The sequence below is a fragment of the Schistocerca serialis genome, chromosome 9 (assembly GCF_023864345.2).
Source record: "Schistocerca serialis cubense isolate TAMUIC-IGC-003099 chromosome 9, iqSchSeri2.2, whole genome shotgun sequence".
NCBI lineage: Eukaryota > Metazoa > Arthropoda > Insecta > Orthoptera > Acrididae > Schistocerca > Schistocerca serialis.
The window spans coordinates 51,405,564-51,549,742 of NC_064646.1; the positions used below are offsets into that span (position 1 = coordinate 51,405,564).

Below are 144,179 nucleotides of genomic sequence, written 5' to 3' on the forward strand. Positions count from 1 at the left end.
GCCGGCCAGTGTGGCCGAGCGGTTCTAGGCGCTTCAGTCTGGAGCAGCGCAACCGCTACGGTCGCAGGTTCATATCCTGCCTTGGGCATGGATGTGTGTGATGTCCTTAGGTTTAAGTAGTTCTAAGTTCTAGGGGACTGATGACCTCAGATGTTAAGTCCCATAGTGCTCAGAGCCATTTGAACGATTTTGACCCTTTCTGTTTTTACCCGTCAGAAAATTAGATTTTACCCCTCAGGGGGTAACTACCTCCAGATTGGGAACCACTGCACTAGTACGCACTGGCGCCGGGTGTAAGTAGAAGACGTTGACAGACGTTCTGAGTCCCGGGTCGGTGCAGCAAGCGTCACGGTGACAGGTCACGATCACGTGCGGGCTAGAGGTGGGGGTGGGGGGGGGGGCGGTCAGGGGTTGACAGGGCTGCAGGATTTCAAAAGCTGCGCCGCGTCGCGCCCGAGGACAGAGCAGTTACACGGCAGGACGCCGCGCAGACTCATCCAGCGTCCAGCCGGGAGGGTCGCTGCAACGGCAGCTACTGCTCCAGTCGAGGTGAGGGCGTCGGGGCGGCCAGCGGCAGTCAGCGTGCGATGCGTTCCACTGTTTCCTCGCTTCTTCTAATGCCTTGCACACCGCTGTTTAACTGACAAGACGAGCCACGCGTATCCAGAGCAACCCATCAAACATGTGAGCAGCCTGGTGGGGTTCCTTACGATGAGGATGACCCGATAAGACTTGTGAATTTCTACGAAATGGTAAAAAAAAAGTTCGTTTGGGGGTAATAATTGTTGGTAAATGTCGTTTTTAAACAGCTTTGTTACAACTTTCAAACATATGCAACGCGCTGTACATCCATCATTATCAGCCACCCCACACGCATCACATATAAACGTTCTTCCAGACTTAACTGTTTACGAAGTTTGTCTAAAAAATAACTGTACTAATTTTATAACAGACAAATAGCGTGGACCTCGGGGTAAAAAGCTGCGCTGCCGAGTCATGGGGGGGTCTCCTCTCTCCATTAATGCTGCCCATTAACCTGCCAACACTGATTCCAGATGAGGATTTTTTCGCAGTTTTGGTAAACATAATATTTTTGGGGAAACAAAAAAGTTGGAAAAATAATCGTGGAAGAAAATTTCGGTACCGGGGAAATTTGGGAATTACGAGTACGTTATTTGCCTAGCGTTAATACTAGTGCCATCTCTGATATTTTATTTGAAACAACGCATGGAGCGCTACAAGGAGCGTGGAGGGCAATATTCTAGAGATAATGTTAGAGTTACGAAGTAGTAAAAATTAAGAATGTTATTTCCCTAATCCAGTTATTTTTTTAGCTAAACCTCTTCCCTACATGCACCCAAGATATTCCTGCATGCTTTCTAATTTTATACGTCCACCTTTCGGTACGTGGCCGTGCTGTTTTAGTGGGTAAAACTCTTGTGGTCTCTGGCCCTGGAAACTAGGGCTGTTAATATGTCGATACATCGACGTTTCTCCCAAGATATATAGATAATGTCGGAAACATTTTTGTCTCCGATACATAGCTATCTAAATGGCAATATCAAGAGCTGATATTTTTATTTTAAATTATATTCTTTCCGAAATTTTCGATAAATATTTGAAGTTGTTCTTTTGACATTGTTGTAGAACATAATTTTGCTTTCATGTGTGTGGAAGTCGTACTTCTTTTTGACCTTTCATCTCGTCCCGTCTTTCTCTTTGAATGAAGCAAATGTAGATGGCGCAACGAAGAAGTCCGATTGCCCGGACGGCAGGGGGGGGGGGGGGGGGAGGGGTTAATGGAATACAAATTATTCGATGTGTAGAAGTAGCACACCAGTTGCCTCAAAAACAATTTCTAACGCAACTAGTGTAATATTTCTTCACATCATCATTCTTCAAAGACCGTTGCTGATACTGATGAACAAAAATCTAAATGACAAGACTGGTCTTTGCGGTGGGCGAAGACGTTTGAGAGGAAATGTTGACGTAATCGGCGCTCAGCGCTACCGACAGAAACTGCAACATTTAACTTCACCATGCGGTTTTGACATTACAGCTGCTATGTTGCTGCGTCTGCAGAAATTAAAAAATCGGGGAAGTCAGCATGAAGTGTTCCAGACAAATCCGATATGTGACGAAACCAACCCGTCGGACACCTTTTATTGTGTCACTTAGCTGCAGTTACCATTGTTACCAAAGTGGTTGTCGCCAAGTGTGAACGTGCATCATTTCTTTTCAGTTCCTCCTCTGAGGGGGATAAGCAGTCTCCTAGGGTGTTGGTGTACAGAATATCTAATAATAAGTCAATTCTTAAATATGCAGCTCTGAAACCGGCAGTATATTTACAATGTGCAGCCGATATGTTTTCTGGCTGGTACGTCGATATCATTTCGTCGATATATCGATAATTTTTTTCGCTATATCGAGGGACGATAATCATATTTTTTTAAATATCGATATTTCGGATTCCCAGTATTTTTAAAAACATCAGCAGCCTTACTGGAGACCTCTGGTTCAGTCCCTCATAGGGGTGAATATTTTTTTTTCTCTTTACAATCAGGAAGGCTCCAGGTCTAAACGGCTTCCATCAAATTTGTAGCGGCGACCTTTCCCAGGGGTAAATAGCGGGGACCTTTTCCGAGAGTAAATGGCGGCTGGGGCGATGGAATCGCCACCGTTCCCATCCTGGTGCGGCAGTGAATAGCCCTTTCCACCCTGAGAGAAAAAAATTTAAAGCTTTATCCAAAATGTGCCAATTTCCATACATTATGACCTGTAGATCATACAAAAAAATTCTCATAGTGATAGTTTGTTCAGAAAGTCAAAATACAAATACACATAAAATACAACTAGCACTTCAAGCATTTGTTTAGATTTATTACATACATTAAATGAAACATTCTCACTCTAAAATAACCCAGGAATTGCCTCAAGCTAACGAAATGTAGGATAATATATTGGTTTATCTTTGGTACCCATGATTTTGGCTTTTTGTTGAAGTTTGAAATGATTTTTTGCACTCTGGTGGTCACAATATGAAGCAAAACAGCTGCCAAACAGAAGTCAGGAACTCGCAAACCATTGCAGTCTGGAGTGATGCAAAAAAGTGATGTAGCTCAGCTGCAGCAATTTTATTACAAACCCCGCACAATTGTGCAGGCCAGGGTGGAAAGGGATAAAGGTTACACACTACCCTCAGATAGGCCAGCAGCCCAGTCAAGGGCTGTGCTCCACGGACTTTGCTTTTACTTTTACCTTGCAATAGTTGTCGTCTCAGTCTTTTGTTATCTCTTGGAATCCAGAAAAGAACTTCTTTGTTCCACCTACCGTACATTCGTCTGACTAAATGTAGCACCAAAAATAGGGTTTAATGTTTCAGCTGAAGTAGCAAGAGGGTTTATTAGAAATATCTTGCCACCAAGCCTTAAGCAACAAGAATTAGCACCAACATCCTTCAATGAAATTAATACATATACCAAAGTTCTTAAAAATACAGTCTGATTTGGCATCTATAGAATTTCGGACAGAATTCAGAAGAGTTATTCTAACTCAGTAAATAATCTCCTTAGTCATTTCTTCAATGCATCACTGGCACAGTGGATTCCTCCAGACAGATCCAAATATGCTACTGTTAAAATATTTTTATGAGAACTGTGGCAATAATGATTTAAGTAATTATCGTCCAGTTCCCATTAGAGGCAAAGCAACAGGAGGTATTGTTAATTATGTTTTTTAAAAGAATTATTATTTGGTTTTCTGTAAATGGAGTCTCCCTCTCCCTAAATTTTGAGAAAACAGTATATTCAGTTCTGTACAACAAACAGAGTCATATGAACAATTGATCCAGCACATGAACGGGACAGAATACTCCAAATATTTGGGTGATTCATATAGACGAAACTTGAACTTGAAGAATAATTTTACTGAGCTGTTCAAACAAAGCATACATGGAAACAAACGAATCTACCTCCTGAAATTTTTGTATAGGTACATTCGATGATGTCTGACGGCATAATTTTCTGAGTAACTCGTCACTTAAAAAGAAAGTATTGACTTCACAAAAGCGAGCAGTAAGAATTATTTGTAGTATTCACCCGCAGTCATCACATAGGTACCGGTACCTCTTCAACGAGTTAGCCATTTAACTGAATCATCACATTACAGATATTCGCTAGTGAAATTTATCATAAATAATCCATCACAATTTGGGAACAACAGTGATGTTCACACCAACAACACTAGAGGCGAAAGCGACCTTTATTACACGTTGTTGAACATGTTGCAATAAGTTTTTGATCATTTGTCCAATAACATAAAATGTCTGACATGTAGCAAAGCAAATTCTAAATCTAACTTAAAATCACGAGTAAAACCCTAGATTCCTTGCAGTATCGAACTCCCATGCATAAAATGCCTTGAAACGTCTGATTACTGCAGAAATAAGTTAATATGTAAAATATCTGACGTTAAACATGTAAGCGAGAAAAAATTTAGAGAATATTTGACCTAGCTAACCTAAGGACATTACACACAACCATGCCCGAGGCAGGATTCGAACCTGCGACCGTAGCGGTCGCGCGGTTCCAGACTGTAGCGCCTAGAACCGCTCGGCCACACCGGCCGGCTTGAAATTATGTTTAAAGCTTGTTTGAAGTCGCCAAGTGCTATGATTATCAAAAACTGTATGAGTATAATGTGGGTAGTTAGTGCCCTGTTTCAAGCAAAGCTAGTTTCCCACGCACGTCAACGTTTATGACGTCATATCTCTTGAAGTGTGAGTCGTAGAATGGTATAATTTCGCAGATACGTTCAGTGGTATATGTAGACACTATCTGCAAAACGTATTACGAATAGAGTAACTAGCAAATTATTAAGACGTCATGTTTGACGCGGCAGTTTCACTGCAGGAGCAGCGAGTGCGTAGTTACGCAATAAAAATTTTCAAATCTGTCAGTAATTATACGAAATACGGAAAATATTGAAGCTATCAAATAGGCAACCCCCCAAATGGGGCTATGGACCGTGAACCGGGTTGGCAAGTTGGTAGTATAGATTTCTCCTGGACAACTACTACTTCCATGGACAAAAAATAGTAGTCTGCAACGAAAAATCTAGTTCTTAAGTGTAGCTGCACAAGTATAACTAAGAAACATCTTCATTAATGTTAACACTAATGATGTATACATGTCCTGTAAACTGACTCGTTCTACATCATTTCAATAAAATAATTGTTCCGATGACCTCTGGAACGTGTAAATAACTAATATAAGCTTCTGCTCACTCTTCTGGAGTCCCGGGTTCGACCCACCGACCCCGCAACAGTGGTGTCAGAAGTGGTGCCGGTTACCACGCTGGTACCGGATTTCCACTGCCACATGTTATGTCGAGCAAGTAGCGTTGAGGTGTGCCTGTGTAGAGGGGTAGTTGGGGTGTTTGGTTGCATTTGTGATGGGTGGTCGTGCACTTCTTGTTACATCTTGTCGTTCGGGAAGTGTTCGTCCATACGAGTATAGGGAGGAAAGCAGGACTGTTCACCTGCACACAAGCACGATGTGGAGGGGTGAGTGACATTCGATTTATGGTTTATGTGTCATTCTTTCGTTAATTAGGATGGCATTTTTAAAGATGTCTTTTATAAGGCTGGAGGGGCCTGTAAATTTATCTGGATTCATGGGAAATGGGGGACATGATAACATAGCGCCTAAGTGATGTAATTTTTGCAACCTGTCAGGCCACGGATTACTGAGCCGTGCTGGCCCCGGCTTATGCGTTGGTTTCAACCTTGACTGTTACTCTGCGTTTGGTTTCCCGCGATTATTGTGGTTATGCCGTGGTGCTTCCTCTTTCTACGTGTGACAGCAGCGGTGTGTATCGATATTCATATCATGTACTATATTTTGTCTGGTGCTTATAATTTCTGGCTAGCCGGTGTGCTGCAGTCGGTCGGCTGGTTTGGATCAGCCAGGTAATCTCCGCGTGGCACAGTGGGCCGGGCCCTCTGGCGGTCTCTACGCAGTGTCGGAGTGTGTGGGGGCTGTTCCGACTGCTACGGGGTTTGTGGCTCACCGACCCAGGACATCAAAGTTGAGTGGTGATTTAATTACCGAAGCCAGTCTGTTCGCATTGTGCCTTTGGTTTTCATGGTTGGCTGTTGGGGGTATTCCCATGAGCAACAGCGAGTGTTCGAGTTGGCGAAAGTTTGGCCACCATCATGTGGAGTTTAAATCTATTTTGGTTACTTGAAGTCCAAATGCACCTGCGGAATTTTCTGCCTTGTGGCCGTTAGCATTCCGGTTACCTGCCCTGACTGCTGACGTAAAATTCAGGAATTCAGGCTGTCTCCTTTCCTCACCGTATTGTTGCGGTCCAACACGTGTGTGTAGGTTTGACAGCTGATGCATACTTGGCTGTGGGCGGCTACGACTTTTACGTTTTGGCTTTGGAGTTCCACTGTACTGGTCGGATGGAAAGCAAGTCGTCTTGTCGGTGGGTTCGTTGACTGTCTCTTGGTTGGGTTGCCGGCGAATCGGATATAGTTGGACCGACTACCTGTCTCCCCTAAGCGAACATTAATATTTCAAGTGCTGACCGACCCCCAGAAGCTTCTCTGCGCCACTGGCTGTACTGCCTTTTCTTATTGGTGTTTGTGTATTTTAATGTCTCATAGCCGATGGTTTGAATTTGTATGCTTCTAGTTGGGTTTTAAATAATGGGCCATCAGCCGTTTTGAAAATCAAAGTTCCTTACTTGTCAAGTCTTGCATTGTTTGGGCCTTCAGCCTCATTTAAAATATTTTTTTCTGGATAAAGCTTTGGGCCTTCTGCCTTTTGAAAATTTATTGTAGTTGTGTTTTTCAATCATGGGCCTTCAGTCATCTTAAAATTAAAATTCCTTACTTGTTAAATCTTAGATTGTTTGGGCCTTCAGCCACATTTCAAAAAAATATTTAAGGATAAAGCCTTGGGCTTTCTGCCTTGTAAAAATTTATTGTAGTTGTGTTTTGAATCATGGACCTTCAGCCGTTTTAAAAGCAAAATTCCTTATTGTTAAGTCTTAGATTGTTTGGGCCTTCAGGCTCCCTTTTAAAAATTATTTAAGGATAAAGCTTTGGGCCTTCTGCCTTTTGAAAGTTTATTGTAGTTGTGTTTTTAAATCATGGGCCTTCAGCCATTTTAAAAATTAAAGAGGTTGTGCCCTTAAGCCATAAGATTGTGTGACATATTCAGTCGATAGTTAAGCTCGGAAATTTGCGCTGTAATGTTTGGGCAACTAAATAAAGTTTTTTGGCCCATTTCTACAATTCCAACTACCTGTTCTGTCCTGTGGATTTAACCAGGCATCTCATTTACCATGTACAAAGTGGGTGCCAAAGAATCGTTTTATTTGTAAGAGATTTGGTCATTTGGTGCGCAATTGTTTAGAATGAAGATGCACGATGAATCGCCACAAGAACTAAGTTTGAGAAATAGCAGAGTGAAATTAATGGCAACAGTGGAGCTATAAGCAAGAATGGTGGAAACACGGCAAGCAGTGGAGGCTGAAGCAGTGACTACAGCGGAAGCTGTAGCCGCTCTAATAGAACATATTCAGGTATTGTCAGAGGGGAGGATAAGTGACAAAGAAAAATATGGAGAATTAGCAGGGAGATTTGAGGCATTGCGAGTAGGGGTAGGGATGTCAGATGATAGTAAATTACAGGTCTTGGAGTGTCATAGACCATGTGACCCGGCAATCGTGGCCTTGATTAACCCCCCTTTCCAGGTAAAGCAACGGAGGATGTGTCAGTATTACGTAATGACATTATCACAATGGCTGAGGCCAATGGGTGGTTGGATGTTGTAATGTTGAGAGTGGCGAAGTTACACATAACAGGGGAGGCCAAGTTGTACATATAGTACCATGAAAAGTTGAACAATGTGGGGACATTTTCAGAGCTTGAGGCTGGATTAAATCAGAGGTATCAAAAACAGAATAGTACCAGGTTATTTCATGAAAAATTAAGTGTGTTAGTTATGAGGAGAAATGAGACTGGAGATTTTCTCGGACAGGATTCGAAAACTGAATGTACAAATGTTCGAATTGTCACAGAATGGGGAGACCAATAAAGTGCTGTTACAAGAGGCCGAGAACAGGGCATTAGATGTGTTTTTGTGGGGAGTACCGCCGGAGATGTCACGTCGGGTGAGAATGGAGTATCCCAGTGATCTTGCGGCAGCTCCAAGGGTTGCCACATACTCAGAGGAAGTAGATTATGCGACGCAGCAAAGGGTGGAGCATAGAGTCATGGCAATGGAAATTAAGTGTTTTGGTTGTGGCCAAGTAGGGCACGTTAGGAGGCAATGTCAGCGTCAGTTGCGGTGTTCCTCATGTGGGAAACTGGGTCACTGGGCAGTGAACTGCAGGAGTAAAAGTAGGGGGGAACCTCAGCAGCAGCAGCCGTTAAATGGGAATGGGATTGCTTCAACCATCAGAGAACAGTCCCAATGAAATCAGGTTATGCACTTGTAGGTGCACAGACATAATGCTGCTTATTAGGCTTCGTGAACGGAAGGGAACAAAGGTTTCTGGTTGACACGGGGCACACGTGTCTGTTATTAGTCTAGACCTGGTTAGCTGGAGAAGGCTTGAGCCACCACGTTATAGGTTACATGGGGTGGGAGATAATAAAGTGGAGTCATTCGGTATGACGGTACTTCAATTCGTGATCGCAGGAACTAAGTTTAGTGAGTAGGTAGAGGTATTACCATGTGTGGGTGAGGGGTATTAGGTGATTCTCGGACTGGACTTCCTTGACAAACATTGTGCAAAGATAGATCTTTGGCAACAAACAGTGGAACTCGGTGGAACAATGTTTCACGTGGGCGAAACGGTTGCAAATTGGTGAATGCCGCAAGGCGCTCTTAACATGAAGGCGATGCCAGCTAAACGGCGAACGGATTCATTAAAGGTCGATCAGCAGAATAACATACTGGCAGGTACAGGGAAGGTATTTTGGGTTTTGATAAATACGAACTTACCAAAGGATGCGTTGTACGTGGTGGAGCCACTCTCGAGTAATGAGGAGTTGGGTAATGCGCACTGTTTTGTGTGGAGGCGTTTAGCTAGCTCAAGTTACGTGGAAGGAGATTATAGGGTTCCTGTAAGTATAGATAACTTCAGCAGAGTGGATTTTAGCTTGTTGAAAGGGTTGTTATTGGCCACATTGGTTTTTTTTTGATGAGGATGACTTCGGTAGGGAGGATTTAGAGGTGAACCATAAGCAAAATGCCAATGCAGCGCAGTTAAGGGGAAAATTACAGCATTTGCAGGGAGATGACAGAGTCATGTTGGAGGAATTGTTATTGACATTTAACGATTTATTCAGAATGGAGGGTAGGTTACTGGCAACATCGATTATGAAGCCTCACATATGGGGGATAATACACCAGTGTTTAGGAGATCATATAGGATAGCACATCATATGCAATCGCTACTAGAAGAGTTTACAGAACAACAACTACAGGATGGAATCATAGAGCATAGTGATAGTCCATATTCAAGCAATGTAGTTCTCATATCTAGGAAGTCAGTGGATGGTACAAGGAAATGTAGGTTTTGTCGTGATTATAGGTTACTGAATGCGGAAACCATCTCGGATGCATATCCGATTCCGAATATCATGGACACATTGGACAATCTGGGACAATATTAGTAATTTATGATGATGGATTTACTGAGTGGATACCATCAATTGGAAGTAGCATCAGAGGATAGGGCAGAGACAGCTTTTACTGCTCCTGGGGAACACTATCAGTATATAAGTATGCTGTTCGGGTTGAAGAATGCACCGGCAACTTTTCAGCGATTATTAGATGGGATTTTAAGGGGATTGAAACCAAAATCATGTATGTTGTACCTAGATGACATTATAGTATTTTTGAAGGATATAACAGAACATGTATCACTTTTAAGAGAAGTATTTAGAAGATTGCGGTCAACATGGTTAATATTAAGCTCAGAAAAATGTAATTTTGCGCAGATGCAGGTCAAATATTTAGGGTATGTAATTAGTGAACAAGGGGCGGAACGAACACTGGTAGCAGTTACTTCTGTAAAATATCTGAGAGTATGCATGAGGAACGATTTGAAGTGGAATGATCATATAAAATTAATTGTTGGTAAGGCAGGTACCAGGTTGAGATTCATTGGGAGAGTCCTTAGAAAATGTAGTCCATCAACAAAGGAGGTGGCTTACAAAACACTCGTTTGACCTATACCTGAGTATTGCTCATCAGTGTGGGATCTGTACCAGGTCGGGTTGACTGAGGAGATAGAGAAGATCCAAAAAAGAGCGGCGCGTTTCGTCACAGGGTTATTTGGTAAGCGTGATAGCGTTACGGAGATGTTTAGCAACTCAAGTGGCAGACTCTGCAAGAGAGGCACTCTGCATCGCGGTGTAGCTTGCTGTCCAGGTTTCGAGAGGGTGTGTTTCTGAATGAGGTATCGAATATATTGCTTCCCCCTACTTATACCTCCTGAGGAGATCACGAATTTAAAATTAGAGAGATTCGAGCACGTACGTCGTTCTTCCAGTGAACCATACGCGACTGGAACACGAAAGGGAGGTAATGACAGTGGCACGTAAAGTGCCCTCTGCCAAACACTGTTGGGTGGCTTGCAGAGTATAAATGTAGATGTAGATGTAGATGTAGATCCTTGGTTACCAGAGGCCGTTCAAAATTTTCCGACACCTTGTACAACGAAGCAATTACAATTGTATATTGGGTTATGTTCATATACCGTAAATTTGTAAAAGATTTTGCTAAAATAGCCAAGCTGTTGACAAAGCTTTTAAAGAAAGGGGTTAAATTTCAATGGACGGAGGAATGTCAGGAAGCTTTCAATGAATTAAAGATGAGATTAGTTTCTGGTCTGGTGTTGGCGTTCGCGAATTTTGAAGAAGACTTCATCTTATCATGTGATGCTTCAAATGGTGCAGTAGGGTGTGTTTTAGGGCCAATGGTGAATGGAGAGGAGCATCCGGTGGTGTATGCTTCTAGACAGTTAAATAGGGCAGAGCAGAGTTATACCACAATGGAAAAGGAGATGTTGGCTGTAATATATGGAGTAATGTGTTTTCGTTGTTACCTTTATGGTATGAAGTTTAAGGTCATGACGGATCATGCAGCGCTGAGATCATTACTGGGACTCAAGGATCCTTCTAGTCAATTAACACGGTGGGCTCTAAAATTAAGTGAATTTGACTTTGAAGTAATTCGTAATCCAGGGAAGAAACACAGGAATGCAGATGCATTAAGTCGCAAGTTAGACGCATTAGAAGTAATGGGTAAGAGTGTCGCAGAACAGCGAAGGACACAAGCAGAGGATGAGGAGTGCCAGGGTTTTAGAACTCAACCGTATTTCATTGTGGAGGGAAATTTGTTGTTGTGTAGAGTTACCAGGTGTGGACCACGGGTAGTGGTACCAGAGAGTTTGAGAGAGGAAGTCTTAAAGCAGGGCCATGATCATGTGCTCCCAGGGCATGGTGGTCGTCGAGCAACGGGAAGACGAGCTGCAGAATGATTTTGGTGGCGCACTCAGAGAAGAGATGTGGAACAATACATAGCAAATTGTGTGCCATGTATGCAGCGAGCAGATGTGACACATGCAAGAATTCCATTGCAACAGTTACCAGAGGCTTCGAAACCATTTGAGTTTATCAGCCTAGATGTTTGTGGGCCATACAACAAAACACCAGCAGGGAATCATTGCGTTTTAACTATAATTGATCACTTTTCCTGGTTTCTAGCCATGGTCACAGGAAAGTATGGTATCACAAGCTTTAGTCAATAACTGGTTATTGAAGTTTGGGGTGCCTGATACCATAATTACAGATCAGGGAATGCATTTCATGTCCAAATTAATGTCACAGTTGTGTCATCTATTGAGAATTAAAAAATTACAGACCAGTCCATTTCATCCGCAGGCGAATGGGAGAACAGATCAAGTACATAGGACAATTTCGAAAATGCTAAGTTATTATGTGAATGGGAACCATGATAACTGGCACGTTTATCTTCCATACGTGGTATCGAGTTATGACACTAAAATACATTTGGGGGGCAAAATGACACCGTTTGAGGTGGTCTATGGAAGAAAGATGCCATCACCATTTGACGTTCTATGTCCAAAATCGAGAGCTAAAGGGGATGCAGTGAGGGAATTTGCACGAACAATACGGGAAGTATGGAAGAAGGTACAGAAGGCCAATACAAAAGCATTAGAGAGGCAGGAAGAACCAAATAAGTGCTTGGGACCTTTACCACGGTACAGGGTAGGTCAGTTGGTATTAATCAGGAACCCATATACAGCTAAGGAAAAGACGAAAAAATTCTTGGCGAAGTTCAACGGACCATACCAGGTCATGGAGATGACTTCACCTGTGAATGTTAAAGTGCAGGTGCCAACAAAAACATCCATTATCCATGTGAGTAGAGTACAGCCTTTTAAAGGAATGGTGGATGGATTACAACAAGTACAAGGAAGTGACCTGATTGCAGGGGTTAGGCAAAAAAAGCGGAAGAAGAAGGTCTCAGCGGAAGGATAACAGTGGACACATAATGTTCTGTATGCGTTATGGTCACAGAGGGAGTAAATTATTGTGTGTGTAATATTGTCTGGCATGTTTACTCTTTGTGTTTTTGTATCAAGGGATAATTTGTGGTTTTTTATGTGTGTGTGTTTTTTTTCTCTCTCTCTTTTTCTTGTGTTTTGGTGGGTCCGATAATAGTTGCATTTTTCTTGTTTGTTGTTTTAGTTTTGTCATTGTATGGGGGAGGCACTCTCTCTCTCTCTCTCTCTCTCTCTCTCTCTCTCTCTCTTTTCTCCCGGAGAATTCAATAGAGGCAGAGTGAACTGTCGGGAATTTTTGAGGATGTCGTACGATGTTGTAGTAAGTTGTATTGGAAAAGAGGTGGCACACATATGTTTCGTTCCTTTTCTTCTCTGGGTGAGAACATATGTGGATGTGCTGGATGATAGCCATGGGGATGCTGATTTGTGGTCACAGCAGTGGAGCTGGACATCAACAGATAATGATCCAGACCTTTCAGTCGGGGGTACTATATTCACGACAGCCATATATATTAGTAACAAGTCATAAATGGTCACTACGAACAACAATAGAGGTATGGAAGATCAGGAATGAAGTATGAAAATTACAGGAATCATTCTCGAATTGTATACTGAGGGGGAAAGGAATCACATATTAAAAGAAGTACAAGGGGAGTATCAAGAATTATGTCTGACTTATAGTAAACTTAGGGAGCAATTCTCTCATTTAGGGTGGAGTGTGCCACAGGCGGCAACTATGCGAAAGAGGGGATGGATAAATGCAGGGGGGAAGATACTGAAAACGGTGTCCGGTACAGCAGACGACAATGATTTCTGAGCACTGAATCAGTCAGTAATGCAGGTGGAGAAAGCGGTCAATGAACTTTAGAGTAGCACACAACAAGCTTGTCAAGCCTAGAAACGAGGGTCTTGAATAATAAAAAGCTCATACGAACCTTAGTGGAGGAGTTGACACGATACGCGGGAGAGACATGGGAAATTATAAATAGTGATTTAGAGATATTGCAGAAATGATTGAACATATTGGATGGTAAGTTGGCTATTGCCAGGTTGCTCAGGGCATTAGCAGACTGATTAAGTGACATACATACAGAAGTTACGATGTTACAGGAAGCAGTATATCATGCAATAAACGGGCATCTTAGTCCAGTGTTAATCTCGGCAGATGATCTTTTTGGAGGATTACAATTTGCAAAGAGGCAACTTCCACCAGATATAGAGCAGTGGAGGTAACATGGGCCACTATACCAATAATCTTTCATTTGTCATTGGTACAGGTGAGAACGGATGGGGCGCGAGCTAACATCGATGTCAATTTTCCAAAAGTCGAAGTTGACTCACATTATGAGTGGTACACTATTCACCCATACCCAGTGAAATGGAAGGAGATCGGTAAATGGGTGCAGATTAGGATGCGAGATGTACTTTTTATTTCAGTGAACAGAGTAGTTCACGGAGTGCTACCATTGTCAGAGTTGGAGCATTGTACGCAAAGACGGGTAATGGTTCGCCATAATCGACCAGTTTTTTCAGATAGTAGTAAATGCAAAGTTGGATTGCTCCTGGGGATTACAAATGGCTCAGACTGTGAGAAAGAGGTGTTATCAACACATTCGTACTTCCAGAAGGCAGGGAGGCATTGGTTATATTCGGTATTTACGCCGATATGGGTGATGGTCACTTGTTATACCAAGCAGAGAGCGGATAAAATAAGGAGGTTGCAACTGCGGGAGAGTGGAATAATCATAAACGGTATGGTTTGTGAGATTGTGGGGGAGGATCTCCATCTTCCAGGATCACATTCAGGTGAAACATCTTTAACTTTGTCACAGGGAACGTTGTTTTATCCGGAAGAGGTTCTGGAGATATTACCAGTGCAGAATCTGACATATTTGAACTCCATGTTAAACCCAGAGTTTTTGGAAATGTTGCATTTCTTTATTAATGCACAGGAAGGACCTATCATGGTTAATAAAATATTGGAACACATTTGAACGTTACAACAGCTTCGGAGCAACAGGATAATGACAGTGAGCATTTCAGCCACAGGGTGTGTCGTTTTGCTATTTTTCTCGAGTATAGCTTTGTGGAGAATGTGGAAACGTGCACCAGTGGAGGAGGTGCCAACACGTCAGTTGCCTACGACATGGGTGACTGGTGTAAATAGTGTATAGGTGTAGAGTTAATGTTTTGATGTTCTCGTTAGTTTTAGTCTGTAGAACGTAAGTTTTGTGAACAAGACATGTTTACGTAGCCACAGATCACATCTGTTTTATCTTGATTCAGGACAAATCTTGTTGAAAGGAGGGAGGTGTGCTGCGCTAGTGTCAGTGCTAGTCAAGGGAAAGGGAAATTTTTATCAAAATTCAATAAAGGCGTGGTTGGGCGATGAAATCTGGGGCCGCTGGCAGAGTGTGGTAACAGTCGACAGCCAGCGGGCTACGCAAGGTAGACATGGCACTTGCAGGCATGGAGCTGTGACAGCGGTATTGCATGCAAGATTTGTTTTGAGTGGAGCAACAACAAGGCAGGAAACTGCAGCATTACTTTAAGTTATTGCGATATATGAGGCGGGGCACTATGCCAGAGCCAAAAATGGTGATTTGTACGTGGCTGACCTGTGGGTATTTACCCCTGCCGTAGTTCCTGTCTCTCTCTGACGTCAAAGCAAGGTAGAAACCAATATAAATAGATGGGCAGTTTTAGCGTGGGACAGAGTGTGCCAGGTCAGTCGAGCGTCGGGACATACCTGTGCTGGTCTTCGCTTGTAGTGGCCAGTCTGGCAGCAATGTTGTAAGTATTCTGCATAAACTTGTATTCTGTTTTCTATGTACTTGTGCTGGCTATATACTGCCACTGGCGACACAACACAGGGGTGGGACAGAACGGCTGCCTGAAACTTGGAGATTGCACGGTCTGCCCGGAAGAGGGTGGTGACAGTGGTCTGCAGCAGGTCCAGGAGGAGCTCGGTTCCACTCGAGTCTATGGGCCACGTTCGCTTCCCACCTGGGGTAATAGGGTCTGGGTGAGACGTACACTGTTGGAGGTGCAGCAGTGCTGTGACAGCACCAGAGACGGTGGCGGATGTTGCCATCTGGCAAGCACCACTAGCAGCAAGCTGTGGTACAGCATCCAGGAGGGCACAGGTTCGAGTCCAGTCCTGTCCTGGGAGCAGCGGCAGCCTGAGGGCCACGGGTGACCAGTACATCCACCTTCATCCGATGATCAGACAGAGCAGGCCAAATGAGGTGGAGAGCGGCGAGGACTAGGGACTGTAGCAGTCTCCGGAATTGCAGGCAGCAGCGCGGTACCACGGCGAGCGGCGACCAGGAGAGTGTGGCAGACTTCCAGCAGGGCGGCATCATTGATGGCAGCAGCGGCGTCGGCATACCGGGAGTCTGCTGAGCCGGCTGGACTCATGGGACAGTGCGTGGACGGCATGCCGACAGTACGCTTCACCCATCGAGTACTGTAAATTATCAGAATAAACAAATGTTATCTGAATACCGCTGTATGACTCTGCACTGCCCCTTGACGCTCTTGAACTTGCTCGGCCTCCTGACAAAATACGATGCGGTGGGTCCCGGCTTCAGCTCGGCCATCTGGAGTCCCGGGCTTGACCCACCAACCCCACAACAGTTGGCTGAAATCAAACGCCTGTAATCAGTATTGACTAGTTTCCGATTGATACCACCTTTTGACAACAGACAAAACTATGCTTAATCGATTTAACAGGTCTATAAGTAAGATCATTCCAAACTCAATTTCACATACAACAACAGATGTAAATGCACTGAATGGTGTTATCTGCCTGTTCAAATTAGCAGCGGTCACAAGTCGGTTAATAGTTGTCGATATTATTTGATTTCTATCGATTCCGGTAGCCTTATCATCCCGCTCATCGTGAGCCCTCTTAAACTGTGCATCCTCCTAAGATTGTACATACAACAAGCATCTTGAACTATAGAAAATCATGTTAGGTCTAAGGCCCACACTATATTCCACCGTATGATGTAGCGATGTACAATACGGGGAATTTTGATATTTGATTACACCAACAGTAGGGCTACGTCTCGTAGTCAACTTTACAACAGTACATCGAGGAGCACAGAAGAGCATCTTTTCCCTCCCTTTCCTTTGTTTTGTGGTACACCTGCCAATTCAAAAACATGGAAGGGAGGAAGACTCACAGTGACATAGATATCGTCTTCACTCTGTATAAGTGTACTCATTAAAAATATACTTTTGCTTAGGGTTACCAAGTCCAAAAACAGAATAGTGGGACTTGGCATTGTATTTAAATGGACATTTTACCCTAAAACCCTGGCTATCTGTCTTAAATAGAAAGAGAATGAGGCAGGTATTTTGAGTCGTCTATTAACTATCAGTTACAATCAGGTTTTGGAAGATCTACCTTAAATGTAAATTAAACCAAAAAATAATAAATAGAAAACCTTATAATTTGGCACTTATGATAGCAACTAAGTACTTGGTCATCTGCCTAAAGTAATCTTATGTCGAAATGAACTAAAAGTTTTTCATTAAACAAAATAAACAATTAACATCTGGGACATAAAACAAAGAGATATTCAGTAACTTTCATCATTCATTAGACTTGTAAAAAATAATATTAATGTGTAGTTAAGTATTAATATTTCAAATTCAGATCCACTGTATGGAGAACATTATTTTTATTGGAACCATGGGCGCCCATTCTATAGTTTTTCAGTGGGCAAACGGTGGTGTTTGAAGTATTTGTAATGTCTTGAAAGACAAATGGCAATTTTCAAGTAGCCTTAAAAAATTTCCAGTTCAGACCCTGTAAAAACCTGGGTAATACCTACTTTCAATCATTTTCTTGAAAGGAAAATGACTGATTACACTATACTTTTTCCTTTCCCTGAGAGCAAAGGGAAGGGGGGAGGGGGGCTGGAGGGGGTGTGACCCGCTCTTACCCCTGGGTATTGGCCCCCTTGATTGGAGCTCATTTCGTGGAAATCTTGTCAGGATAATTGTGAATTAAACAAGAGTGTCATCATCTTTGTGACTGGCGGTTTGCAATTTATTGCGTTCCTTTGTCCATGGGGTGTATGTGAAAGACATCACCCTTTCGACATTGGAATTTTGGTCTGGAAGTGCAAAGTAATATTATGCCAATTTAAAAAATTTCAGATAGAATTCTTCGTTATGCTGTGATTTTAAATTTCATGAAATTTTGGCCCTTAGCAAAGAATTTACTGTCATGCAACTCTTGTGTTCTTTTAGCCAAAATACTATAGTTTCTGCTATTTGTTCCCAGGTTGGAATACCAGCTAATTTCATCCTCTGATGTTGGTTTAGTTGGGTGCTAAATTCACATACCCAGGATCTTAAGTAGTCTTTGGCACTGATGTACCAGTACATATTATTCATGTTTTCCCTAAATTCTTCTGCCAGATTTGGCATCGGGTGATCAGCACAGTCTACTTTGACTCACCGTTACTACATTCTGACTGAGGTTTCAGGAGGCTTGCTTTGAAAGTAAGGCAAGTGCCAGAAGTGGAAAAACTCTCTTATATGTTCTCGGTTGGGCCTCACTCTTTCCCACTCCCAGCCTGCCTGGTATTTGGCTGACAAGTCCCTGACTCTAGGTAGGTCATTACCAGAACAGCCCACCAAATCTAAAAGAAAAAGACTCACAAAGGAAGAAACCTGCACTCCACACTCGAGTGTCTTGTTTTGCACTTTCCCACTACTTTCTGAAGGAGAATATGGTATTCTTTGTGCCACATATTCAAACTTCTGTGAAATAAACTTGGCATTCTTATATTCATACTTTATAATAAAAAGAAGTGTCGTTAATATGTGATGTTCCAGTCTCTTAGAACAGTTTGGGCCATGAGGGTAGTCATCAGTTCTCTATGATAAACAGTAAGTTCCTGTGTCTCCTATAAAATGTAGTTCTTGTGGCATGACACATATCCAAACTCATTAGCTCTTTTATGTACAAAATTGGCAATTTCAGAGTCTTTCCCCTAGTTGGATACAAATCCACTAGCTCATTTATATAAGAAAATGGCAATTTTAGTATTTCCCCCACTTGGATAAATATCTGCAGACGCTCATGCCACTCTGAATCCACCATCAACACTTATTTATTTAGTCCTTTGGCCATAAGTAGTACAATGTAAAAGATGATATTGGACTTAGCTCTAGGCATTACTGAGAACAATTTCAAGATTATTTACAGTTCCACATGTTATAAATGACTAAAGTCACAGATCTATATGTTTATTGTAGTTCAAGGATTCATTTACTGAACAGAAGTCGTGAAATTTTAGATATTCTCTGCTAGATCTTTCAGAAGCATTAATATTTAGTACACATTTTAGACCATTTGGCAACTTATTGAATAGTTTTATTCCCACATAGCATGTGCATTTCTGATAATAGCAAGTATTGGCTGGGAGTAAATGCAATTACTGTTAAATCTAGTGTTGTAATAATGCAAGTCATGTTTTTTAATACTATTATGATTTCAAATCACATATTTTTAGTATAATTTAGTGTGGCAGGAATAAACATACAAGGAAGTAATAGTGGCGAAGCTAATGGATTAATTGTGGGTAGGGTTAATCTTATATCTTTTTATACAGGAGATCCATGTATTGATTCTTCTTGGTAGCAAAGTCATCAGTCATGTTATCTTTAAATTTCTGATCAACCACATTTTCTTTGTGGCAGTTGTGCTGAGAGAACTTAACCTACCATTTTTCATTGAACTGCAAACGCAATTTTAGTTGTTTTAAAGGCACTCCTACTTCTTTCAGATGTAGCTGTAGTGACAGGGAGTGTAGAAATCAATTTGATAAGGTTTGATATTTTGTTATAAATATTTTCAAGATCGTTCTCCATTATGAACTTAAGAAGGTCTGCAGATGGTAAATATTTATGTTTGTCAATATAAATGTTTCCTAACTCAATTTCTAGTCGCTCTTTGTTGAAGAATGGGTCAGTTGTGAGAAGTCTGTTCAGTTTGTTGAAAAGTTTGATTTATAATTTCCAAACTGCTTCTCATCAAGCAACTCTGTAAACTGAATATTTTGAAGGTCTCGAAAATGCATTTCCATGTGCACTACATCATGTTATCTAGGCTCCCATAAAAAACATTGTAATGATTTTGAAGTCACAGTCAATAACACTTATTTAATTGTGAAATTTCTTGTAAAAGCTTTCAATACATAAGGTCAAAGTTTTTTCTGATCTCATATCCTTCAACAAACTGATAGTCCTCTTGATTTCAGCATTGCACATACTAGTATCGCATGCAATTTTGTGTTCAAGAAGCGCATTGAAATGGTCAACATATAGGCTACTAACAGTTCTTTGTAAAGGCAGATCAGGAAAAAAGAACTGAGTCTTATTAAGAATATTAAGCAAGCCAGAAGCACTGCTGAATGACTCTGGATCCCAAACTTCATCATCTGTGGTGATATTTTGGAAAATGTCTTTGAACTCATGGTGTTTAAGATACCTTGTCTGAACAGCTTGTAAACTGAAATTCCAGAATGTCGCATATGTTTGATGCGATCTGAATCCTTTATTTTGTAAGAGCTGTATTCTCTTTGAGGACTTGCTAAAAATGAAAGGAATGCTGCAGGATTGTAAATGAAATCCTGATTGCTTTAATATTTTTATAAGATTGTCATAGCACTAGATTAAGTTTATGGACATAACAGTGCAAAAATATAGCCTGCAGACATTTTTGTTTGACAAAATTTTTGACACCTCCATGTTTACAAGCCATTGCTGAGGTTTCTCAAGTGTTTGGCTCGCGATTTTGTTGGCGTCTCTCCAAACATCAAGTGCATTGAGTGAAATTTCTGATAATATATGAGCAATTTTGTCACTAGGAACATTGTGAAAACCAATAAATCTTTCTATGGGGCCTTCTTGTGTACAAAACGTGAGAACAATAATCAATTGTGACTTACAAGAATTATCCAGGGTTTTATCTGCTTGCACTCCAACAAACTCGCATGACTGTAACTTTTCTTCGTTGCAGTAATTAATGACATTGGTAACCAGTTCCGTTAATTCATTGTGAATTGAACGTCCCTTGAACCCAGGAGTGCTCTGCAAATGGTAACGAATATACTGTTCCCATTTAGGCAAAAGTTCCAATAATTTATGGTGATTCCCTTTGTTGTTGGAACTTTCATCTTCAAAGTGCCCCTGCACGCAAGCTCTTGCTTGCCCAAGAAACAAACAACATCAATAAGTCTCTTAATAACGAATCTATTTTGATTCACAATCACATTATATTTTCTGGCTAAAAGTTTGGCTCCTTCAAAAATTAAATTTTCAGCTCGTTCATGACCCATCAATTGAAAACTGTCTTGATTCTGAAGGAAACATTTTGATTTCTGGTGTTTCTCAGCTTTTCTGTCAAACTTTTTTGTCACACATACTCCAAAAGAAGGAAACCTCCATTCTTTTTCAATCCCAGACCCACCAAATAAAATACAAGTGTAATAATGCAATTGATTTGTTACAGAGCAACCTGTTGGCTATGTATACTTTTTACACCGAGGAGACCAATGGAGGATACTAGAAAGTCCAAAGAAGTGCAGCTCATTTTGTATTATTGTGAAATAGGAGAGAGACCATCACAGATACGATAAGACAGTTGGGATGACAATAATTTTAAAAAAGGCATTTTTCATTGTGGCAAGATATTTTCACGAAATTTCAGTCTCCAGCTTTCTCCTCTGAATGTGAAAATATTTTATTGTCACCAACCTACAAAGGGAGAAATGATCATCATAATAAAATAAGAGAAATCAGAGGTTGTACAGAAAGATTTAAAAGTTCATTTTTCCCACACACTGTTAGGTCTGTTAGGGAGTGGAACAGCAAAGAAAGAGTCTGAAGACAGTTCGAAGAACCCTCTGCCAGGCACTTAAGTGTGAACTGTAGAACAGTGATGTAGACGTAGATGAAGAAAACTGAAATTTTGTGTGTTTTTTTTTCCTTCAACTATTTTAATATCTAAGTGTGGTGTGACTCGCTTATGTTTATAAGCTCTCTTTATTTCTTAAGTCCAGCCTTAAAATGATTTGTCACCTAATGTGAAAAATAGAGACCCAAGTATTCCATCTGTGTAAGCCATAATGTAATCAGTTAATCACATGCACTCACAAATGACACTAGTAAAATCAGGACTGAACAGTGATCAAAACAACACAGTTTTCAAGCTGGTGCAAGCCTTGATACGATGCTCCTATTAAACTGTTTTGAAGGCATTGTTACATTCTAATTCTAATTATTGTACGTTTTCTTCAAATTTTTGGGTAGGTTAAGCATTAAAAGCATCTGAAGAGCTTCACCACTGATGGTGGCATTTTCAGTGTTTTAAATATTAGTTTATATGACTGTATAGCTCTGCTCGCTGTAATAATCCCAATGGCTCTTTTTTTTAGATTCTGAAGGTCCCCAGAGCTAATGGAGAATTTCCCAAGAGCATGAATCCACATTTTAAATGTGCATTAAAATATGTATAATAAGCACACATTAGTGCTTGTGCATTTATGCAGCTGTTTAGAGCACTTAAAAGACAACTGCCTGTACTCATCCTGTCATTAATGTGTTCAATATGTTTGTCCCATTTTAGGTAATGTTCAATGCAAATGCCGAGAACTTTTGCTACCTCTTTATACACAATGGGTTGTTGGTTGATTGCGATATCTGGATAAGGCAAAGTTTTGTTTTGAAAGTTAAGCTATGTTTATTATAACTGATTTGTAACAGGGTTTATTTCATGTTGGATATCTTCAGTTTTTTGCTTCTTTTACTAATACTGATGTGTCATCGGTAAACAGAATTGTTTTGTGTAATTCAAACACAAACACACACACACACACACACACACACACACACACACACACACACACACACCACAGAGGGGCACCCAAAAGCGCATTCCAGTGGCCACAGAACAAGAGTCCAGTGTGAATGCTGTTCTCTGTTAAGTGTTTCTGTGCCCAGCACATCGATCTGCTATTTGTTTTCTTAGTTGTGCTGTTCCCTTTTTCATGATGTCTCTCATAGCTTTTACTTCATTCATAGAATTTTTATATACCTACCAGTGTGCATTCTTTTTGCCTGTTTTGTGACCTTTTTTGTGTATGTTTTGTAGCAAGTATGCATATCTGCTGTGACCCTATTTTCCTTGTAGATTTGGTGCAGTTCTCTTTTTTGTGGCAAGATGTTCTAATTCCTTTAGTAATCCAGCCATAGCCTCTTGCATTATTTCTGATGTTTACCATTTGTAGGATGAAGGCTACATCAAAATGGTCTATCATTTTTTATAGAAAAATGTTGAGTTTTGTTTTGAGGCTTTGTGTTTAACAGATGGCAGACCAACCTTCACTGTGCAATAAAGAATTAAAGTGGTTACCATAACACCTTGACATCATCCTGTACAAGACACTCCTCTGATGGTCCTGAAGTATGCCACCTTAGTGTAGGGGAATGCAATGTATTCACATATACAGCAAGTCCAGAACCATACACCGAGACTGACACACCACATACGAAGGGACTTTCCCACAGTGCGACTGCAGCCTCATAGACAGAGAGATGTTGAATTAAATGCATTTGACAGTCAAGAGAGCAATGTGTGATGCCTCCAATGACAACTGTAGCAAAACCCAAAGAAATTCTGGTCATATGTAAAGACTGTTCATGGCATAAAAATTAGTGTCAAGCCCTAGTGAATGAGAAAGGAACTGAAATTGAGGTTAGCAAAGCAAAAGCTGAAAACTTAACTCCATTTTCAAATGTCTACATCTACATCTACATTTATACTCCACAAGCCACCCAACGGTGTGTGGCGGAGGGCACTTTACGTGCCACTGTCATTACCTCCCTTTCCTGTTCCAGTCGCGTATGGTTCGCGGGAAGAACGACTGTCTGAAAGCCTCCGTGCGCACTCTAATCTCTCTAATTTTACATTCGTGATCTCCTCGGGAGGTATAAGTAGGGGGAAGCAATATATTCGATACCTCATCCAGAAACGCACCCTCTCGAAACCTGGCGAGCAAGCTACACCGCGATGCAGAGCGCCTCTCTTGCAGAGTCTGCCACTTCAGTTTGTTAAACATCTCCGTAACGCTATCACGGTTACTAAATAACCCTGTGACAAAACGCGCCGCTCTTCTTTGGATCTTCTCTATCTCCTCCGTCAACCCGATCTGGTACGGATCCCACACTCATGAGCAATACTCAAGTATAAGTCGAACAAGTGTTTTGTAAGCCACCTCCTTTGTTGATGGACTACATTTTCTAAGGACTCTCCCAATGAATCTCAACCTGGTACCCGCCTTACCAACAATTAATTTTATATGATCATTCCACTTCAAATCGTTCCGCACGCATACTCCCAGATATTTTACAGAAGTAACTGCTACCAGTGTTTGTTCCGCTATCATATAATCATACAATAAAGGATCCTTCTTTCTATGTATTCGCAATACATTACATTTGTCTATGTTAAGGGTCAGTTGCCACTCCCTGCACCAAGTGCCTATCCGCTGCAGATCTTCCTGCATTTCGCTACAATTTTCTATTGCTGCAACTTCTCTGTATACTACAGCATCATCCGCGAAAAGCCGCATGGAACTTCTGACTCTATCTACTAGGTCATTTATATATATTATGAAAAGCAATGGTCCCATAACACTCCCCTGTGGCACGCCAGAGGTTACTTTAACGTCTGTAGACGTCTCTCCATTGCGAACAACATGCTGTGTTCTGTTTGCTAAAAACTATTCAATCCAGCCACACAGCTGGTCTGATATTCCGTAGGCTTTTACTTTGTTTATCAGGCGATAGTGCGGAACTGTATCGAATGCCTTCCGGAAGTCAAGAAAAATAGCATCTACCTGGGAGCCTGTATCTAATATTTTCTGGGTCTCATGAACAAATAAAGCGAGTTGGGTCTCACACGATCGCTGTTTCCGGAATCCATGTTGATTCCTACATAGTAGATTCTGGGTTTCCAAAAATGACGTGATACTCGAGCAAAAAACATGTTCTAAAATTCTACAACAGATTGACGTCAGAGATATAGGTCTATAGTTTTGCCCATCTGCTCGACGACCCTTCTTGAAGACTGGGACTACCTGTGCTCTTTTCCAATCATTTGGAACCTTCCGTTCCTCTAGAGACTTGCGGTACACGGCTGTTAGAAGGGGGGCAAGTTCTTTCACGTACTCTGTGTAGAATTGAATTGGTATCCCGTCAGGTCCAGTGGACTTTCCTCTGTTGAGTGATTCCAGTTGCTTTTCTATTCCTTGGACACTTATTTTGATGTCAGCCATTTTTTCATTTGTGCAAGGATTTAGAGAAGGAACTGCAGTGCGGTCTTCCTCTGTGAAACAGCTCTGGAAAAAGGTGTTTAGTATTTCAGCTTTAGGCGTGTCATCCTCTGTTTCAATGCCATCATCATCCCGGAGTGTCTGGATATGCTGTTTCGAGCCACTTACTGATTTAACGTAAGACCAGAACTTCCGAGGATTTTCTGTCAAGTCGGTACATAGAATTTTACTTTCGAATTCACTGAACGCTTCACGCATAGCCCTCCTTACGCTAACTTTGACATCGTTTAGCTTCTGTTTGTCTGAGAGGTTTTGGCTGCGTTTAAACTTGGAGTGAAGCTCTCTTTGCTTTTGCAGTAGTTTCCTAACTTTGTTGTTGTACCACGGTGGGTTTTTCCCGTCCCTCACAGTTTTACTCGTCACGTACCTGTCTAAAACGCATTTTACGATTGCCTTGAACTTTTTCCATAAACACTCAACATTGTCAGTGTCGGAACAGAAATTTTCGTTTTGATCTGTTAGGTAGTCTGAAATCTGCCTTCTATTACTCCTGCTAAACAGATAAACCTTCCTCCCTTTTTTTATATTCCTATTAACTTCCATATTCAGGGATGCTGCAACGACCTTATCATCACTGATTCCCTGTTCTGCACATACAGAGTCGAAAAGTTCCTTTAGAAAGGAAAACCCAGCAGAATTGCTTGAGTTTAATCCTCATACCACTGAGAAAATGAGTGAAATATGTATTAGTAACAGTGATGTCAAGAAATCAGCGAAATTGTTAAAACTGAACAAAGCTCCGTGGCACATTGAAATCCCTGTCAGATTCTAAACTGAATTTGCAGCTGAGTTAGCTCCTCTTCTAACTGTAGTCTATTGTAGATGCCTCAAACAAAAAACTGTACCCAGTTCTCAAAAAAAGCACAGATCTCACTCATCTACAAGAAGGATAGTGGAAACGATCCGCAAAACTACCATCCAATATACGTAACATCGATTTGTTGTAGAATCTTAGAACATATTCTTAGCTTAAACATAACAAAGTAACTGAACAGAATGACCTCCTCCGTTACAACCTGCATCGATTCTGAAAACATCAGTCATGTAAAACCCAACTTGCACTTTTCCCACATGGCATACTGAAAGTTTTGAATCAAGGCAGTCAGGTAAATGCAGTATTTCTTGATTTCTGAAAAGCATTTGACTCAGTACTACACCACACCTATGCCTATTGCCAAAGTATGATCGTATGGTGTATTAAGTGAAATTTGTGAATGGACTGAGGACTTTTTGGTAGGAAGGATGCAACATGTTATCTTGGATGGAAAGTCATTATCAGATGTAGAAGTAACTTCAGATGTGCCCCATGGAAGTGTGTTGGGACCCTTACTGTTCACATTGTGGACAATATTAATAGTAACCCCAGACTTTTTGCAGAGGATGCAGTTGTCTATAGTGAGGGTAGCTGCATAAGTATTCAATCAGATCTTGATAACATTTCAAAGTGGTGCAAAGAATGGCAAATGTTGAAAAATGTAAAATTGTGCACTTCACAAAATAGAAAACTGTAGTATCCTATGACTATAATATCAATAAGTTACTGCTGGAATCAGCCTAATTGTGCAAATACCTGGGTGTAACACTTTGTGGGGAAATGAAAGGGAATGATCACATAGGCTTAGCCATGGGTAAAGCAGATGGTAGACTTTGGTTTATTGATAGAATACTGGGGAAGTGCAATCAGTCTACTAAGGAGATTGCTCACAATTCACTCGTTCGACCAGTTCCAGAATATTACTCAAGTGTGTGGGACCTGTACCACATAGGACTAACAGGGCATATTGAATGTTTACAGAGAATGGCCACATGAATGGTCAGAGATTTGTGTGACCCATGAGAGAGTGTCATAGAGGTACTAAAGAAACTGCTCTGGCGGACTCTTGAAGAATTCTTGAAGAACTATCCTGAGGAAGTCTATTAACAAAGCTCACAGAACTGGCTTTAAGTGATGATTCTAGGAAGATATCACTACCTCCTGTGTAATGTTAACATAGAACTTGTGAGGATAAGATTAGAATAATTACAGCACACACAGAGACATTCTTCCCGCATTCCACATGTGAATGAAATAGGAAGACACCCTAATAACAAGTACAATGGGATGTACCCTATGCCATGCAGTTCACAGTGGTTTGCAGAGTATAGATGTAGATGGGTATTAAGCTCCTCAGGCAGTGTTTTTGGGACATTTTATGATTTTCACAAGAAATGAAATCTCAATATCTGGGAAGCCTTCAGTGGCCCATGTCAGGGTGAGCCAACTGCAAAACAGTGTGTGTGTGTGTATGTGTGTGTGTGTGTGTGTGTGTGTGTGTGAGAGAGAGAGAGAGAGAGAGAGAGAGAGAGAGAGAGAGAGAGAGAGAGGGGGGGGGGGGCTGGGCTGGGTTGTGATGATTGTTAGCAGTCTTCTTTGAAACAAAAAGTTTGACAAAAGAAGTGGCAGACAAGAAGGATCACCTCAGGCACTCAGTGTAAATGCTTCAGGTCTTCATTCTAAGGCTGAAGAAGCTGTTCCAGCAGGCACTGAGGCAATGCACTGCTACCAGCTATAGCTTGTGGTGCATGTTGGGACAAATGACTTATGATATCTGGGCTCTGAGGTAGTACTTGGGGAATTCCACCAAATGTCAACAAATGTTAACAGGATCAGTCTTAATCACAGGATTTCAGTGAATCCTACAATCTGTAGCATTGCACTCAGAATTGATTGTGGCCCCTTCATCCTGAGTCGAGGAGGAAACCTGAACCATTGACTTTGAAGATTCAGTAACAAGGTAGGCAGTAACTTCTTAAATTTGTGCCATAGAGCTGAGACAGTGGCACCTCATAAATATCTCAGGGTGCACTGCTGACTGAAGTATTCCATCCTGTCCCTTGTCTCAGACATTCTGTAGTCTCTGATGAAGTCCTGATTGCAACTGTGGCTAGAGTCCATGAACTTTTCATGCCATTTGGTGCATGAGACAAATCACAAGACCTATTGCTCTGTAGACCTCCCTGCAACATTTGATGGTGGGCCTGGATAATTTTTATGCCCTTCTACACATATGTTATCAAGCTAAAGCAAGGGTCACCAGCCTTGATTTGATCCTCAAGACAGGATTAAACCAGTCACTTCCTCTGTCCCTCTCCTCAATCCTCTCTAGTTATCTGACTGCTTTTCAAAATGATGATGCAAAAGCTTCCAAGTCTGACCATTGGACTAGGCAACAAACACCGCGATCAGTCACTACACCACCACCAACTGGTCACTCCCATCTCTTCTGTGAACAACACAGGATCACAATCTAAAGCAAAGAGAATCACTTGCATGAGAACTCCACCCTTCGAATCCTTGCTGGAGTAGAATGCTATTTATTATCATCTAATATTCGTCATCAAGTCCTCTTTATTCATTACACAACACCTCCTGCTAGCCAGCTGCCCCATGCTCTGTTATGTGACCCCTTCCTAAACAGTCCATGTAAGCTCAGTAAACATCATTAGCCTCCTTGAAAACAGGCAACAGACTAAATTGTTTCCCACACATGCACACGAGAATGCACTTCCAAATACGCTCTTTTATTTAGCGTATGGCTAATACAGACATATCATGAAATTACATATATATATGTACATATTGGCACACAAGAAACTTAAGTTTGTTTTTACAACTGAATATCCAGTCCTTCAATCCAGCGCACTGCATCTGGAGTTGCTAGCAGGAAGTCCTCTTTGGCGCCGTGATAGGCTCGAATCCTGCATTCACTGACGATGTGGTGAACAGTCTGGTATGGAGCCCCGCAGTCACAAGCTGGATCAGGCAGCTTGTTCCACTTAAAGAGAGCATCCCTGCATCGCCCATGGCTGGTACGGATTCTGTTGAGAGTAGACCACGTCTTGCGTGGTAAGTCGAATCCACTTGGAAGTTTAGCACCTGAGAAGATGTTATGCAGGTGCACATCTGTCACTGCTTCCCACCGACCTTTCCATTCTTCAAGAGGTTTGAAATTCTTAGCAACCATGTCAGCAGCATCGCACAGAGTTGGATGATGTGATTTCAGTCTCTTGCGATTTAAAAGTGGCAGGTCGCTATGCACGGGTAGGTTAGAATTCCTGGAGATCTTGTGGAATTCTCTCATAAGGACAGTACATCTGCGTAGATCAGGAGGCATTATACCAGTTAACAGTGGAAGCCAATAAACTGGAGTAGATCTGATTGTGCCAGATATTATGCGCATTGTCGTATTCAGCTGGGTATCAACAAGCCTTGTATGATGACTATTCATCCAAACAGGTGCACAATACTCAGCACTTGAGTATACCAAGCCCAGAGCTGAAGTTCGCAGGGTGGTTGCTGAAGATCCCCAGGTAGTTCCGCATAGCTTATGGAGGATGTTGTTTCGAGTCCTCAGCTTTTGAGCTAAGTTAAGAAGGTGTTGTTTGAAGCATAGTGTATGATCCAGGGTGACACCAAGATATTTTGGGTTCCAGTTGTGATGAAGAATTCTGCCTCTGAAACTTACCTCCAGTTTTACGTTCGCCAACTGGTTATTTAGATGGAAGCAACACACTTCTGTTTTACTCACACTGGGTTGGAGTCTCCAGATTTTGAAGTAATTGTCTAATGCAGACAGGTCATTGGCTAAAATCTCTTCTGTTGTCTTCATTTCCTGGTGTTTGACGGCTAGAGCCAGATCATCAGCATAGCAGTATTTTCTGGACGAAGTGTAAGGTAGATCAGATAGATATAGGTTGAACAGTAAGGGTGAGAGAACTGATCCTTGAGGCAATCCGTTGTTCAGCTTCCTCTCCTTACTTATGTTGCTTCCAGTGATTACCTGGAACTTCCGATCACTTAGCATGCTGTTAATCAGTCGAGCCATTGTTCTGCAGGGTATGATGCGGAGAAATTTGTAGATAAGGCCTTCCCTCCACACAGTGTCGAAGGCGGCAGGTAGATCAACAAATGCCACAGATGTTTTCTGCTTCATTTGGTATCCTGACTCTATGAAGGATGTGAGAGACAATACTTGGTCGCAGCAGCTACGCCCTGGTCTGAAGCCTGCCTGATAAACTGGAACGTTCTCTAAGATAGCGCTACTTATTCTGTTATATATTAGCCTTTCAAAAAGCTTGTAGCAGCAGCTGAGTAGGGAAATGGGGCGATAGTTTTCTACCCTGTTGCTGGGTTTGCCAGGTTTCAGAACAGATATTATCTTCACCTTTTTAAACTCAGATGGAAGTTGACCAGTCAGCAGGATGTCAGTGAAGAATTCTGCCAGCCATTTCTTAGCTTTTCCTCCCATATGGATCAGGAATTCTGGGTGGATACCATCGAATCCAGGTGCCTTAAGAGGTTTGAGGTCCTTCAGTCCAGAGTCAATGTCTGAAACTGTGAAGGGATGGGTATACTCAGATGAGGGAGATGCCTTCTTTTTAAGGTCACGAAGCTGTCGTCTGATATGTCTTGTATGTTTCTTGTCAGGAGGTACTCTTGAGGTGGTAATGATGTGGGAAGCAATTTGGTCTGGTGTTACTTCGGAATTTTTTCTGCATGCTGGTGCACTTCCTCCCAGTTTTCTCAGAAGACTCCATGCTTTCCTGCTCGAGTGGGTAAAGTCCATAGTTTTGACTGTTTCTGCCCATTTCTGCCTCCGAGACATGTCCAAGCTGGACAATAGTTCCGTAGCTATCTCTGGGTCACCACTTTGCTGAAAGTATTGGTACAGTGTTTCACTTTCCTCATTCCATCCTGGAACATATTCTTTTCGGTATCCTCTTGGCATACACTTTTTAGCTGTTGCTGTTACTGCACCAATGAAGCGTTGATAGTTATTATGTGATGGAGGTATCCATCGAATGGTCTTATCCAGTTCCGTTGAAAACTTCATCCAGTCGGCTTTCTGGAAATTCCATCGAGCATGCGGAGTTGATCGTATGACAGGAACAGTGCAGCCAATTTGTATTATTACAGGTCTGTGTTGGCTGTGAGGAAAGGCATCTATCACTTTCCTTGTGGTGTTGATGGGAAAGCCAGTTTCGTTGCAGCTAACAAAGCATAAGTCAGGATTTGAATCCTTGTCCCAAGCAGCTGACCTGAAAGTGCCTTGATCTTTGGCATCAAACACTAGATGAAGATTATTCTCTTCGATCCATTCTGTAAGCATGCTCCCATTTTCATCATTTTGAGAGTACTTCCAAAGTTCATGGTGACTATTGAAGTCTCCTATGTAAATTGCAGGATGTTCTGCTGTGTGTAGGACAAAATCGGGCCATGTTGTTTTGGGTGGTTTGTAAACATTTGTAATAGTAATGCCGTGCAATTGTATGACAACTGTATGTATATCTGCCTCCACACTTACAGAAATCAGCGAAGCTTCGTTTATGTTGTTACGGACATACGTAGCAATTCCATACACCTCGTGGTAAGTTACACCAAGTGCAGAATATCCAGGAATTCGACCTCGGCTTCGGAATATTTCTTCGCTGGAAACACGAGTTTCTTGAATGGCGACGACATCGATATTGTTGTCCAGCAAAAATTTTGACAGGTAGTCACACTTTGCCCTGCTAATGCTTTCGATATTCAGTTGAAGGAGTCTGATAGTTGGTCCAATGTTTCTTGTTAATGAGCTCTGAAAAGAACTGTTTCTGCTATTTAGTTGATATGTCATTGCCAGGAGATCCTATGGATAGTCTGGCTGCCTGTAATCACTGTTGCTCAATTAGCACCACCCAGGAGGCACGTGTAGGGTATTTTATGGTTAAACCTACGGACGTGAGCAACGCTACCTCCCAACGCTCTGAACTTTCTACACAGAGAGAACAACTTTACTGGTCCCTGACTACAGACTTCCAAAATATGCATCCGCAAAACTACACCCCACAGGGCTCTAAACTTATCCTACACCCCACCAGGTCTCCCGACTGATTCCTCAATTTCGGGAGCTGCTCACAGCTCAATGACATTCTTTTCACATGCAGATTTTTCAGCCACTCAGCCTAAAGAGCAGAAAATAGGTACTGTGATTGGCCATTTAATTTTCGTAGTACTAATGTAAAGTGTTGCTGCCTGTCAACACTTTCAGGAGTTTTTTCCCAGCAGGTACTAGGATGTGCTAATCATTCTGTGGAAAACATTGGCTTCAGAAACTAAAAGGTTGGGTCAGGCCACAACCCATTACCTGGATTAAATAAAGACTGGACACTTTGCTCCTAGTGTGAGAATAGTCCCTGTCACGCATAGGCTGTGAAACCAACACTGATGGTCCTAGCCCACAAACGATACATTACAACATCATGGACCGAGGTTTCAGACTGTGTGTAGCGTACACTCAAGGTTTTTCCCTCTGCAGTCAGCCAAGCAGCACACAGCCTGAAGTATTAGTATAAGAGTCAAAGAAGTATACCTCACATATGGAACTATTAAAATCATAGCACTCAACTGCTGCATTCACAGCAAAGTGCCAGAAAAAGCAGTGTATCTGGCATAATACTAGGCACAAAAAGCTGGCTAACATATCTGAAAGATACTCAGTACACATTTTTCTTGCATTCTAGAGGCTAATACGTCAGCTGCAAGTTTGGAGAGAGACCAGAATTCATCTAATGCTCTTCAATTTACAGACTACTTCAGGAACATCTTGTTGAACACCCCAGCTACAGTCTGCCATCATGTAGTTGTCCCACCTCTCTTGTATGTACAAGCAATTAATGTAACTGCAAACAGCTGGAATCAAAAAGTTTGCAAGAAAACCAGAGCATGCAGGGCAAAAACAATTTCAGATTTGAAATCAGCTGATCAAAAACATTAAGGGTCAGTAAAAAAGGCTCACGCAACTGAGAGTTTGAAAAAAAATTGTTGACCAGTGTAATTCAACAATTGCTTGGAATAAGTACAGTTTCATAAGTGACGAACATCCTGTAAACAATACTAAATGTCTTCTCCAAAAAATACTTAGGTAAGAAAGTTAGTAAACCCACTTATATCAGTAATATGTTAGACTTAATGATATGTTTTGACATGACCAGTTCGAGGACACCCACACTGAAACTTGTAGCATACTAGTGACCATGGGGCAGGTGTAGTAAAGTGATCATCAAAGTACAAAGGACAACTAAAGTGTCATGAAACTTAACACATTCAGTAATCTATATAAAAAGGTACTACTAACACGTCTGGAACATGAGGCATTCAGGTCTAGGATGGAGAATGTAATAATAGAAGATCAAGCACTGTGAATATATGCACCTAGTAGAACAATTCATGATGAGACACACACACTGTGGTATACAGTCTCTGTAAAGAAACTTCTAAACAAACAGCAACCAGTGCACAATAATGTAAAACAAAGCTTAGGAGTGTAAGTAGAGGGAATCTAAATGAAACAAGTTTGGATGTTGAAAGAAGTACGCATGAAGCCTTCACTGCTTACCGTTACAGAACCTTATGAACTGACCTCTTAAACAACCTAAAGAAATTTGGGTTATATGTAAATACCACCAGTATCACTTGAAGTCACTGTCAAGACACTCATGGATGCTACAGGAAGTGAAATTGACAGAAGCAAAGTATAAATTTCCTTCACCAAGAAGGATCAGGAGTACTGCTTCAGTTTAATTCTCACCATGCAGCAGAATTGAGTGATACGGATATTAGTGTCAGTTGCACTGAGATACAGCTATGACCACTAGTATTAAATAAGTCATGACTCAGTCTGTATCAGATTGTATACAAAATTTGAGGCTGAGTTAGGCCCCTCTGTTAATCATACAATATATTATAGATCCCTCAAACAAAAATTTGTGGTCAGTAGTTAGATGAAAGTTCAGGTTACACTTAAGCCCACAGGAAGAGTAACAAAAGTCATTAGCAAAACTACCATGCAGTATAACTGAAATCCATTTGTTATAGAATTTTGGAACATATTCAGAGCTCAAACATAATGAGGCACCTTGAACAGAATAACCTCATCCACACCGGTCACCATCTGTCATGTGAAATCCATCTCATTCTTTTCTCACATGACATCCTAAAAGCCACGGATCAAGGTGCCCATGTAGATGCAGTATTTCTTAACTTCCAGGAGCCACTTGACTCTAAATCACACCAACACTTATTCATAAAAGTATGATAATATGGGATAGCAAACAGAATTTGTAACTAGACTGAAGATACTTGGCAGGAGGGACACAGCATGTTGCCCTGACTAGAGTCACTGAGACATAGTAACTTCAGGCATGCCCCAGGGAAATGTATTGGGATCCTTGCTGTTCACATTGAACATTAATAACTTGGCACACAATATTATAAGAAACTTTTGATTTTTTTTTTCAGATGGTGCATGTTGCTGTAATGAAATTCTATCTGAATAAAAGCTGTGCAAATGTTTATTCATATCTTCACAAGATTTGTTAATGTTGCAAAGGTAGGCAACTCCCTTTAAATATTCAGAAAGGTAATTTTTGTGCATTTCATAAAACGCAGATGTATAGTATGCCACGACTGTAGTATCAGTCAGTCACAACTGGGATCAAAAATTTACACAAATACCCAGATGGAACAATATATAGGTATTGTGACCAAATATCGATAGTGACATGTGAACCGAATGAGAATAGGCCAACCAGTTTGGCCTACCAAGTGATGAACCATTTAAACTGAAGAGACAAGACAGAACAACAAGGAAATGGGCAAGTGGAGATGGTATGACTAAATGAGCAACTCAAAGAGAGAAAACCAAAAACGTAGTGAAGCAGGGACCAAGAAACAAGACTATGCTATGACACAGCAGCAAAGTGAATACATGACTCCCTTTTATGTCATGTAGTGATTTATTTATTCAGCTGCTGCAAATGCTGGTTGGCCAGTGGCACCACAACAGGTGACACTAGCATTTGGCAACTGGTCCAACTAAGCTGAGGTCCAGTTCCATGCTTTTCAGCAGGCTTTCAAAGTCACCATGCTGAGGTGCAGGACCTCTCCCCTCCCTGAAATGGATGTGTATGGCTGGAAGCTCTTGAGATGGTGTTTTTTTCTTGGTGTGTTTGGTGTCCTGGTAATTAAGCACACTGGTTTGTATGTGAAGACTGGAACATCAGGCATCATGTTGGGTTGCAATGACATAGGAATAATTGGCTGTGACTGTTGAGGCTATGCAGGCATTGCCATTTCTGTGTGTACTGATGTTCCTACACGTTCTCTTGGGTGTAGGTTGCATCTGTACACTTGTGACACTGGAAACAGAGGTCATCCTTGTTCATGGTGTAGCACTGGTGGTGTGTAGCACCGGTGGTGGCGATGGTGCAGTTGGTAGGCATGGATGGATTTGTTTTGTATGATGGTGCTGCCAACTCTTTGATGTGTCCACCCAGGTGATGCACCGTCCATGGATGTCCAGCACTGTTGCTATTGCTTAAGCGTCTTTTGCTCCACAGGAGTGTGCCCACACTGGTGTTCCTGCTGAGCAGTGCCCTGAATGCTGAGTCTGGGATCCTGGAGTTGTGAGGCCAGGAGATGGAGGAGTGTTTGCAGTTGTCTCCCTTACAAGAGGTACACTGGGCTGTGGAAATCCTCACGAGGCATGTCTTCTTTATATGTCTGTGTGGTAACATAAATTTACTGCCTCTTGAAAACTGGGTCCAGTCCTGTAGGAAGGCATAATAATGCAGCCATGTTGGCGTGTTGCACTGTTGGATTGTACTTAGGCGGATAATTGTAAAGGCTTAGGAAAAGTGCTCAATGTTTGAGGTGTTTTGATTTTCTTTCTGGGAAACCGGAGTGTGGCCTGAATAACACTACCATCTCTTTATGATCCATGATTAAAGTGAATCTGGTCCCACACAGGTATACAAGCAACCCCTTAATTGTGCATATAATCACTAATGCACTTTCCCTGTCTGAGAACGTGTCGTGTATGTCAGTGTTTTGATCCACAAAACAAAATTTTGTTCTCCGAAGGAGATTGCTTACAAAATACTTGTGCAGCCCACCCTAGAATGTTGCTCAAGCATATGGGAAATGTAGCAAATCTCAAAGAAGGACAGTATGAATGGTCACAGGTTTGTTTGACCCAGCCGAAAAATGATGAAAAACATAAAAGTGCGCACATTTGAAGACAGGTACAAATGATCCCACAAAGCCTTCTTTTAGAGATTTATGAATCAATATAAAATGAGTAAACTAGGAACATACTACAGTCCTCTACATTTCACTTGTGCAGGGATGATGAAAGCAAGAGGCATTGACCCAGTCAGTCTTCCTGTGCTACATACCAAACTGAATAGGGAAAAACCCTAAAATAAGGTACAATGGAAAGTACACTCTGATATGTACTTCTCAGTGATTTGAAGAGTATAGATATAAATGTAGATTGCATGGCCGTCTAAGAACGTCATATTTCTGCACTTGAATATGAAGTCCGTCACAGAGCCAATATAAGATGATGAGATTAAAAATGTATGCTCAAAGAATGGAGTAGCTAATGTATAATAACAAACAAAAAATTAAATTTAGTGCACTAATTATGCTCAAATCAAAATGAAGGAAAAACTGGAAGATTGTGGACTTTAACATATCCAGGGTATACAGAAGAAGACCCTGCAGTGGTTCCAACTAGCCCTTTAGTTCTTTTGAATGATAAACTACAGTTTGAGGGTTAGGCCAAAATCTTTAGAAACTTTGAGTCCCTACAGCAATAGAATTACTAGACTATGTAGTGAGTGTGACTAGTTGGCAACAGTGAGAAGTTTGATGAAGATCAAACTGAATAGGGTACGTACATTCTAAGGTGGCCCTCTCTTGTATGATCATAAGACTGTTTCACTGTAGAAGAATGTAACTATTATCTGATACTCATTCTCAGGGAGGGTGAGAGTAAAAAATTTATTTTGTAAAATAGTGAGAAGGATTTGTTGGGAAGTACTAATCGTCAGGAGAAGTGTCAGCTATGCCAAAAGACACAGATAAAAGTACATACACTACCTAGCTTTCGGAACTAATAGTTCCTTTCTCAGGGAGTAGGGAGGGCTAGATTGGGAAAGATTAAAAAGGAACTTGGACCCCAGGACAAGAGGGACCCACCTATTGTGAGGATGTGGTGAGACTAAGATGAAAGAGTGAGGGGCAGAGGTGTATCAGAGAGAGTAGAAGGTCAAAGATAGTGATTTCTCCTCATCCACACAACTGGTTCTCTCTCTCATCCTGTGGTCTGAATGAAGTACCTTTCTTCTTCAACCTTCCCCAATTTTCCCCTCTCTATTCCCCAAGAAAGGAACAATTAGTTCCAAAAGTTAGGTAGTGTATGTGCTTGTATGTATGTTTATCAGCAGTACTGACATTTCTCCTCAAGCCAAGTACTGGCAATCAATTCTGTCTTATAATTTCATAGTATTTTCAAGAACATTGCTTGTGTCACTTTGGAAGAATGTGGCTGCTTTCAGAGATGGTGTAGGAGCCCTGTAACATTAGTCAGACAACAAAACGTTAAAACAAAAAAAATAAAATGTATCAGAAATAGTATAGCAGGAGGTGCACATTTAATAGCTGTGAGAATTAAGATCAGTGTGTTCCAACTTGGAAAAACTGTAGTGTGATCCTTACTTTTTGAAATATTTTAATGATTCTTTCCAGACTTCCACTTAGTAAAGTAGGAATATTGAAACTATTTGCACAGAGTTGTATCATAATGAAAATTCTGATTTTTGGTATGTCCAAAAATTTATTTAATTAATCAGATCAGGAAAGTAAAGTAGGAATTTAAAACTACTGACAGAGAGTTGTAGCAAAACTAAAATCCTGACTTTCTCTGTGTTCAAAAATTTACTTATTTACTAAAGTCAGAAACATACACATAGGATTTTACAAATTTACAATTTCATGAAAGGGAATAAAATGAATTTATACATATACACTCACACATAATTGAATCCATACAATCTTTGCCCAGAAATGAGCAACTGCTATAGCATTTTCTTGGTGCCTTTAACAATTTCTTATTGCAAGAATCAGGGTAGCATGAACACTGAGACATATATTTCATTGTAAGTATCCTCATTTCATTGGGTTGACCTCAGATTTGTCAACATCCATCTGTTTAGTGATCTCCATGTGGTCTGGCTGGTAAGCGTTGTGCTGATTTTAACCCTTACTTCGAGATGACTTTTTTGGCTGACCACTGTTTCTCTCTGGTTTCCTTGGCTGATTTCTGTAGTACAGATGTTGACTGTAGAAAGCTCTTACTAGATTTTAAACCTAGGTGTTGGTGAAATACATGCATCCAGTGGGTGTAAATCATTTCCTCCAACTTTCTTACATTTGGAATTTGCAGCTACTTCTCAGCAGATGTCAGGAGGAGTAATGCCTGGCATGCAGTATAATTTGTAAATTAGTCCTAACCTGGCACTCAGGAAATGGCCTGGTTACTGATATTTTCAAATCCAGAAGCAATTGTAGTGTTGTCTGAAAATGATACATCAATAAGCACAGTCTCTATCACAGGTTGATACAATCTGGCCACACAGTTAAACAGCTCGACATTCACCATACAGATGTTGCATGTTTCTTTTGAATGACCAATGTGGGTGGACAGTTCAGGAAAAAAAGTGTTTTTTAAAACTGTCTAGACCAAATGAAATACCTGCAAACTCATCACTACTATGATGGAAGAGCCAATTGACTGGTCACTGTGTGCAAACTGGTTTTCGCATAAAGGTCAGTTACCAGAAGTGACAGGCAGCAGTTTAGCAGTTCCCTACCACAAGGGAGATGTGTAGCGAAGGCCAAGAGCATTCAGATGCTCTCTCAACATCATGAGCGAAACTTTGTCAAGTTCAGAAAAATCACTGATTTCGGTGAGTGACTCAAACTCAAACTTTTCAGTGCCTACTGTATAAGAACTTAGTTTTTTCGTTTTAGTCTTTGCAGCTATGAACTTGGACACTTTTCTAGCATCATGTAGTTGACACTTTATGAACTTTTAACTGGGATCTGCCTCATGCACTTTCTATTTTGTACTTCACAAAACCAAAAACATAGTATGTTATGAGTATAAGCTCAGTGTGTTACAGTTGGAATCAGCCAAGTAGTACAAATGCCTGGGTGTAACAGTTTGTAGGGATATGAAATGGAACAATCACATAGGTTCAGTTGTAGGCAAATAGAACAGAATAGAAGTTTATTGTCTTGTAACATACAATTTCAAGTCATTGACTTAGTGTACAGGAGACTCGTCAAAACACAAAAATGGATCTACAATTTCCTTATAAGATCAGTAATATAATATACTGTACTGATAATTAATTAATTGAGCAATTAGTAATTTTTCTTCAAAAGTAACAGACCGAGGAGAAGGTACCTGGATTCGGTTAAGAATGATTTTGAAGTAATAGGTTTAACATCAGAAGAGGCACCAATGTTAGGTCTGAATAGGGGATCATGGAGGAACTGTATAAGGGGGGCTATGCTCCAGACTGAACGCTGAAAGGCATAATCAGTCTTAAATGATGATGATGATGATGATGAAGTAACAAACTTTTAAAAATTAACAGTCCTAAGTTCTTGCTCTCTCCTTCTCAAATTTGCAGGTTGTCATTCATGAATTCTTCTACTAAATAATAACATTTCAGAACTAGTTTCTCATACATTTTTTTAAGTGCTTCTAAATTTATGCTGAGCAGTTCTCTTCCTTTCAATTAATTATACCCATATAATGTGGAGTTTGAGCATAAAGTTTTAAATGGTGGGTGGGCAGCATAAAATTATTTTGATTTCTGGTGTTGTAATCTTGTTGAAAATGATTTACTACAAATAAATTAGGGCTATCGGTCTACATTGTGCATTGAGTTTCTAATGATAGTTTTCTAAAATTTTCATATTTGACACGCATGATTTGAGTTAGCTCAAAATACAATCCCTATATTATATTATTGACTCAAAGTAACTGTGATATATTACTTTTCTTATGCTTATACTGGTAGCATTGTACAATATCCTCATTTCAAATGCTACGCTATTTAATTTATTTGCAAGTATTGTATATGTGAGCTGCACGATAGATTTTTATCCAGTTGCATTCCTAGGAATGTCATACAGACGGCTTCCTGCAAATCCTGGTTTCTATGACTGGCCTGAATATCACTTAATTTTGCTAGTTTTGTTTTAAACTGCATTAACTGAGTGGCAGACTTCTTTTCATTGGTAGGATACTAGAGAAATACATTTAGTCTACAAATAAAATTTTTATGGAACACTTGTGTGATTCATTTATTGATATTGGTATAGGTCCCACACATTGCTCAAATTTGTGGGACCTATACCAGATCAGACTAACTGGGGATATTGAATGTGCACAAATAGGGGCAGCGAGAATGGTCACAGGTTTGTGTGTTTGATTCATAGAATAGTGTCACAGAGATGCAGGGGGTGGGGTGGGGGAGGGGGGAGGGAGTTGAAGATAGATGCAAACTATCCCTTGAAAGGCTATTTAGAATGTTACAAGAACCAAATTTAAGTGGTGAAACTAGGCATATATATTATGACTCCTTACATACTACTTCCATAGGAATCAAGGAGACAAGATTAGGCCAATTACAGTATGCATAAAGGTATTTGAACAGTCATTCTTTCCATGTTCCATATGTTTACTGATTGGGAGAAAGCCGTAATAATAGATGCACTTGGAAGTACCACTGCCATGCACTTCACAGTGATGTGCAGAATATGGATATAGACATAGATGTAGATGTAGATGATTTTGTGCATAACTGCAGCTACACTTCTTGGAAAAAGTAACCTGCACTAATAATTAACAATGTAAGTAAAGATAAGCATTAACTGTAATCCGTCTTTAGCATATTTCACAGACAGTGCCTGCAATGGAAATGAATGAAAATAAAATAATGATAGATGGACAACTCGTAAAAAATGCAAAATATTAAATGGATTCCTTTGAAGAAACCAGACTTGATCCAGCAGCATTCTCATTTTGTGCATCCTAAAGGAGAAGGGTACACTTCTTTTGATGAAAATCTCTCCCAAGCAAATCAAAATTTCAAGTTACACAGGAGGTCTGAATAAGAAGAAGAAGTTGAAACAATTCTAATCATCTGATGTGTCTTTGCGTTTGTGACTGCTGCTGCATGGATTGGAGCCTTGTGCTGGTTCTTGAGAACTTAATTTAATGCCAGTTGTGATTATTTTTCAGTCAACAGTTGTCACAAACATAACAAAATACAATTAAGACCAGTTATATTCTGCCTACAGTTATGTTCTGCCTGTGTTCAAGTAATTGGCTTATACCAAGGGAGCCTAACAAAATAGTCTTTCTCATCACTGGTGAACTCTCACTAACCTTTTAAAAGATTTTAATGGTGCCTGGACCCAGAAGTGTGATGATGGATCCATGTTTCACCCACTGCCACAAGACAGATTTTCTGTTGATTGTGCATAAACATTGCCACATTTTTCCACACCACTTTTTAGCTAAAATTTAGAAATCAGGGTATTCTTGCTCACAAACACACAGGTCTTCTTGATAGAAATTTATGAACTGCTATCACGTATATTTAATGTCAACAGTTAATTAAAAGAAAAGGTAATTACACAGAAATGTTTTCTGTGTGACATACACAGACTCCAGAGGACCCGGGCTCATCACACAGCTGAGACGACGCAGCCACAAACAACCTGCTCCAGCATGCTGCCCGTACTGGGAATATGGTTGTCAGCACTGCTGACGGTGATACTGGCAGTGCTGTCACTGGTGTGGCGTCCACTGTTCTGGCGACAACTCGGCGTCCCCGTGATGAACTGTCCTCTGCCATTGGTGGGGGACGTGGCCCCAGTAGTACTGGGCCGTTACCAGATGGGGGAGCTGCTCCACCACTGCTACAAGCGCGGACACGGGCATCAGCTCATAGGTAACAGTGCCCATATATCTCGTATACCGTCATCACTGCGCACTCTACTGTCCTCAATATGCCTGTCAAACATGTATGACAATGTGGAAAGGATAGAGTGCTACCAATCACCTAGAGGAGACACTGAGTTGCAGAGAGGCATATTGAAAAATACTGCTAGAATGTTAAGCTTTTGGACAAAGTCCTTCTCCATACACACATTCACACATATTCACACAAGCTGCTATGGCTGCTATGTCTGGACACTGGAACTCAACAGTCAGATGATGGAGAACATTGAGAGGTTTGGATCAAGTACATATACAGATTAACAAAAAACAGGCAACCTGTAAAAATTTAAGCTGTGCACTGTATTAACAATAATCTATAACTGTAAATAATGATATTATTAGTCCTTTGCTAAATGTAGTAAATTAAAAGAACTTGTTGAAAAGCTTCTGATACCTTATTATATTAAATACGTGCTGTTTATCTTCTGTTGATAGCTTAATATTTACTTGATTACAGTAATATCTTTCAAATGAAATTGCTACCTGCATCTTTTCAACAAAGACCTGTTTACAGTACAGTACTACTTGTCATGCAGCATTACGGGGAACACTGCATGTGATGCAACTATCAGGAATTTTCTGCCCTTTTAATCTATAAGCAGATAATTTTGTAATAAATGACTTGAATTCCATCAACAGTTTCAGAACTAGGCTAATGATGTGTGGCAAAAGGTAGATTTTTCTATTTTGTCTCTTTCTTAGAGTATTTCAGCTTCATGATGTCTCATGAGAAATTTGTAAGAGTAATTCTGCAACTACTGATGGAAAAACAGAGAATGATGGGAATGACTTTACTGTTTACAAAATGTTTTGTGGCAGTTTCTGAAACCACTAAACCATGTGAAAGACACTGTTTATTGATTGGGTTCTCAATTATTCTTTAGACATCACTGTCATCCATAGATGATGATTGTCTTTCAAGAGGGAGAATAGATCTTTTTGAAACATAAAGCACCTTGCCACATCTGCAGAAATATATGGCAGATAGCAGTTTGCATTGTACCACATGTTAGGGTTTCTTTTCTTTCCAATAGCGTATGGAATGCTGGAAGAATAACTCCTTAAATGCCTCTACGTGTGTTGTACATAGTCTAATTTTGTCTTCATGCTCCTTACAAGGGCAATATGAAAAGGGGTGAAGAAAAATATCTAGACTCTTCACTTAATACTGGTTCTTGAAACTTTGTAAGTAGGCTTCCATAGGATAATTGGTGTCTTTATTCAAATGTCAGTTATTTCAGCTTTTTCAACAGTCCTGTGATTTTCTCCCTTGACCGTGTTAGTTATTTGATATGGGTGCCACACTTCTAAGAGATATTCTAAGACGGGTGCACAGGTAATCCGTAGGCAATCTCCTTGTAGGTTAACTGCAGTCAATAACTACCATCCCATTTTACTTGACACCATTTTCCAAAATCTCTGAGAAGGTTCTGTACCCCAGAATAGTATTCTACATGAGCAAAAGTAATATCCTTAGTTTATTGCAGTTTGGATTTCAGAAGAGTTGCTCAACTGAAAATGCCATTTACACATGCACTCTCCAAATTTTAGAAGCATTAAATAACAAAATAACTATGGTTGACATTTTCTATGATGCATCTTAGGCATTTGACTGTGAATCACAATATCCTCCGAGACAAACTGAGGTTTTATGAAGGTCATTGTATAGCCAACCAATGTATAATATCATATCTAACAAAAAGAATACAGAAAGTTTTTCTTAATAATTGTACCAATGTAGTCAGGAGAGACCCTTCTGACTTGGGAAATCATTTATGGTGTTCCACAAGGTTCAATCTTGTATCCACTATCGTTTTCTAGTCTACAGAGTGAGTCAAAAAGGGCTTTACAACTCTAGAATGATATAGAAATTTATTAAGATAACTTACAGAATTGGTAGATGTGTTATTTTGTAGCAAACAACCTCAAGTTTCACATAAAAGTGTCAAGTGTCATTTTGGTTAGATGTGGCTACCATTTGTGACGCTGCAAACATCACATTGGTAATCAGTTTCTTCCCACACTCACTGCAGAAAATCAGGCATAGCTTGTGCAAAGGCAGCATAGACTCAATTTTTCAGGTTGGTGAAACTGTTTGGTAGGGGAGCAACGTCCACAAAGGCTTTAATGAAATCCCAGAGAAAGAAATCCAGTGGTGTCAAGTCTGGGAAGTGAGGTGGCAATGCAATTGGTCCTTCCCAGCCAATCCATCAACCTGGGTAGCAATTATCGAGAAAACCTCGAACTTCCATGAGGAAATGAGAAGACGCACCATCTTGTTGGTAGTAAACCACCCCATCTCGGTCATCTTCACTGATGTTCATTTCATGAAACTAAAACACACTGTGAGTGTGCTCTGCACCATTGAAAGTAGCCATTTTAACAGTGCACTACACTGGCACTCATGACACATCTGCTGATTCTGTAAGTTATCTCAATAAATTTCTATATCATTTAAAAGCTGTAAAGTTGTTTTTGACTCACCCTGTATATGTGGCCAACTGTCGATCTAATATGCAACAACTCCAGGATTAGTTCTTTTGTGCAGATTTAACTTGTCTTTGAATCGGTCCAAACATATATATAGCAACAAAAGAAATACAAAAAAAGTTCTTGAAAGTATTTCAGAAGAGACAACATATTCAGTTCTGCACACCTAGACCAATAATAAATGTAACACATGGTGAGGAAATAATGAGTGTGGTGGAAATTTCAAAAATTTTTGGTGTCTCTATTGATGAGAATTATTTCCTCATTTTGAACTCCTAAAACAACTCAGTTCAGACACATCTGCATTTCAAATCATTGCAAATGTGGGGAAGAGACAAATCAGTAAGTTAACATATTCTTCATATTTTCATTCAGTAATGTGGTATGTAATAATATTCTGCTGTAACTCATGTTTAACAAAGAAGATTTTGATTGTTCAAAAATATTCTGTGAGTATAATATATTGTGCTCACCCAGAATCATGTTACGAGGGCCGTTCAGAAAGTAACCTCCGGTTGATTTAAAAAAATACACCAAGTTAAATAAAAATATTTTAATATATACATCTTACAACTACATCTTTGCACTATTTCTTTACATAGTCTCCATAGCGATTGAGGCACTTATCGTATCTCTTCACAAGCTTTGAAATTCCTTCTGCATAAAAATCACCCGCTTGTGCCTGGAGCCAGCCTGTGACCGCATCTTTGAGCTCTTCGTCGTCATCAAACCGCTGTGACCCGAGCCATTTCTTCAAATGCATGAAGAGGTGATAATCACTTGGCGCCAGGTCTGGGCTGTAAGGTGGATGGTTGATAACGTCCCACTTGAAGGACTCAAGAAGGGCCGTTGTTCTGCGAGCAGAGTGAGGACGGGCGTTATCGTGCAAAAAAACGATACCGGAAGTCAGCATACCACGGCGTTTGTTCTGTATAGCCCGTCGTAACTTTTTTATTGTTTCACAGTACATGTCTTGATTAATGCTCGTACCACGTTCCATGAATTCAACCAACAACACCCCTTTGGCATCCCAAAACACCGTTGCCTTCAGTTTTCTGGCAGAAAAATCTTGCGAGGCTTTTCTTGGTTTGGTAGGTGAATTTGAATGTGCCCACATCTTTGATTGTTCTTTTGTCTCAGGGTTCACGTACTTAATCCAGGTTTCGTCACCGGTCACGATTCTGTTTAAGAATGGTTCTCCTTCGTCCTCATAACGTGACAGAAAGTCTAATGCAGAGGCCATTCTTTGAGTTTTGTGGTGGTCGGTAAGAATTTTGGGCACCCATCGTGCACAGAACTTACGGTAACCCAATCTTGCTGTCACTATCTCGTACAAGAGAGTCTTAGAAATCTGTGGAAAACCAGTAGACAACTCCGACATTGAGAAACGTCGATTTTCACGAACTTTTGCATCAACTGTCTGAACGAGTTCGTCAGTCACCAATGATGGTCTACCACTCCTCTCTTCATCATGAACGTTTTCTCGTCCACTTTTAAATAAACGTACCCATTCACGGACAACTCCTTCACTCATAGCTCTTGGTCCGTACACGGCACAAAGCTCATGATGAATAGCTGCTGCAGAATATCCTTTGGTTGTAAAAAACCTTATGACAGCACGCACTTCACATTTGGCGGGGTTTTCTATTGCAGCACACATTTCAAACTGCCACAAAAACTAAACTAGCGCAGGTACGACGTTCACTCGACCACGGCTTGATGCCGACTGACCTGTTGAGTGCGTGAACGCACAGATGGCGTCGCTACTCCCCCCACAACCCGCACTGTGACCAATCGGAGGTTACTTTCTGAACCGCCCTCGTATATGATGATGGTGGTGGTGATGGTGGTGATGATGATGATGATGATGATGATGATTATGATGAAGATGCAGTTGGCATGGGTGCATGACAGCAAGGTCTAGAAGATGTCTCTTGCAAGAGTCCGGCACTTTGACTACTGCTTTTATATCCTCATAAAGTTTGTTGTAAATAACCCCCACTACAGTTCAAAAGGAATGCTAATGTACATTATTACAATAATGGAAGAAATAAATTATATTAATTATTCCAGATTAAGGTTGTCTTAAGGGGTGCAAAAGGGTGCCACCAAAACATTTTACCACTTACTCAGTGATACAAAACATCTGACAACAAAGTTAAATCTGAAAATAAATTGAAAAACTTTTTCCTTGCCAACTCTTTCTGATCCATAGAAGTAGTTCTATGTTTGTAAAAGGTGGTGCTAGAACTTACTAATTCACATCTGAATTGTTTAAAAAGAATTGTAAACGGTCAGCATGTAGCTATATTTATATATGAATGTGTAATATGAATGTAAACTGACTTGTTCAACGTCATTATGATTAATCATGCAAATGATCCATGGAACCTAAAACTAATTGTCTACTAATGAACTGAAGTCTGCACCTGCCTGTGATCATTCCATTTCATATCCTTACAAATTGTTATACTCAGGTATTTGTATGAGTCAAATGATTCCAGTTGTGAATGACTGATGATATAGTCACAGGAATTTACCTTTCTGTGTTTCATGAAGTGCATAATTTTACATTTCTGCACTTAAAACAAGTTACTGATCTATGCATCACTTTGAAATCTCTTCCCTCTGAGTGAATATTGTGCAACTTTTCTGAGATGGTACTTCATTACAGAGCACTGTGTTATATACAGATATACCTGAGGACACTAAACATTATCTCAGTTGTTTTTCTAAAAGAATTTCATATGATTTTGTACACAATGTGGCATATTTCAGGCTGTAAACCAGCAAAAGAAATTACTTTATTTCATTGTTACAATTGATATGTACTAGCTTTTTATGTACAGTTAAAATTACTTTTTTTAAACATTTGAACTTACAAAATATGCTATCAATTATGCAATCTGACACTATTTATTAAATTTATTTGTGGGTTCATGTATAAAATAATGATATAAATTGGGAGGGGTAGATTACATGTTACATCTGTTCAGTTGATAACTTTCCATCCAAGATAACAGGCTGCATCCTCCCTAAGAAATCCTCAATCTGTTCATAAATTTTGTTTCATGCAGCATATAATGGTGCTCTGGTTACTAATCACTAATGTGGTACAGAGGCAAATGATTTTTGGAAGTCAACAAGTGCTGAATCTCCTGATTGCCTTGATCCATGGTTTTCAGGATGTCATTTGAGAAAAGTACACATTGGGTTTCTCATGATTGATGATTTTTGAGTCTATGCTGGCTGGCATTGAGGAGGTCATTTCTGTTCAAGATGTATGTTGTGTCTGAGCTCAGGATATGTTCTAGGACTCAACAACAGATGGATGCCAAAAATATATGATAGTAGTTTTGTGTATCACTTCTACTACACTTCTTGTATATGGGTGTGACCTGTGCTTTCATTCATTCATTGGGTACAGATTTTTGTTCAAGGGATATATGGTATACTATGGTTAAAATAGGACCTAACTCAGCTGCAAATTCTGTTTAGAATCTGACTGGGACTTTATCAGGCCCGGGAGCCTCACTTCATTTTAGTGATTTGCTTTGTTTTTCAGTGCCATGTTCCTTCGTCATCCATGAGTGTCTAGACACTAACTTTGATGACTATGACAGCTCGTATGTATGACAAGAATTTCTTTGGGTTTTGTGAAAGATCTTGTGATAAGATTCTGCTACAGCAGTTATTGAAGGCAGCTTGCATTGCCTTCTCGACAGCTGAAGACATTTAATATGGCATTTCTCTAACTGTAGTCCTATGTTCTGCTTTACACCTATTACGCAGCAGTCACTGATTTTAGAAGTATTTTACAGTGTCTATATATCATGAACAGTCCCTCCCATTATGAACTTTTCCATTAGGTATATATCTGTCCAGTGCTTGGTCAACTTATCTTTTAGACTTGAGCCATAGTTCTTCTGCATGCTTCTATCCAGAGACAAATGTTTTGTGTTCCTCTTTGAGATATGATATGATTGCCTCTTTATGCAGTTTACTAAACATGTAAATTTTCCAATTAGTTTTAAGTGACTTTTGTATTTTAATAATCCTTTTTACTATAACTGCCTTGTGGTCACTGATACCAAGTTCAGTACAGGCACTCTCATATCTAGAAGACTAAGCAGATAGTCAGAAGAGAATAATCAACAATTAAAGATATTGAGCATCTCAATCCAGTTTGTGACGCAATTGTTCTAATAAGTTTTATAATTGGCCTTGGAAAGTTGCAAAGGTAATCAGAATGCATATGCATCCTTTCCCATTCAGTCAAGAGAAATGTTGGGGTACATTCAAGTTTCAGGTATTAATAAAATTGGGATACAGTGAGTGGGTCACATTAGGAGCAATCAAAATGAGTAAATTTAAAAATATGTAGTCCCAGCAATAAGAGGATCATAACAGGCTAGCATAATATTACTTCATCTTGTCTTTCATGTTGTAAAAGCAACATAAATTGAACACACTCTAAAAGCAGATAATATTTAGCCCCACCACTAAGGATCTGTTAGAAACATAAATGAATAATATGAGTAAAGATTAAGGCTTGACACCCCATCAATGACAAGGTCATTAGAGTTAGAGCACTAACTCAGATTGTGGAAAGAAATTGGCCATGCCATTTTGAAAGAAACCACTTGGGCATTTGCCTTACACAATTTGAGGAAACCATGAGAAACCTAAAACTGGATGACTTAATATGGCTTTCAACCAATATTCTCCTGGAAAATGTGGGACTATGCAGTCAGCATGCTATTCGTTTTGATTGATGTAGATACAACTACAAACAGGTCTTAAGTAAACAGTTTGAATTTATAGATTATACACAAAAATGTAATTTTGAATTCTGAGTTCATAATAATGCCTAGCTTACTTTAATCAAAAATTACTACTCTTCCAGATACTAAATTATACTTTATGCCTGATAGCAGTTAGCAACATTTAATTCACCAAGATAAAAAGACAGCTTTCACAGGACCACTGGTGGAACATGACACAGTTCAAATACAAAGGAAGGAAGTAACATTAGGATCTAGTGTACTGAAGTGCTGCAGAATAGTATACATGGTGCAGCAAGATAAACTTCAGTAACCTTCCTTGGCGACACAAGAGGCAGGGCAGTATAGGTCAATAGCCAGCTGGAATTCCAGTGAAGAAGGATCACAGATATTGCAGCAAATACAGAAGCGATTGCTACACATCGTACAGTCTGGTTGCCTGAGCCAGCAGCACAATTGAATGACATCAGAGTGATGAAGAAACGCTGTCACAATGGTGGCTGCGCATTGTGGTGTGAGAAAGCATAAGCTGGACACAAGAGTTACTATTCACTATAGTGACATGGCAGAAAGAGTGTCTGATAGATACAGTTGTGAAATACTGAAGTAACCAAGAAAGCTGAGCAGATAAGAAAAGCAGGCCCAGTGATGCCATTGCTGCCTCATGGAAGCATGATGGACACAGGTCACCCTCACAAAAAAAATTGTTCATTTCCAGTGGAAACATGCTCATTATTCAGCTGACCACTCATTATTCTGCTGACCAGCCTGGAGGAGGAACTTATGCCAGCCTGCTGTCTACTCATCTAGCTGTCTTTGAGCTCCAATAGAACAATAAGTTCCTGGGGACCTTGATACTGCCAGACACAATACTGTCATCCCTGCTGAGATGAATGGGGAGAATTTAGATGCCTTCGACCTGCTGGCTGCTGTGTGGAGGGCTCAACTATGAGTGCGGCCATCTTCCATCACCATGAGGGGCAAGCCGACATTGCTGTCCGGTGTCTACTCTTGAGGGCAGTTACTGTTGCCGGTGGCTGCCTTTCCTGTATGCAGTCTGTGATGAAGCATGGGTGCCCTTGTCTTCTGCTCTTGGAAACTGTGTGCAGCTGTATACAGTGCAGGCACAATCTCGCACTAGTACAATGGGTTGCTGGCCTTGTGTCGTCATGGACCTCAGTTGGTGGCAGTGCCCGGCAGCAATCCCATGTGGACTAGCACATACAGTGGAGACTGACTTCCTTCTCTCCCACCAGCACCCACCACCTGAATGTCAATACCTTGACTGTTGCATCTTGTGGACAATATGGACAATAAATATTTTATGTTTAATATTCTTTCAATAACAACCTTGGGCAGTGGTTCGGCATCTACCCTTCAAGTTAGCATTACTCACATTCCTGGGTGATGCTCCGTTGACCTTCTGACCTTGAGCTGACTTCAAACCACCACCCAAGTAGCTTCCACCTGGTCAACGACTATTTTGGCATCTGATGTTGTCCTGTTAGAAGGCACCCTACATTGGAGGTATAGTTAGCTCCAGGATCACTACTGCAGCCTTACCTAGCAGTCCAGCACTACAAATTGGTGAATGTAGTCTTTTTGTTCATGGTGTCCCCCCCCCCCCCCCCATCCTCCATGAGGAATCAGTGGGTTTTTTTGCCAGATGTCTGGTTGTGTTTGTATGTACAAGCTGAAGGAAATGAATACATATGAGTGCTGACTACATGTGTTAATTTGTACTGTTTTGAACAGTCAGTGCATTTTAATGTAGGCAAACAGTATGATTCATTGTGTTTAAATGAGTGATAATGATACAATAGCTGTGAGTAGCCATTTGAATTGCAAGTTATGTTGTAAAATGTCTGTACTAGTGGTATATTTAAGTGGCTGCACCTCTATTTCAGTGTTTTCTCTTGCTATTTGTTGGGTTTCATATAACTGTTAGAGAGTCAACCATGTCTGAGTCAGAAACACAGGAACTATTGGGAGCTTTGGCAATGCATATAGCTCAGGTGCATGTCAGACATGTGAATACGTTTAAGAAAGTATGAACTATGAATACAGATATGGCAGCTTTAGAGGATGAAAAAAGCGTTGAAAGGAGAGGAAACAAGATTGGCATTTTGCTACTCTGGAGGAGATGGAGAAGAGATACGATGATTGGTATGAGGAGAACACCAATTGTATTTGTCCAGCATTAAAGAATGCTAGGATTATGGGCAAGCAGAAGGAATTATAGAGAAAAAGTGCTTAGGTGGGAGCTGAGAGTGAAAACAGGTGTCAGTAATCGAAGGTTGTGGAAATTCCTGTGAGTTTGCTTGATGTGCAAAATACTGGGTGGAAGTTAAGAAATGAAAATATGGGATCTGAAGTAGCTGTTGTGTCAGACAGAGTACACCATGTGATCAAAAGTATCCGGACACCTGGCTGAAAATCACTTACAAGTTCATGGTGCCCTCTGTCAGTAATGCTGGAATTCAATATGGTGTTGGCCCACACTTAGCCTTGATGACAACTTCCACTCTCACAGGTGTATGTTCAATCAGGTGATGGAAGGTTTCTTGGGGAATGGCAGCCTATTCTTCACAGAGTACTGGATTGAGGAGAGATTCGATGTTGGTCGATGAGGCCTGGCTCGAAGCCAGCATTCCAAAACATCCCAAAGGTGTTATGTAGGATTCAGTCAGGACTCTGTGCAGGCCATTCATTACAGGCCATCCATTACATGGATGTTATCATCATCTACTCACTCTGCCACAGGCCGTGCATTATGAACAGGTGCTCGATCGTGTTGAAAGCTGTAGTTGCCATCCCCAAATTGCTCAACAGTGGGAAGCAAGAAGGTGCTTAAAACATCAGTGTAGGCCTGTGCTGTGGTAGTGCCACACAAAACAACAAGAGCCCTCCATGAAAAACATGATCACACCATAACACCACAGCCTCTAAATTTTACTGTTGGCACTACACATGCTGGCAGATGATGTTCACCGGACATTCGCCATACCCACTCCCTGCCATCGGACCGCCACATTGTGTACCATGATTTGTCACTCCACACAACATTTTTCCACTGTTCAATTGTCCAATGTTTACACTCCTTACACCAAATGAGGCGTCATTTGGCATTTACCGGCGTGATGTGTGGCTTATTAGCAGCCGCTCAACTGTGAAATCCAAGTTTTCTCACCTTCCACCTAACTGTCATGGTACTTGCAGTGGATCCTGATGCAGTTTGGAATTCTTGTGTGATGGTCTGGATAGATGTCTGCCTATTACACATTATGACTCTCTTCAAATGCCGGCGGTCTCCATCAGTCAACAGACGAGGTCAGCCTGAACACTTTTTGTGCTGTACATGTCCCTTCAGGTTTCCACTTCACCATCACATTGGAAACAGTGGAACTAGGGATGTTCAGGAGTGTGGAAATCTCACATACAGGCATATTACACAAGTGGCACCCAATCACCTGACCATGTTGGAAGTCCATGAGTTCCGGGGAGCACCCCATTCTGCTCTCTCATGATGTCTAATGACTACTGAGGTTGCTGATATGGAGTACCTGGCAGTAGGTGGCAGCACAATGGACCTAATATGAAAAACGTATGTTTTTGGGGGTGTCTGGATACTTTCGTTCACATAGTGTAAGTGTGTGTGGTATAGTACTGAATGAGTGTGTAATTAGGAATGTTGGTAACACTGATTTAAGTGCAGTAGTATCTACACCATTCAGTGATAATGGTTGTTGTTGTGATACTGTAGAGCCTGGGCCAGAAGTACGGGGAAGAATATGTGCCACTGATTTTTGTGTTGTGCAGAAAGGAATTGCAGACAATGATTTTATGGTAGATAGTATGGAGAATGCATCACAGAGTAGTATGATGTTAGATGTGTTGCAAATGTTGTGGATGAGGAAGTATTAAAGACAGATTTATTTCTGGAGAATGCAGTCTCATTCCCACTTATGGTAGAGCTGCCTTCTCCAAAGGGGAGAGAGAAGAGGAGAAGAATGAAGAAAAATGTTTGCAAGGCTCTTGATCCAGCTATCAAGACTGAATCCTTTCAGGAATATGTGCCTGAGGACCAGGGTAAATTTGATGCAGTGTTATAGGTAATGAGAGTAAGGAAACATGTCATGTAATTGTTACTGAATACACAGTCAAACTCTGGAAGACATTGTTTTCACCAAAGAAGACACTTGGAAACATTAATTTATGGGAACAGGATACAAATAACAGTATATGGAATAAACTGTCCCCACTAATATCTGCTCATACATATATTTCGGCAATTATCATACATGTGCACACAGTACAAGGTATAAGAACAGACTGAATTAACATGGCGGCTCGGATGAGTGACCTGAGTCCCAAAGATTAATGTTGCCTATGGTCGATATGACCTGTCGACGACACACAGTCAGCTCCCCCCCTCCCCCTCCCCACCTCCCCCCTCCTGCAGTACGGAGTACTGCATGTGAGTCTTGAGGGAAGACCATGGGGGCATCGACGCTATTGGTGGTCGTACGATCTGGTAGACACACAATTGGGACCTCCACCACAACCGGGGCAAGGTGCAGAGGTGGAGCATTGGGAGGAACATCCACCTTGAAGTCGTTGAGCCAGCGAGGATGGACGATGCGGCGGCCAGCCTGAGAGCAGGTGGGTTGAACACAGATGGTGGGGTGTAGGTGTGGCAAGCCCTGATGCTAATCGAGCTGTCCAGCGAGATGAAGGTGCAAATTGTCATCAGGTTGCACTCACAAGGGAGGGTGAGGCTATGCACAACACTGATGTTTTAACTGGTCGCTGGTTGGCAGAGCCGCAGTGCCTGTAAGAAGAATGAGAAGTCAGTCATCGAGAGAGACAACTGAAATGTCATCCACGCGGTGTGGGGGTACGTTGCAGAGCAGGGTGACTAAGGGAGAGGGTGTCTCCATAGTTGATGAGGTAGCAGCAAAACCTGCACACGGGGTGGAGGGTGACATGTCTGAGAAACCCGCGAAAGGCAATGGGGAGGCGTCGGGTGAACAAAACAGCATGGTGACCTGAGGAGAAACACTGTCAGACTCCACAGCGGGAGGGAGACTGGTGGGAGAGTTGTTAGGAGAATCAGACTGAGCCAGCAGAGGGACATCGGGGTCCATGAATGCCAGTTTGAGTCAGTGTAACGAAACAGTTTGCGGACCGTCTTTGAAGATGATGTCGAAAGTTGTATCGCCCCACTGGAGGACTATACAGGGTGAGTCACCTAACATTACTGCTGGATATATTTCGTAAACCACATCAAATACTGACGAACTGATTCCACAGACCGAACATGAGGAGAGGGGCTAGTGTAATTGGTTCATACAAACCATAAAAAAATGCACGGAAGTATGTTTTTTAACACAAACCTACGTTTTTTTAAATGGAATCCCGTTAGTTTTGTTAGCACATCTGAACATATAAACAAATACGTAATCAGTGCCATTTGTTGCATTGTAAAATGTTAATTACATCCTGAGACATTGTAACCTAAAGTTGACGCTTGAGTACCACTCCTCCGCTGTTCGATCTTGTGTATTGGAGAGCACCAAATTACGTAGGGATCCAAAAGGAACGGTGATGGACCTTAGGTACAGAAGAGACTGGAACAGCACATTACGTCCACATGCTAACACGTTTTTATTGGTCTTTTTCACTGACACACATGTACATTACCATGAGGGGTGAGGTACACGTACACACGTGGTTTCCGTTTTAAATTACGCAGTGGAATAGAGTGTGTCCCGACATGTCAGGCCAATAGATGTTCAATGTGGTGGCCATCATTTGCTGCACACAATTGCAATCTCTGGCGTAATGAATGTCGTACACGCTGCAGTACATTTGGTGTAATGTCGCCGCAGGCTGCCACAATACGTGGTTTTATATCCTCTGGGGTTGTAGGCACGTCACGGTACACATTCTCCTTTAACGTACCCCACAGAAAGAAGTCCAGAGGTGTAAGATCAGGAGAATGGGCTGGCCAATTTATGCGTCCTCCACTTCCTATGAAACGCCCGTCGAACATCTTGTCAAGGGTCAGCCTAGTGTTAATTGCGGAATGTGCAGGTGCACCATCATGCTGATACCACATACGTCGATGCGTTTCCAGTGGGACATTTTCGAGCAACGTTGGCAGATCATTCTGTAGAAACACGATGTATGTTGCAGCTGTTTGGCCCCTGCAATGAAGTGAGGACCAATGAGGTGGTCGCCAATGATTCCGCACCATACATTTACAGTCCACAGTCACTGTCGCTCTACCTGTCTGAGCCAGTGAGGATTGTCCATGGACCAGTAATGCATGTTCCGTAGATTCACTGCCCTGTGGTTTGTGAAACCCGCTTCATTGGTAAACAGGTAGAACTGCAACGCATTGTCTGTTAATGCCCATTGATAGAATTGCACTCGATGATTAAAGTCATCACCATGTAATTGCTGATGTAGCGACACATGAAACGGGTGAAAGCAGTGACGATGCAGTATGTGCACGACACTACTTTGACTCAGTCCACCGGCTCTCACAATGTCCCGTGTACTCATGTGTGGGTTCATGGCAACAGCAGTTAACACACCAACTGCACCCACTTCTCCTGTGATGGGCCTGTTACGGACCCGTTTGCGTGCTACGACCATACCTGTTGCATACAATTGGCGGTAGATGTTTTGCAATGTGCAGAACATTGGATGCTCTCTGTCCAGATACCATTCTGCATACACCCTGCAGGCTTCAGCTGCATTTCGTCGACAGTCGCCATAGATGAGTATCATCACCGCCTTTTCAGAGTTCGAATACACCATGGTCACAGTTCCTACAACACTACACTATCACAGACGTTTGGTAACACGGTGTACTACAGTTGGTCTGCATGTGGAGACAAATGCAGAATAACAATAGCAGCAAGCACTACATGCGGACACTGCAACAGCCAGACCAAACCACAACAGTGCACTACAGCCACACTCGTAAACACGGTCGTCATCGTAAACATGTCCCTGCAGATGCTGCTCGCTGACCGTGGCCCGGGTTTGTTACGACACACAACTGAACATCGGAGGTTTCAAGCGTCAATTTTGTTGTTGTTGTTGTTGTGGTCTTCAGTCCTGAGACTGGTTTGATGCAGCTCTCCATGCTACTCTATCCAGTGCAAGCTTCTTCATCTCCCAGTACCTACTGCAACCCACATCCTTCTGAATCTGCTTAGTGTATTCATCTCTTGGTCTCCCTCTACGATTTTTACCCTCCACGCTGCCCTCCAATACTAAATTGGTGATCCCTTGATGCCTCAGAACATGTCCTACCAACCGATCCCTTCTTCTTGTCAAGTTGTGCCACAAATTTCTCTTCTCCCCAATCCTATTCAATACCTCTTCATTAGTTATGTGACCTACCCATCTAATCGTCAGCATTCTTCTGCAGCACCACATTTCGAAAGCTTCTATTCTCTTCTTGTCCAAACTATTTATTGTCCATGTTTAACTTCCATACATGGCTACACTCCATACAAATACTTTCAGAAATGACTTCCTGACACTTAAATCTATACTCGATGTTAACAAATTTCTCTTCTTCAGAAATGCTTTCCTTGCCATTGCCAGTCTACATTTTATATCCTCTCTACTTCGACCATCATCAGTTATTTTGCTCCCCAAATAGCAAAACTCCTTTACTACTTTAAGTGTCTCATTTCCTAATCTAATTCCCTCAGCATCACCTGACTTAATTCGACTACATTCCATTATCCTCGTTTTGCTTTTGTTGATGGTCATCTTATATCCTCCTTTCAAGACACTGTCCATTCCATTCAACTGCTCTTCCAAGTCCTTTGCTGTCTCTGACAGAATTACAATGTCATCGGTGAACCTCAAAGTTTTTATTTCTTCTCACTGGATTTTAATACCTACTCCGAACTTTTCTTTTGTTTCCTTTACTGCTTGCTCAATATACAGATTGAATAACATCGGAGAGAGGCTACAACCCTGTCTTACTCCCTTGCCAACCACTGCTTCCCTTTCATGTCCCTCAACTCTTATAACTGCCATCTGGTTTCTGTACAAATTGTAAATAGCCTTTCGCTCCCTGTATTTTCCCTTGCCACCTTCAGAATTTGAAAGAGAGTATTCCAGTCAACATTGTCAAAAGCTTTATCTAAGTCTACAAATGCTAGAAACATAGGTTTGCCTTACCTTAATCTTTCTTCTAAGATAAGTCGTAAGGTCAGTATTGCCTCACGTGTTCCAGTATTTCTACAGAATCCAAACTGATCTTCCCCGAGGTCGGCTTCTACTAGTTTTTCCATTCTTCTGTAAAGAATTCGTGTTAGTATTTTGCAGCTGTGGCTTATTAAACTGATTGTTCGGTAATTTTTACTTCTGTCAACACCTGCTTTCTTTGGGATTGGAATTGTTATATTCTTGAAGTCTAGGGTATTTCACCTGTTTCATACATCTTGCTCGACAGATGGTAGAGTTTTGTCAGGACTGACTCTCCCAAGGCTGTCAGTAGTTCCAATGGAATGTTGTCTACTCCGGGGGCCTTGTTTCGACTCAGGTCTTTCAGTGCTGTGTCAAACTCTTCACGCAGTATCGTATCTCCCATTTCATCTTCATCTACATCCTCTTCCATTTCCATAATATTGTCCTCAAGTACATCGCCCTTGTATAGACCCCCTATATACTCCTTCCATCTTTCTGCTTTCCCTTCTTTGCTTAGAACTGGGTTTCCATCTGAGTTCTTGATGTTCATACAAGTGGTTCTCTTATCTTCAAAGGTCTCTTTAATTTTCCTGTAGGCAGTATCTATCTTACCCCTACTGAGATAAGCCTCTACATCCTTACATTTGTCCTCTAGCCATCCCTGCTTAGCCATTTTGAACTTCCTGTCGATCTCATTTTTGAGACGTTTGTATTCCTTTTTGCCTGTTTCATTTACTGCATTTTTATATTTTCTCCTTTCATCAATTAAATTCAATATTTCTTCTGTTACACAAGGATATCTACTAGCCCTCGTCTTTTTACCTACTTGATCCTCTGCTGCCTTACTACTTCATCCCTCAAAGCTACCCATTCTTCTTCTACTGTATTTCTTTCCCCCATTCCTGTCAATTGTTCCCTTATGCTCTCCCTGAAACTCTGTACAACCTCAGGTTCTTATAATTTATCCAGGTCCCATCTCCTTAAATTCCCACCTTTTTGCAGTTTCTTCAGTTTTAATCTACAGGTCATAACCAATAGGTTGTGGTCAGAGTCCACATCTGCCCCTGGAAATGTCTTACAATTTAAAACCTGGTTCCTAAATCTCTGTCTTACCATTATATAATCTATCTGAAACCTGTCAGTATCTCCAGGCTTCTTCCATGTATACAGCCTTCTTTTATGATTCTTGAACCAAGTGTTAGCTATGATTAAGTTGTGCTCTGTGCAAAATTCTACCAGACGGCTTCCTCTTTCATTTCTTAGCTCCAATCCATATTCACCTACTATGTTTGCTTCTGCCCCTTTTCCTGCTACCGAATTCCAGTCATCCATGACTATTAAATTTTCATCACTCTTCACTATCTGAATAATTTCTTTTATTTCATCATACATTTCTTCAATTTCTTCGTCATCTGCAGAGCTAGTTGGCATATAAACTTGTACTACTGTAGTAGGTGTGGGCTTCGTATCCATCTTGGCCACAATAATGTGTTCACTATGCTGTTTGTAGTAGCTTACTCGCATTCCTATTTTCCTATTTATTATTAAACCTACTCCTGCATTACCCCTATTTGATTTTGTGTTTATAACCTTGTAGTCACCTGACCGAAAGTCTTGTTCCTCCTGCCACCGAACTTGACTAATTCCCACTATATCTAACTTTAACCTATCCATTTCCATTTTTAAATTTTCTAACCTACCTGCCCGATTAAGGGATCTGATATTCCACGCTCCGATCCGTAGAACGCCAGTTTTCTTTCTCCTGGTAACGACATCCTCTTGAGTAGTCCCCGCCCAGAGATCCGAATGGGGGACTACACTCCTGGAAATTGAAATAAGAACACCGTGAATTCATTGTCCCAGGAAGGGGAAACTTTATTGACACATTCCTGGGGTCAGATACATCACATGATCACACTGACAGAACCACAGGCACATAGACACAGGCAACAGAGCATGCACAATGTCGGCACTAGTACAGTGTATATCCACCTTTCGCAGCAATGCAGGCTGCTATTATCCCATGGAGACGATCGTAGAGATGCTGGATGTAGTCCTGTGGAACGGCTTGCCATGCCATTTCCACCTGGCGCCTCAGTTGGACCAGCTTTCGTGCTGGACGTGCAGACCGCGTGAGACGACGCTTCATCCAGTCCCAAACATGCTCAATGGGGGACAGATCCGGGGATCTTGCTGGCCAGGGTAGTTGACTTACACCTTCTAGAGCACGTTGGGTGGCACGGGATACATGCGGACGTACATTGTCCTGTTGGAACAGCAAGTTCCCTTGCCGGTCTAGCAATGGTAGAACGATGGGTTCGATGACGGTTTGGATGTACCGTGCACTATTGAATGTCCCCTCGATGATCACCAGTGGTGTACGGCCAGTGTAGGAGATCGCTCCCCACACCATGATGCCGGGTGTTGGCCCTGTGTGCCTCGGTCATATGCAGTCCTGATTGTGGCGCTCACCTGCACGGCGCCAAACACGCATACGACCATCATTGGCACCAAGGCAGAAGCGACTCTCATCGCTGAAGATGACACGTCTCCATTCGTCCCTCCATTCACGCCTGTCGCGACACCACTGGAGGCGGGCTGCACGATGTTGGGGCGTGAGCGGAAGACGGCCTAACGGTGTGTGGGACCGTAGCCCAGCTTCATGGAGACGGTTGCGAATGGTCCTCGCCGATACCCCAGGAGCAACAGTGTCCCCAATTTGCTGGGAAGTGGCGGTGCGGTCCCCTACGGCACTGCGTAGGATCCTACGGTCTTGGCGTGCATCCGTGCGTCGCTGCGGTCCGGTCGCAGGTCGACGGGCACGTGCACCTTCCGCCGACCACTGGCGACAACATCGATGTACTGTGGAGACCTCACGCTCCATGTGTTGAGCAATTCGGCGGTACGTCCACCCGGCCTCCCGCATGCCCACTATACGCCCTCGCTCAAAGTCCGTCAACTGCACATACGGTTCACGTCCACGCTGTCGCGGCATGCTACCAGTGTTAAAGACTGCGATGGAGCTCCGTATGCCACGGCAAACTGGCTGACACTGACGGCGGCGGTGCACAAATGCTGCGCAGCTAGCGCCATTCGACGGCCAACACCGCGGTTCCTGGTGTGTCCGCTGTGCCGTGCGTGTGATCATTGTTTGTACAGCCCTCTCGCAGTGTCCGGAGCAAGTATGGTGGGTCTGACACACCGGTGTCAATGTGTTCTTTTTTCCATTTCCAGGAGTGTATTTTACCTCCGGAATATTTTACCCAAGAGGATGCCATCATCATTTAACCATACAGTAAAGCTGCATGCCCTAGGGAAAAATTATGGCCATAGTTTCCCCTTGCTTTCAGCCGTTCGCAGTACCAGCACAGCAAGGCCGTTTTGGTTATTGTTACAAGGCCAGATTAGTCAGTCATCCAGACTGTTGCCCCTGCAACTACTGTAAAGGCTGCTGCCCCTCTTCAGGAACCACACGTTTGTCTGGCCTCTCAACAGATACCCCTCCATTGTGGTTGCACCTATGGTACGGCTATCTGTATTGCTGAGGCACGCAAGCCTCCCCACCAACGGCAAGGTCCATGGTTCATGGGGGGAAGGCATCAAGTTTAGGTTACAATATCTCCAGATGTAATTAACATTTTACAATACAACAAACGGCACTGATTACGTATTTGTTTATATGTTCAGATGTGCTAACAAAACAAACATGGTCCTATTTAAAAAAATGTAGGTTTGTGTTAAAAAACGTACTACTGTGCATTTTTGTATGGTTTGTATTAAACAATTACACTAGCCCCTCTCCTCACGTTCGGTCTGTGGAATCGGTTCATCAGTATTTGATGTGGTTTACGAAATATATCCAGCGGTAACGTTAGGTGACTCACCCTGTATAGGGGCCTAGATAAGGTGGTTGCAGAGGCTGTTGGACTGAATCGTCTCTCAACATTACATGGGAGCAAGTGTTGAGAGCAGTTAGCACTTAAGTGTCCGGCAGGGAGTGGCTGATAGGTGGGTGCAGGCGTGCATGTTTGAAGTGGGTGTGCATGCGACTTACGAAATCCAGGGAGAGGGAGAAGTCTTCAGGTACTTGAGGCTGAATGCGTTCCTCTGGTAGGATGGGGTTCTCCCTGAAAACGAATTCTGAGATAGGTCCCTGTAAGTTGGGCTTGAAAGTTGAATGGAGGCTGAGCAGTACCCATGGAAGTGCTTCGGACCAGAGGCAGTTGTAGCACGTGAGCGCCATTTTTAGAGTGTGGTGCCACCATTCCGCTAACCCTTTGCTTTGTGGGTGGTAGGCTGTGGTGTGAATTTTCTTTATACTGTGGACATTACATAAAATGGCGAACAGGGAAGACCCAAACTGCTGACCCTGGTCAGTGGTGATGGTGGTCGGAAAACCGAACCTAGCAATCCGTGAGGAGATAAAACCCTTGGCCATGGTCTCAGCAGTGATGTTAGGTAAGGGGACTGCCTCTACTCAGCGGGGCGTGCAGTCAGTTGTGGATAGAATGTATCTGTGGCCCTCCAGCGGTGGAAGACGACCTATAAGATCGATATGTACATGACGAAATCATCCTGGAGGGATGTTGAACTTGTCCAGTGGTGGGGTGGTGTGGCGGCCAATTTTGTTGCTTTGGCAGGGGACGCAGCTGTTTGCCCAGGTCTGACAGTCCCGCTTTATATTTTTCCAAACAAAATGCTCAGAGATGAGCCGTGTAGCGGTGCAGATGCCAAGGTGAGCGAGGTTATGCAGAGCATCGAAGGCCTGCCGATGCAGAGGGGTGGGAGTAACGGACTTAAGGTACTGGTACAAGAGTCGCACCACACCTCGTCCACAACGCCAGGGAATTTAGCTTTGGTAAACACAAGGGGTGTTTGAGGGTCTGTGAGGAGAGCTTGAGATTCCTTGTTGGAGGCTTGTAGGGCAGCCAGGTTGGATAAGTCAATGATGTGTGAAATAGTATTGGTCCACGAAAAAAAATCTGCAGTGATGATGTCCATGCCTTTGATGTAGCGAACATTGGTTGTGAATTGGGAGACTAGATCAAAGTGACAGAAACGCCAAGGGGGTGGGTCCTCAGGGGGGTTTCAGAAAGTGTCTGCCAGTGGTTTGTGATCCGTGAGGATGAAGAACGAGCGACCCTCCCTGTTGGGGTGGAAGTGTATGATGGCATCATAGACCACAAGGAGTTCTCTATCGAAAGTGGAGTATTTCTTTTGAGCTTTTGATAGTTTTTCTAGAGAAGAAATGAAGAGGGGAAACCTTTTCCGTCTTGCATTGATGTAGTACCACTTCCACTGTGACGTCACTGGCGTCCGTAGTGATGAACAACTTTGCCGAGGGGTCGGGGTGGGTGAGTGTCACGGCGTGAGCTAAAGAAGTCTTTAATGTATTGAAAGCCTCCAGCATTGGTGCAGTCCAGCGAATGGGTTTGAGACCTGAAGTCCGTTTACCTGAAAGTGAGTCTGTCAGCAGGACCAGCACTGCAGAGACAGAAGGCAGGTGATGACAGTAAATTCATTGTGCCCAGGAAACGTCGGAGTTCTTTGTAAGTAGCAGGGGGTGGCAGTGAAGTGATGACATGCTCGTGAGATTTGGGAGGCTTTATTCCATCGGTGGAGATGGCGTAACCCAAGAAAGTGATGGAAGGCTGACGCAACTGGAAGTTTTCTTTGTTGACCTCGACGACGTTGGAGTTCAAGATCTGGAAGACCGTGGATAAATGATTTTCATGTTCCTCAGCTGACTTGCTGAAAATGAGTATGGCATCCAGATATGTGAAGCAAAACTTGATCTATCGTAAGGTGGAGCCAATGAAACGCTGCCAAGTTTGTGCCACATTTTTTAGGCTGAATCGCATGAAGTTTTATTGGAACAAACAAAGCGGCATGATAATAGCTGTTTTAGGGATGTCATCCGGCGCTAAGGGAATCTGGTGTTAGGCACGTTCACAGTCTATAAGACTGAAGATTGTAGCACCCAATAACATATGAGTGAAATCATTTATGTTAGGCACGGGATAATTGTCCATGACAGCATGAGCGTTTAAATGTCTGTAGTTGCCACACATTCGGAATGAACCATCATGTTTGAGGACGAGGTGGATCAATGCAGACCAGTTGCTGTCTGATGGTTGCAGGATACCTGCCTCCAAAAGTTTGTTAATTTGCTGCTGGGCTGCATGCAACTTAATAGGGTTGAGGCATCTAATCTTGGGCCTAATAGAGGGTCATTTTGTCGGTGACGGAACAAACTGAGAACTGCACATGAGACTGATCAGTGTATTGGTGTGGGTGATGAGGCGTAGCCATTAGTGCGAGTGCAAAAAGGCAGCACGGAAGTCACATGTCTTGTATGTGAGCATGGCGTGCACATGTTTGGAGAGGGCGGCTGTGTGTGCAGTGCAGATTGGGTTGGAATGTTTGGCGATCGTTTGCTGTCAACCTTGCACATGGTATCTGGAGCGGGCAAGAGCGGCGTTGGCATCACAGGTGGAACAGTGATGGCCGCCGAGTCACGTGGCTGGCGCACGAGAGAGGTGGAATGTTTATCAACATGCAGGGCCGTTGCCCACGTGGTGGGCGTGGTCGTATCGCGTGCACGACTGTTATTGGAAGCACTGTCTGACACATATTGCAGTAAATGTGGCGAGTGTGCCGGGGATGCAGAGTCTACCAGATGCGAATCGTCACATGCAATTAATGTTTTTGGACTAACCTGATGAGCATCCGAGTTGGTGTCTGCAGGAGAAACATGATTAGGTGGTGGGACTGTGGACTACAGTTTCAGCAGTGAGGTACGAGCCGCGATGAGCTCATTGTAAGTGTCTGCTATTCATTGTTTCAGCTCATCATTTTCCCTATGGAGTTGTGCCGCCGAGTCATATTCTGACAGTAGGTTAGTGACGCAGGTCACAATATCACCCACGAGGGTGGAGCACTTGTGTACTAACTCACATGTCGCAAGAGAAGCAGAACGTGGAACATAAGTGCGGGAGCGCAGTATCTGAGTGTTAGCGGGATGGTGTAGCACTGAGCCCTGAACTACATTCAGAGAGAGTTTGTAATGGGACAAAAAATCCATACCGGGAATTGGTTATTCGATGTTGGCAATGTAGAAAGTCCACGAAAAACACTGAGAAGGAGATAGGTGCCCCATAACTTTGACAGAGCCTGAGGTTTGTAACGTTGATGTGTTGATAGCTCGTAGAAGTGACTTCGTCAGTGAAAAGGCGAGGGGAGCCATCGATGTCAGTATAACAGACACGTCAGCACCACTGTTGACTAGGAAAACGAGCCGTGACGAAATGTCAGTCACGTACGAAAGACCGCTCAGCTGGGCGGACGAGTGGACGGAGTGCAATGGATGTGGACGCCCGTGAGATTCCGTGCAGGACTTGGCGTCTTTTAGGTCCAGCGATCGGCGTTTGGGTGCTGACAAGGTAATCGGCACTTCTTGGCATTATCGCTGAAAATCTTGTGGTACCAGCAGTACGGACTAGCCGGATGCGGTGGTGGTGGTGGTGGTGACTGCGGCAGTGGACAAGGCTTGTCCTCATTGATTTGTTCCGGCATGTATACCAGCATGTATGGTGCGTGGACGATCCTGGAGTGCTCGGACAGTGGAGAGAGTGAGCAGATACTCCCAGGCAACATAGAAGGCGCGGAGGTGGAGTGAGCCCTGCTTCTGCCAGCTGACGGCCAATAAGCAGGAGCAGTTGTGCCAACTAGCAGTGAGTGGTGAGCTCGTTGGTGTTGTCATAGCAATGAATACAGTTGGTCTGTGATGCGGAAACAAGAGCTGATTCACTCGAAGGAGTGCAGTAGCAGGTGGATCAGTAGGTCAGTAGGCAATTTGGCAGACCACACTGCCCACAGCGTGACGTCTGGCATGGTATGTTCACTCACAAGTAACCGAAAGTGGTGCGACAGTTGTGATGGAGTTCAGTCCCTCAGGTGTTCCTCGTACAAGATCTTGGTGATTAATTCTTGTGGTTCCATCATCTTTTCTTCGTGAAATCGTACTTTGGTGAAGGTGGTGGCGAGAGGAGTAAATCGCAAATGAAGTCTGAGTGATCATAGAAGTGCATGACGAGACACAGGAATTTAGAGTTGTTGTTGGACACATGATGCAACTCGAAAAGATGCTCGACAAGCACAAACCATGACACAGAGTTGTCTTCTTATAAAGTTGGCAGCTTCGGCAGATGACCTGGGGGAAGGGACAAAGGCAGCTTCAGTGTCCCTTGGGAAACTGGCTGGTCTCTGGCAGAAGAGGCCATACAGCAGGCCGGCACAGTAGTCGTGGGTGTGTTACTGGCAAGAACGTCCATAGCAATGGCGGGTTACATTGTCCATGAAGTGTCACGACATGACATGGCTGGCACGGTCAGTACAGTGGGAACGAGCGGTTGCGCATTACGTCTAGTGATCCTGTAAACTGGACCGTAGGTTACAGGTACTGATTTGAATTTGCCCACCTCGGAAATAATGTGGAAGGCCAGCATGGCAGACACAGGCAGAGCTATGGGAGAGGCAAGTGGCTGAGCGGTCAGAACTGGGGCCTCCTGCGAGTGTGGGGGCACGCAGGTGGGTGGGTTGGTAACTCATGTGACAGAAGTGTGAGTTCTCCGTGCACATTGAAAACATGCTCCGTGGTGTCAGACTATAAATCACTGGTGGAACTTGTGGAAGATCACTGCGGTGTGGTAAGATGCCCCTGGAAGGTGAAATGCCGAAAGATGTACTCGAAGCCACATGGTCAAAAAGTTGAGCAACAGATCTGGGGGGTGCATAAGGAGAATATTGCACACAAAAATGTCAATCTTTAGTCTGCAAATGAGGCAAAACTGGAACAGGTCATGATTGATAGTGGCCGGGTGCATTTTGCACAAATGGCGGCGTTGCACACAGCACGGCAGTAACTGCTGTTGCGGCCCGTTGACAGTCAAAGTACGCATGCGAATGTAGATCGCTTTGAACATAATACGATCAGTTGGTAAGTACACAGTTCTGAATATTATCCACTTCACACTTCACATGTTGGTGAACACAGTCAGGTGACACAAAACCAGACTCCATTGTTTGAGTTAATGGTGTAGCACTCGACTGTTGTAGAACAACAAAGTTTGAGGTTAACGTGGTTGGAGATTGTAAATCACTATGGAGTAATGGAGAGCCGGCCATTGGTGAAGGATTGAAGGGGCCCGGTGGTCATAGTTGGGCTTCCAAATCTTTGAACAAAGCATTGGGTGAGGTCCATGGCGGCGTGCTCATAACCTTTTGATTTACAACACCCAGCGTGGAAGTCGCGTAAGATGTAGAAACTTCAGGGTCACCAGTATGGAAACAGGATATGAATAGTGGTATACAGAATAAACTGTCCCCACATACAAATATCTGCACATACATATATATTGACAACTATCATACATGTGCACACAGTACAAGGTATAAGAACAGACTGGATTAACATGGCAGCTCGGATGAGTGACCTGAGTCACAAAGATAAATGTTGTCTATGGTCAAGAGCAGTTGAATGGAATGGACAGTGTCTTGAAAGGAGGATATAAGATGAACATCAACAAAAGCAAAACAAGGATAATGGAGTGTAATCTAATTAAGTCGGGTGATGCTGAGGGAATTAGATTAGGAAATGAGGCACTTAAAGTAGTAAAGGAGTTTTGCTATTTGGGGAGCAAAATAACTGATGATGGTCAAAGTAGAGAGGATATAAAATGTAGGCTGGCAATGGCAAGGAAAGCGTTTCTGAAGAAGAGAAATTTGTTAACATCCAGTATTGATTTAAGTGTCAGGAAGTCATTTCTGAAAGTATTCGTATGGAGTGTAGCCATGTATGGAAGTGAAACATGGACGATAAATAGTTTGGACAAGAAGAGAATAGAAGCTTTCGAAATGTGGTGCTACAGAAGAATGCTGAAGATTCGATGGGTAGATCACATAACTAATGAGGAAGTATTGAATAGGATTGGGGAGAAGAGAAGTTTGTGGCACAACTTGACCAGAAGAAGGGATCAGTTGGTAGGACATGTTCTGAGGCATCAAGGGATCACCAATTTAGTATTGGAGGGCAGCGTGGAGGGTAAAAATCGTAGAGGGAGACCAAGAGATGAATACACTAAGCAGATTCAGAAGGATGTAGGTTGCAGTAGATACTGGGAGATGAAAAAGCTTGCACAGGATAGAGTAGCATGGAGAGCTGCATCAAACCAGTCTCAGGAGTGAAGACCACAACAACAACAACATGGTCAATATGACCTATCTATGCCACAAATTCATTGCAGTGGTCGACTGTAATGAAAGTAAAATAACTTAACCTGGATATGGTATCACTACTGGCAACAGTGCATGCCTTCATAAGCAGATGGTGGGCAGCTGCAATTGCTGTGAACCAGGCAGAGTGATCAACTATGACTGCAGCCATCTTCCACACTGCGGGTCTCTTATTCCCAACTGGGGACATGCAGCTGCTCTTCCATATGATGAAGGGTCAGCTGACATGGCTCCCCATCATCTGCTTATGAGGGCAGGTACTGTTACCGGTGGCTGATTTTTTCTGTGGGTAGTCTAAACAGGGTCATGGGTGCCCCAGTCATCTTCTCTTGGGAGCTGTGTGCAGCTACTGCTGTGCATGCACAACCCCATGGTAGTACATTGGGTCATTGGCCTTGTTCATTACGGAGCTGAGTGATGAGCCTATGCTGATCAGCACATATTGCGGCAGCTGACTTCCTCCTGCCCACCAGCATGAGCTGCCTGAATGTCAATATCTCAACTGTTGTTATTTGTGCATAATAAATACACCACTGGCCATTAAAATTGCTATACCAAGAAGAAATTCAGATGATAAATGGGTATTCATTGGACAAATATATTATACTAGAACTGACATGTGATGACATTTTCACGCAATTTGGGTGCATAGATCCTGAGAAATCAGTACCCAGAACAATCACCTCTGGTAATAATGGCCTTGATACGCCTGGGCATTGAGTCAAACAGAGCTTGGATGGTGTGTACAGGTACAGCTGCCCATGCAGCTTCAACACGATACGACAGTTTATCAAGAGTAGTGACTGACGTATTGTGACGAGCCAGTTGCTCAACCACCATTGACAAGACATTTTCAATTGGTGAGAGATCTGGAGAATGTGCTGGCCAGGTCAGCAGTCGAACATTTTCTGTAACACATCTGAAATGTAACCTCCACTGTTCAAAGTGCCATCAATGCGAAGAGGACGTGACCCAGACATGTAACCAATGGCACCCCATACCATCACGCTGGGTGATATGCCAGTATGGCGATGACGAATACACACTTCCAATGTGTGTTCACCGCAATGTCGCCAAACACGGATGCAACCATCATGGTGCTGTAAACAGAACCTGGATTCATCCGAAAAAATGACGTTTTGCCATTCGTGCACCCAGGTTCATCGTTGAGTACACCATCACAGGTGCTCCTGTCTGTGATGCAGCGTCAAGGGTAACCGCAGCCATGGTCTCCGAGCTGATAGTCCATGCTGCTGCAAACTTCGTTGAACTGTTCATGCAGGTGGTTGTTGTCTTGCAAACATCCCCATCTGTTGACTCAGGGATCGAGACATGGCTGCACAATCCGTTACAGCCATGTGGATAAGATGCCTCTCATCTTGACTGCTAGTGATACGAGGCCATTGGGATCCAGCACGGCGTTCCGTATTACCCTCCTGAACCCATCGATTCCATATTCTACTAACAGTCATTGTATCTCAACTAACGCAAGCAGCAATGTCGCGATACGATAAACCGCAATTGCAATAGGCTACAATTCGACCTTTATCAAAGTCGGAAACGTGATGGTACACATTTCTCCTCCTTACACAAGGCATCACAACAATGTTTCACCAGGCAACGCCAGTCACCTGCTGTTTGTGTCTGAGAAATCGGTTGGAAACTTTCCTCGTGTCAGCACGTTGTAGGTGTCACCACCGGCGCCAACCTTGTGTGAGTGCTCTGAAAAGCTAATCATTTGCATATCACAGCATCTTCTTCCTGTCGGTTAAATTTCGCATCTGTAGCACGTCATCTTCAGGGTGTAGCAATTTTAATGGCAAGTAGTGTATTTCATTTTTCAGTATTGTTTCATGCTGCCATCAGGTGTCAGACAGGAATGTACCATCAGAGTCAGCATTACCTAGAGTTCTGGTTGATTCTCCATTGACCACCTGACTTCGACCTGACCGTGAACCATCACACACCACAGTGCCAGCGTGGTTGGCCACTACTGTACCAGCAATGACAAAGACATTACAGGTGTAACACAAGTTTGGATAGCACAGGCATCGAGAAGGAAATTGGTTTCATTATTTACAAAGGCACCATGCTAGTATTGGTCTTTAAAGATTTAGGAAAATCTAAACTGGAATAGCCAGACACAGAGTTGAGCCCACTTTTCCCAAACGTGAGCCAAACATAGTAAATGCTGCACAAACCCACTTAGTTTGAAAACACAATCAGACAGATATTCCTCACAAATAATACAAAAAATTCAACCAGTGAAAGTGATGACTACAATTTACGTCTTTGTAATTGGAAACTTCTTACCTTTCATATTACAGTTACACTCAGTTTCAAGACTACTATCTTATTTAATTAACTATTCCAATGCTGTTACCTAATTTAGCTAAAATATTCTTGAGACCTTTTTCTCTGAAATTTGCAGTTGGGTTTTATTCACTACATACGAGGGCGAGTCAAATGAAAATCTTAAATTTGTAATAACAAATTGAAATTTCACGCCGTTATCCTGTAAGTTGGTAAGCGTGCTACAAAAAGTGTGCAGAATGGCCTGTAGATGGCAGCATAGTGCAGATGCACACATACCGTTGCAGTATCAGTATAAAGATGGCTGCCCCACTTGCGACTTGCATCAGGAAAAAACAGCGTTCTGTTATTTGGTTTTTGCGTAGTGGAGGTGTGAAACCTATTGAAACTCATTGACGAATGAAGGTTCAGTACAGTGATGCATGTTTGTCACAGCAGCAAGTCTACGAATGGAGTAGGAAGTACGCACATGGTGTGACTTCAGTGGAAGATGCTCCTCGATCAGGTCAGGCACAATGAGTTGTGACTCCACAGAACATTGCAGTAGTTGAAGCCATAGTGAAGGAAAACCACTGAGTGACACTGAATGACATTGCAGCATGTTTACAGATTAGTAATGGGTCAGCACACCACATTTGTGCATGATGTGCTCCAGTTTCACAAAGAGTCTGCAAGATGGGTCCCATGGCAGTTGACTCCTGAAATGAGAGAACGATGTGTTGATGCTTGTGAAGAACTTCTACGGTGCTTTGAACAAGAAGGTGATAGCTTCCTTGCAAGAATCATTACTGGGAATGAAACCTGGGTTCACTTCCACCTCCTGGAAATGAAGAGAGCGAGCAAGGAATGGCGGCATTCGTCATCACCAAAACCAAAGAAGTTTCAAACAGAACCATCAGCAGGGAAGGTTATGCTGACTCTCTTTTGGGATGAAAAAGGCATCATTTTGGAGCATTACATGCCTAGAGGGACCAATGTCACCAGTGCATCATACACAGATCTCTTAAAAAATCATCTGCGGCCTGCAATCAAATCAAAGTGATGTGGATTACTGTCAGCAGGGGTGTCCTTTTTGCAACTTGACAATGCAAGGCCCCACATTGCCTGTACAACAGTTGCAACAATCACAGACTTGCATTTTGAGTGTCTTCCTCATCTACCATACTCACCAGACCTTGCCCCAAGTGATTTCCATATGTTTGGACTACTCAAAGACGCAATGGGAGGAAATAAGTTCCGTTCTGATGAAGAGGTATGCAATGTGGTGCATGAGTGGTTGCGTGGACTACCAAAAGAATTTTTTTCTAAAGGAATTTATGCACTTTGTAAGAGCTGGAGGACTTGCATTGAGCGTGGGGGAGATTATGTTGGAAAGTGATACAGCTTTGAACCACTTCTGCTCAATAAATAATATTTAAAAAATTATTTAATGTTTTCATTTGACTTACCCTCATATATGGTGTACCCCATGGCTGATTTATTTTGGAAGTTGGTATGAATCATTTACATTAAAACACATGAATACGCAATAATCCTTATATGAGCAGCAAAGCAGGGTTGACATGTGCGCTGTTAGAAGAAGGGTATTTCATATTAGGTAAATCACATAATATATCAAATAATTATCATGATCCCTAAGAAAGGTCACTTAACTTTTATAACTGACCTAGCTGGTTTTTCAGCATTTCCAGGTGATTCCAGTCTTCTATTAAACAGGAAAAGGAATCATGTATATTAACAGAGTAAAATTATAGTTATTTTATTTACATGTTATGGAGAATGTACTTTATAGAATCAGATCTTTTACAAACTCATTATAAAATTAATTCAAACAATATGTGAACTATAAACAACAATTTTAGTTAGGCTGTGATGAGGTGCCCTTTTGAGGTCCACAGCCTTCACAAGCCATCTTCATCTTGAAACTGTCACTGATATCACTGGGCACCAAAGATTACGAGAGATATTCAAATATATGTTACTCAGTTGTCGTTCACACCCTGCAAGTTTGACAAATAAGTTGCTGAACCATCATCAAACCTGTTCAAAAAATGTCTAGTATTATCCTGGCAGTACAAGTCAACTGAATTCTGATAAAGCAGCTTCCTACTTGCTGCTCCAAGAACATATCCAGTAGCTCTTTCATGTGGTACTCTGACTATCAAAAACTTTCCTCGTTGTTCTTTTCAACTGAAATTTAATAACACATTTGGATCACTGTTATGAGTATGTTACACATAGTTTATCACTTTTGTGGGGACTGCATTATATGGTACTTCTCATAAACAGTAGGGTACACACAAGCAGGCTATTGCACACACCAGTACACACTTACATGATAATTCAACAAAATAAGGATGGCTCAGGGTCAGATTGTGAATAAAGGACCTCCATTGTTGTATTGTTGTTTGCCCTCCACCACGCCCTTCCTTCCTAAGTACATCTTCTTGTATTCCTCCCTTCTTCTCTTGAACAATGTATCTGCTAGACACAGAGCAAGAGAGAGAGAGAGAGAGAGAGAGAGAGAGAGAGAGAGAGAGAGAGAGAGAGAGAGAGAGAAGTATACAAGTTGTTAAAAGTGGCTCTGTACTCATTCCTGAAAATATCTTAAAGAATCTTAACCAGAATGTTAAATAATATGTAGGGGTCTTAGAACTGTGAAGGCTTCTAGTACATTCTAAGTTCAAAAGTGAGGCAGTTTTTATTGGTTGGGGGAAATTTACTGCACTTTGTGAGCATCCTCTAGAGTTGACAAGATTATTATGACGCTAACAGTTCTAGCTTCTGAAATTAATTCAAGCAGTACTTTCTTTGTCAAGCATTCCACCATCATTACTATTACTACCTACTGCATTGTACCTAACAAACTGCTACCTTTTCATTCAAAGTGTCAACAATGCACACTTGCCCAGAATTTGTTGGAGATTTTCTGGAGACAGTCATAAGATACTTTATTCATATATAAAAAGGAAATTGTAGCACAGACTCAAGTTGCATATTTGTAAACTGTTTTCTGTTTCAGGCCTCTTCTGCTTTGATCAACCCCTGTTATTAGTCAGGGATCCAATTATAGCCAGCTACATCCTGTCTATGGACTTTAGCAGTTTTGTGAACCGCAACTTTCACCTTTCTCCAGACACTGATCCACTGGTTGGAAGAGGTCTGCTTGCACTCAGAGGCAACAGGTACATCTTAATAGCTTTTCTTAAGGAGGCATTCAGATCTGTATCTCTTAGCAGAATTGTGATTATTTGCATCATTATCCTGATTGACAGATTCAGTTTTGTAATTCACTATGATGGTACTGTAAATGGATGTCTTTTAGTGTGATTCACTTTAACACAGGGGCAGTCAAGATACTGGCTCACAGGTGTTGTCCAGGCATGGGTGCCAAAGTGCTCAGCCTTGCTACATATATCTCCCACCACTATGCCATGCTGTCTCAGTGCGAGGAGGGGAAGAGGGGAAAACTGCGAAGAACATATTGCATTTAAAAGGCAGGGCAGTTGCACTGCATACTATTTCGTTTTATATTTCACATCTCTCAACAACATATCTACATCTACATCCATACTCCGCAAGCCAATTGATGGTGTGTGGCAGAAAGTACCTTGAGTACCTCTATCAGTTCTCCCTTCTATTCCACTCTTGTGTTGTTCGTGGAAAGAAAGATTCTCATTATGCCTCTGTGTGGGCTATAATCTCTCTGATTTTATCCTCATGGTCTCTTCATGAGATATACATAGGAGGGAGCAATATACTGCTTGACTCCTCGGTGAAGGTATGTTCTCAAAACTTCAACAAAAGCCTGTACCGAGCTACTGAGCGTCTCTCTTGCAGAGTCGTCCACTGCAGTTTATCTATCATCTCTGTAATGCTTTTGCAATTACTATATGATCCTGTAACGAAGCATGCTGCTCTTCGTTGGAGCTTCTCTATCTCTTCTATCAAACCTATCTGGTACGGATCCCACACCTGTGAGCAGTATTCAAGCAGTGGGTGAACAAGTGTACCGTAATCTACTTCCTTTGTTTTCAGACTGCATTTCCTTAGGATTCTTCCAATGAATCTCAGTCTGGCATCTGCTCTACTGACGATTAATTTTATATGATCATTCCATTTTAAATCACTCCTCCTACCTATTCCCAGATAATTTATAGAATTGACTGCTTACAGTTGCTGACATACTATATTGTAGCTAAATGATAAAGGATATTTCTTACTATGTATTCACAGCACATTACACTTGTCTACATTGAGATTCAATTGCCATTCCCTGCACCATGCGTCAATTCGTTGCAGATCCTCCTCCATTTCAGTACAATTTTCCACTGTTACAACCTCTCGATATACTACAGCATCATCTGCAAAAAGCCTCAGTGAACTTCCGATGTTATCCACAAGGTCATTTATATATATATTGTGAACAGCAATGGTCCTACAACACTCCCCTGCGGCACACCTGAAACCACTCTTACTTCGGAAGACTTCTCTCCACTGAGAATGACATGCTGCATTGTGTTATCTAGGAACTCTTCAATCCAATCACACAATTGGCCTGGTAGTCCATATGTTCTTACTTTGTTCACTAAACGACTGTGGGGAACTGTATCAAACACCTTGTGGAAGTCAAGAAACACGGCATCTACCTGGGAACCCATGTCTATGGCCCTTTGAGTCTCGTGGACGAATAGCGTGAGCTGGGTTTCACACGATCGTCTTTTTCAAAACCCATGCTGATTCCTACAGAGTAGATTTCTAGTCTCCAGAAAAGTCATTTACTCAAACATAATACATGTTCTAAAATTCTACAACTGATTGACGTAACGTCTATAGATTTGCACATCTATTCGATGTCCCTTCTTGGGAATGGGGATGACCTGTGCCCTTTTCGAGTCTTTTGGAATGCTACGCTCTTCTAGAGACCTACAGTACACCGCTGCAATAAGGGGGGCAAGTTCCTTCGCGTACTCTGTGTAAAATCGAAATGGTATCCCATCAGGTCCAGTGGCCTTTCCTCTTTTGAGCAATTTTAATTGTATTTCTATCCCTCTGTCATCTATTTTGATATCTACCATTTTGTTATCTGTGTGACAATCTAGAGAAGGCACTACAGTGCAGTCTTCCTCTGTGAAACAGCTTAGGAAAAAGACATTTAGTATTTTGGCCTTTAGTCTGTCATCCTCTGTTTCAGTACCATTTTGGTCACAGAGTGTCTGGACATTTTGTTTTGATCTACCTACCGCTTTGACATAAGACAAAAATTTCTTAGGATCTTCTGCCAAGTCAGTACACAGAACTTTACTTTCGAATTTGCTGAACGCCTCTCGCATAGCCCTCCTCACACTACATTTTGATTCGTGTAATTTTTGTTTGTCTGCAAGGTTTTGGCTATGTCTATGTTTGCTGTTAAGTTCCCTTTGCTTCCGCAGCAGTTTTCTAACTTGGTTGTTGTACCATGGTGGCTCTTTTCCATCTCTTATGCTCTTGCTTTTCACATACTCATCTAATGCATATTGTACGGTGGTTTTGAACTTTGTCCACTGATCCTCAACACTATCTGTACTTGAGATAAAACTTTTGTGTTGAGCCGTCAAGTACTCTGAAATCTGCGTTTTGTCACTTTAGCTAAACAGAAAAATCTTCCTACCTTTTTTAATATTTCTATTTATGGCTGATATCATCGATGCTGTAACCACTCTATGATCACTGATTCCCTGTTCTGCATTAACTGTTTCAAATAGTTCAGGTCTGTTTGTCACCAGAAGATCTAATATGTTATTGCCTCGAGTTGGTTCCCTGTTAAACTGCTCAAGTAGTTTTCAGATAATTCACTTAAAAAATTTCACTTGATTCTTTGTCCCTGCAACCCGTTATAAACATTTGAGTCTCCCAGTCTGTATCTGTTAAATTAAAAGCTCCACCCAAAACTATAACATGGTGGGGAAATCTACTCAAAATATTTTCCAAATTTTCCTTCAGGAGTTCTGCCACAACAGCTTCTGAGCCAGGGGGCCTATAGAGACATCCAGTTACCATGTTTGAGCCTGCTTTAACCGTGACCTTGACCCAAATTATTTCACATTTCGGATCTCCGTCAACTTCCTTCGATACTATTCCACTTTTATCACTATAAATACGTCTCCCCCTCCACTGTTCAGCCTGTCTCTGCAGTATAAATTCCAATCTCAGTTTAGAATTTCATTACTGTTTGCATCTGGTTTCAGCCAACTTTCCGTCCCTAGTACTATGTAGGCATTGTGACCGTTTATTAATGAGAGCAGTTCTGGGACCTTTCTATAGATGCTCCTGCAGTTTACTATTACCACATTAATATTGTCATTCCCTGTTGCGTTTTTCCTACTGTTACCTTGTTGCGTATCAGGAGGCATCTTGTCGGGCCTAGGGAGCGAATGCTCTAACCTAAAAAATCCACATGCGCACTCCACACATACTCTCCTACCCTTGTAGCCACTTCCTGTGTGTAGTGCATGCCTGGCCTATTCAGGGTGACCTTACATAGCGGAGGTTGAGAAATTTGCACCCCAGATCTCCACAGAATCATCTGAGCCTCTGGTTTAAGCCTTCCACTAGACTCCAAACCAGAGGACCGCGATCAGTTCTGGTAATGGCACTACAAAAAGTTAGCTCAGATTCCACATCATAAGCAAGGCTTTCCACCTTCAGCAACGCTGCCAACCACCCGTATGAACTGAGGATGACGTCTGAACCAAGACGGCAGGACTCATTGGTGCCAACATGAGCAACAATTTGCAGTCGGGTGCACCCAGTGATCTCTATCGCCGCCGGCAGGGCCTCCTCCACATCTCGGATGAGACCCCCCGGCAAGCAGACAGAGTGAACACTGGCCTTCTTCCCCAACCTTTCCGCTATTTCCCTAAGGGGCTCCATCACCCGCCTAACATTGGAGCTCCCAATCACTAATAAAGCCCTCCCCCTGTGTGCCTGCTCGGACTTTGCGAAAGGAGTGGCCACATGTCCACTCACAGGCAGAGCAGGCGATGCCACATGGCCAGCCTCCACATTCACCATCTGCCTTGTGTGACACGAACACCATTGAATGCGCCACTCCCCTTGGGGAGAGGGTGGTCCAACTGTGCCCGGTACCTGCGAAGGTCACAAACAAAACAAATTTTCAGTATTATTTATTTTTGGTATGCAAAGACATAATACAATTTTTATCTGGTACAGCTGTTGGCTCATGGACAGACACAGACAATGTCAAAGAATTTTTTACTCACATTATCAAGCAATCGTGACCTATTTAGTTTCATAACTCTTACACAAATATGTCAATCAAAATATTGTAGCACTTTTGCAGCCTCTTTATGAACACTTGGAAATTCTACCTGAGGAAAGCAGTGTAGACACCCTGGACAATTTTAATGTAAAAATATTTGTCATTAAAACTGGAATTACATTGCAGATCAGTCACATCAGGATATGCACAGGGGTGCTTTCAACTGAAATGGCAAAAGATATCAAAAACAGCACAGAAACAGATGTAAGACTGACACTGTCCTCCAAATCATTATAAAACTACCATTGTCATTCTGTCAATCACAATGAATTCTTTGAATCTCATGTTTTCTTTAATGGCAGTGAGCTTAGGGAACTGAACTGTCTTTGTTAGAATGTGTCCCTTCTACAACGTGATTTTATTTCAAATGCACCCCTATCAAACTAGAAAGATGTTACCCCACAATGGCTTACTGTGGGCAGTGTGTAGTCACGTCCACTTATAATGCAACGTCTGCAGTCCATTACGGATGCTCTAATTCTTATCCCTGCTCTCCTTTTTCCTTCATCAATCAACAATAGCAAGTTTTAAATAAAAAAATAGTTACAGGCATGCCCTTTGATGTAACCAATGTAATATGTACTAATACATGATATCTCCATCCTCTTTCTGCAGTTCCACTGAAAATGGTTGCAACTGACAATAGAATAATGTGTGCAAGTTCAGAAATTTTATTGTTCATACGACCAATTCCTTCACATGCTCCAGACCTGCAAATTTAACACAATGTGCTTTTTTATATACAGAACAATGAATCCCATCTATCAAACATAATTTTTTGCTCTTTGATTGTCAACTAAATCTTTAAATTTTTTTTTCATGGTATTGTAATGTTATTTCATAGCAAATATTCAGTTACCTGTCATTATGCAAACTGAGAATTTTCAACCTTCTCTTCTGTCATTCCCATTCATTTTCAAGGGTTGTTACAATAGATCACTAGACAGCCTCTTTTTGTGCAAGCAGCCATTGGACCTGTGAATTTCCTTTATACCACAAACAACTAGTCAACTTTAAACAGCACTGGCAGCAAGATTCTGGTGAATCAGAGAGCTCTCTGGCCAAAAAATGATGCACTGCAAAGCTAAATGGAATGTTGCACCATTCCATGGGCTTCCAAGAAGGACCAAGCAAAGCTGGGTGACAAGTGGCCCACACATACTGCATTCGTGAAGTTTGGCGCGCCATGGCCAGCCCTGCTTTAACAGATATTTTTCATCCTTTGACAAAGTTTAGATCGGAACTTGACCCACATTTTATTTCACAATAGGAAGCTTCATGGTTTTAACTCTGGTATTGGGCTGCACTTAAGCTGAATGCCTGGCAGAGCAAATGGACCTCAATGGATGGCAGAGGGCAGTGTTGCTGCAGCCCTGCACTCACCTAGTGAGTGCGCCATTGTCTCACCACCCGAACAGATGAACCAACATTGTCCCTTGCACTGGCGTAAGTACTGCAACTACATGACCTGTCATGTACTTTGTCTAATAACTTTCATTTTTCTCCACTGAAAATTGGCACCTCTGTCTGACCTTGTCACCCTCTCCCTTCAGGAGATATGTGTTCTGCTGATTATCATTCCTAGTGGTACCCTGTTGTTACTGACTTGCAAGGACTCAGCTGAAAATGGGATTTTAGTTGCGCTAATCAGGACTGTAAAGCTTCCTATGCTGCCTCCATGATTTCGTATGTGGTGCTTCAACCGGATAACGCATCATTAGAGGACATCTTGTGCATCTCTCATTCATTCAAAATTGCTCAGGCAGCTAACTAACAACTCACAGCATGGCCGCAAAAGGTGGCAGTTGACACACCAACATGTGTGCCACCCCAGCATCATAAACATAGAATGACTGCTGCCACGTTGCAGCAACGTCATGATTCATTTTTGTCCGATGTCTCTATGACTTCTGAGCCTCCAGTCGCCCCTCGATGATGGCAACGGAGGCCACACCCTTTGTGCTCTCAGTGTTTTTCCTCTCGCTTCTGAGCAGACTGTCCATATTGCTGGGTGACCTGTACAAACTGTGGCAAGGAGGGTCAACTCTGCTCAGTATGTCACAGTTATATGGCCTGTTCACATCCAGCACCACAACCACAACCACACCAGGACACAATACACACGCTGCAGACTGTAGTCCACCAGGGTGACCCCCTCATGCAGAAATTGTTTCTCGCACTTCACATGTCCCACCAAGACAACTGTTTTCAGGTGAACACTGGGGTCACCATCTCTTTGACCAATTATTGATTGAATTTTGTCCAACTGTGTTCACGCCTTGTCCCCATCCGCAAGTATTTTGGTGGGCTATGGAGATGGTGCAATTCCTCTTCACGGATAACTTACAAACTTACAAATATGTCACTGAGCTTTTTAATGTTCTTTGTCATTGACCATCCAGCAGCTACCAACATTTTTGGCCTTGACACCTTCACGGCATTTGGATTTTCTATCTCAGATGAATTCGAGGTGGCTTCAACTGTGGTCCCTTTCCAGGAACTCAATGACCTCTGCACGGCTTTTTCACCTCTCTTTCAACTTGATTTGGGGTCCTAACAGGATGCTGCGAAGCTGCAGGGACCCTGGCCCTGGCATAGCGCAATTGTTCTGAGATTGAAAAGGAAGCCTTGGCAAGAGCATTCACTGTCAAAAAATTTCACGTCTACATTTTTGAGCTGCAGTTCTCTCTAATTACGGACCACACGCCATTGGTGGCATTATTCAGGCCATGTTCCAACTACCCAGAATGAACAGCCCAATGCCTCCAGTGCTGGGCGTTGTTCCTCAGTGCCCACAACTATACTATCTGATACAATCTGACAGCCCAGTATTCTAATACTGATCCAGTGTCCTGTCTCCTGACCAGCCCCGACCCTGATTTTGAGCAACGGGAGGTCCTCCTCTTCCACATCAGTACTAAATGACAACATAACTGGGCAGTTTCCCCCTTATCCATGTGTGCTGCTGTTGCAATGCACTGGGACTCCACCCTGCAATGGGTTATTCACTACGTAAACCATGGCTGGCCCCATTATCTCACTAGTCAGTTGATGACAGGGCTCCACACTCGGAAACAGCTTTCTCACCAACTCTCGGTTGTGGATGATGTCATCTTTTCAGATACTCAGATGGATGCACATTGAGTGGTCATTCCAGTAGAACTGCACCATCAGGTATTGAGTTTACTCCACTGGGGTCATTGGGTCACGTCCAACAAGACGACGCTGGCATGCCACCATGTCACTGGCCTGGGACCAATGCCGACATCAAAAAGACGGTCCACAGTCATGCAGCACGCACCCAGCACCACGCAGCACCCCCTCAGTCCTTGCCCTCTGGCCTACTCCTCGCCTCCCTTGGGACTGCATACGTCTCTATTTTGCAGGCCCATTCTTGGGATATATGTGGTTGCTCATTGTGGATGCTTATTCAGAGTACCCCTGTGTCATATGCACGATACCCAACACAACCGAGGCCACCATTACCACCTTAGCTCAAGTTTTGGCTGCCTCGCACATTGTTCTCTGACAATAGCCCACAATTTATGGCCTCTGCATTTAAGGACTTCTTTAGTGCCAATGGCATCAAAAACATCTGTAGCCCTTCATTGCACCCTCCCTCCAATGGTGAAGCTGAATGATGGTCTGTACTTCTAAGCAGCTGATGAAGAAGGCTATTGAATCCTCTGCCACTATGGCAGCCATTACTTTGTTTTCACACCGTTTAACAATCATAGCACCACTGAGCTCCTCCACAGTCACTAGCCTTGGATCTTGCTTAATCTGCTGACACTGTCACTGTTGGAACATCACTCACATCCCTCCTGGTGTTACACCCCCAGCACAGCAGTGTGGGCATGCTCCTATGGGAGTGCTGAGGCTTGGATAACAGAAACAGTGATGCCCATCCATTGGCGGCGAAGTATGTTTGTCCAGATGCAGAAGGGGCTTGAGCTCCATCACTACAACCAGCTTTGGCCTGGGACACAAGCTTCCCCTCCGCAGCCCCATCTTCCACTGCCTTCTGGTGCCAATGCAACACAACAGCCAGAGACCCAGCTGGCTGCTGCTGATGTCCCACTGTTGCCCCGGCTCTCTCCTCTGGCTCCCTGTGGATCAGTGGTGCCCCCTGGCATGCCCATCTCCAGCACTGATCCAATGAACACTGCCAACTACACTTCCTTCTGACAGCCTGCAGTCAATGAGACTGCACCTTCAAGCTTACCTTCATTTTACCTTCCGAGACACTGTCCAGGGTGTTTCTGTCCGTATGCACCCATTTCGGGAGGGGAGGGACCTGGTATCGGACTGCATGGAAGCTGAATGCCTACCAGAGCAAATGGATGTTAATGGACGATAGAGGGCAGTGTTGCCACAGTGCTGCTTTCACCTAGTGAGTGTGCCACCGTCTCGCCACATGAATACACTGGACAACAGTGACCCTCATGGCCGGCATAAATCCGCCACACCTTGACCACTCAGTCAATCGTGTACTTTGTCTGATAGCATTCTTTACTGTCTCCACCGTACTACTGACTTCTCATTGACAACTTCGTTTTGATATTGGTTAACCTCTTTGGTCTCAATTTGGACTGTGGCTCATACTTGACCTTTTGAGAGTGTTGTGTTGAAAGTTCATTGCACATCATGGATGCATAAGTTCCTATTGACTTACTCCTATTGTGTTGGGTTCACCTTTGGGTCAGCCCTGTTGCTTGACTCCGGCATGGATTTGAGTCCTGTCCGCAGGCAGTCTTCTCGCCTTGCGTCATCACTCTCTCCTGTTTTCTGGCTACTTGTAGTTATAGCATTAGCCTGTGTGTGTTTGTTTGTTTGTTTGTTTGTTTGTGTGTGTGTGTGTGTGTGTGTGTGTGTGTGTGAGAGAGAGAGAGAGAGAGAGAGAGAGAGAGAGAGAGATGGGGGGGGGGGGGGGGGGGGGGAGGGGGAGTAAATGATGGAAAATTGACCATCCAACTTTTGGTAAAATTTAAATAAACTCCATAATTCCATAATCAGCGCCTATATAACACATTTTAAGGATCAAAAACTGTGTGATCTCCTGGCTCAGATTTTATTAGACGTTGCTATGGATGGACAGGAGATTATGACACACTCTCCTGGATGTCACATAACTGAGCCAACAGTACTTCAAGAGTTCCTGATCACTTTACAATCTTGCATGTACCCTCTTCTCCCAACAAGGAAAAATCGTTGACAATGTTGGAAATGTCAAGCGTGCCGATCACTCAGCTATGAAAGCACATTAAAATTCAAAAATTATTTTATATTTGTACTCTGACAAGGTGCCCCTCCTGTCGCCCTAAGCAACATTTAACCCAGGGGAGAAATATGTGATATTTGTCTGTGTGTGAGTATCTTTACTTTAAAAACTTGTGTGTTGCATTTTTAAGCAGAGATTCGGAACCAGACCAGGGTTTGCAAAGGCTTATATGGAAAAAAGACTAAATCCCTACTCCATCTGGATGACACGTAAAACCAACAGTTGAAAATCTGGTTCCAGATGATTCAGTGTGAAGAAGTCTAGGAAGCACCAACCTCTGCAGCTGATCATTGAGGAAAATCAGTGAAGGTCACCTGTGTCCTACCTGGTAGGGTTGTAGGTTCAGCAGCCCAAAGTCAGGTGGCAGGTCACTGGTAGCATCTAGTGATGTGGATGGTCAGGATGATGGCTTCAGGTGTTACCTGACAAAAAAAAAAAAAAAAAAAAAAAAAAAAAAAAAAATATATATATATATATATATATATATATATATATATATATATATATATATATATATATATATATAGTTATAATAGAGGGAAACATTCCACATAGGAAATATATATCTAAAAACAAAGATGATGTGACTTACCAAATGAAAGTGCTGGCAGGTCGACAGACACACAAACAAACACAAACATACACACAAAATTCTAGCTTTCGCAACCAACAGTTGCCTCGTCAGGAAAGAGGGAAGGAGAGGGAAAGATGAAAGGATTTGGGTTGTAAGGGAGAGGGTAAGGAGTCATTCCAATCCCGGGAGCGGAAAGACTTACCTTAGGGGGAAAAAAGGACGGGTATACACTCGCACACACACACATATCCATCCACACATATACCATATGTATATGTATATATACCATGGTATATGTGTGGATGGATATGTGTGTGTGTGCGAGTGTATACCCGTCCTTTTTTCCCCCTAAGGTAAGTCTTTCCGCTCCCGGGATTGGAATGACTCCTTACCCTCTCCCTTACAACCCAAATCCTTTCATCTTTCCCTCTCCTTCCCTCTTTCCTGACGAGGCAACCGTTGGTTGCGAAAGCTAGAATTTTGTGTGTATGTTTGTGTTTGTTTGTGTGTCTGTCGACCTGCCTGCCAGCACTTTCATTTGGTAAGTCACATCATCTTTGTTTTTTTATATATATATATATATATATATATATATATATATATATATATATATATATATATATATATATATATTTAGTCCTCCAGTTGATGGAGCAACTAGCTGTGACTTCAGTTCAACACTGCTGCCTGTAGTAGACAGTGCACCAACACTGGGGGTCAAAGCAGTGCCTGGGGGCAGAGACCCTGCATCCGGTGAAGGTCCCTGTTCCCTGTTGTATAAGCATTGTCACTGTTGGACCTCCTCAGTGGGGCCTCACTAAAGCCTGTTTACATTACACCAGCAGTGTCTGGTATCTTCATATACATCATGTCTAACACACTGCCACGTCAGCACTCTGATAAACACCAGATATCAGCAGTCACTATCCTGTGCAAGCCTTATCACTGCTGCATAACTACTGTAACTTCATCCATTTGGACCTGCTTGTTGTTTTCCAGCGTTGGTCTCCCCCTAGAATTTATATCTCCCACAATTTATTCCATTACCAAATTGAAAATTCCTTGAGCCCTCAGGATCTGTCCTGTCAACCAACCCCTTCATTTAGTCAAATTGTGCCATAAATTTCAATTTTCTTCAATTCAGTTCAGTACATCCTAATTTGTTATTCAATCTACCAATCTAATCTTCAGTATTCTTCTATAGTAAAACATTTCAAAAGCTTCTATCTTCTCCTTGTCTGATTTGTATATTGTCCATGTTTCACCATACCAGGCTACACTGCAGACAAATATTTTCAGAAAAGACTTTCTACCATTTAAATTTATGCCAGACATTAACAAATCCTTCTTTTTCAGAATCCCTCTTCTTGCTATTGCCACTCTACATTTTACATCTTCCCTACTTTGGATATAATCAGTTCTTTTGCTGCCCAAATAACAAAACTCATTTACAGCATTTAGTGTCTCCTTTCCTAACTTAATTCCCTCAGCATTACCAGATTTACTTCGACTACATTCAATACCATTGTTTTATTTTTATTGATGTTCATCTTGCAATCTCTTTTCAAGCCATTATCTATTCTGTACAATTGCCCTTCCAAGCCTTTATCCATCTCTGACAGAATTACAATGTTATTGGCAAATGCCAAAGTTTGTAATTTCTTCTCCCTGAACTTTAATTCCTTTTACAAATTTCTCCTCCGTTTCCTTCACAGTTTGCTCAATGTCTTAATGTACAGACTGAATAACATTGGGGATGGGCTACAGCCCTATCTCACTCCTTTTTCAGCTATGCCTTCCCTTTCACGTCCTTTGACTGTTGTAACTCCAGTATGGTTTCCACACAACCTGTAAATAACCTTTAGCTCCTTGTATTTTATCCCTGCTACCTACAAAATTACAAAAAGAGTGTAGTCCACTCCACATTGCCAAAAGCTTTCTCTAAATCTACAAATGCTATGTACATAGGTTTGCTCTTCTGCCACCTACCTTGTAATGGGGTGTTACCTTCTCCGGACCCCAAACTGATCTTCCCCAGGCCATCCGTATCAGTTTTTTCATTCTTCAGTAATGTAGATACATGGTAGAGAAGGAATACCAGAGATCTTAAACAGTGATTTACGTCTCTGGATTTGCACTCTAATATGACTGCAATAGCTCTTTCTTCGCAATCTGAATGTGGTGGGAATTCCTCTACAGTTTTCCCAAAATATGACCCCATATTTAAGACGAGAATAAAAGTAGGCATGATATGCACTCTTTGCTGTTTTCTAATACAGCAGGACTTATGTGAGCAAAAAATGTACCAGGTCTTGCTCAATTTTGGATTTAGATATTTTATATGCTTATTCCATTTTACACTGATTTGCCGTGATAATCCAGAATCTGATTTCTGTAACGTTACAAACTAGTTCGTAATTGATAGAGGGAAATGGGATGTATATATCCTTGCACAGAGTATTGTGAAATTGTAGTGTGATACTTTTTTTACTATTTATTAAAATGTTTTTATTCTGTGCCCAGTGTGACAGTGTTTTCCGATTTTGGTAATTCTTCCATAACTTTCCATTTTAATAAAAGTGAGGTAGTGTCATCTTTAAATGATCATTTTATGAGCATCCGCATCTAAGCTTAGATGGTTAATGTACAAAAGGATCAGAAGGTGTGACTGACATTCACTGCTTGCTTATGATTGCTTAGGAAGGAAGTGGATCAACTGTTGGATGTACCTTGTGCACTTTTCAAGCTTTGACAGCAGAATCTTATGATCCACCATGTCAAAAGCTTTTGACTGATCAATAAATACTCCTGTTGATTTTGATTTAGTGAAGCTATGAAAAATATAAATTTAGATGGAAAAACAGGTATTTGATGTAATTTTTTTCAAAATCCAGTGTGTTAAACATTGTACTGCCTCACTCAAATTCAATACACATTGCCAATATGTATAATGTGGGCTATGCTATTAAGTGACATATATTGCTTTATCATACACTTTTAATGTAATAGCAAATACTCATTTTGCTTACAAATTTAATATTGGTGTAGTTTTCAGAAGTGTAAGTTCAGTCACCTTTAAAATTTGACAAAACACATCTTAAAACTGATTCTTCTTTATGTCACTTTGAAAACGGTAAGTTCTCAGAAACAGAAAATACTTCCTTGTTTTTCAGTAGCTTTCAAAGTACTTATAAAGACTTTATTATATAAAATCTTGTCACACAGGTGGAGGCAGACACGCATGAGACTAACACCGACATTCACCTTACGAAACATGAGGAACTTGTTTCATGTTGTGGATTACATCAGCAGACAACTGACATTGTATGTGGAAACTGCTGCAGCTAAGCACACAGGTATGGGATTATTGTTTTGGCAAATTAGATTCTATTCACTTTTTGGGCACATTTTATCCTCTTCTTTAATTTCTGGACAGCTCTGTTTCAATTATCATTCTTTCCTCTGCCAACTTTTTCTTTCACATATATTGAATACTTTCTAAATAATGAAATACCATCAATTTTGATTTTATAACTGCCTGAACGAGTTTATATGCCAACTAGTTCAACAGATGATGAAGAGATTGAAGAAATGTCTGATGTGATAAAAGAAATTATTCAGATAGTTAAGGGAGACGAAAATTTAGTAGTCATGGGGGACTGGAGGGTTACTATAGGAAAAGGAAGAGAAGGAAATGTAGTAGGTGAATGTGGAATGGGGGTGAGGAACGAAAGGGGAAGCCACCTTGCAGAATTTTGCACAGAGCATAACTTTATCATAGCTGACACTTGTTTTAAGAATCGTGAAAGAAGGTTGTATATATAGAAGAGGCCTGGAGACACTGGAAGGTTTCAGATAGATTATATAATGGTAAGACAATTTTTGTTTCACACAATATTTCATCCTCTTCAAGTACTATGATTTGTGCAATTCTGTGTACTTGCTGCCTGGTTGGAGTTCCCGATGCTTGACTTGCAGAAGGCATTTGTTACAGTTCCACACTGCGGCCTAATGAACAAAATATGAGTGTAAGAAAATCAGAAGAGATGTGTCACTGGACAAAAAGTTTCTAGCAAGCAGAACACAGCATGTCATTCTGAGTGGAAAGAAGTCCTGAGCAGTAAACTTAACGTCAGGTGTGCCACAAGGGAGTATATAGAACCATTACTTTTCACAATAAGTATAAATGACCTTGTGAATAATGTCAGAATTTCCATGAGGCTTTGCATGGATGATGCGATTGAATACAGAGAAGTTGCAATTTCGGAAAATTGTAGCAAAATGCTGCTGCCGTTCAATCCCGACAGGGCAACAACCTGGTTCAAAATTGTGGACGAAGTGTTTGACCATTTCAAACTCGACGAATCAACCAGGTTTCTGTGCCTCATCACCCACCTGCACGACCAGGAGGACTTGATTGCTGATCTGGTCGATGCCCCAGACTCAGCTAAGCGGTACACTCTTGCCAAAAAGACAGTTCTACATCGGCTTGCGGGCTCAACTGAGACAGCAATATGGCAAGTGCTCCACATCAAGCAACTAGGCAACGACAACCCTTCACAACTTTGGAGACGGCTATGGGCCCTGGTCAGCGACGATCTACTCTCTGACACAGCTCTCCTCACCATACGGTCAGGTAAACTACCTCCCCACATCTGCTTTGCTCTGGCTCAGAGGTCTCCCAAACCTGTCGAGCAACAAATGACAATTGCTGACAAGCTACATGAGGCATCACTGCTCTATTTCGCCAGCCACTGCCTACCTGGCAAGTCTCAGGTTCAGGCTCCTCGTCCCGCAGCCGGACGCGGCCGGGGCCACACTGTACTGACCGTTCCGCTCGCTCAGGGGAAGCAGTAAACAAGCAACTGGGACGTCACCGGCTCCACCCTCGGTCACGCCCCCTCCTGCAACTGAACCGGCTGCGGCCTCCAAACCTCGGCCACCGCCTCTGGCAATGAACTTTCCACAGGAAATGCAGCCACACTACCCGTACTGTTACTTCCACACACGGTTTGGTGAGGCAGCACAGAACTGCAGACCACCCTGCTGCTTACCAAACGCAAATCGCAGGTAGGTCCAGGTGCCGCCTCCTGTGCAAAACATGACAGGCAGCTCCCAGTGCTCTATTCTGTCTGGGGACAATCGGATAATTACGGATGACTTTATATTAAAGACATTTCGTCGGGATACTTTTTCCTAGTTTACACAGGAGCCGATGTTTCGCTGCTGCCTACATCCTTAGTGTCGTCGAGCATCGGCCCTCATCATACTTCACTGCAAGTTGTGAATTCTAGTAAACTACAATGCTCGGGTTAAACCTCCCATGTCGTCTCGCTCTCCGCAAACTGCAAACTCGAGTGGACTTTTTCAGTGTGCAATATTGAGGAACCTATACTAGGCATTGACTTCTTGCGACACCACAAACTTTCACCAGACCTAGTGCGAAACACCGTGTTTCATTACCCGTCCAAAACTCACTTCCCCTGTGCTCCATCGAGCAAACCACCCCCTGACACATCGGTCCGGGCTCATCTCACCGTACATGCTCATCTCTGTCGACGACATTACAAGACACCACGCACAAGTGCCTTGTCAAACTTGAACACGTCGCTCGCCTATGCAAGGAAAACTTTGAGCTCTCCCTCCAGCTCCACGAAACTCAGCTCCAGCTATCCGACACAGCAAAGGAATTACAGACACTGCAACAAGGACAAAGCAAGGTCAGTAAGTGTGTCGAATCTGCTTGTAGTCCCAGCATTTGAGCCTCCGTATGCTTACCTCCCGCTACCCCTCGCAACTGTGCTATCAAGTCTACCATAACATGTACTGACATTTCCACAGGACCATGCCCCCCCTAACACGGTAGTCTTTGACACTCGGCCATACACAAGTGCGCATGCGCAATCAGCGTAACGTGTTCCCGAACTGATGGCTCCTACCCCGCCCCTCGCGGCCGCACCTCAAGCTATACAGCTTCGGCTCCTGTGCGCCGCCATGCTACCGCCACTGACAACACAAACAGTGCACTTGTGCCAAGCGTCTCACCCGCAACTGTGCTGCCACAGGCCCCACCCTTGGACAATGGACTCACTAACGCTTCACGAGCTCTATTGAGCTCACCCAACCACGGTGCCACTGCTTCGGGCCGGCGGCCATCTTATCATGTTGACTCCTGGGACACTTTGCCGCCTCAGCTCCAGCCGGATGCGCCGAGTGGCTCCGAACACCACGACCTCGCCTCGCCTGCCCCGCCCACCTCACATTGTAAACAAACCGACTCCCGTGTCGCCAACAACATTTCCGTCCTCACCAACAGCACGTTTCACAAGCTTCACCTAATGCCAGGGCCCCCCGATCTCCAGTAAACCACGTTGACTTTGTCCCGAGCGCCTCTCCGACCTTAAAAAGCAGATATTTCTGAACTACTAAGCTCCAGCGTCATTGAACCCTCTGCCAGTAGCTGGTCTATGCCCATTCATATGACACCCTAGAAAGACGGGTCCTGGCGCATGTGCGGAGATTACCATCGACTAAATGCACGAACAATTATGGACACCTACCACATTCCCAACATTGCCGACTTTACCAGTTCCCTCGCAGGTGTAACCACATTCTCTGTCATTGATTGCAAATGGGCCTACCACCAGATCCCCATGGCTCCTGAAGACATGGAGAAGACAGAAATCACCACCCCAATGGGGTTATTTCAGTTTTGACACAAGTCATTTGGGCTAAAAAAGCAACCCAGACCTGGCAACGCTTCATCAACGAAGTACTGTTCGGCCTAAAATTCTGCTTTGCATATCTTGATGACATTCTTGTGTTCAGCTCCTCTGTCGAGGACAACATCCGACATGTGCAAACTGTTATGGACACTCTCGCGGCAGCTGGCATCGTGACCAACCAGGACAAATCACAGCTACATCAACCCACTGTCACTTTTCTTGGTTTTCGGGTCTCTGCCGATGGCATTTGATTTCCCCCTGACAAAGTACAAACAATACTAAACCTACCCAGACCTTCGTCATTGAAAGAGCTCTGGCGCTTTCTGGGGTCAGTTAATTATTATCGCCGTCATATACTTCGGGCTGCAGAGATTCAGGCTCCACTGACGGACTCCTTGGCAGGCACCAACACTTCTGGATCTCGGCCCGTTCCATGGACCCCTGCTATGACTGACTCCTCCACTGCCCTCAAAAATCTTCTTGCCAAGGCCTGCACCATCGTGCAACCTCATCCCCATAGGTACTGTCCTTAGTCAGACAGTCAACGGCCAAACTTCGCCTCTGCAGTTCTTCTCACCAATGCACAACGGAAATATTCCGCGTTTGACAGGGAGTTGCTCATGGTCTACGAAGCGATCAAGCATTTTAAGACCGACATTAAGGGACGCCCTTTGTATGTATTAACGGACCACAAACCCCTGGCTGCGGCCATTTCAAACCCACCAGCTGGCCCGCCTCCTCGCCGTTTCAGATACATGGACTTCATATCTCAGTTCACCACCGATGTCAAGCACATAAAGGGTGCTGACAATATAGTTGCTGGTTTCCTTTCACGAGTCGACGCCATTCATTCGCTGTTAGACCTCTCTGAACTGCATAACCTCCAACCCGCTGACGAGGACAAACAAAACCTGATTTCAGACTCTACCTCTTCACTACACTTTGTCCACACCACCTTCCCTGGCATTTCTGGTGAGATCTGGTGTGACGACAGTACGGGCATGTTGCCCCCTCATCCCAATCACGCTCCATTGAGCTATCTTCAATGCACTGCATAATTTGGCCCACCCCGGTGTTTGTGCATCCGCCCACCTTGTAGTGGAGCGCTTTGTGTGGAGAAATCACAGCAAGGACTGCCACCAATGGGCACGCTCCTGCGTCGCGAGCCAACGCTGCAAAGTACATGAGCACACTTCACCCCCCTCGGCGCCTTTTCGATCCCTCCTGGGCGTTTCCAGCATATTCAAATTGACATTTTCGGCCCTCTCCCCCCCCCCCCCCCCTTACAGCTTTCGTTATGTTCTCTCGTCTATCGTCCGAACAATTCGCTGGGTCGAGGCTGTCCCCCTCCCCAATATCACAGCAGAAACTGTTGCTTGAGCTTCATCGAGTCGTGGGTATCGTGTTTCGGATGTCCAGCTATCATTATGACTGACCAGGGCAGACAATTTGAGTTGGCCCTGTTCAACGAGATTTGTAACATTCGCAGCATCCAGCGCATCCATACCACAGCATATCACCCACAAAGTAACGGGCTAGTTGAGTGCTGGCATCACACTTTCAAGGCGGATCTTTGAAGCCTTGACTCTCTTTGGACGGAGGTCCTTCCCCTTGTGCTACTCGGCATTCGTGCGATCTATAAGGAAGACCTCAAAGGCAAAATAGCCGAGTTCATATTCGGCCAGAACATTGTTCTCCCTGGCGAACTTGTGAACCCTTCCGCTTCTCTCCCTCAGTCTGACTTACCTTCTTTCGTGGACCGCGTCAGACGCCACTTAATCAACCTCCACATCCCACCACCTGCCAGCCATTCCCGCCCTAAGGTTCACGTCCTGAAATCTCTGAACAATTGTGAGTACGTCATGCTCCAAGATGACACTATCCGTGCTCCCCTCCAGCCTCCATATACCGACTCGTACCAAGTTCTCCGGCACTCAGCCAACACCTATGACATCCAGATAAAAGATTCAGCTGTTACAGTCTCTCTCAACAGACTTAAGCCTGCTCTTGTCGAGCCCGCTTCTACCCCCCTTCAGGCCACGACCACGCCACTCACTGTCGTGGCTCACGACGCTCTGACCACTCCCTCCATATCGGACTTACTAACTCAGTCGAGTGACTTCCAGCTCCAGTCGTCAAGCTCTTCTCTGACCTCACCTTCTGCTCCGGTCTCATGCACTCCATCGAGTGATCACATGCTCCCCACGTCGAGCTTACCTACGATCACGCCCTCGCTGTCAGGCCCTTCTCCGGCCCCTTCGACCTCTCCCCCGTCGCCTGCCTCGCCCTGTCGAGGTTTCTCATGCCCCCCATCTTGAATGTGCCCTCGCTCAAGGTGTTTTTGCCTGTCCCCCAGGACATAATACACGACATCTCTATAATACTATGCAATGACACACTGTTTGTCGTATGTTTCGCTTCATCCGGTGCTCATGACACAACCTCTGCCATTCCCTGCCACCTGGTTAAATGTGTTCCCCTCTCGCCCGACGTTGACCTGGACATGCTTTGTGCAAAACCGCTGGCCTACCTGTCACCGCACGACCAGCATGCCCAGTACGACGCCCGGAGCACTTCAAAGACTTCCAGGTTCGGTTTCCGGACCTTCCTTCACGTCATCTACCAACACAGCTCCCCGATGACGCTGTCAAGCTGACCGTGGTTCGGCTCCCCGTGGACTACCCCTGCTGCCGACACCATTGTCCCCCCGGCCTCTCAGGAGTACTCTGTACTGGGAGGGGGGGTATGTGGCGCCGATGAGATCGACACCAGTATCAATCTGACCATCATCTTTGAACTGAGCAAAACATTAACTTTATTTACTTCCGCCATCCAGTTCTCTGTAAGCCTTACTTGTGTGAAGAGGTAAATAAATGAACTACTGATTATAAGGTGGTGTTTGGTGTATCTCACCTGAGCATCCACCTCACTTCTATAAAATATCTAAGAGCCTGACAGAGTGATTTGAAGCAGGAAGACCAATAAAAACTAATAGCAGAAAAGGTAGACACCGGACATGATTCTTTGGAAGAATCCTCAGGAAATGTAGACCATCAACAAAGAAAGTAGCTTATAAAACAATTGTTCAACCAATACTAGAATATTGCTCATCATTCTGGGACACATACCAAAGAGGATTCATAAAGGAATTAGAGAAGATCCTAAGAAGAGCAGCTTATTTCGTTACAGGTTCATTTAATAAGCATGAAAGCCTCATGGAGATGCTCAACGAACCACAGAGGGAGATGCCACTAGAGAGGCATTCTACATCACAGTGTGGTCTACTGGTAAAGTTCCAAGAGTGTATGTTCCTAGAAGAGTCAACCAATATATTATTCCTCCTACATATATCTCATGAAAAGACCATGAAGTTAAAATTAGAGAGATTTGAGCTCAGCAATCATTCTTCCGGTAAACAATGTGACTGGGGAAGTGGTACTGGTACACAAAGTAACCTCCATCATACACCAAAAGATGGCATATGCAGCACCTGAAGAAGAGGACAGGGTTGGTCATCAAAGTAGTGTGCAAAAATAAAAACAACAAGTCAGCTGGATACCTAGATGTACACCATTAATCATGTGTATCCACTTTGGAGTGTTTCATATTTTAAATAAATTGTCTCTTTACAATTCATAATGCTTTATACAACTGACAGTGCAATATTTCTAAATCACAGTACAGTAAGGAAATTTTGTCATTTTTTAAGAGGAAATGAACTACTGAACTGGAAGATTCTTGAGCACTGGTAAAGTTATTAATTGTGTTGCATGCAGGCTACAGGACTTGTTTCCATTGTTACAGAAGCAGTTATTGAGTTAAGGGAAATGTCAGCTTGCTTCATGACTGACATTGTGGGAATGGCATTTCTTGGAATAGAGAGTGAATCACTGAGAGACAACACAGCGCCGTTACGAGTAAATCTGAAACAACAGATGCATTTCAGCAACTGGCGCTATATCAAGCTGATGCTTGCATTTCTGGCACCAAAACTTAGGGATTTTTTGCGGCTCAGCATTTCAGTGCCTGAAGTAGACAACTTCATTCGTGATGTAGTATGTAAGGTAAGTTTTCCTCTGCATAATAGATTATAGTGGCTGTATTGCATATTTACTGATAATCAGTGAAATCTTACAACAAACTTAAAAGCTATTGAACATTTCATACACAAAGAAATAACCACTCAGAAAATTTTTCATGAAGATAACAGAAAATTTGGTAACATAGTACGGTAATACACACATGAGAGACAAAATATACTTGACGAAAATACTGTTTCTCAGAATATGCATAGATTGCCATGTGCAGACTCCTCGCAACTAAGAGCAATTGAGTTGTGCTGCCCATCAGTGGCTGAAAATATTGTAATTCTTTACAGGTGTAGTGTACCATAACAAAAATTATTAATATTTATGTTATTTTCTTTTCATGCATGAATCCAACATGGGAGAGATTGCCGTATGCATGACTGTGTCATCACAAATGTTGTGAGAAGCAACTAGTACATGCCAATGCATATACTTGCTAATGATATTCGTGATTAACAAGATTGAATCTAGGATGAACTGTAAAATTCACAGTACAATACTAGAGGTAAAAATAATTCCATGTCAATAAAGCATCCCTATCCAGAGTTCAGAATGGAGTTTTATACTCTGAAGCAAAATTCTCAAAAAGGTAGTTGGTAAACATCTGGCAGGGAACTGAAAATCATGAAAGATTCAGAAATAAAGTGAAGTAATACTTTATCAGCCAGTCTTTCCACAATTTATAAGCGTATTCGTACTAAAAAATGTAAATTCTCCTAAACCCTAATATTTGTATTAAATAGGTCTAGACTTTGCAAATATATAGAAAACTGATAGTGTTCTGAGTAAACTTACATAAAATCTTTGTTTGAAATGTTAGATAAAACTGGGAACTGAGTTGTGTAGGAAGAGGAGGAGTAGTGGATTTATTCAAAGCAGTTGTTTTCTCCTAATATCCATAATAAATAGTCCCACACTCAGGAATGAGCAGAGGGGAGCAGACACTCTATTGCCAGTCATGGCAAGATCCTACTGGAGGTGATTTGCCGTTGCCTTCTTCCGGCCTGTTATGAAATGTCAGGTGTATATCTGTGTCATATGGATGACTGTGGTGATTGCTTGTACAGGGTAGTGTTGGGTTTCTGTTGTTGTGGATGTAGGGAAGGGAGAGGGTGAAAGACAGTGCCGGCACATAGCCTACTGCTCTTCAGAGGCACAGAGGGGCCTGCCAAGCTTAATGTCCCCATCCAACGGATGTATCGCCAGAGCGTCACACGCCCTCACCCTATGAGACACTGCAGAGAGGTCTGGAACTTAATTTAGGACACTGTGTTCAGGAACCTCTCCTCCCTTGGTTGGCCAAACACTGGCAATGATAATTTCATCCACCACCTGGATTCAAACCAGCTTACCTCCAAGCAGAGCACCACTGCACAGATGTGCTTTAATGACCTTGGCTGCAAAGTCAGGTACCTAATATACATATACACATATAAAATAATCTAGAAGCAATTTGTATACTTACCAGTGTGTGTAGATTAGCACTACTCAATGTATTTTTTGTGTACATTAACATAAGTAGCCTGGCGTGACTGCCTCTACTTTCTCTTGCATGACTCGTCTTTCCACAGCCTTTAAATGCTTCAGTGATCGTTGTATCCACAAGAAGTTTTCAGTTTTTCTTCAGGGTATAAAGTATTCGAATTTCACCATTTAAACTATATTACAGACAACAAAATTACAGTTTTATTTTGTTTCATACTGTTCCTTGCCTCATTCCTGACATGTGGAGGTTCCCCTCCTTGATGGGATCTCCAGAACATAATGAATGAATTAATTAACCCTTTAAAATATTTAAATGCTATCAATGTCACACAATAAATAATTAGGAAAATAGCAATTATTACAGATAGATTGAGATATTAGTTATAAAAGTACTTAGTAAATGTGATGGAGACCAATATAGTTCAAATTACATAAGCTTTGAAGGGGAGGCCTCTTCAGAGATCTTTGATTTTTCTCACTCACTTCTCAATACAATTACTCCTTTCTGACTTTGGATGCTGATAATAAAATCAGTTTCAGATATTTGTTCGCAAACAGACTTCATCTCTTTGTTGAAATATTCTGCATTCTAATACAGAAGTCTGCAGTAAGCTGCTGGCAGACATAAAACAAGAAATTGCGGATCTGTGCTGACTCAAAAAGGTGTAATAATGCTAACAGAGAAGGCAATGGAAGATGCAAGCAAATATTGACAAGTGAAAGTTAAGTAAGTCTGTGATGTGCAAATTACAGAAAGATGTACATGATGCCAAGTGGAGCAGTATTCAAGGATCTACCCCAAAGCAGAAAAAGGAAAATATATATAATAAGTATTTCAATGATGATACAGATAAATGAATTATTAGGTAACAATTTCTGTGCTATTGTGAATAACACAAAGAAAACAATCTCTGCAAAAACTCGACAGCATTTGTCACGAAAAATGGACTACAAGACAAGCATAGAAGCCCTGAGGAACAACTGTTCCAGCTATGGGATTTGATTTCAAAAGTCCCTGAGTAAGCATATCATCACTTATTTTTCATACCCACTTGACTGTGAACAAATGTCAGCAGCTCATGGACTTTTGTTGAGCACTGCTGACTCTCAGTCGCAGTGCCCAGGTGCCCAGGTTTGATTCTTGGTCTGGTCAGGGATTTTCTCCACATGGGACTAGGTGTTTGTGTTGTCCTCATCATCATTTCTTTATCACCAATGCGCAAGTTGCCAAAGTGATGTGGAATAAAATGACTTGCCCCAGACGGCAAGGGGTCCCAGCCAAATATGCCCTATGCACATTTTGTTTTGTGAATAAATGCTGAAAACTGACAGTGTCTAATGAGTTTTGTCAAACAACAGAGCCAGACAATGTACCACTGGTGTGAATGCATAATTTTGTTTAATGGTCATTTCTTCTATAAGACTATAATAGGAAAACTTTGAACTTTCATGTACAAATGGATAAAAATAAAATGAAAAATGCATAAAGACAAGAGAAGACAAACTTTTGGCATTAATTAAGGAACACCAAACTTCTTACCATTACCCTCCTGAAAAATTTTGCAAGAAAATGGTTCCTTATCTACTGCTGCCATACCATCTAGACTTAAATCCTATACAGCTGATGCGGGATCTTGCAAAGAATAAGATCCATAACTGTAATACATCAAGCATCTTATTCTATAACCCAAATAAATAAAAACTGATGCCTTTGTTACTAATAAGTGATTGTCACGTCACCATGCCTGGTGCAAGCCTTTCTATGTAACGCTACTTTGATCACATCAAAAAAGTGTGTGAGACTATTGAAGGACAGATACTCTGTCAGACAAAGAAACTGGAAGTATAATGAAATCAGGTGGCGTAAATTCAGATAAAGAGTCAGCATTATAATCCATGTCTAAAACAGCAAATGATTAATCTTGGTGTTGCTGTGGAAAATAATGACAACATTGGGAAATCTAGTTTTACGAAAACTGCCAGCAAAGCAGCTAAGGTGAGAAATACTGTAAGTTCTGTTTCTCACTCTAATATCCTGACCTGATGAGCTTGAAAGCCTGCTAGAACACACAGACCGAGACAACAGCCGCTAGGTGGTGGTCCTAAAATTTGCTGCCTCAGTGCTATTCATGAGCCACATCCCCTGCAGCAGCCTTTATGCTCTCACAGCTGCACTATAAAGATAACAGCACATGGGATCTCAGTTGTGTCTGGTCTGTGCTCTTGTATTGACCAATGCACTCATCATCGTTTCGTTCCTGATATTGCTGCATCAAGGCTCTCAGTTCGGTTCACTCTCATTTTGTTGTGTTGCATTTCTTGTCCATCCGTGGTTTTTGGTGACTCATCACTGCCGCACTCAGCTGGTTGGCCTTGCCTCCTGGTTGTGTCTGATTCCAGATACTACAGTCACTTCATTGAGTTGCAAGTAAAGATGTGTAGCGTGTAACAGCACTCCAGTTGTAAGAGTACTGGAGTGTAAGTGTACACTATTCCTATGTCCCCTCCTTGCTTGCTGGGTGTAAACAAAATGGTGCTGCCCCCAGGGCCGGATTGTCAGTCAGGTTTGGCGAGTAATACCTTGTTATATTACCACACCAATCTAGCTCTCTCATTACTTTCTTTATTTATCTTTTACTCTTAATCAAGATCCTCCATGGTTCTGCTAAAGCTTCTGTATAATGCTCCCTGCAAAGGTGCTAACCATCTCATCAGCATGTCATTATATTTTCTGTACTACAGCAGTCCTTTCTAATTCCCATCTCTATTGTTTTTCACTCATCAAATCTTACCAGGCATTACTTCCTGTCTCCACCACCCAACCCAGCTAAACTCGATACTGGCTCTGGCCGAATAGTCAGTCTGAAAGACAACAGTGGATGCTTGGCATTTATTAACTCTGATGCAAAGACAGAATTGAGCAAAAATTTTGCAATTTCTCTCTCTCTTTTCTTTCTTTCTTTTAACTTTAGGGACCTTGCCATAATGACCACCTGCTTAATAACACATTCATCTGCCTCCAGAACAAAATGCATTAGCAATTGTGTATGGGATGGATTCAAAAAAACCTTGTAGGCTTCCAGAGGTATGTGGCACCAAATGTCTAAGCACAGGTCACACAATTCCTGTAAATTACACGCCTGTGGTTTGTGGGTGTGGAGCTGGACATTGGAGCATCCCAGATGTTTTCCACTGGGTTCGGATCAGGTGAATTTGGTTAGCAAGATATCATTGTGAATTGACTCATAGAGATGGTTAGAGAATGATGTTGGTATCATGCTCCCAAACCACTGTAGCATGATTTTGGCCTTGTGACAAGGACAATTATCCTGATAGAAAACGCCATCACCATCAGGGAAGACCTCAACCATGAATCTACATCTACATCTGTACTCTGCAAACCACTGTAAAGTGTATATAAGAGGGTATGTCCCACTGTACCAGTTATTAGGGTTTTTCCAATTCCATTCACATACAGTGTGTGGGATGAATGATTGTTTAAATGCCTCCATGTGTAATGTAATTAATCTAACCTTGTCCTAATGATCCCTATAGGAGCAATACATGGGGGTTGTAATATATTCCTAGAAACATCATTTAAAGCCCGTTCTTGAAACTTTGTAAGTAGGCTTTCTTTTGACAGTTTATCTCTTTGTCTTCAAGAGTCTGCCAGTCAGCTTCTTCAGCATCTTTGTAACACTCTCCCAATGATGAAACCTGTAACTATTTGTGCTGCCTTTCTCTGTATACATTCAGTATCTACAGTTAGTTCTATTTGGTATGGGTCCACACACTTGAACTATATTCTAATCTACCACTTGCTTTACCCACAATGGAACCTACGTAATCATTCCATTTCATGCCCCACAAAGTGTTACACCCAGGTATTTGTTATGAGATGACTGATTCCAATTGTGCCTCACTGATAGTATAGCCATAAGCTACTGGTTTTTTACTTTGTTTTACATTTCTGAACATTTAAAACAAGTTGCCAGTCTTTGTACCACTTTGAAATCTTATCTAGATCTGACTTCATATTTGTGCGGCTTCTTTCAGGCAATATTTTGTTATAGATACTTGCATCATCTGCTGAAAGTCTGAGGTTACTATTAATATTGTCCACAAGGTCATTAGTATACTAACATGAATTGCAAAGAATCCTAGCACACTTCCCTGGGGAACATCCGAAGCTACTTCTACATCTGATGATGTCTCTCCCTCCAAGATAACTTCCTACATCCTCCCTACCAAGAAATCTGCAGTCTAGTCACATGAATTCTGCCAACTCCCTTCAGTGATGGTATGTGCCACTTAAAGCTTCAGGATGCCTCTGCAAGGAGAAATCAACGAGTCAGCCTGCAGTAGTGAAGAAACGGTTGACCGCATGTGGGCAAGTTTTGCACATAGCCCAAGTTGATGAACTGAGCAAGCAGCCATAACCAACCATTTTTAAGATCTTAAGGAAATGACTGAAGCATAAGCCTTACCACTTGCAATTGCTACAAGCTCTGCTGCCTGATGACAAAGTTGGGCACTTTGAATTTTCAGCACGGTTGCAGTAACTTATGAAAGAGGATGGATTTTGTGAGAAACTCATCTTAAATCATGAAACAACATTTTTTGTGAATGGACAGTGAACAGACATAATGTGTGAATTTGGAGACAAAGAATCCCTTTGCTATCGTGCAGCCCATTTATGATTCACCACAAGTTAATGTGTTCTTTGCAGCCTCACAGTTCAATGTTTCAGTCCATTTTTCTTCTGCAAAAAGACTCTTAGAGGACATGTGTATCTGGACATGCTGGAAAACTGGTTCATTTTGCAACTAGAGAGCAACAGTGTGGACTTCATCTACCTACAGTATGGTGCTCCACCCACTTCCACCATAACGTTCGTGAATTTCTAAACAGGAAATTTAGCAACAGATGGATCAGTCATGTGGCACTGATGATCAGCAATTCATGTCATGGCTTCCACATTCTCCCAACCCAGCCTTGTGCAATCTTTCTTTTGTGTAGGGCTATGTGAAAGATTCAGTAATTACACCTCATCTACCAACAACCTTACCAGAACTGCAGGCTTGCATCAAAAATGCTTTTGAACAGACTGATCAGGACATGCTGCACCAATCGTGTGAAGAACTTGATTATCAATGGGATATTTGTAGAACCAGTAGGGGCACACATGGAGCACTTGTGATATGTCAAAATAAAACTTTTTGAGTTGTACTATGCGTGTGCAAAGCTCTGTGACAATATATTAAATAACATAACTTCAGCAAATGTGCGAAATCACTTTAATCATTTATAACTATGCTGTATTTCCATCATGACTGGAGTTCCGAACCATGTGTTCTAGGTAGTTTTCAGAGAAGGTATTTAGTAATGTATTACAGGATGTTTTGTCATGTCCCACCACTAACAAACATGTATTTTTCCCATTGATTGGTGGGTGATTAAAGTCTCCATCGATGATTACAATATGACTTGGGATTTACATACTGGTGAGCATAAGATTTCTCTAAAGTTTTCATTTAACATGAGGAGATGAGTCGGGTGGTTGATAGAGGAATTCAATTACAATTTTATGCTCACCCCTATACTGAGTCTTGCTCAGTCAACCTTGAATACAGCTTCAATTTCCATCTCAGTGGATCTGAGTGTCTTGCCTACTGTGAGAGATACATCATCTTCATTTCACACTAGCCTTTCCTTTCAATATTTGCTTAAATATCCCCCCAAAATTTCACTGCTATCAACTCCAGGTTTTAATCAGCTGTCTGTACCTAATTTTATGTGAGCATCACTGCTTTTCAAGAGCACTTCAAACTGGCACTTTGCTGTGAATGCTTTGGCAGTTAACTACTAGGTTTTAATGCCCTCACATGTGGGGGAATCCCTTACATTAATACTTCTGGATTTCCTATCACTGTAGTTATCTAGACTGGATGAAGAGTTGCCTAATTTTTAAAAAACCTTGTATGAAACCCACACAGAGTAGCAGCCTCTGATGTGCAGTGCACACTTACCCATTACAGGGACTTGCCAGTTCTCAGCTCTATGGCACAAGTCCAGGAAGTCACAACCTAGCTTATTACAGAACCTTCGAAGTCTCTGGTTCAATCCTGTGTCTCAACTCTGAACCAGGGTGGCCATGATCAATTCTGGGGACAATTATGCAATTTGTGGGCTTTATTGAAACTCGTATGTGTAAGAGTACTCTTCCGAATCTTCATTGCCAGTCAGTGGAATGACCTAAGCATGACCTTCAGACCCAGATGACAGGCATCATTTATTCCAAAATGCACATCACTTTGCAGTTTGTTGCACACCATCCCTCAAAGGCTTCTGGAATAGCCTCTTCAAAATGTTGAATGATGGACCCAGACATAAACACCAAGTTCACTGGTGTTCCTTTCTGCCTCTTGCTGCCGTTTCCCTAAGGGGTACCATTATTTGCCATACATTTGAACTACTGAAGGTTAATAGGCCCTTTCCTTTTCCATTTGCCTCCTCTTGACACAGGATAAAGGTGTTGTTCACATAGTCCACAGTTGTCATGACACCTCTGATTACTACTGCAGGTCCCATGATGAATGTCCTCCATAGCATAAAACTGTCCCACCAGATTGTGTCTGTGGTGCGATGCATGTTTCGCAGCTGTTTCCATCAATCTGCCCCTCGGGACACTACCATTGACCTGGTGTAACAAGAAATGTATCCATTCGACCCAGGCACAAGTTTCCATTGATCAAAGGTCCAGTCTCAATGACACCGTGGTTATTGTAATTGTAATTAACATTGTCATTAGGTCGATATGGGAACACACAGGAGTTGTCTGCTTGGGAGCCCTGTGTTCAACAACATATTGTGTTGTCAGACCTGGCACATATCGCTACCTATATTGCAATACAAAAGAGGCAATGCTCCTACCAATGCATACTGGATGAGCAAGTACATTCAATACAATGTCGCCTACTTCTTGTTTCACTGTCCTTCATCTGTTCCATAGATGCTCACAACAGTAGCAAACCGTAGCATGTGAACAGTCGACTAGGTTTACATTTTCTGAGATGCTCATTCTCAGGTGCCAGGCTATAACAATTTGTCCTTTGTCAAAGCCAATTATGTCAGTGGATTTCCCCATTTTCAGCCTGTATTGTCATTAGAATGATTCCCCATTCATCTCTGCTCCACTTATTTACTTTCCTTATCATGCCCACAAAACCATCAGATAGAATTCAGTCTCATCATGGGCAGTTGTCATAGTGTTGTGTCTCATCAGTGTATGTCAATATGTATAACTAATATAAGTTCAGGTGTAGACGCACACAATGATAGTGGAGAATGATTGTTATTAAATGAAAATGGACCTACATTTACAGGTTTTAGAATACAGAAAAAGACATAAAGTGAAGCATGGAGACCTCCTGGATATACTCATGAGAGTACAAAAGAGAAACTATATGACTGATGAAATGCTATCAGTCAACAAAAATACAAATGAAAGCATTTCCAGTAGAGATCCACATTTTTGTGAGTATTATTCCATTAGTTCCCCATGAATTTCATTTTGCAGGATAAGTGCCAGTATCATTACAGTAAATTGCTGATCATGCTTATATGCTTGAAATAAACAGCTTAATCATTTATCTTATAAGAATTAATTAACAAATACTGATGTACCCTGCCCAGAAGTAAATATTGTTAGTTGCTTACTCCATGAAATTTCATTTTTAAAATTTGTTATGTTATGATAAAGAAATTAAAATAGATGCCACACATATATAAGCTGACAAACTCAGTTCATCCTGCTTTGCAATTAGAAGTAAATTCATGTACCCTCTTTTGCCTTGATGACAGCGGTGATGCACCATTGAATTATCTCCATGATGCTGTGAAAGTGTTGGGAACCCATCTTGATCTCTGGCTGCTCAACCTCTGCCTAAAACTAATGGAGGTGATCAGAACTGGAGCTAAGATATGATGTAGCTAAGATATGATGGAGATAAGATATGATGGAGCTAAGATATGATGGAGCTAAGATATGATGGAGCTAAGATAAGATGTATGGTACTTGCTAGAAAGAATTGTGGTTTAAAAGTAATGTGGGGGACAACACAAGGATCCTCTTATCTGTGGAGTGTTCTTCAAATCCTTATGATACAAACAGAGCAGTTGGGTGGTGCATTATTATTCTGACAGTACAGGTCTCCTTTATTGCTTGCTGGTGAGAGACATTTGTAGAGATATCTGGGCCTCATGTCATCCAGTGTAAACATCCTCCACGTGAGAATGCTTCTAAGATCTGTCTGATTGGTATTCTGTTAGCAAGGAGGTCGCTCTTCCTCACGTGTTCCTGTACTAGCAGAAATGTCTCTGCACAGTGACCTAAAGTTGGGTGGTACGGCTGCCCATCAGCTGTTATAGTCTTGCACTGGACTTGTACATGACATTTCATAAAGCAGCCCATCTATCCAATCCGTGGCAGTTGAGCCGCACTGAGTGGCCGTGTGGTTTGAAGCGCCACGTCACGGACTGTGCGGCTCCTCCCCACCCCACCAGAGGTTCGAGTCCCCCCTCGGGTGTGTGTGTGTGTGTGTGTGTGTGTGGATGACCTCAGCAGTTTGGTCCCTTAGGAATTCACACACATTTGACAGTTGAGAGCAACCCCTGTCAACAACACATTGTTGCCCATTGTAGCTATGATGCTGCTGGTTTTTCCTGAATAGCATGTTAAAAGTATCTGCATGTGGACAAAGATGAAATGTAACGTGCATCAGGTACACACAATCTGGACATCATCAGTTGCGTTGATATTTACCTACACCTAAATTCACACTCCGCAAACCACTACGAAGTTCTCATTGAAGGACATATTAGGATTCCTTTGCATTCTATTAATGCGTGGAGCATGGTAAGATTAAGTGCTTAAGTGCCTGTGTGTGTATGCCAGTGTCTGTACAAGAAATACTTAGTGAACCATAGTGTAGTGAAGACATCAGCTGCCAGAGTGCACTTATTTAAATCAATAGGGAACGTTGAAAATTTATGCTGGACCGGGATTCAAACCTGTGTCTCCTGCTTACTGCGTAGATGCGCTGACCGTACACCATCTGCACACAGTGATCATCGCAAGTACACGGATTACTCTAAGACCCTCCTGTGAGACCCAAATTCTCAACTTATCCTCACATTACTGATGTAGTGCCCCTTGCCTATTATCCCAATTACTCGTGACATTTCACTGGTTCTCATAAGAGTTCAAGTTTAACTTGCATCTGCACTGAAATGATCACTGACCGTCCTCATCTTAATTATATATGTGATATCTGTTCTTTTGGACATGTCCGAAAGAACTACACATATATTGTAGTACATTGCTAGATTTGTCACTTAATACTGGTTTTTGAAACTTTGTAAGTACATGTTTGTGAGGCAGTTGGAATCTGTCTTCAAGTGACTGCCAGTTCTGATTTTTCAGCATTTCTGTGACACCCTTATACAATTCAAACAAACCTGTTATTTTTTGTGCTACCCATTGTTGTTCCATATCCCCAGTTACTCCTGTTTTGCATGGGTCCCACTCTTCAGAAACATTCTATGATGAGTCACTGACTGTTTTGTAATAATCTCTTTCTCATATCCATATATTCATAGTATCCTACCAATGAACTGAAGTCTACTACCTACTTTAACTATACTTCAGCCTATCTAAACATTTCATTTCATGCCCATATAAACTGTTACACCCAGATATTTGTATAAAGTCATTGATTCCAATTTTGACCTGCTGATACTGCAGGCTTAGGACACTATATTTTTGTGAAGCACACGGTTTTATATTCCTGAACAATTTGCCAGTCTTCGCACTACTTTGAAATCTTATCAAGATATGACCGAATATTTATGCAGCTTTTTTCAGCCAGTAATTCTCTGCAGATAACAGTATTATAATGAGTCTGAGATTACTATTAATATTATCTACCAGGTTATTAATATACAACATGAGCAGCGAAGGTCTCAGATTATATGAGGTCTGACACCATCCCAGCTGTGCGACACACACCAAACAATTCCATTCAGTATGGCAACAGGAGTAGCCTTTCTCCATTACAGCAGCTAGCTCTCACTCAAGTGCTCTTTAGTGTAATTTTCATTGTGTTGTACTGGAAACTAGCCTGATGTTACACCTGGCTATCCTACAAAATAGGCAGCTAGTGCAATGGCGCTAAGACCTACACTGTACTGTTTGTGTAAACATGAGCTATAAGGATATTACATACAGTTGAAGACTAAATCTTACATACAGCTACCTACAAGAGCTCAGAATTGTTACATTTATTCCTTAAATTGGTTTCTTACATCATGTCAGTCTATAAACTCTTGTAAGTTATCCAGTGCAAAATAATAAAACTCAATTTGGAATTATGTGTGGTATGTTGAACTGTAATGCAAACTATAAAAATAATTACCATACTGATTCTATGTACCTACCTAGTGTACATAGAAGGCTTATTTCTCCAGGTGCGGATATTTTTAGCTGGTGTCTCACAGACAAGAGATTGGCTCAAATGGCTCTAAGCACTATGAGACTTAACATCTGAGGTCATCAGTCCTCTATACCTGGAATTACTTAAACCTAACTTACCTAAGGACATCACACACTTTCATGCCTGCCTGCGACCGTAGCACCAGTGTGTTTCCGGACTGAAGCACCTAGAATCGCTCGGCCACAGCTGCTGGCCACTGATTGGAAATCAAGAACACAAAAACATGTCTTTCTAGCTGCAATTGTTACGTATGTTATAGAAGGCAACAAGAAGCTGAAAAGTATCATTACAAAAGCAGCTTCTTTAAAATTACCAGGTTTTATGCTAATTATGTCAGACAACATCAAAAAATGAAAAGTCCAGCATGGAACAGTGACAATATTATGAAAAGGATAGATTGCTAATCATTGTATAGAAATGTTGAGTCGCAGACATGCACAACAAAAAGAGTGCCATACATTTAAACTTTCAGCTGAAAGGTCTTCTTCTGAAGTAGATAACGCACACACAAATGGTTCAAATGGCTCTGACCACTATGGGACTTAACATCTGAGGTCATCAGTCCCCTAGAACTTAGAACTACTTAAACCTAACTAACCTAAGGACTACACACACATCCATGCCTGAGGCAGGATTCGAACCTGCCATCGTAGCAGTGCTGCGGTTCCAGACTGAAGAGCCTAGAACCGCTGGGCCACTCCGACCAGCAAACGCACACACATTCACAATTCACACACACATGACCACTGTCTCTGGCCACTGAAACCAGACTGTGGACTGCAACAGCAGTCTTTTTGTTGCACCTGTCTGTAACTCAATGTCTCCTCTATATGGTTCTTATGTAGGACACTAATTTGCTTACTTTTTAAGTGCTAATAAAAATGGTAAGTCCCTTTAACATGTGACAAAGATTGTTTTCATTTAATTTTCTTCTAATGTAATAAGCAACTGCTGTTCATTATAGCTGACCTTCTTTGTAAATGTATGTTTAGATTTGTTTCACATTCCTTAGAATGTTGTTATTGGAACATGAGGATGAATGAATGAAAGAATGAATTACAAGAACATGTTTTTCATACTGAGATAACACTGAATATTTTTTCAGGGATGGATAATGAAGATATAGTAGCACAAGTGTTTATTTTTCTTGTGGCAGGATTTGAGACTTCCAGTTCAACAATGATGTTTACATTGTATGAGCTTGCTCAGCATCCAGATGTACAAGATAAACTAAGACACAATATAGTGACCTCACTGTCAAAACATGATGGCAAAATGACGTATGATGCTATCCTGGAAATGACATACCTTCATATGGTCATTGCTGGTAAGTTGGAACTATTAATGAAGTATGTAAGTTAATTAAAAATTAATTGAGGAACCCATGTTGTTCAGGAATACCAGCAACCTTTCAAGTTTAATAACAGTTTGTTTACCATTATAAATGCTCCTCTGTTAAAAAATGTAGTGGGACCAGTTCAGTTCTTTTTGTATAGGAATGATCTAAGCTTAAACATAGATGCTCTGAACCAGTTGGTAACAATATAGAAATCCAATTCTGTGGGTTATGACTACAAAGCAATGTAAAATGGAATAAACATATAGAATATGTAAATGCAAAATTTAATAAGACCTGTTACCTTCTTTTCTCAATAAAGTCCTGCTGTAGTAATTTGTTAGTGGCAATCTACACCCAGTACTAATGGATACTCCTCCACTTTACTTGACAAATTAAGATATAGAACACTCCCCGGAGCACTGCAAGCTATCTTTAAGCATGCAATTCATCAAAAGTCCAATTTGTGCAATGTCAGAGTCCAGCCAGTTACTGACAGAGTCCAAAGAGTAAACACCCATAAACAAAGTCTATAGCAAGAACCAAACCAATAGACCAACTGGGACACATTGGATCAATCCTGCAAAATAATTGAAATTGGCACAGATTGACTCTGGTCTGGCTTGTACAAGGTGTGTTGAAAAAGTAAGGTGACTTTACATTTTTATGAAAAAATATTTATTTACTCATCAGTATTCATGTTGCCCCTTTCAAAGTAATGCCCCACATATACAATACACTTCTGCCAATGCTCCTTCAATCCTTGACTCACTTCTCATAAGCACTTTTTGGTGCAGCCTTGAGTGCTTCCAGCAATGCAGATTTTATTTCCTCAATCACTGAAAATCTTTGTCCTTTAGTTTTGGGAGCAGGAAAAAGTTGCAGGGGGCCAAATCCCTTGAATATGATGGCTGAGGCATGATTGTCCTGCTGTTTTTGGCCAAAAAATCTCTCACAAGCAACAATGAATGATCAGGTGTATTGTGATGCAAAAGCCATGAATTGCTTTTCCACAATTCCGGACTTTTTTGCATATTGCTTCTTGCAAATGGTGCATAACATCAAGGTAATACTCCTTATTGACCAAACAACATTAAGGCAAAAATTCATGATGCATAACACCATGGTAACTGAAAAAACAGTGAACAAAACTTTGACATTTGATCGAACTTGGCTTGCTTTTTTCGGTCTTGGCTCTCCGGGTTGCTTCCATTGAGACGATTGGGCTTTGGTTTCAGCATCATCACTCACATCATTCAAGAGCTCCTGAGTGATGCTCATGCAGTGGTTCTTCTGATCAAAACTGAGAAATTTTGGAACAAACTTCACTGACACACGTCTCATCCCCAAAACATCCAAAAAAATTGCATGACATGAGCAGAGCCATTCTCAGCAACTTCTCTTACAACAATTCAAAGATTTTCCAAAACAATTTTCTTCACATCTTTGACGTTATCATTTGTTGATGTGCTGGGACGTCCAGAGTGAGGTTCATCATTGGCATCTTCTCAGCCATCTTGGAAGAAGCATACTCCCGTATGCCACTGTCACTATTTCAAGTGTTTTAGAGCACTACACTCCATTTTTCATACAAAATTTGATGCAAATTCTTTGCTCCACTTTCTATAATAATCTAAAATCGCCAAGCCCACTAAAACACGTCTAACCTTTCTATCTGCAATTCATTATATATGATGTACACTTGAAACTAAGAACATATTTTTGAGGCATGTGTACCGACATGAAAAAAAAAAAAAAAATCGAAATTTGAATGTACGTTGCCCATTTGAAAAGTCACCTTACTTTTTGAACAACCCTCATAACCCTCATCAGAGGGCACTTGTGGTGACATGTGCTGTCTAGGCTGTGCAAATATCCTGACCTGCTTGATCACATGATTTCTCTTTCTGTGGAACAAACTGATGGGTCAAAAATATTACTGCTGCTATCCCTGAGGCACAGCTGCTACATGTCTCATGGTTTGATGAATTGAGCACAGCGACAAAGACAGTTTTATTTTATCCACCCTGTACACCTGCTGGAGAACCAGTGTGACAGCATGATCATAATATACTGCTAATTAGCATGCAAACAGAAAATATGTACTAATGTAAACAGTACTCACTGTTTCAGGAAACATGCCGTTTTGATCCCTACCAAACTCTAATACTGCCTCAGTTTCTAAATAATCAATTTATGTAATCGTATAATTGGCTTATACAAGTTGGAAACAAATTTTGTGGCAAACTAATGTAAAAACTCTTTTTTTTTTTTTACAGAAACTCTTCGCTTATACCCTCCATTACCATTTATTGATCGTGAAGTGACAAAGGACTATGTTATTCCTGGAACTGGTATTGGCCTTCCAAAAGGCATGGGAGTAGTAGTGTCATTACTTGGCCTGCACAGGGATGCTCTATTCTGGGATAACCCAGAGGAGTTTGTGCCAGAACGATTCAACAGACAGAAACAAAATAAGATACCAAATTATGTGTACATGCCGTTTGGGATTGGACCACGAAACTGTATTGGTAAGTAAATATTCCTCAGATGAACTTGTTACATCATAGAGGCAGAGGAAGATGACAAACTGTCACATATATGAATTTTTTCATGTAAGTAAGAGATGGTAACTGACCTACCCTCTCTGGTGCCTCCCTCCTCCATTTTTGTGCACCCTCATGCTCACTGAAGTGGTCAATCTCATCCTGAGACTTGTGTGACCTATCCTTTCTTATTAAACTTTCCCAACCTATCATCTCTGTTCCCCAAGCAAAGAAATATTAATTCTGAAAACTAAATAGTTTGTTGCTTTTACTTTTATATGTTTCTGTCGACTGTACTACACGTTTCTCCTCCTGAAGGTAAATTTGGCGTTAACGGGATACGGCAGCAGACAACCAATGCAAGTGCCCTTGCTAACAGCACATCACTTGCAGCACCCCTCCTGGGCTTGTGACCATATCAGTTGGAGCCTACATGACTCAAAAACCATGGCCTGGTCAGATGAGTCCCAAATTTCAGTTGGTAAGAGCTGGTGATAGTGTTTGACTGTGGCACAGATCCCAGAAAACAGTAGTCCAAAGTTGTCAGCAAGGCACTCTGCAAGCTGGTGGTGGGTCCATAATTGTGTTGGATGTGCTTACACAGAATAGACAGGGTTTTCTGGTCCAATTGAACCAATAATTGACTGGAAATGGATATCTTTGGCTGCTTGGAGACCATTTGCAGCTATTCGTGGACACCATGTTCCCAAACAACAATGGAATTTTTATGGATTAGAATGCACTATGTCACTGGGCCACAATTGTTCATGACTGACTTGAAGAATATTCTGGGAAGTTCGAGCAAATGATTTGACCACCCAGATCACCTGACAAGAATCCATTGAACATTTATGTGACATAATTGAGAGATCAGTTCATGCATAAAATCCTGCACCAGCAACACCTTCACAATTAGGGACGGTTATAGAGACTATATGGCTCAGTATTTCTGCAGGGGACTTCCAACGACTTGTTGAGTCCGTGCCATGGCAAGCTGCTGCACTACATTGGGCTAAAGGAGGTCTGACACAGTGTTATGAGGTCTCCCATGACTTTTGTTACCTCAGGGTATGACATATACGGCCTACCAACAGATAGCTCTTCCAGATACTCTTGCAGTTTTACTTCCGTGCTACACTTTGTTTTCTTCTGAGAGTTATTCATTCTTTCATTCACTTACATTTTGTGTTCCACAAGTCCCTCCTTTTGGGATGTGGAACAGTCCAAGTTGTCATTAAATAGGTAAAAGCAACCAGACAAGAATGGTACCAGAAATGTGAAAATGGAGAATGATGCACAAGATGAGGGTAAGGAGAAAAGTAGTTTGCTTTGCCCAAAGATGACACTGCTTTCAATGACATTTGGTATTTTTGAGTTGGTGCATGCTACATAAGAACATGAGTCAAGTGCCACCATGACCCGCAGAACAGTTTCATTTATATGGTTTATTAATGCAGTAATGTTGTGTATGTCTGGTCCAAATGGGGAAACCAGGATACTTGGCAATAATAAAAGTCTTCATTTTGGATGGAAATTCACGCAAATTTTATCACACTTCTTAAAGAACCTACTCCTTCATTTCAGGGAGTTAAGAAATGGGTAGCTGAACTCATTGTGGCTGTAGTTACCTTGAAAATGATTTATGTGAAGGACACCTCAAAAATTACAACCACAGATTAAAAAGATGGGAGTAATTAGTCAAACTATCTTCTGCAAGATATTCCTCATGTTCAGCGGTGAGTTACGGAACATTATGCTCTAGTTTTCTGAAAACTTAACCTTCACATCTCCTTGAAATACTCTTAATTAATTTGTAGCTATCTAGGCATGGCCTCAAACCACTAAATGAATCTAGTTGTGGTCTGAAGCCATTAAGTGCAGTCTCCAAGAGATGCATCCTTGGGAAAATTCTTCAGGAATATTTTGTGCACAAACAGTTACTATCATGCTGGATTATAATCTACACACATCAAAAAAAGTTTTGCATCACCTCGGTTCCCAGAACTCCTGAAGATATATGTTGACTGTGGATATTGTATCACAGGCACAGTCCCTTTGACTGTTCAGAGGTGTCACATAACCCACCCAAAGATGTAAACAACCATGCATGAGCAGCAGCCGATCAGTTCCAGTCATTCCACCAGGAAGGAGGGGCATGGCTAGTGTTGTCTGTTGTTCAACCATGCCTAGACGGTCAATACTGCGGTTTGATCATGTCCACATTGTTACTTAGTACCAGAAAGGTCTCTCAACAAGGGAAGTGTCCAGGTGTCTCAGAGTGAACCAAAGTGAAGTTGTTCGGACATGGAGGAGATACAGAGAAACAGGAACTGTCGATGACATGCCTCGCTCAGGCCACTCAACGGCTACTATTGCAGTGGATGACCACTAACTATGGAGTATAGCTTGGAGGAACCCTGACAGCAACACCACCATGCTGAATAATACTTTTCGTGCAGCCACAGGATGTCGTGTTACAACTCAAACTGTGTGCAATAGGCTGCATGATGCACAACTTCACTCCCGAAGTCCATGGCAAGGTTCACCTTTGTAACCAAGACCCCATGCAGTGCTGTACAGATCGGCCCCAACAGCATGTCGAATGGACCACACAGGAGTGGCATCAAGTTTTCTTCAGCGATGAGTGTCGCATATGTCTTCAACCAGACAATCATAGGAGATGCCTTAGACACACTGTCCAGTGAGTGCAGCAAGGTGGAGGTTCCTTGCTGTTTTGGGGAGGCAGTATGTGGGCCGATGTATGCCGCTGGTGGTCATGGAAGGCGCTGTAACGGCTGTACGATACGTGAATGCCATCCTCCAAGCGATAGTACAACCATATCGGCAGCATATTGGTGAGGCATTCGTCTTCATGGAGGACATTTTGCGCCGCCCCCCCCCCCCCTCCCCCGTTCTCATCTTGTGAATGACTTCCTTCAGGATAAAGACATCACTCAACTAGAGTGGCCAGCATGTTCTCCAGACATTAACCGTATCGAACGTGCCCGGGATAGATTGAAAAGGGCTTTTTATGGATAACATGACCCACCAACCACTCTGAGGGATCTATGCCGAATCGCCATTTAGGAGTGAGACAATCTGGACCAACAGTGCCTTGACGAACTTGTGGATAGTATGCCATGACGAATACAGGCGTGCATCAATTCAAGAGGACATGCTACTGGGTATTGGAGGTGCCGGTGTGTATAGCAATCTGGACCACCCCCTCTGAAGGCCTCGCTGTATGGTGGTACAATATGCAACGTGTGCTTTTCATGAGCAATAGAAAGGGCAAAAATGATGTTTATGTTGATCTCTACTACAATTTTCTCTACAGGTTCCAGAACTTACTACAATTTTCTCTACAGGTTCCAGAACTCTTGGAACTGAGGTGATGCAAAAGTTTTTTTGATGTGTGTATATACATAGTGTATCATACTTCATAGCAAAAACTGACACGCATGAAAATTTACAGTAGTAGATGGAAAAACATTCCAGTAAACATAAAGTGGCAATTGAGCTGTTTGTGAGGTAATTGCAAATCTGTAGTCATGAACTGCCACTGACTTCAGTACAAAGCATTGTCCTAGTTAGTACAAATGCATTTGAAATGTAAACTTTTCAATTAAATTCCCTTCTAATTCAGCTCAAATTTTACTCATGACCTACTGTAACAAGAAATACAATACTGCTTCAGAGCATTAAGTTACAATTTACTGTACACTCGTACCTGTAAAAGAGGTTGTTGGAATGTCATCCTTCCATTTTGGTGTAACGTTGCAATCATCTCTTTAGTCAGTTAGGAATTTTTCAAACATTTGCAGATCATTTTATAAATTTTGATAAGACTGTACAATTTGCGACTTCAGCTCTTCTACCACGCCAATGGGAGTACTTTACAGTTCACATTTGAGATGAAGCTACAGGACTGAGGTCCAGTCATCTTGGAGACCAAGTTACATGCCTATTCAGCCTATCCATTTTGGACCACATTGGTGCATTAGATGTGATGGCGACCATCAAGTATGTATTTTTCTCATCCACGGGTCATTGGTGAAATTTCATGCCAAGTGTGGACTTAATCAAAAAGCTTATGTTTTTAATACAGTTCTTGTAACTAAGGCAACAGTTCATAATGAAGTCAGTTGGAGTTTCATAAACAGCTAGCAGACACATGTTTAGTAGAATGTTTTTGCTTTTATTATTGCATACTTTCCTCCATGTCAGTTTTCACTATTAATTATGACACAGTCACTGTATTTTGACTCGTTGTAACTTAACATATCAATCTGTTAACAGAACTGCAAATACTGTCCTTTCCCTCCCTGGGCTACATAACAAGGCATTCACAACTACAATCTCATTAGTACACATTGACGTGTGTAGGATTTGAGAGATGGCTTGCAATCCAGCATGTTTACTTCCTCTTGAAGTTTGCTGTAAATAATTCACTGCTGTTCAAAAGGAACAATGATGCACATAATTACAATGCCAGAAGGAAAAATTACACTCATTACTAGACACTAAGGTTGTCCGTAACACAAGAAAGGGTGCACAATGCTGCTACAAAATTTTTGCTCACTTCCCCAGCGACATAAAATGTTTGATAGGCAGTGGAGTTAAATTTGAAAACAAACTGAAAAAGTTTCTTCTTAACAACTCTGATTCCATATGAGAATTTTTATTTTATCATATGTAAAAGATGGTGAGTAGTAAGAATTACTAACTCTCATCTGTATCTAAGAAAATTACTTGTAAATGGTCAGTATGTAGCCATATTTGCATAATCACATCTGTATCTAAGGAGAAAAACTTGTAAATGGTCAGCATTTAGCCATATTTGCTTATGAATGTATAATGTGAATGTGAAATGACTCACTCCACATCATTACAATTAATTGTACAAATTGTCCATGGTACATGTTGTTGTTGTTATGGTCTTCAGTCCTGAGACTGGTTTGATGCAGCTCTCCATGCTACTCTATCCTGTGCAAGCTTCTTCATCTCCCAGTACCTACTGCAACCTACATCCTTCTGAATCTGCTTAGTGTATTCATCTCTTGGTCTCCCTCTACGATTTTTACCCTCCACACTGCCCTCCAATGCAAAATTTGTGATCCCTTGATGCCTCAAAACATGTCCTACCAACCGATCCCTTCTTCTAGTCAAGTTGTGCCACAAACTTCTCTTCTCCCCAATCCTATTCAATACCTCTTCATTAGTTATGTGATCTACCCACCTTATCTTCAGCATTCTTCTGCAGCACCACATTTCGAAAGCTTCTATTCTCTTCTTGTCCAAACTGGTTATCGTCCATGTTTCACTTCCATACATGGCTACACTCCATACAAATACTTTCAAAAACGACTTCCTGACACTTAAATCTATACTCGATGTTAACAAATTTCTCTTCTTCAGAAACAATTTCCTTGCCATTGCCAGTCTACATTTTATATGCTCTCTACTTCGACCATCATCAGTTATTTTGCTCCCTAAATAGCAAAACTCCTTTACTACTTTAAGTGTCTCATTTCCTAATCTAATTCCCTCAGCATCACCCGATTTAATTTGACTACATTCCATTATCCTCGTTTTGCTTTTGTTGATGTTCATCTTATATCCTCCTTTCAAGACACTGTCCATTCCGTTCAACTGCTCTTCCAAGTCCTTTGCTGTCTCTGACAGAATTACAATGTCATCGGCGAACCTTAAAGTTTTTACTTCTTCTCCATGAATTTTAATACCTACTCCGAATTTTTCTTTTGTTTCCTTTACTGCTTGCTCAATATACAGATTGAATAACATCGGGGAGAGGCTACAACCCTGTCTCACTCCTTTCCCAACCACTGCTTCCCTTTCATGCCCCTCGACTCTTATAACTGCCATCTGGTTTCTGTACAAATTGTAAATAGCCTTTTGCTCCTTGTATTTTACCCCTGCCACCTTTAGAATGTGAAAGAGAGTATTCCAGTCGACATTGTCAAAAGCTTTCTCTAAGTCTACAAATGCTAGAAACGTAGGTTTGCCTTTTCTTAATCTTTCTTCTAAGATAAGTCGTAAGGTTACATTTAACTAACTAACTATCTAACCAATTGACCAACCAAACAACCAATCAGTGGCACACAAATAGCGACCACTGCAGTATGCGCTGTGAGTACCCTCCTATTTTATCAACATGAAATGCAGTTTCTTTGGTAAAGACATTGCTAGGCAACCTAACCAATATTCATCTTGAAGGACATTTACATAGCTTTTTAATCTGTGGTATCAAACATGGATTGTGCCTATGACAGGAGATGAATACGATTAAGGAGGAGGAGGAGTCCTAAAATGGCATAGTTCACTGCTTGAGGACTGGCTTCCACTCAGACTCCATTTTAAATCACAAAAATTATCATTCAGAAGTGTCCCTATGTATGCTACCCACCGTATTTACTCAAATCTAAGCCGCACCTGAAAAATGAGACTCGAAATAAAGGAAAAAAAAATTCCCGAATCTAAGCCGCACCTGAAATTTGAGACTCGAAATTCAAGGGGAGAGAGAAGTTTTACGCCACAACTCCAAATCGAAACAAAGTTGGTCCATTGCAATATGAGACACAATTTAGGTCGAATGAATGACGATACACCTACAGTAGTTTGGTTTGAGTCGTAAGCTTAGCAGTTAAGCTTTACCAGGTAGCCATTGCTATGCGTCAGACGCTCCGTCCGTATTTATACGGGTACCCTTTCTTTTTCACGTGCTTCGTCTCGTTTGAATCAATTGCTTATTTTGCTTTGATCTGATAAGTGTCGTTCTCTTTGTTTTAGGTGTTTACATCACTCTAAGCTGAAAATGCATTACTGTACTGTGTCATGCATTGTTTGTCGCATTCTGATAGTGCGTGTTTACAGCCTGTCGGCGCTCGCAGCATGGCTTGCTTTTGTGCGCGCTACCGCCGCTTACAATTAAAAAAAAAAAAAAAAAAAAAACAAAGAAAGAGAGGAATCGTCTCATTAGCGAAACAATGGCAAGAGAATGCTATTTGTTGTTACTTACACTGCTGCTTTCTTTAATAATGATCAACAAGAACCAAATAATAGACTGCGTATGATAGAACATGTTCTGAACGAGAGTTAGGCGAAAATTTTTCTCCGTATGAAAATCTTAGCGGCCGCTTCTTTAGCACATCAAATTCTGCACAGAAATTAGAGTCATCTTAGATTTAAAAATCTAGTCAGTTGCCATGCTTCATTTCTGACTGTATCACTACTAGGCATAAGAATAATACGAATATAAACATGACACAATTCGTATATTCTTCCGCGTTTGCTGTTGTCTCACTCTAGTTTCTTAGTTTATTAGGCAGACAGGATTTAAATGAGATAGCAGCAAACACGAAAGAATACATGCCAACATGTTTATATTCGTATTATTTTTATGGTGAAGAGAATACTGTATGTGATTCACTTTTCATCAGGTTCTTATTAGCAACCATCACTTCTCACAGGCAGGAAAAAATTCAGAACGTAGAGTTGGCCATATTGACAAACATCCCAAACAGTCTTGCCAGTTGGATTTTCGTAGTACATTGTAATTCTGCTACATTCGAAGATGAACAATGCGGAATTTATATTTACTTCGTTGGATAATGTATGAGAATGCAGTGGTCAAAACTCGGGTCGGAGAAAAAAAGCTCGTCTTCCACCTTTTTTTATTTTAAATTTATTAACTGACGCAGAGGTTCTGACGCCAGTATTTATCTTTGTGCCCACAAAGCATGCCTGCATAGCGCTACATATATTCGACGGCAGAACTTCCGCTTGCTTTGCAATCGATTCTAAGCCGCAGGCGGTTTTTTGGATTACAAAAACCGGAAAAAAAGTGGGGCTTCGATTTGAGTAAATACGGTAGCTCACAGTGGCTGAATACCACTCAGAGCTGAATGAAGACTCTGCTATTTGATGCACATTGTTGAAACTTGCAGCAGTACATTAGAGTGGATTTTGTATGTCTTTGTTGACAGCAACAATGGACTGTAATACCATCATTCCCAGACATCTATCAATAACTGGCCATTAATACCACAGTCAATAAAAAATTATTATCCTTTCCCATTGAAGAAATAGTCAGAGAACATACACAACAAAAAGAAACAGCGTCTGTGTCTTTAATCAGTATTTTGTGTGCAGGACAGCCAATAAACACCAGAAAAATCTACTCCAATCTTTTGAAACATGGACACTAACATGATACTTTCTCATTTCATTCTCTGGGAAGAGTGAGCATGATGACTTCACAAGTCCAGGGTATTACATGAATTGTAATTCTTTTTTTATACAAACTGCTGATTATTTTCCTTTCAGCAATTCCAATAGGCATGTTGTAACAGATAAGCTTAAATTGCAAATATGCGAATCTCACTTATCATGTTCTGTATCTTTAATGCATCCAACTTTTCATGCCTTCCCAAAAATCCTACTGATATACCCACACACACAAATTTAAAAAATCTCATCTTAAGCACTTTGCCCTATCCTTTCATCACTATATTTGCTCTTTAACTTACACCAAAATGTTTTCATAACACAAAGTTCATCAGTATCCCCTTTTTTTCCAGGTATGAGGATGGGTCAGATGCAGATCAGAGTTGGAATAGCACACATCATGGCAAATTTCAGTGTACATCTTGCACCATCCACTCCAAATTCTTTACAGATGGATCCAAGTCATGCAGTGCTGACTCCCAGGGGTGACCTTCCCCTTTTGTTCAAAAAACTCAAGCCCTTTCCATCTATGAAACAATGATCACATAAAACCATACTAGAGTAAAAGGCAAAATCAGCCTTGACAATAGTTATATTGGAAAAATTAGCCATTCATACATAATGCTTAGTTAATATGACTGTTCAGAAATGATAAAAACTGAGAATTCAAGTTTCACTTTGGATAGAGTCACAGTCACTCATTAGTAAGCCACACCACAGTAAAGGTAAAAAAAAAGATAGAATAGAAAAATGGATCAAATAGTGCAATAAAGAATAAGTCAAATGGGAATCACAGAGCAGAGAGCAATTTTTGCTGGTAATAGATAAATGAATTTGACAACAGTTGTGTAAATGAAATGTTCAAACAAGTTTTGTAAATCTACCACTGTCATGATTTTTACGATAATGTCAATGATTTGGCAAAGCTGCCACATGTGGTACTACCACAGTCACCTTGATACAGTGAGACAAGAGGAACAGGGGAGGAAGGGGGCCATAAACTAAAATACTTTGATTACAGTACCCGCGTCTGACATTTTTGTTTATCTCCAAAAAATTACTCTTCTGAGAACGTAATTTTGACAGTAAAAGATTGTATTAACTATTTAAAAAATAGGCTTATGATATTTCACATCAACCAGAATATCAAACTTACCAACTATCAATAATTGTGACACAATTGTTGACTGAATCAGCTACACATGATTGTCATGAATTTTTATTAACATAAGGTAATGAATTAACTAAACACTAAAATGTAATTTATTTTTGTGTTATATGAGTCAATTTCTTAATTTCAGACAGCTAGTGAAAGCATTTTCTTCATATGTCTGCTATCTTAAAGGCACATTACTCAAGATATGGCCACTTGTAAACTTTGAATAAATGTTGGAAAGCGAGACAAATTGTTTTATTACTTATTCCTCTACTTTGATTTCTTAACCTGAAAATTCAATAAAGGTATGAAGGTGATGTACAAGATTTTTTTTTAACTTTAACTGAGTTGCAGGATGCAGGGAAAATCAGGTTTTAACACTGCATCGACAGTGAGATTTTTAGCAGGGTTGCCACAAATTTCCCCAAGTGAAATTCCCTAATATTTTGCTGATTTCCAGGCACCTTTTGGGATTTTTCCCTGGCAAATTTTGAGATCTCAAGGATAAGTTAAGACATAAGTTAACAATCCGTCTTTTCAGCTATGGTACAAGAAACAATAGTGCAAATGAGGAAACATATATTAAAAAAAAAAAAAAAGTTTAAAGCACATGGCGTTTCCTGATGTGAGCAAAAATGTTAAGTACTCCATCAACATCTTTTGTACTGAACTGTTTTTAGATGGCGAAAGCAAGCCAAATAGTATGTATGTTTCACTAAGACCACTGATGTTATTTTATTTCAATAAAACAAAAAACATTTGGTGACAAAAATATGCACTTCCTTGGAGTTGTGAGACAGGTTTAAAATACCTTCACTGTTTTCAGAAATAACCTCAGAAAAAAGTGGGCCTCTTGAAAGTAATGTTTAAGGTGCAGGATTGTAGGTGCCTGCCAATAAAATGTTGGATCTACTAAGTTCATTATTGTCAGTTATTACCCATTCTGTTTTATCTATTATTTTACTGCTATTGCATGACTTTTCTTTCGAGAATTATATGAGCACATAGTGTGCAAACCGCCAGCAACTGACACAATTTTCTTCTTCTTATCACCCATACTTTCTAACATATAAACTACATTTGAAGTGCCAAAATGTACTAGAACAAATAAAATGTCTATAAAATGCCGCACTGCACAACACACTTGTGGTGAGACAGGCCTCTGGCCTTCTGAGGAGGACTGCGGTCCTGTCCTGGGTCCACGGATAAACCACGAAAATCCACTGCGTTATGCCACACACAAACAGACCTGTCCTGCAGGCAGACTGGTGAGATTAGATCCAATGGGCAGGGCTTGCACATTAGTGGGAACTGAATGGCTTCAGACTGGCAGGCTCGATCCACTACAGATACCTGCAGAAACGGCCTGCGGTTTTGGCCCATCATGTGGCCACTCATGTGGCCAGCTATTCGTGAGCCATAGAGAGCATGTCGATGAAACGAGGTTGCGGTGATCAATCCATACAACCGATAACTTGTTCAAATACTCTGCGAAAGAATAATAATGACGAGGACAGGTAGCAGTTCACTGTAAAGATGATTGCTGACACACAGACAGTCACATAGAAAAGACAATCACACTCTCACAACTATATTTTCAGCCATAGCTTTTGTCAGAAAATGAGAACACACACATTCACACAATCACTCAGACGCAACTCTTGAAAACATTACCGCTGCCTCTGGCCACTGCATCTACATTCTCTGAGAATCAGATCCAAACAAACCACTCTTCATGCCTCCCTGCCTCTCGTCAACAGCTGCTAGGCTAGCTGCAAGAATTGGTGGCAGCACTGACCGCAAGCTGAGGGGAGTGGTAGCAAGGGAAGAAGAGAAGCAGTAGCAATGAGGGAGTAGGGAAGTGGCGCACATACTCAGCTGCACCCAGAAAGCGACAATGCGTGGCACCTCAGTAAACAAACCATTTCATCTACTGAGACAAAAATGGGATTTTTCCAGAGCTTTTTCAAATTTCCCTGATGTGTTTGAAATTCCATGTTTTCCGTGATTTCCAGAACCTGTGGCTAGCCTGATTAGAGATTTAACACAAACTGAAATTGTATGTGAATGGAGCACAAAATTTGTCATATTTTCAATGAAACCACATCAGCCTTTAAAGGTGGCGTTTTTTTCCACTTTGTTTGTTATTTATTTAAACTTTTTCTTTGTTTCACAATTAGTTTCAGCTTTTTAAGGAGTTATCCAGTGTTTGGCTGTACAAACCTTCACCGTTCTGTATGTTTTGTCAGGAAAGGCAGGATATGTTATAAAAAATAACAGCTGACATCATTACCAAATATAGGACACGAGGAAAAAACATGGAATCATGGAAGGTGGGATGGATTTTGGTGAGTGTATGTAGTGACTGACAATTTGCAATTTTTCACAAACACAACTTTTATTGATGTAAGTTCACAATGTTGTTGACTGAACGACAGACAAAAGATAACAGTAACGACTCCAGCAAAAGTCTCCTAATTGAGGTGAACAAAAGTTCACTTCTAATTTTCCACAAAGGTTTGTGGCAACACGCACACACACTCTAGTAACAGTCTAATTCTGAGACGAAGACTTAATCTTCAACGGTCGCAGTACACAAGGTCGGCATCCGGCGTCAACTAAATAGCTGTCTCCAGCCATCAGGTTTTGATGTAGTGATACTTCCTGTAGGCCGCGGCTCGAGCTCCCCCTACAGGAAGTAATGTTTGGAATGCCTGTTTCCTGTATCTTGTATGTAAATAGCTGGTGTTTACCACGGTGCTTTTGGTATGCCTTTGGCATAGCCAACATCGTCCTCTGTGGTGTAATATGGGTTGCCGCCCCTCAGGGGCTACCTTGGCTCTGGTATAACACACCTTCCCTCCTTGGTAAAGCTGGTGAGGCACAGGCGACTGTGGGGGAGAGAGTATCAATATAGCCTGGTGCCGTAGGCAGATATGCAACTAAGTCCTCCTGAAGGAGGCAGGGGAACCCGGCCACCGGAGAGTAGGGCGCCGCTTTCCGCGTGAGTCAGCTGGAATACCGCACTGGTGGCGGTTGAGAGGCGACGTCGGGCTGGGCAAGCGGCACGGGGACGTCTGTGTCATCCGACCTACGTGACGCCGAAGAGGGGCTGGGAAGTGGGTTCAGGGGAAGGTCCCGGAGCTATCCTGGGTCCGGAGTAGGCGGCGATGCAAGGCTAGCAGCCAGCGTCTGTTGGCTATCTCCAGGAAGATCATCCACCAACTGAGAAGAGGGCACCAAAGTAGTCCCCAAGGAAGGGTCCAGCGATGGGAGAGAAAGAGAGGAGCTGGTGTTTGGGGCTGCGGCTGCACGAGGAAACGAGGATGCAGTTGGTTGCGGTGATGCGAAACCACCACGTTGTTCAGGCGTATGTCGAACAGTTGTCGACCACAGGGCCAGATAACGACCCCCGGAAACCAGCTGGGCCAGAGCCCGAAACCACGAGCCCACACCTTGGAGCCGGATGAATATCGGGAAGCGCCTGGCAGGGCATGTTGTCCAACCTGCGGCAGGAGGAGATGGAGTAGGGTCCGAGGCTGGTGACCGTGGAGCAGTTCAGCTGGACTCTTGTTAACCACCGGTGTGGCCCTGTAGGTCTGAGAAATAACGTAATTGCTTCCTCCGGAGAACGGTTCTCCGTGTACTTCTTCATTTGAGTTTTAAATGTGCAAACAAGGCACTCCGCCTCTACATTGGATTGGGGATGGAAAGGAGGGGTAAAGACGTGGTGGATACCATTATCGTGGCAGAATTTGGCGAACTCTTAACTGCAAAATTGCGGGCCGTTGTCTGATACCAAGGTGGCGGGAAGGCCTTCAGTGGAAAATATTTTTGACAGGGCCATGATGATATTCTCTGTGGTGATAGAGGAGCACCAGATAATGAAAGGGAAGTGGGAGTAGGCATCTGTGATGAGTAACCAGTAAGCGCCGAGGAAGGGTCCTGCAAAATTCACATGGATGCATTCCCATGGGAGGGAAGCAGCCAGCCAGGATTGGAAGGACTGGCGCGGTGTGGAAAGGGCCTGAGTACACTGCTGACAACCCCGAACCATGCGCTCCATGTCCGCTGTCATGCCTACCCCGAAGACATGGCGGCGTGCGAGTGTTTTCGTCTCGGCAATACCCCAGTGACCTTGATGTAAGACGTGGAGAATCCAGGACCCCAGGGGAGTTGGTACGCTGACTCGTGGAGTGGCATCATTTTCCGCACGGAGGAGAACCCCATTGATGGCCACCAGTTGATGGTGGATGGAGAAGAAGGATCGGAGGTCAGCATGGGCACGAGCCGGACGAAGCGTCGGCTGGCTGCGGAGAACATAGCAGAGCACCAGGTGGAGGAACGGATCTGCAGTCATCGCTGCAGCCACCCTCTCAGCTGTGACTGGGAATGCAGCGAATGCATTCTGTATGTCGTCATTGGCCTGAAACATTAGGAGGTCCGACGAATCGAATGCCGAATCCTGACCGGAGGGGAGCCGAGACAAGGTATCGGCGCTGGCATGCTGGTAGGTGGACTGGAAATGGATGGTGTACCTAAATCGTGAAAGGAATAAGGCCCATCGCTGCAAGGCGGTGGGAAGTCTTCGTGGGTAACTGGGCTGAAGGGGAAAATAAGACCAGGAGGGGCTTATGGTCAGTGATTAAGCGAGAAGACCTACCATAAAGGTACGGGAGAAATTTGGTACAGCCAAACACAATTGCTAGGGCCTCCTTCTCAATTTGAGAATATTTGCATTGGACCTCTGTAAGGGATTTAGATATGTATGAAACCGGGTTTTCTGATCCATCCACTAGACTGTGCAAAAGGACAGCCCCAACACCATAGTCTGCGGCGTTCGTAGCCAAGAGGAGAGGAAGAGAGGGGTTATATGGCATGAGCCATGCTGCAGAGCGCAACCTCCGCTTTAAGGTTTGAAAAGCCAATTCACAAACTGGGCACAATCTTTTGACATAGGCGATGGAGGGGTGCAGAGGGAATGAACTTTCGATAGTAAGCAACTTTACCCAGGAAAGACCGCAATTGGTGGACATTGTACGGACAAGGAAGGGCCGTTGTAGCGGCGATGTGGGAGGAGGTAGGAAATATGCCATCGTGGGAAATGATGCGACCCAGGTAGGAGATAGCAGGTTGAAAAAAGGAGCATTTAGAAAGGTTGCATGTTAGGCCTGCAAATGCGGTCCACAGGCGCAGGAACAATTGTCACAGATGACTGGGATGTTGATCCACAGTACGGCCGGTGACAATGATGTCATCGAGGTAGTTTATACAACCTGGCACATCCCGCAAGAGCTGTTCCAAGTAACGCTGAAAGATGGCCACTGCACTAGCGATGCCTTACATGAGGCGGTTCAGCTGGAACAGCCCAAATGGTGTGTTGGCGACAGCCAAGTGAGTAGAAGGCTCATCTAGAGGTATTTGGAGGTAGGCCTCAACAAGACCGAACTTTGAAAAAAATTGTCCCCTTGCAAGCTTGGAGAACAGGTCCTCGGGATGCGGGAGGGGTAGTCTTCAACCTGTAGCTGAGTGTTAAGAGTAGCCTTGAAGTCACCACAAACTCAAAGACACCCATTTGGTCTCTTGAGGACGACCAAGGGTGTCACCCATGAATTGTAATGGTCCAGAGTGATGACTCCCTCCATGGTGAGACGGTCCATTTCTTGTGGAAAAGGCTGCTGGAGGGTGTGGGGAACCTGCCGGGCTCGGAAGTACTTCGGGTGGGCAGACGGTTTCAGCTGAAGCGACGCATGAAAATCTTGAGCACAGCCAAGGCCCGGCGAGAAGAGGCCCTGGAATTCCGTGCACAAGGAATCGACTGCCGGGAACGGAACCTGGTAAGACACCAGATGAACATTGTCGTCAATGTTGAAGCCAAAGGCCCGGAAGGCATCCAACCTAAAGAGATCTGCCATGGACATTGTTCTCTCTTCTATTCCAGTCTCATATTGTTTTGCGGAAAGAAAGATTGTCGGTATACCTCTTTGTGGGCTCTAATCTCTCTCTGATTTTATCCTCATGGTCTCTTCGCAAGATGTACATAGGAGGGAGCAATATACTGCTTGACTCCTCGGTGAAGGCATGTTCTCGAAACTTCAACAAAAGCCTGTACCGAGTTACCGAGCGACTCTCTTGCAGAGTCTTCCACTGGAGTTTATCAATCATCTCCATAACACTTTTGCAATTACTAAAATGATCCTGTAACAAAGCACACTGCTCTCCGTTGGATCTTCTCTATCTCTTCTATCAACCCTATCCGGTACGGATCCCACACTGCTGAGCAGTATTCAAGCAGTGGGCGAACAAGCGTACTGTAACCTACTTCCTTTGTTTTTGGACTGCATTTCCTTATGATTCTTCCAATGAATTTGTCTGGCATTTTATATACTGACGATTAATTTTATATGGTCATTCCATTTTAAATCACTCCTAATGCCTACTCCCAGATAATTTATGGAATTAACTGCTTACAGTTGCTGACCTGCTAAATTATAGCTAAATGATAAAGGATCTTTCTTTCTATGTATTCGCAGCACATCATACTTGCCTACACTGAGATTCAACTGCCATTCTCTGCACCATGTGTCAATTCGGTGCAGATCCTCCTGCATTTCAGTACAATTTTCCATTGTTACAACCTCTCGATATACTACAGCATCATCCGCAAATAGCCTCAGCGAACTTCCGATGTTATCCACAAGGTCATTTATATATATCGTGAATAGCAACGGTCCTACGACACTCCCCTGTGGCACACCTGAAATCACTCTTACTTCGGAAGACTTCTCTCCACTGAGAATGACATGCTGCATTCTGTTACCTAGGGACTCTTCAATCCAATCACACAATTGGTCTGATAGTCCATGTGCTCTTAGTTTGTTCATTAAACAACTGTGGGGAACTGTATCAAATGCCTTGCGGAAGTCAAGGAACACGGTATCTACCTGGGAACCCGTGTCTATGGTCCTCTGAGTCTCGCATTGTTGACCACAAGGAAGGTAGCTTCCTGGCGAACCAATTTATACATGACGGAAGACTTGAACTGAACCAAGAGGGTGATCGCTTGCTTATTATAAGTAACGAGGTGCCAAGGTGGGAGCATCAGGGGGAGGGAGGTGGGGGGGGGGGGCAATCTTCGCGTAAGAGGAATAGTTGATCTGTGAGACCGTATCTGCGGTATCCACCCACATCTGATGTGCCCGACCATTGACCTGAACGTCGATCATCAGCTTGGAAGATCCCGAAGACTGCACCTGGTTGACATCCATGGGTATAGGCCCCCCAACTGTCATTGGCCGGATGAGGAGGGGGCTGTCAAGATTGGCAGACTGAACTGACATGTCCGTTAAAGGTACACACTGCACAATGTGCCCACCTGTCAGGGCAGTCTTCCCATGCATGGTTCTTAAAGCATCCTGGGCAACAAGGCATCCGGAGATGCTGGCGGCGCTGTCGAGGGTGCGGGGGCCTCCGTGCACTGATGGTCTGTGCCGGACCCGCGGAGCTGTCTGAGGACGCAATGTCGGGGACAGGGCGGCTGCCCTGTCCATGCTGTGCAGAACAGAATGGCCAGCACCAGTCACTGGAATGGACGGCGGCAATGTCTTCGACCTCCGCCAGCGTTGCGGTGGGCTCCGAGGCGTCACGGTCGCGGAGGGCCGCCACTTCCGTCCAGGATTACAAACACTTGTCGGCCGCCGTAGAGACTTCATACTTGAATGCTAGATCAATGATCCGGTCCAGAGTAGGATCACCAAGTCTGAGGGCATCGCGCCAGAAAGCAGCGTCAGGGGCGGCCTGGATGAGGTGGTCGCGGACCATCTTGTCCGCGTAGGATTCTTTGGAGACTCGTGTGTTGAAGTGACATTTCCGGCTGAGACCTTGCAGTTCCACTGCCCACTGGCTGTAGGATTGGCCAGCCTTCTTGCGACACTGATAAAATTTGATATGGACAGTTAACACATGGAACTGGCATCGGTAGTAAGCCATGAGAGCCTCAAAAATCTGGGAGAAAGTCAAAGAATCCGGAGGTCGAGGTTGGAGTTTCGTCAAGAGAACATATACTTTGGACTGCTTCAGGACAAAAAGTAGGAACGATGAGCAGCGTCCTGGACAAGCTGGTGGATTTGAAAATGCTGCTGCAGCCACTTCTCGTATGTTTCCCAGTCTTCAGCATCCTTGTTGGAAGTGGGTAACGGCAGGGACAACGGAACCGGGGAGTTTTGCAAGAGTTCCGTAAATAAATGTTCCTGTGTATCCTGAGAGTTCTTGCAAAACTGTTGAAAACTTTGTAGTAAGTCGTGCACACTTTTGACCAGCTGCTGAAGGACAACTTCCGCCATGATGAAGACACACGCAGGCACCAACTCGTCGCCACTTGTGTTGTGACTGACAATTTGCAATTTTTCGCAAACACAACTTTTATTGATGTAAATCTGCAAGGTTGATGACTGAATAACAAACAAAAGGTAACAATAACAATGCCAGCAAAAGTCTCCTAATTGAGGTGAACAAAAGTTCTCTTCTAATTTTCCATAAAGGTTTGTGTTAACACGCACACACACTAGTAACTGTACAATTCCGAGATGAAGACGTAATCTTCAATGGTCGTAGGACACAAGGTCGGCATCCAGCGTGAACTGAGCTTCGGGGCTGGTTCTAGCCCCTAAATAGCTGTCTCCAGCCAATCAAGTTTTGGAGTAGTGATACTTCCTGCAGGCTGTGGCTCAAGCTCCCCCTACAGAAAGTAGTGCTCGGAATGTCTGTTTCCATTATCTTGTATGTAAATAGCTTGTGTTTACCATGGTGCTTTTGGTATGCCTTGGGCATAGACAACTCGTCCTCTGTGGTGTAATATGGGTTGCCAGTTCTCGGGGGCTACCTTGGCCCCAGTATAACAGAGTACAACTTAATTTATGAAACAGAAAGAAGTATAATTAATCCAATCCAAACCTGAGTAGTAGTGTATTAAGTAAATCAGGCACCAACTAAGTGACTTGAAAGTTGTTTTGTACACTGCAGTTGTTTAGTGAACAGGGTCTTAATCTTGTATTATTAATAAAATTAGATTGATGGTGGGATGGACTTTACATGATTAAATCATACTGTCAGTATCAAACTTATGACATATCATTTTTTTTTTTTTTTTTTCAATCAAGAAAATGAAACTAATAAAACATTAAGAAAAGATAAAGCAGCAAAACTGATTTAGCACCTGCAGTATCAAAATAAACTCAGTTAAACAAAGTGAACATTTAACACTTCAAAGCACTGATATTGAAATGGCTAAAATCTGAAAGGGGGGAATGGGGGGCGGGGGGATGGTTTGCCTTCCAAACATTTCAGGTAAAATATTCATTCCTTCATTAAACACCAAAGAGGCATTCAACATTAGGTATGTCATTGGCTAAATTAGAGGGTATGTCATTTGTCAAACTCTTTGATGCCCACTCCTCAGCATAGAAACTGCACTCCATCAAGCTGTGGTGCACTGCTATAGTGGCACCATGTCACATCACATACAGAAGCAGATGTGTAATTTACAGGTGTGATTAAGCCACACATTATCACACACAAACACACATTCCTGAGAAAAGGCTGACACCAAAACTAATAAATTTTTCAAAAACATAATAATTATAACATTTATACTTTCCAAATAGAACATACTAATAAAAAATAAGTCTGTATCTTGTGATTTTTAGAAATCCATGTAGTGTAGTCTCATCAGTTATTTCAGATTCTCGCTGTCTGTTAATGGTGAGTTCTTACCTTTAATTATGTAGCATATCCTGCAGTAAACAAGACCAAAGCAATAATAACCACGACTCAATGTACATTTTGTTGTACAGTTGCCTTCTTTTGTGAATGCAAGCATGCAAACTTGCATGCATTGTGTCATACAGATGCCAAATGTCAGTTTGTGGGTTGGAATTCCATGTATTTTGCACTCAGTCGGTAAATACAGGGACAGTTACTGCTGGTTGTGGATGATGCTGGAGATGTTTGATGATGTCTCACATGTGCTTGAATGGAGACGGATCTGGTGATCTAGCATGACAATGCAACATTTTGAGACTCTTTAGACCGTGTTGGGTTGCAACAGTGTAAACTGGTTTTCAAGTACTGGCTCTGTAAGGAGGTGCAAATAATGTGGATTATTTTGAGGTGTACGGCTGGCAGTTACTTTCACTAGCAACAATTCATGCATGGAAGTTCGACTCTCCACAGTCTCTCGCTACGATTACCATTGTAACAGGCAAAATGGACTGATATATTAACTCTCTTTTGAACAGGGTGACATTTACCTCTTCTTTGTTGAAGAGGAAGGAAGGAAGGAAGGAAGGAAGGAAGATTGAATTTAACGTCCTGTCGACATTGAGGTCGTTAGAGATGGAGCACAAACTTAGATGGTGTCAAGGATGGGGAAGGAAATTGGGTGTGTCCTTTCAAAGGAACTATCCCAGCATTTGCCTGGAGCTATTTAGGGAAATCATGGAAAACCTAAATCTTTATGCAGGTTTGAACCATCATCCTCCTGTGAATGCGAGTCCATTGTGCTGATCACTGCGCCACCTCACTGAGTCCTTGAAGAAGAAGATGCAGTGTCCAGCTTTGGATAAAGAATGCAGTACAATAAATAATGATGCCACATGTTCCGAAGCCTGCAGGCTACAGTTTATCCTGGTATCATTTTCAAGATGAAGCAATTTAAAAATTAAAGAATCTGCCTTCCTTTCCCGAAGATATGTTGCAAAAACGTTTGCACAAATATACATTGTTGTCTGACATTCACGTAATACGTCCACCTAGAATAACAGACAGGAAGAAACTGATAGTTGAAGACTGAAAAATGTGATATCAGCTTAAGGAAACATTAGAAAACAGATATATTTTCATCTTTCTTTTCGTACCTCTCTCTTTTTGGCACGGGCCTGTTTATATTGCACCTTTGCCGCACACGGCATTCTGGTACTTATTAAATGACGTATACTTTATGGCTGAACCAAAATAAGATCTATCACAATTGTCCTCTACTGTATACTGGTGTTGTTCATGATTACAGGATGACAATATACAGTAATGGTGTATTTTGCAAACATACATAACATAAACAACCAAATTTCATATGGAAGTACCACTTAAACTACTTTTTGGTCTGGCTGTGGATCAAATCCCTTAATTTGTGGCCAAGTCCATACCTTATCTATCCCCTGCACATGTCAGCTTTATTTATATTATAATTAATTTACATGAAATTTACAAAACTTTATAGGTGCACTTTCTGAGAGATCATGACTCGACAAAGGACACACTTAGAGTCTTTCGCTCCTGAGGTGTAACCGCCACCCATAATTTCTGTGGCCACATCTCGAAATGTTAAGCTGTGTTTGTTGTGTGCGCCCCTTGCTCTACCATCAATGCAATTGCGGAGAACAGATCAGCCCCGAGTCCATAAACTTGTTGATGACAAAGAACTGCATGTCGTTTTAGTGTCCTGAGGGTAGCTCCATAGCACAAGTGCACATTGATGTGTGTTTGGTTACAAAGTTCGATGCCGCAATAGAGAAGGCATAAATTTCTGACCTTGGGTATATAGACCACATCGTCCAGCACATATTTCAGTGTCCAAAAGGCCACCCGTACCCACCCCCCCCCCCTCCCCTGCACACACACACACACACACACACACACACACACACACACACACACACACACACACACACAGAGAGAGAGAGAGAGAGAGAGAGAGAGAGAGAGAGAGAGAGAGAGAGAGAGAGAGAGAGAGAGAGAGATATATGTAGGTTTAACTTACACAAACTTACAGAGCCAGTGGCTCCTCCTTCCAGCAGAAGAGCTGAAGGGGAAGGAAGAAGGGTGAAGGAAAAAGACTGGAGAGGTTTACAAAAAGAAGTATAGTTCAGAAAAGCCACCAATAACCCCAGGTCAGGTGACACCAGATGGATAAAGCTCTTCCTTCCCCTTCAACTCTTCTGCCAGAAGAAGGAGCCACTGCCTCTGAAAGTTTGCATAAACTTTGTGTGTTATACATGAATGTGTCATATAACATTTGATGTTTGTATAATAATACTTAAATACAAGTGAATAACATTTAACAAGTTGTTTTTGCCTTCAAAATTCGTAAGGCAGCATTTCAGTGCCAAGTTAATTCATATTAATTCTCATCATTATTAAGTGATTTATGTTTACAACTTTTATGATGATCTAGTAGTCCCTTTAACTTTTAAACTCATGATGTAATCTTTGTTTATGTGAATAATTTGCTTCTATGAACTACCACCATCATCTCATTTAACTCAAGTGTTAATAATTGTAACAAACTATTTACTCAGTGTTTGCAGCACTATAGATAAAAATTCTAACATCATTTTGCCATACAAGCTTATTAATGTCATTTGCTTCAGTGTACTTAATTTATACAACTCATGTGTGTGAATTTGTTATGGTTCAAATGGCTCTGAATTTGTTATGGAAATTGTGTCAAAAGAAATGTTCAAGGAAAGACATTCAGGTAAGCCATGATCATGTGTAACTGTCTTGAAAAATTGTATTTGACATTTATACCTGTTACTTACATTTTTCAATGTACAGTCCAAAACTGCCCCCGCCCCATTTTTATTTTAATCCTTTGGTAGTACAGGACCTCTACTTCATTTCACAACATTTTCCATATCATAACTTCTTCATATTCATACATAAAATTCACACTATCAATTCATACACATATTTATTTATATATAATTACTCAAGTTTGCAGTGTGGCCCATTTCTTTTGGTATCAGCTACCTAAATTATCTTTCTTCGCATTACTGGGCTATGTCCTTGAATCATTCCCTGTAAAAAAGCTTAATACTAAACTTATAAGCTAAGTACATAGTTTCTCCAAGCCCAACCAATGTATCATACACATTTATCATACATATATTTTCATTCAGTACACAAATGTTTTTACTTCATTATTTTCTGACTGAGTCTCAGATCCAACCTTTTCTTCTTTTTTTCTCAAGGGTGCAAATATCCACAGATATTAACAGCATACCTATCGCTTCTACGTACCTTTACTGTCTCTTCCTATTCATACAATGAGTGCACATGAAACTAATAGGTATCTTCCTAGATGAGGCAGTGTCCTTACCCCCTCCTGTAGCTTATATAGAGTGTGAGCATATCCTTAGAATTATTCATTCTTTTGCAGTATATACAAATTTCATATACTATAGTGCTTAAGTTTATATTGTTTATAGCTGTAATGTATATTTTGTGTACACATCGTAAATAGTAACCTACTGTGTGGATATCTTGCCTTAGTTATTTTCTTTCCTCCAATGTAAATGTTTCCTTATCTTCATCTTTTCTTGTATTAGTTTTACTCTAATAATGTAGGCCTTGGTATTTATTTTAGTAATCAATTTATATTTGTAATCTTTTGGATATATTCTGCTTGGTGTACAGATATAATGGTAGTTGAGCATCTGGCATGTTAAGCAGTATGTTGGACTTTTTGCCTTCGCGCATGCGCCTAGATCACTTGTTGTAACACTAAGTGATTTATTACTCCCCTCCACACTTGCCAACTTGCGGTTGGAAGGTGTGTGTATTTTAGTAGTGAATTCGCATCATCCTGATTAAATTCAGCTTCTTACTTATTTCACATCCTTTTTTCAGTGAACAAAATCATGAATAACTAATGACTTATCTTATTTCTGTTTACACGCATATAAATAACAAGAGAGAAACTTATCCTAAATCTGAGTGAATATCTTTCACAATTTATAGTGAAATATTTACACTCTACTTATGCATAATATTTTCACAAGTTGGTTTAACCTTTGTCAAACCCATTCAGTGTACAAATTCCTTCAAATCCTTGTGTGGATAAAGTCCCTTGTCCTTTCCACTTACAGTGTAAGCCAGTCTATATGGTCCTGGATGGCGAACTTATGTAATTACAAATGGGCCAGTGTACAAGAGTTCCCTGTTTGGTAGACTTTATGTGCATTCGCAGCAATACTTCTTGTCCTGTATGGAACTGTACAGTGCACCCTAATCTTGTCACAGTACTTTTTCTCTGCTCAATCTTTTCTCCTAGATTAAACAAGGCTTGGCACATTTTTCCTTCAAATGGCATATCTCCCTTGGATACTTTAGGTAGTGGTTTTTCCCACTCATCCATTTCTCATTTCTTAAACATCAATTAAATTAATGTAATTAAATTATTAATTAAACATTAATAACCTCTCGAAAGTATGTCGCAAGTTTTAATGATTTGACGAAATGGCAAGATGAACTTGATGCATTTTATATGTTTCTGTGGTGTGTAGCAGCATATAAACTTATTAAATTCCTTAAACACTCATTCTATGGGGGCTTGCTTCAGGCTGGAAACATGATACCAATATATGTTTTGTTTTATTTGTGGTTGTAAATTCCTTCCATCTGTTACCTATTAAGAACGATGCATTATCAGTTAACAGGCTGTACAGCTTCCCTACTCTACAGAGACAGTCATCTGTTATTATTCTAATAATAGAACCAGCAGTCACTGACCTCATTAAATATGACTTAATATACTTAGAAAGATCATCACCTTTTCCTTCTGCATAAGGACTGACAGCATCCTCTGATAGTAATTCTAAAGGTTTTGTGGGAACAATTGGATGTAGTTCAATTGATTTTGATTTGTTGAAATGATTGGTCTTGTGACAAATAACACATTTTCAAATTACTTGGGGAAGTTGCAGTACGTGTTTGCCTTATCAGTGCATTTAGAGACACCATAATGATGCCATGTGTTGTGAGTAAAGAATGAATTATTCTACAAATTTTTCACATAAACAAATGCACCATTATTCCTGGGTAGGTTTACATTAATGAAACAGTACTTTTTTATAAATTGTACATAAATTTAAGTTTTTACAATCACAGTATAATTTTTTTAACACAATTACTGTCATCATCTCCTTCACTTGGTTTGAGACTAACCTTAATCCGGTGTGGATCTTCTTCTTGCAACTGCTTCAGGCTAGTGCACTTCTATATAATAGAGTTGGTGCATTTTGCATAAGTAGCACACGGGTTTCAGAATTCTGTTCGGTGAGTTCTAAAAATTCGTTTAACCTTTGGGGTTGTCTTGACAAGACATCAGCAATTCTTTTTTTTATATATCTCTGATGTGCACTACCTCGAAACTGAATTCCTGCACCCAAAAACACCATCTATCTATTCTCCTGTGCAGCAACATGCACTTCAAGAGAAAAGAAAGCACTTTGAGATCACATCAGACTTCACTGTGTTTTCCCACAAATAATATTCGAATTTCTTAAAAGCTCACACTGTAGAGAGCGCTTCAAGCTTCTGTAATGAATATGATCACTCACATTCAGTAAGAGTTCTGCTTCCAAAACTAATTTCTTGGGTGTTTGTTGTCCATCTGTCTTGGTGACTTGGAATTGGCATACCCCAGACCCTGCAAAGACACACCAGTGCTTAAGAAAACACTTGTGGCATATCTGGATGATGCAAAACATTCGCATTGAGTAGATCTGCTTTTATGTTTTTTAAGTCATCAATCTGACATTTGATTGGTCCATATCCACGGGTTACTCTTCTTTCTAAAGAAAGACACTAACCCACATAAAGTGACTTCCACCCCCCCCCCCTCCCCCGAGGGGGAGGGAGGGGGGTGTCTGATTACATCTAATTTCCCCAGGTCTGGCAAAATACCACGTGGTGTATTCTAGGAATTTGACCTTTTCCTTTCCAAACTAGGACTTTTTTAAACTTGCTTTAACACTGTATTCTGAGAATCGGTACAGTACTTGAGCCAAAAATAACAAACACTCTTGACAAGGCATTGACAGCCATTGCTATTAGCAAGTCCTCCATGTACAAAGTGGCTTTATTAAGTAATTCTGGACCTAAAACTTTGTCTAATGTGGAAATGAAGACACCTATGCTCACATTTAAGCCAAAAGGCAGACACAAAATTCACAGCTTTCGCCCCCACACACAAAGACTGTGTACTTCCCACTGTGTTCATGGGAAGTTATCTGCCAACAATTTTCCTTTAAATCCATTATGGTAAGGTATTTGACTTTATGAAACTTCAGTAACTGTTCTTCTAAGTTGTTGGGATGTGTGCTAACAGGAACTATGATCCTGTTTATATTATGGGCATCGAGTACAAGCCTGACACTACCATCAGGTTTGGCAACAGCTAAAGTAGGACAACAATATGGCAAATATGAGTGTTGTATGACACCCCAATTTATCAACCTCTTAATTTCCTTCCCTACTGCCTCCTTCAGGGTATGGGGTATGATGGATGAACATCCATTTTGTGTGTGTAACCTTTTATTACTCCTGCGCACTTTCCAAACAGATGCTCATGTTGTAGTATTAATTCCCATAGTTCCACATTCTGGTCTTCCGACAAACAAACTGATTCATTTACCTTTTCTTGTGCTAGTGCTAGGATCCATAATTCTTTCATGTAGCTGTTCTTATTTTGTGCACTGCAGAACAAAATATCTGAACAACACAACTGTACCCTAATATGTGCATTTGGCAGAGTTAGTTTTTTTTTTTTTTTTTTTTTTTTTTTGTTCCGATTTAATCTACTGATAACCTTTGTTCATTAATTGTAAAGGAACACTTTCCCAGTCATGTGTCAATCTATACATTGTACTGTCACAAGGTATTCATACCAATAAGACAATTGACTAAAAGTTTTTCCACCACTAGAAAAGTACATTTTAAAGAAAATTTTTGAATAGTAATGGGTATTATGCTTGAAGTTGCACCCATTTCGATTTGCTCCCTACTACAGTCAGGATTCACAGTTCTGCACAGGGAAAATTGGTATGTGTTTTCGTTTTTGTAACTCATTAAATAAACCTCGTGAGATGACATTTGTTGATGCACCTGTATCCAGTATAATGTGCATATCTAAATCAATGATCCTGGTGTTTATTAGGGCCTGTGCAGACTCTCTTCTGTCCTCTTCCAAATCGTCCACATTTTCTGACACAAGTCATCCTTGATATCTACTTCTTAGTCATATCTTAGAAAATAATTAGGAACTAATTGTATGGCCACATTCTCTTCCTCAGTCTCAGTCTGCAAATGGGATCCTGTTGTGACCTGTCTTGTTTTCCAGAATAGTTGGTAGTTGGGAAGGTTGTAGGGTAGGGGAAGGGGGGGGGGGGGGGGGGGGGTGATCTAATTAACGATACCTGTGAATTAAATTCTCTCTGACCTTGACCCCTGCCTGGTACACAACTGTTGTTCTACTGGCTGTAGGACTGTTCAGGAGGAGGACTGCCTGGTCGCCTACCACCGGTCGGCCCTTGCCAATTATTATATGGATTATTATTAGAGACCGGATTATATGCAACATAAAAACCTTAAAATATGCATAAAAATGTTTTAAAATGTGTGAAAAGGTGTCATAATATACAAGATCAAATAATAAAAAATCTTGATAGTTACTGCATGCATTATATCTCAAAGTCGAACCTGTGCATATCAATTACGAGGAACAGTGCTGGCCACACGAAAAATTGATACATTAAAAACACTGATACCATTTTCCGAATACTTTGTGGTAGAGGTTAGGAAGGGTGCTATTCTGGGATTATTTTCTAAAAATTCGCAAAATGGGGCTGCATACAGTATTTCAAGATTGTTCCATCTTTGCTATTGTTGTCAGTAACAAGTGGAAATGACGGGAGTGAGTCCCAGCGAATCCATTGATATGTACAGGAATCTACAGGACCAACATATCGCACGCAGAGGGGCACGCTCAAAAATTCCGAAATATTTTATTTAAAAAACAACATACAATCATGAAACTTTTTGAACGGCATTAACTATTAATTAATACTATTGGACCAGAACATCATTTACAATGTATTTACATTTTTCTACCATTGTAAACATAAACAACCAAATACTGTTCCAAATGTTCAGTAGTAAGATTCTGTCTTCGATCACTCAAAACATTTTTATAAACAGAAAAGGACCGTTCTATATCAACTGAGGTAACTGGGCAGTATTTGAATTTGGGTGCTATGTTGACACTTATTTTTTTCTGGTAAAAGTTCAGCCATCCTTTAAATAAAACTATCAATTTGGCACAAGGATTCAAAGCCTCGGTTATTGTTTAAAACATTTTCAAACTTTTCTTTAAGTTTTCTTGGGAATACCTCCGGCAATGAGGAGTTCACTACAATAATTTTATTCATTAACTGAATAGATTTGTTCCACACCAAACCTTGAGTTTCAAGCTTTTTAATACTTATAGGTATATGGGAAAAATGAGTGCTAACCACAGCAATGTCTGCTTTAATAACATAATCATTAAAAGCTTCCTTGCACTGGCAAACTGCCAAAGCCTCTGCACTATTGAAGTTGTTTACTACCCCTTTAAGGGCCTCGAAACGTTCATTGTAAAACAACACAGCTACGAACCATGAACCCCAACGAGTTACCGCTGTTTTGGGAGATAAAGGCACATAGATCAGGAGCCTTTAGGAGCACTTTCTTTGTGGATGGAATCAGTTTATTTACATTCACACACGTGGAACATATTTTTTCAGCAAGGCAATGTACTCCACGAGCAAAGCATGTCACGTGAACCAAATTGGGATAAAATACTCTGAGTGCTTTTGTTGCTTAGATCATATAGGGAGCAGCATCTGAAATAAACACAAACACCCTTTCATCTGCAGAAAATTCTGGAAATATTTTTCTAATACCCTCATTCACGAATCTGGCGATTGTAGAATTATTTACTTTCGCAAGTTCTTTGTAGGCCGCTTAATAGAAGAAGGCTCTTCTTTTAAAGCACCAACAATTAAATTTGCAATGTAACAACCACAAAGTGTCTGTAGTTTCATCAACTGAAATCCAGATAATGCTGCCCTTGCGTTTATTGTGTATTTCTTCCAGAACAAATACGTAAATTGTCAGTATGTAATTTTTACGCCATGTTGATTCATCTGGTGTATTTTGGTTTAAGCAATATTTGTGCAGGAGCCTTTGATGATATGGTTTGTAAGTTTGTGAAGAGGAATATTGCTTGCAATGAATGCTTCACATATATACATGTTAAACCAACTTCTTTGGTTACCTTTGGACAAATCCCTGCTACAGCAACTTGCTGTTGTCAGAAGTAGGGGTCCTTTCTTCTGCACTCCTGCAATATGAAGATTTGTCTTGACATGATGGTCTATTTGAAACTTTTTTTGCACAAAATGTTTTTCTCATGATCTTGACAATATACGTAAATGTTCTGGATGGTCAGCTATCCATGAAATGACGTTTCTTTTTTCGGGCAGCAAAGTGCACAACATGTTACACACTACATGCCGTAAACACATTCAACTGTGTACAAGTAAACATAAAGATAAACTGAAACACTGGACACGCAATTAAAAGCTTGCGTAGTTTACTTTAATTGTTGCCGATATCAAAACTAGACCGAGCTAGTGACTGCCCATCTAAATTTTTAAAATATTGTAAACAGAGTGAAAATATGCATCATCACTAGCTTTTAGTTAAAGTGTGCAATAACCGGCGAAAAGGAGCCAAATATGCAAATGCATAAGCAACATGCAAATGCATATAATCCCGTCTCTAGTTATTAGCAACTGCCAAGGTTACGTTTTGAATCTGTTGTCTGAAACCGCTGTAATTAGGGTTGGTTTACCAGTTACCTCTTGTGTGATGATATTATTATTATTATGCAGGCAGCACGGGTGCCCACCGTGTTGGTTCCTTCTACCATTACAACTCTGCAGACCACTATCTTGTGGAGGTTCATTTAGCATGTTATTATTCTGGGGTTGTCCTCCCCCCCCCCCCCCCCCCCCTTCATAAATCAGGTCAACCGAATCCAGCTTGGATAAAAAGTATTGTACATCATTCTCATGTGTTGGGATCAATTTTTCCTTTATATTTGCTGGTATGCGACTTTTGAGTATTTTTGCACAGCCATGTGCAAGAATGGATATGTCCAGTACTTTTTTTTTTCAGATATTTTCCAAAATACTTTCATAGCCCCCCAAATTTCCTATTGAAAGCTACTGGGTTAAATATCTCTCGCTGTAGTCTCTCCTGGACTGCTACCTATTAGAATTTTTTTCAAGAGGGCACACTCAAACTGTTCATAAGTATGACGCCACTTGGCCATATTGGTTGCTCATAATAAAGCACCATCTTGGGTGTACCCCACAATGAACCTGATCTTCAGTGCCTTGGTCCCGTTGCATGTTAACACGTTACGGAAAGCTCTGTTGAATACCATGGGGTACATTCTTTTACCCTCTGTAGTAAAAATCGGAAACTGCTTTTATTGGAGTAACCTTTCATCAGCTAGAAGAGTAGACAGGCAGAAGGTACTATCTGCTACTGCCATTGCATTCTTCGGCTACATATGGGTATACTCAGTATAAGATGGTGCAACTGGTACTGACATTGGTAGGGCCTGTTACATTGTATACTCCATTCCTCTCTGCCTGAAGGTCTAGCGGTAAACAGCGGACAGGTATTCTGCCTGACTGCACCTGATTGCTAGCGATTAGTGGCTCCTCCATGAAATCAGTATCAGTAGTCAAACTGTTCTGCACTTTTTCAATTTTTCTTCATTTCCTTTAAACCTTATTCAGTCTTGGCAATTAAATCATTTTCCTTCTCCTTGACTGCCTCTTTGACCACTTCTACATAGATCTTAGTTTCTGTGTTAGTGTCATACCCTATCTAGTAATTCGGATTTGGCTCCCTCTATAAAGTTCTTTAAATCTATATTAATTCTTTCTTGTAGGAAAAATATATCTAAAAACGAAGATGATGAGACCTTCCAAACAACGGGCAGGTCGATAGACACAAAAACAAACACAAACATACACACAAAATTCTAGCTTTCGCAACCGACGGCTGCTTCGTCAGGAAAGAGGGAAGGAGAGGGAAAGACGAAAGGATGTGGGTTTTAAGGGAGAGGGTAAGGAGTCATTCCAATCCCGGGAGCGGAAAGACTTACCTTAACACATATCCATCCACACATATACAGCCACAAGCAGACATTGAATATATTTAAAAATATATTATTTTACTATGAGGGTAATCTCAAAAGTAAGGTCTCCTACTTTTTTTTTTTTTAAGTACATAGACCTGTTTATTTCTACAATGGTTTACATCAGTTTACAGGTTGAACATTTAGGTATATTTCGACATAATCACCATTTCTGTTGATGCATTTTTGTAGACGCTGTGGCAGCTTTTGTATGCCCATGTCATACCAGCTCGCCGCCGTGCTGTTCAGAAAGTTATGAACATCTTCTTTCACCTCATCGTCGGAGCTGAATCGCTTTCCGGCCAAATGTTCCTTTAAGCTAGGGAACAGGTGATAGTCACTGGGTGCCAAGTCAGGACTATAGGGTGGGTGAGTAATTATGTTCCACTGAAACTGTTGCAGGAGAGCAAAGGTTTGCCAAGCGAAGTGTGGGCGAGCGTTGTCATGGAGAATGTGTACACCCTAGCTCAACATTCCTCTTCTCCGGTTCTGAATTGCCTGTTTGCGTTTTTTCAGGGTCTCATGGTACCTGTCAGCATTAATTGTGGTCCCAGCGATTCAGCTCCGACAATGAGGTGTAAGAAGAGGTTCATAACTTTCTGAACAGCATGGCGGCGAGCTGGTACGACATGGGCATACAAAAACAGCCACAGCGTCTACAAAAATGCTTCGACAGAAATGGCGATTATGTCGAAAAATAACTAAATGTTCAAGCTGTAAACTGATGTAAGCCATTGCAGAAATAAACAGGTCTATGTACTCATAAAAAAAATGTTGTTGTTGATGTGGTCTTCAGTCCTGAGACTGGTTTGATGCAGCTCTCCATGCTACTCTATCCTGTGCAAGCTTCTTCATCTCCCAGTACCTACTGCAACCTACATCCTTCTGAATCTGTTTAGTGTATTCATCTCTTGGTCTCCCTCTACGATTTTTACCCTCCAATACTAAATTCGTGATCCCTCGATGTCTCAGAACATGTCCTACTAACTGATCTCTTCTTCTAGTCAAGTTGTGCCACAAGCTCCTCTTCTCCCCAGTTCTATTCAATAACTCCAAGTTATGTGATCTACCCATCTAATCTTCAGCATTCTTCTGTAGCACCACATTTCGAAAGCTTCTATTCTCTTCTTGTCTACACTATTTATCGTCCATGTTTCACTTCCATACATGGCTACACTCCATACAAATACTTTGAGAAACGACTTCCCGACACTTAAATCATTACTCGATGTTAGCAAATTTCTCCTCTTCAGAAACGCTTTCCTTGCCATTGCCAGTCTACATTTTATATGCTCTCTACTTCGACCATCAACAGTTATTTTGCTCCCCAAATAGCAGAACTCATTTACTACTTTAAGTGTCTCATTTCCTAATCTATTTCCCTCAGCATCACCCGACTTAATTCGACTACATTCCATTATCCTTGTTTTGCTTTTGTTGATGCTCATCTTATACCCTCCTTTCAAGACACTGTCCATTCCGTTCAACTGCTCTTCCGAAAAAAAAAAAAAAAGGAGACCTTACTTTTAGGATTACCCTCATACAATTTAAAATACTCCGGTTTTTAGGATGATAGGGGTGAGGTGGTACTACTAATATTACATCAGAGTGACGCATTGCCAAATGCAGCCACGTAAGCTGTAAGTTAAAATTTTCCTACATTCTCGATGGGTTTCACTACTCCCCCCCCCCCCCCCCCCCCCCCCCCGCTTCTTCTCTGGTAGTTTCCTCATAAATTTTATTCTCCATATCCTTCTTTCATGATCTTTCCTCTCTTTCTCTTGGCAATATTATTCATTTCATGTAATAAAGAAAACAAAAGGTAAGTAATACAACCCTGGAGATACTAAAATGTATCAGATAGATTATATAATGGTACGACAGAGATTTAGGAACCAGGTTTTAAATTGTAAGACATTTCCAGGGGCAGATGTGGACTCTGACCACAATCTATTGGTTATGACCTGTGGATTAAAACTGAAGAAACTGCAAAAAGGTGGGAATTTAAGGAGATGGGACCTGGATAAACTGAAACAACCAGAGGTTGTACAGAGTTTCAGGGAGAGCATAAGGGAACAATTGACAGGAATGGGGGAAAGAAATACAGTAGAGGAAGAATGGGTAGCTTTGAGGGATGAAGTAGTGAAGGCAGCAGAGGATCAAGTAGGTAAAAAGACGAGGGCTAGTAGAAATCCTTGGGTAACAGAAGAAATATTGAATTTAATTGATGAAAGGAGAAAATATAAAAATGCAGTAAATGAAGCAGGCAAAAAGGAATACAAACGTCTCAAAAATGAGATCGACAGGAAGTGCAAAATGGCTAAGCAGGGATGGCTAGAGGACAAATGTAAAGATGTAGAGGCTTATCTCATGAGGGGTAAGATAGATACTGCCTACAGGAAAATTAAAGAAACCTTTGGAAAAAAGAGAACCACTTGTATGAATATGAAGAGCTCAGATGGAAACCCAGTTCTAAGCAAAGAAAGGAAAGCAGAAAGGTGGAAGGAGTATACAGAGGGTCTATACAAGGGCGATGTACTTGTGGACAATATTATGGAAATGGAAGAGGATGTAGATGAAGATGAAATGGGAGATATGATACTGCGTGAAGAGTTTGACAGAGCACTGAAAGACCTGAGTCGAAACAAGGCCCCGGGAGTAGACAACATTCCATTAGAACTACTGACAGCCTTGGGAGAGCCAGTCCCGACAAAACTCTACCATCTGGTGAGCAAGATGTATGTGACAGGCGAAATACCCTCAGACTTCAAGAAGAATATAATAATCCCAATCCCAAAGAAAGCAGGTGTTGACAGACGTGAAAATTACCGAACTATCAGTTTAATAAGTCACGGCTGCAAAATACTAACGCAAATTCTTTACAGACGAATGGAAAAACTAGTAGAAGCCAACCTCGGGGAAGATCAGTTTGGATTCCGTAGAAATACTGGAACACGTGAAGCAATACTGACCTTACAACTTATCTTAGAAGCTAGATTAAGGAAAGGCAAACATACATTTCTAGCATTTGTAGACTTAGAGAAAGCTTTTGACAATGTTGACTGGAATACTCTCTTTCAAATTCTAAAGGTGGCAGGGGTAAAATACAGGGAGCGAAAGGCTATTTACAATTCGTACAGAAACCAGATGGCAGTTATAAGAGTCGAGGGGCATGAAAGGGAAGCAGCGGTTGGGAAGGGAGTGAGACAGGGTTGTAGCCTGTCCCCGATGTTATTCGATCTGTATAATGAGCAAGCAGTAAAGGAAACAAAAGAAAAATTCGGAGTAGGTATTAAAATCCATGGAGAAGAAATAAAAACGTTGAGGTTTGCCGATGACATTGTAATTCTGTCAGAGACAGCAAAGGACTTGGAAGAGCAGTTGAACGAAATGGATGGTGTCTTGAAGGGAGGATACAAGATGAACATCAACAAAAGCAAAATGAGGATAATGGAATGTAGTCGAATTAAGTCGGGTGATGTTGAGGGTATTAGATTAGGAAATGAGACACTTAAAGTAGTAAAGGAGTTTTGCTATTTGGGGAGCAAAATAACTGATGATGGTCGAAGTAGAGAGGATATAAAATGTAGACTGGCAATGGCAAAGAAAGCATTTCTGAAGAAGAGAAATTTGTTAATATCGAGTATAGATTTAAGTGTCAGGAAGTCATTTCTGAAAGTATTTGTA

The 144,179-nt window shown here is 41.8% G+C and overlaps 1 protein-coding gene across 1 annotated transcript; it reads left to right on the top strand.

Annotated features, from left to right (window-relative positions):
• Positions 1–479: 479 nt before the first annotated feature.
• LOC126418545 (cytochrome P450 6j1-like) lies at positions 480–119,542 on the top strand. Its single transcript, XM_050085360.1, has 9 exons — positions 480–549; positions 41,647–41,933; positions 73,109–73,271; positions 86,488–86,618; positions 93,792–94,051; positions 102,946–103,096; positions 107,219–107,440; positions 109,729–109,980; positions 118,596–119,542. Exons 2-9 carry the CDS (start codon positions 41,711–41,713, stop codon positions 118,781–118,783), a joined length of 1,590 nt encoding a protein of 529 aa, XP_049941317.1. The 5' UTR covers positions 480–549; positions 41,647–41,710; the 3' UTR covers positions 118,784–119,542.
• Positions 119,543–144,179: the final 24,637 nt, after the last annotated feature.

Excerpts from the sequence above, each read along its gene's own strand:
- LOC126418545 (XM_050085360.1), top strand. The coding sequence starts at position 41,711 with ATGCTGCCCGTACTGGGAATATGGTTGTCAGCACTGCTGACGGTGATA. Across the intron at positions 41,934-73,108 it reads ACACGGGCATCAGCTCATAG|GCCTCTTCTGCTTTGATCAA; the intron begins GTAACAGTGCCC and ends TTTCTGTTTCAG. Across the intron at positions 94,052-102,945 it reads TTCGTGATGTAGTATGTAAG|GTTTTAGAATACAGAAAAAG; the intron begins GTAAGTTTTCCT and ends CTACATTTACAG.